At 37.8% G+C, this 141,655-nt stretch overlaps 14 protein-coding genes, 1 long non-coding RNA gene, 1 other non-coding gene and 1 pseudogene across 25 annotated transcripts; 10 read left to right on the top strand and 7 right to left on the bottom strand.

Annotated features, from left to right (window-relative positions):
- The first annotated feature begins 14,024 nt into the window (after positions 1 to 14,024).
- Positions 14,025 to 19,424, top strand: LOC121799915 (pyrophosphate-energized vacuolar membrane proton pump-like). The gene is made up of 8 exons (XM_042199430.1): positions 14,025 to 14,393; positions 16,161 to 16,735; positions 16,819 to 17,198; positions 17,408 to 17,494; positions 17,581 to 17,911; positions 18,372 to 18,782; positions 18,867 to 18,926; positions 19,023 to 19,424. Exons 1-8 carry the CDS (start codon positions 14,150 to 14,152, stop codon positions 19,227 to 19,229), a joined length of 2,295 nt encoding a protein of 764 aa, XP_042055364.1. The 5' UTR covers positions 14,025 to 14,149; the 3' UTR covers positions 19,230 to 19,424.
- A 1,413-nt stretch (positions 19,425 to 20,837) lies between these two features.
- Positions 20,838 to 23,088, top strand: LOC121799916 (arogenate dehydrogenase 2, chloroplastic-like). The gene is made up of 2 exons (XM_042199431.1): positions 20,838 to 22,104; positions 22,470 to 23,088. The coding sequence occupies exon 1, from the start codon at positions 20,950 to 20,952 to the stop codon at positions 22,057 to 22,059; it is 1,110 nt and encodes a 369-aa protein (XP_042055365.1). The 5' UTR covers positions 20,838 to 20,949; the 3' UTR covers positions 22,060 to 22,104; positions 22,470 to 23,088.
- A 707-nt stretch (positions 23,089 to 23,795) lies between these two features.
- On the top strand, positions 23,796 to 26,146 carry LOC121799917 (triphosphate tunnel metalloenzyme 3-like). 3 transcript variants are annotated; one of them, XM_042199433.1, is made up of 3 exons: positions 23,796 to 24,702; positions 25,609 to 25,653; positions 25,911 to 26,146. In XM_042199433.1, exons 1-2 carry the CDS (start codon positions 24,098 to 24,100, stop codon positions 25,628 to 25,630), a joined length of 627 nt encoding a protein of 208 aa, XP_042055367.1. In that variant the 5' UTR covers positions 23,796 to 24,097; the 3' UTR covers positions 25,631 to 25,653; positions 25,911 to 26,146. The 3 variants fall into 3 exon arrangements, with proteins under 3 accessions (XP_042055367.1, XP_042055366.1, XP_042055369.1); XM_042199432.1 differs by having other exon boundaries at positions 25,609 to 25,660; XM_042199435.1 differs by lacking the exon at positions 25,609 to 25,653 and having other exon boundaries at positions 23,801 to 24,702.
- A 632-nt stretch (positions 26,147 to 26,778) lies between these two features.
- LOC121801301 (mitotic apparatus protein p62-like) lies at positions 26,779 to 28,660 on the bottom strand. Of its 2 annotated transcripts, XM_042200768.1 has the most exons (4): positions 28,516 to 28,660; positions 28,334 to 28,435; positions 27,366 to 27,412; positions 26,779 to 27,297 (listed from the first exon to the last, which is right to left on the bottom strand). In XM_042200768.1, the coding sequence occupies exons 2-4, from the start codon at positions 28,424 to 28,426 to the stop codon at positions 26,967 to 26,969; spliced, it is 471 nt and encodes a 156-aa protein (XP_042056702.1). In that variant the 5' UTR covers positions 28,427 to 28,435; positions 28,516 to 28,660; the 3' UTR covers positions 26,779 to 26,966. The 2 variants fall into 2 exon arrangements, with proteins under 2 accessions (XP_042056702.1, XP_042056701.1); XM_042200767.1 differs by having other exon boundaries at positions 28,334 to 28,605.
- A 4,541-nt stretch (positions 28,661 to 33,201) lies between these two features.
- LOC121799912 (protein S-acyltransferase 24-like) lies at positions 33,202 to 39,741 on the top strand. Of its 2 annotated transcripts, XM_042199428.1 has the most exons (14): positions 33,202 to 33,612; positions 34,215 to 34,355; positions 35,059 to 35,184; positions 35,983 to 36,044; positions 36,133 to 36,212; positions 36,348 to 36,511; positions 36,652 to 36,790; positions 36,874 to 36,973; positions 37,472 to 37,529; positions 37,662 to 37,739; positions 37,860 to 37,958; positions 38,243 to 38,321; positions 38,428 to 38,576; positions 39,049 to 39,741. In XM_042199428.1, the coding sequence occupies exons 1-14, from the start codon at positions 33,358 to 33,360 to the stop codon at positions 39,514 to 39,516; spliced, it is 1,998 nt and encodes a 665-aa protein (XP_042055362.1). In that variant the 5' UTR covers positions 33,202 to 33,357; the 3' UTR covers positions 39,517 to 39,741. The 2 variants fall into 2 exon arrangements, with proteins under 2 accessions (XP_042055362.1, XP_042055363.1); XM_042199429.1 differs by lacking the exon at positions 35,983 to 36,044 and having other exon boundaries at positions 33,203 to 33,612; positions 35,059 to 35,171.
- An 8,015-nt stretch (positions 39,742 to 47,756) lies between these two features.
- On the bottom strand, positions 47,757 to 51,220 carry LOC121799910 (annotated as a pseudogene).
- Positions 51,221 to 55,710: 4,490 nt separating this feature from the next.
- On the bottom strand, positions 55,711 to 60,029 carry LOC121801300. Its single transcript, XM_042200766.1, has 8 exons — positions 59,596 to 60,029; positions 59,056 to 59,198; positions 58,676 to 58,947; positions 58,200 to 58,354; positions 57,277 to 57,539; positions 56,941 to 57,003; positions 56,439 to 56,712; positions 55,711 to 56,097 (listed from the first exon to the last, which is right to left on the bottom strand). Exons 1-7 carry the CDS (start codon positions 59,870 to 59,872, stop codon positions 56,458 to 56,460), a joined length of 1,428 nt encoding a protein of 475 aa, XP_042056700.1. The 5' UTR covers positions 59,873 to 60,029; the 3' UTR covers positions 55,711 to 56,097; positions 56,439 to 56,457.
- A 3,386-nt stretch (positions 60,030 to 63,415) lies between these two features.
- LOC121801413 (protein OS-9 homolog) lies at positions 63,416 to 66,662 on the top strand. 2 transcript variants are annotated; one of them, XM_042200895.1, is made up of 8 exons: positions 63,416 to 63,591; positions 64,089 to 64,165; positions 64,832 to 65,035; positions 65,259 to 65,330; positions 65,433 to 65,548; positions 65,647 to 65,713; positions 65,788 to 65,894; positions 66,243 to 66,662. In XM_042200895.1, exons 1-8 carry the CDS (start codon positions 63,498 to 63,500, stop codon positions 66,409 to 66,411), a joined length of 906 nt encoding a protein of 301 aa, XP_042056829.1. In that variant the 5' UTR covers positions 63,416 to 63,497; the 3' UTR covers positions 66,412 to 66,662. The 2 variants fall into 2 exon arrangements, with proteins under 2 accessions (XP_042056829.1, XP_042056830.1); XM_042200896.1 differs by having other exon boundaries at positions 65,788 to 65,908; positions 66,243 to 66,413.
- Positions 66,663 to 66,800: 138 nt separating this feature from the next.
- On the bottom strand, positions 66,801 to 71,654 carry LOC121800286 (NEDD8 ultimate buster 1-like). Of its 3 annotated transcripts, none has more exons than XM_042199860.1 (11): positions 71,306 to 71,654; positions 70,599 to 70,721; positions 70,399 to 70,495; positions 69,938 to 69,973; positions 69,428 to 69,615; positions 69,237 to 69,339; positions 68,078 to 68,259; positions 67,927 to 68,004; positions 67,638 to 67,740; positions 67,468 to 67,561; positions 66,801 to 67,367 (listed from the first exon to the last, which is right to left on the bottom strand). In XM_042199860.1, the coding sequence occupies exons 1-11, from the start codon at positions 71,614 to 71,616 to the stop codon at positions 67,006 to 67,008; spliced, it is 1,677 nt and encodes a 558-aa protein (XP_042055794.1). In that variant the 5' UTR covers positions 71,617 to 71,654; the 3' UTR covers positions 66,801 to 67,005. The 3 variants fall into 3 exon arrangements, with proteins under 3 accessions (XP_042055794.1, XP_042055795.1, XP_042055796.1); XM_042199861.1 differs by having other exon boundaries at positions 68,078 to 68,253; XM_042199862.1 differs by lacking the exon at positions 69,938 to 69,973.
- Positions 71,655 to 75,408: 3,754 nt separating this feature from the next.
- LOC121799907 (protein ALP1-like) lies at positions 75,409 to 79,085 on the top strand. Its single transcript, XM_042199426.1, has 3 exons — positions 75,409 to 76,796; positions 78,465 to 78,688; positions 78,768 to 79,085. The coding sequence occupies exons 1-2, from the start codon at positions 75,513 to 75,515 to the stop codon at positions 78,510 to 78,512; spliced, it is 1,332 nt and encodes a 443-aa protein (XP_042055360.1). The 5' UTR covers positions 75,409 to 75,512; the 3' UTR covers positions 78,513 to 78,688; positions 78,768 to 79,085.
- LOC121799906 (calcium uptake protein, mitochondrial-like) lies at positions 76,807 to 82,579 on the bottom strand. 2 transcript variants are annotated; one of them, XM_042199424.1, is made up of 7 exons: positions 82,123 to 82,579; positions 81,744 to 81,811; positions 79,758 to 79,981; positions 79,602 to 79,685; positions 79,239 to 79,452; positions 78,729 to 79,025; positions 76,807 to 78,640 (listed from the first exon to the last, which is right to left on the bottom strand). In XM_042199424.1, exons 1-7 carry the CDS (start codon positions 82,409 to 82,411, stop codon positions 78,428 to 78,430), a joined length of 1,389 nt encoding a protein of 462 aa, XP_042055358.1. In that variant the 5' UTR covers positions 82,412 to 82,579; the 3' UTR covers positions 76,807 to 78,427. The 2 variants fall into 2 exon arrangements, with proteins under 2 accessions (XP_042055358.1, XP_042055357.1); XM_042199423.1 differs by having other exon boundaries at positions 79,602 to 79,981; positions 82,123 to 82,578.
- An 11,308-nt stretch (positions 82,580 to 93,887) lies between these two features.
- LOC121800543 lies at positions 93,888 to 95,468 on the top strand. Its single transcript, XR_006050537.1, has 3 exons — positions 93,888 to 93,980; positions 94,143 to 94,195; positions 95,322 to 95,468. It is a non-coding gene; the product is annotated as an uncharacterized LOC121800543 (long non-coding RNA).
- A 7,452-nt stretch (positions 95,469 to 102,920) lies between these two features.
- On the top strand, positions 102,921 to 103,562 carry LOC121801118. The gene has a single exon (XM_042200576.1). It carries the CDS (start codon positions 102,921 to 102,923, stop codon positions 103,560 to 103,562), a length of 642 nt encoding a protein of 213 aa, XP_042056510.1.
- A 7,898-nt stretch (positions 103,563 to 111,460) lies between these two features.
- TRNAM-CAU lies at positions 111,461 to 111,545 on the top strand. The gene is given in 2 exon segments: positions 111,461 to 111,498; positions 111,510 to 111,545. It is a non-coding gene; the product is annotated as a tRNA-Met (tRNA).
- A 2,139-nt stretch (positions 111,546 to 113,684) lies between these two features.
- On the bottom strand, positions 113,685 to 114,649 carry LOC121799076. Its single transcript, XM_042198406.1, has one exon. It carries the CDS (start codon positions 114,553 to 114,555, stop codon positions 113,881 to 113,883), a length of 675 nt encoding a protein of 224 aa, XP_042054340.1. The 5' UTR covers positions 114,556 to 114,649; the 3' UTR covers positions 113,685 to 113,880.
- An 8,097-nt stretch (positions 114,650 to 122,746) lies between these two features.
- Positions 122,747 to 123,898, bottom strand: LOC121799121 (protein CHLORORESPIRATORY REDUCTION 6, chloroplastic). Its single transcript, XM_042198461.1, has 4 exons — positions 123,673 to 123,898; positions 123,480 to 123,602; positions 123,196 to 123,410; positions 122,747 to 123,058 (listed from the first exon to the last, which is right to left on the bottom strand). Exons 1-4 carry the CDS (start codon positions 123,857 to 123,859, stop codon positions 122,861 to 122,863), a joined length of 723 nt encoding a protein of 240 aa, XP_042054395.1. The 5' UTR covers positions 123,860 to 123,898; the 3' UTR covers positions 122,747 to 122,860.
- Positions 123,899 to 130,225: 6,327 nt separating this feature from the next.
- On the top strand, positions 130,226 to 131,698 carry LOC121799769. Of its 2 annotated transcripts, none has more exons than XM_042199235.1 (5): positions 130,226 to 130,405; positions 130,518 to 130,576; positions 130,693 to 130,750; positions 131,121 to 131,176; positions 131,307 to 131,698. In XM_042199235.1, exons 1-5 carry the CDS (start codon positions 130,345 to 130,347, stop codon positions 131,487 to 131,489), a joined length of 417 nt encoding a protein of 138 aa, XP_042055169.1. In that variant the 5' UTR covers positions 130,226 to 130,344; the 3' UTR covers positions 131,490 to 131,698. The 2 variants fall into 2 exon arrangements, with proteins under 2 accessions (XP_042055169.1, XP_042055168.1); XM_042199234.1 differs by having other exon boundaries at positions 130,690 to 130,750.
- Positions 131,699 to 141,655: the final 9,957 nt, after the last annotated feature.

The following is a 141,655-nucleotide window of genomic DNA, read 5'->3' as shown; positions in this document are numbered from 1 at the left end:
TTGAATTGTTTGCCGGTGTCGTCGAAGTTGACTCGCAAAGCCGACCTCAGAATGTCAGCTCCCATGGCTCCGCTTTGGTAATGAGTCGCTTCATTCTTGTGGATGGCGCAGAATCTTTTGACCTCTCTGTCGACTAGGTCAAAGTGAGAGCTGAGCATCTTATATGTGTGGCGGCGGGACCCATTCGGCTTAATCTCGTGGTAGGCCTCGGTGACCTTTTCCCAGAAGCACTTCTAGGGTTTTTGATTCCCGACGATGGGATCGTACGAGACACTGATCCAGACGTTGTACACCGCCAGCGTTTCTTTGGGGCCGTACGCATGCCGGCCTAGATCCTCCTCCTCCTCCTTCTCCTCCTCGTCCGCCTCCGCCCTGGAGCTTCCACCGCCTCAGCCTCCTTCCGGAGTGGGATCAACGGAATAATCCTCTCGAATCTGGGATAATCCCTGGGAATACCTTGGGCGGAGGGACGTGCGTATGCATCCACATCAAAATAGGGTGGTTGGTACCCCCGGCGTCGACGAACCCTGGGTGCCCGGCGTCGACGAACCGGAACCCCCACCGAGGACATTGTACATGCCCCCCAGTCGCCGAACGCGTTGATGTCGAACCTGCCGTAGCCGCCACCGCCAGAGTTTCCGTTGCCGGACATTTTGTGATGAGAGGTTAGATGAAAATTGGAGAGGAAATGGAGATGTTTGGGAAGAATAGATGTGTATTTTTGTGTGAAATGAGGACGAATTAGGAGTATTTATAGAGTAAAAAAAATTAAAAAAATTGAAAAAAACGGTAATATTACAGTTTTTAATTTTTAAATTTTTTTTATTTAATTTGAATTTTTTTAAAAAAATGAATTATTGCGTCAGCGTGACGATGCCCACTCGCGGGCCGGCGAGTGGGCGTCACGCATGGGGCCGGAGTCCGCCACGTCGCCTCGGTGCATGGCGAGACGTCTCGCCATTCGTCAAGGCGGGACGGAATGCGAAACGGGTTGGGGACGAGATGGGACGCTGCAACGCGTCACGCCGCCGTCTCGTCCCTTCGTGACGGAATACAGGCCACTCGCATTAGACCATCCACTACGCTGTCTCTATACCGTCCCTTAAACCGTCCCTTAACTACTATTTGACCACTATTTGAGGGCCCTATTGTCATTTTTTCCTCCATCCCTTAACTAAGGGACGGAACCTGCAACGCTCCGTCCCTTAATTACTATTCATTCAATTTCATTTTTTATTTTTTTTTACAACCCAATTAAATTTAAACAAACACAATTCATTAAAATTAAAACAACATTACAACTTAAACTTTAAAAAAAAAGACATAATTAAAATTCTAAAAAAATAAAAAATGACATAATTTAATCTTCTCCGCCAAAGTTTTCCCAAATGTGCTCAATTAGATCCTCTTGGAGTTGGGTGTGGGCGCTAGAGTAGCGTGTCCTTGCCCGAATAGTCAACCGTTCTTGTATAGACGGATGCGCTCCACTTCGCGGCGGACTACTTGCGGTTGAGCTTCCGGGGGATTCGGGGTCGAACCCTTCTCGGAAGAACTCTTCCCGGGCCGCCAAAGTATTCGCTATGTGGAGAAATAGCGGTTTACTCATGCGGAAATGGCGACGGAAGTAGGTATCTCCCCAAATCGGGTTATCGCAGAAGTAGTCGCGTACTAACCGTGCGGCGGCTTCCTCCCGGTTCCGATTGATGTACTTCCGGGAGCGTCGTGGGGGTGGCGCGGCTTCCTCCGCCTCTCGTCGTCGATCTTCTTCAAGTGATTGTTCCATCAATTGACGCATTTGCTCAAAAGGATCCATTTGTTTGAGTTGATTTAAGTTGGAAATTGGAGTGATAGAGAAGATTTGAGAGGAATAGATGTGTGTTTGTGTGTGAAATGAGTATGAAATAGGATTATTTATAGAGTAAATAAATAGATAAAATTAAAAAAAAATTTAACGGTAACATTACCGTTTGAAATTTTTTTTATTAAAATTCGATTTTTTTTAAAAAAAAATCGACTTTTTAAAAAAAAATGAATTATTGCGTCATCCGTGACGACGCCCACTCGCGGGCCAGCGAGTGGGCATCACGCATGCATCGGGGGCGCGCCACGTCGCCCGGGCACGTGACGGGCCTGCGCGTCCCTTGTCTCGCGGATGCGGGCTACGGGACGGGACGAGGGTTGCAACGCGTCCCGCGACGGAACCGTCCCGGAGGGCCTACCTCGAAAGATGAATGCTCTTACGCGTTGCGGGTGGCCTACCTCGAAAGATGAATAAAACGAAAAAAGATTCAAAGTAATTTATTTTTTAAAAAAATGTACAACTTTTTTGTGTGGATGAAAGAGAAGATTCGGATAAGAATATCCGTTTAGATAAATTCGATTCCTAAAATTGTGCTTGACATATACAGATTTATGGAATATAAATAATTGTGCGCTGGCTTTATTAAACGCATAGGATGCTTCTTTTTTTTTCATGTCCAAGCACATTTATTCCATACCAACTATTTTTATTCAGAATTAATTTTAATTTATTATATATAGTTGCAATATATTAAGATTAATCAACTAATCATCTATTATATATTGTTTAAATGTGTCTCAGCATAAGCATAAGTGTAAGATACCCAGTGTTTCAAAACTTCAACACCAAGGTAATCTATATTGAGTTGGGATAATATTTAATATTTACCCATTTATAAATTATATCAAATGTGTCGCATTTTTTACTATCTTTCATTTTTTTTCCTTTTACTTAATTCACTTTACCCTCAATTTGTAATCTATGTATTCAAAAGAAACTGTGTAATCTATGTAATTCACTTTACCCTCAAATTTGATAGGACGGTGGGAATGCTATAGTATTTTGAATGGCAAGTGTAAAGAATTTTGTTACATTCTTATTATTTTTCAATAATATATTTGAATGAATAAGGTGAACATGTGACACTAGTCTCTTGATTACAATTGCTCCTGTTATGAAAGTATGCAAAAGTTCGATGATGACAACCATGCGAAAAAGAAAGAACACTAGAGTTTTACGTGGTTCGATCGTAAGATCTACGTCCACGGCCAAAGGCAATATGATTCAGTATATTGAGAAATATGCAGAGATTTACAATCACTCAAGAACTCTCTCCAAGAACTCAACACCTCTAATCTAATTCTAAACCAAGAACTAATCAAGTGATAGTTTGGAGACTCTTTTCTTGAATATCGAAGTAGCTGATTAACTATTTCAGATGCAGCCTTCGTCTGCTTTATATCAGTCCCTTCATCCTCCAACGGCTCTCTTGAGATGTTAGTTATCAAATCAGTTATAACTGTTCCAACGGCTACTTCCCGTTTCTTGGTTTGCATCAACATGCCGAAGTGCTGCATGATGCCGAAGTGCTGCATGATGCCGAGCTCAATGAAATGCTGAGCTCAATAAACCGCCGAGCTCAATAAAACACCGAGCTCACCGAGCTCAATAAAACGCCGTGCTCAATAATATGCCGAGCTCAATAATATCTTGAACGAGCTCAACCTCTAACAAATCTACAGCTGTTGAGAATGACATTGATTTTTAGCTTGCTGCATCCAACGGTGATTGTGAGATTATACTCCAACAAACTCCACCTTAATCTCAGAATCAATAATGAATCATAATCCTCTGACAAAACCTCAAACTCATCACTCCACAAGTCCCACCAGCCCCAAGCAGTATTTAAACTTCATGGCTGGCAACGGCTTTGTCAACATATCAGCCGCATTATGCTCAGTAGATATTTTCACCATCTTGACTTCACCTCTCTGTATTTCATCCCTTATGAAGTGCATCCGCACATCTATGTGCTTACTTCTTTCGTGAAACACTTGGTGTTTGGCAAGGCATAAGGCGCTGCTGCTGTCACAGTTTATCTCCACTGTATCTTGCTTCTCCCCAAAATCTTCTAGGATTCCCTTTAGCCATATTGCTTCTTTCACAGCCTCTGTCATTGCCATGTACTCAGCTTCCGTAGTAGATAAAGCAACCACATGTTGTAATCCAGATTTCCAGCTTATAGCAGTGCCATTTAGGGTGAACACATATCCAGTTTGAGATCTCCTATTATCTCTATTTGATGCATAATCAGAATCGCAAAACCCCACCAGTGCTCCACCTTGATCCTTACAATCTGCCTTGTACAACAGACCATAATCTGAAGCACCCTTCAAGTATCTGAGCAACCACTTCAATGCTATCCAATGCTCTCTCCCATGGTCTGACATAAATCGGCTAGTAACACTTATAGCCTGAGCCAAATCTGGTCTTGTGCATAGCATTGTGTACATTATGCTTCCTATGATGTTTGCATAAGGTATCTTGCTCAGCTCTCTCCTCTCTGAGTCATTCTTTGGTTTCTGATCCATGCTCAACTTAAAGTGAGCAGCCAATGGTGTAGAGACAGGTTTGAAGTCATCAGCCTGAAATTTCTTCAAAACTCTCTGGATGTAATTCCTCTGCAACAACCTGAGCTCTCTCTTTGGCCTATCCCTCAGTATATCCATGCCAAGGATTCTCCTTGCATTTCCAAGATCCTTCATTTCAAACTTGGATTCCAGTTCAGCCTTGATTCTCTCAATCACTCCCAGATCTGCTCCTGCCACAAGCATATCATCAACATACAAAAGTAGAAAAGCAATTGGTACACCATTCCTTTCTCTGATGTAAACACAGCTATCATACTGCGATTTTCTGAAACCAATACTCATCATATGCTCATCAAACTTGAGATACCACTGCCTACTACTTTGCTTCAACCCATACAAACTTCTCTTGAGCAAACACACTTTGTCTTCATTCCCAGCCTCCATGAACCCCTCGGGTTGATGCATATATATTGTTTCTTCAAGTTCACCATGCAAGAAGGCTGTCTTGACATCGAGTTGGTGTAACTCCCAATCATACTTTGCAACAAGAGCAAGCAATATCCTGATGGAACTGTGTTTTACAACCGGAGAGAACACATCATTATAATCAATCCCCTCTTCTTGAGTGAATCCTCTAGCAACAAGCCGTGCCTTAAACCTGACACTTTCAACTTCACCAACTTCAATCTTCATCTTGAAGATCCATTTGCAGCTAATAAGCTTTTGGGTCCCTGGATTCTTCACCAAAATCCAAGTATGGTTTTTGAGTAGTGACTGGATCTCTTCTCTCATAGCTGCAAGCCATTTCTCCTTTTCCTTACTCGACATAGCTTCAGCATAGGTGGATGGCTCTAAGCACTCCAATACCTCAGCAACACAGAGAGCAAAAAAACTCATCTCATAATCACTGAACCTGGCTGGCTTTCTGATCTCTCTTCTGTTTCTGTCCCTGGCTATAATATGTGATCTCTGATCATCATCAATCTGATCTTGTTGCTGGGGTTGCTGTGGACTTGAAGCTTTATGGGAGCTTGAAGCTCCACCCCCATTCTGATCATCTGGATCACTAGGTGGTGGCTGGCCATGCTGAACTTCTTGATCAATAGATATTCTTTCACCCATCTGATCCTCAGTCTTCAAGAATGGCATATGATGCTCATGGAAGACCACATCTCGGCTCACAATTATCTTCTTGTTCCCCTCTTCAGTGCACCACAACCTGTACCCTTTTACTCCATGTTGGTAACCAACCATCACACATTTCTGAGCCCTTGCATCAAGCTTTCCCTGCTTGCAGTGGGCATATGCTCTACAACCGAACACCTTGAACTGATTGTACTCTCTATCTCCACCATACCATCTGACATCTGGGATTTCATTTCCTATAGCTGATGATGGAGAATTGTTAATTAGCACTGCAGCAGTACACACTGCCTCCCCCCAGAACATCTTTGGCAAGCCTGATGACAAAAGCATGCATCTGACTCTATCGAGGAGTGTTCGGTTCATTCTTTCAGCAACTCCGTTTTGTTGCGGATTGGCCGGGACTGTCCTATGCCTTTGTATCCCATTTGATTTGCAGAAAGACTCAAAATCTTCAGATAAGAACTCCAGCCCGTTATCAGTCCTCAAGCACTTGAGAGTGGTGGATTTCTTCAGCTTCATCTCTGTGCACCATTCTCTGAATTTTTCAAATGCTTGTGACTTCTCCTTTAGGATGTATATCCAGACTTTTCTGCTATAATCATCTATTATCGACATGAAATACCTGCCTCCTCCCATAGAAGCAGGCTGAGCTGGACCCCATAAATCACAATGCGCATAGTCAAGAGGTAATTTGGAGGTGTGTTTACCAGCCTTGTATGGTAGCTTCTTGCTCTTTCCCAGAGCACAGTGTTCACATTCCTTGAACCTCTGATCACTTCCAGCCGGAATGACCCCTTTCTTGATCAGTTCTCTCATCCCACTTTCTCCAAGATGGCCGAGCCTCTTGTGCCACAGACTCATATCAGAGTCCTCTGCAAGATTCACTGAAGCAACAACAGTTTCTGCTACTAGATAGTATAAACTGTTTCTTCTCTCAGCAATCAGCAAGATTTTTCCATTAAGTGAGACATTCATATAGCCTTTCTCAGAAGAAAACCTGAAACCTCTAGATTCAAGCATGCCAAGTGAAATCAAATTCCTCTTAATCTCAGGAATGTACCTGACTTGAGTAAGCAGTTTTGTTGATCCATCATGAGCTCTCAATCTGATATCTCCAGTGCCTTTGATGTAGCACATCTGATCATTCCCCAACATTACTGACCCGGTTGCCTCAGAAAGGTTTTCAAACCAAGCTTTGTTGGAACAAATATGGAAGCTGCACCCGGAGTCCATTATCCAAGAACTCTCTATCCCACCACTCACCACATTCATGATCTGGGGTGGATCTGTGTCTTCTGCAAGATCAGCCTGATTTTGGGTAGCCTTCTCTTCGTTTTGCTTCCTTTTCCACGAGTAGCAATCCCTTTTGAGATGCCCAGGTTTCTTGCAGTAATGACAGCTTCGCTTCTCCTCATTTTGCTTCTGATACTTAGGCTTTTGATTCTGATTGAATTTCTTTTTCTTGCCTTTGAAAGCCTTTACATTCAAGGCTTGACTGCCACTTCCTTCATTTGTCGTCGAAGAGTTCTTTTCCAGCTCCTTTGATCGAAGAGCACACTGAACTTCTTCATATGTGATGCCAGATTCTGCATTCCGGCCAAACAGCATTGCATCTTTAAGATGCTGGAATGTTTTGGGAAGAGCATTCAAGAGCAAGATGGCCTTGTCTTCATTCTTCATGGGGCCATCTACATTCTCCAAATCATCCAGATTCTTGCTGAAATCATCAATCTGCTCTGCGAAGGGTCGGTCTTCAAGAATCTTGTATGAAAAGAGGCGCTGCTTCATGTATAGGCGATTAGCAAGCGACTTGGTCATGTACAGCGCTTCGAGCTTCGTCCATACCCCATGCGCTGTGGTTTCCTTCGCAACCTCGCGCAACACCTTGTCCGTGAGATTGAGAATAATGGCGCTATGGGCTTTCTTGGCAATCTCAGCCTTCTTCCTCACGCTCTTCTCATCGAGATCTTCTTTTTCTTTCCCCTTCGGATCAATTGGCTCGATTGCTTCATCGAGCCCTTGCTGGATCAACAGAGCCTTCATCTTGATCTGCCACAGACCAAAGTCATTCTTCCCCGAGAATTTCTCCGCTTCGAACCTCGTCGTCGCCATCGATATCAACTCCGATTGCGTTTCCCACAGACGGCGCCACTTGTTATGAAAGTATGCAAAAGTTCGATGATGACAACCATGCGAAAAAGAAAGAACACTAGAGTTTTACGTGGTTCGATCGTAAGATCTACGTCCACGGCCAAAGGCAATATGATTCAGTATATTGAGAAATATGCAGAGATTTACAATCACTCAAGAACTCTCTCCAAGAACTCAACACCTCTAATCTAATTCTAAACCAAGAACTAATCAAGTGATAGTTTGGAGACTCTTTTCTTGAATATCGAAGTAGCTGATTAACTATTTCAGATGCAGCCTTCGTCTGCTTTATATCAGTCCCTTCATCCTCCAACGGCTCTCTTGAGATGTTAGTTATCAAATCAGTTATAACTGTTCCAACGGCTACTTCCCGTTTCTTGGTTTGCATCAACATGCCGAAGTGCTGCATGATGCCGAAGTGCTGCATGATGCCGAAGTGCTGCATGATGCCGAAGTGCTGCATGATGCCGAGCTCAATGAAATGCTGAGCTCAATAAACCGCCGAGCTCAATAAAACACCGAGCTCACCGAGCTCAATAAAACGCCGTGCTCAATAATATGCCGAGCTCAATAATATCTTGAACGAGCTCAACCTCTAACAAATCTACAGCTGTTGAGAATGACATTGATTTTTAGCTTGCTGCATCCAACGGTGATTGTGAGATTATACTCCAACAGCTCCTTCGAAATTTATAATTTTAATTATGTTTCATCAGTAGTTTAATTTTTGGTAATGCATAATCGAACAATGTGACCAATGTGTGATTATTTTACGATTATAGGGTATTGTGTATAGACACATTATACGTGAATAAATTGATTGTAGGTATTTACTTTTTCATATCAAAGTTATAGTTATTTAATTACCATCTACTAGATTAATCTACTCGTAATGGATTTCGGCGTCCATTACTGTCACATTGAATTATTTTGTGGTTGCTATTGAATATTTTAATTCAAGTTAATTCATCATCACTTGACATTACTTATATGATATATCCCTCACTTAAATAAAAAAAATTCAACATAAACATAAGTTGCTGTTTAATGAAATGGCATGACCTCATATTTAAAATCCACAATATATTGGCTGAACTAAATGGAGCATATAAATTTCCCTAAAATAATTAACCCAATAATAAATTTCAAATCACCAAATTCTTAAAATTTTTAATTTGCGATATTCTAAACCAAATATTCCCAATTTATATAGAAACATGCATTTGTTAACAACCTACACGTTTTCAAGCAGATCTATTAATTAAAATCCAGCCTAAAGCTGATGATAAATGTTCTTCTCTCGTGATTGTTTGTTAAGTATAAGATATTCTCTGTTACTATTTACACGTTTTTAGATCGACCTAACAATTAAAAATTAAAATCTAGCTTAAAGTTATTGTGTTGCTGTCTCTTTCTCGTGGTTAGTTATTACTACCTACATATTTTCGAAAGAATCTATTAATTAAAGTCTAGCTTAGTGTTGTTGCGTTATTGTATTTTTCTCGTGATTGGTTGTTGGTTGTTATAGAATAAGATACTATTATGGAATGTGATTTTCTATTATTATGTTAATTATATTGTTGTCTATATACTTTTTCTGTTAGTTGTATTTTGTTTGATTGTTATTTTGTAACTGATTTTCATGCTATTCTTACTTTGTATTGTGAATTCTCTGCTGGTTTGTTTTAGCTTGAGTATTTTCTAACACATAAAAAATAGTCTAGAGCAGAGTAAAATCGTATTTATCAAATTTGTTATTCATTTAATTTTATTGTTATTTTAATATACTCATAATAATATGAAAATTTATTAGCTAACAAGCCTAATATAGATGGAAAATGTGCAATTTGCCGATATTATATTGTTCTAAAATCCATAATAAAATAAACAAACTCGATCTACGCTATTAATTTATTACACAAAAATTATATGTACATGTTAACTAGTTATAGCGTATTATGTATAGAACTATTTTGGATTGACCAATAACAAAATAAAGAATAAATAGTTATTGTATAATTATAAAGTGCATGATAATAATACCAATTGTAAAATAAAGAAAAAAGTTACAAACAGTTGTAATGTATTAAAGCATGTAACAACAATAAGATTAAAAGGGTGGAGAGTTAAAAGATTTGAAAATCAAACCGATTGCGGAATAATTTAAAGTAAAAGTAGCTGTTGATTTATTTGCCAATTACCGGCCGATTAATTTCATTGAAATATAAAATAGCTGCGGTTTAAATTCCATACCATTGTTTGTGGAAAAGGGATTTGACACTTTTTAAGCATATATTCGTCGCTATTCTAATAATTAGGAAACATATTACCATCGCACGCGGACACATGTCCGAATTAAGAATCGATATTATTGATATTTGATTAAGTATGGTAGCTATTTCCATGAAAACAATTATTGTATTTTTGAAAATTAAAAGTAAACGTGTTTTACCAGTTAAGTTGCATTTCGCCATTAATAATATGAGTAATTATATCGCTAAAAATTCAATTTGTGGAATCTTTCAAACATACTTTGTGGATTGAAGATCATGTAAATGTTACCTGTTAGATAGATAATCGATTGCATATTAGTTTAATATTGTTTGTATTTGGTCAAATCGGCACAAATTTATTTATTTTTTCTTCTTGTTCATTAGTGTGGTACGAGTTTGCATCAAAACTTACCCTCAAGTCGAGACCACATCAAGAAGTTCTCATATTCATCAAACTTAACATTATGATAGTCGAAGGCATATTAGTTTAATACTGTCTGTTTTGGTTACTCACAAAGTCACGGGATATCTTCTAGTTCTTTGATGTGGTATGAGTTTGCATCCAATAAATTTACGCTCAAGCCGAGACTACATCAAAAATTTCTCAGATTCAATATAGGGTCATTATTGGTCTAACCATAACTTTGGTCATCTTGGACCCGACATCGAAACTAGGTCATTCTGGACCTAGCTCAAATTTGGGCTATAATACCGCTTATTATAATCACCCATGGTATATTAGTTTAATGTTGTTTGTTTTGGACTAATTTGACGCAGAGGTGTGATCAAGAAGATGTAAACTCTATAACTAACCTCACTAATTCATCAATACCTAATATTCATGATTGAAGTATAGATTATTGGTGATTTAAGACATGAGATCAGGCAAGGACGTTAACTAGCAAACAGAAAAGGGGAGGCACTGCTTTATTATTGTTTCCTATTTTGATTGTAGAATAGTATAAGATTACACAACTATTCCTAGACACTCATTTTTAGTGAAGAAAGGATGATGATTTTACAAAGATACTCTACGCATTAAGGTGAACTAAGAATAAAAAGGTGCTAGATTCTATTTTTAGGTTCTAGAAGGTGCAATGAAATGAATGTGTTTCAAAAAAATGACTTAAATATTATGAATTAAAACTTTATTGGTATTTTATAATATGGTATGGGAGCATACCGAATAAGTGTAGTAATATAAAGTAGCTTTGCCTTTTTTTTCTTTTTCTTTAATTCTGTTTACTAGCAATTGCATGAAAACATGGATTTTATTACTTTAAGTAAAAGGCTAGTTCTATTAAAAATAGAGGGAGCAAAAATTCAACAAGTCAGTCGTCAATGATGTGCCATAAAAGAACAATAAACAACAACGAAGACACAAAATTCATTACAAATTCTAAGCAGACTGAGAAGAACATTTGGTAACGTCATAAACCCTAACGCAGGAAATGAAGTAAAATGATAACAAACACAATAGCCCCTAGCAATCCAATCCAAGCCAAGCCAAGCCAAGGTAAGATTCACACCTCCCAAAAGCGTAGAGTGAGATGAAAATATACATGAAGTTGCGTTCACCAAGCTATATTGCCCGCACTCATATGCAAAGAAAGTCGATGCAGTAAGTTATCCTATCATCGATCTTGTAGAATTTTTCTTAAATTTATGGCAATTAGTTACGTTTTTAAGGAATTTACACCATTTCATAAGTTGAAATCTAAACTCAGAGTGATGCTAAATAGCAATATTGATATTCTTTAATAAAATTATTAATAAAAATTATAATTTTTTATTATATTTTGTAAATAATTTTAAAACTATTTATAAATTATTAAAATATCAAGTAACTTAGCCTTTGTCTCTAAATAATTTTGATGGAAATACTGAATGAAAATAAATCAATAGCCATAATTTCTACTCCGTATTTAGAATTTATGGAAGAAGATAAGTGTGTATAAATATTTGAATACTGTATTAATTACTAATTTTATTAATTTATTAATACTATTGTTATGGATATTTATTGAAATAACCTTGTTAGTTTCGGCATCATTTAGCCACTCCAAAAGAAAATTCCACTCCAAATAAATTGAGTCGACAAAATTAATTTAAAATTAATTTATGAATAACCTTATCAAAACGACAAAACCCAAGCCATATTTTTTGTGGGTTTTCATTACTTCCTATCCATATGCGTTCCTATCCATATGCGTGTAACATTAGCGATTTATTCACTTTTAACTTCCCCTATGTCCATACTTTATCATTATCATGCTTTCTCAGTTATAATATTCAATAAATCATACTCTATGTATATGTTTTTCATTCAATAAAATCAAATTAATTACATACGGAAAACGAATTTTAAAAATAATACTAACATAAAAAATTTAAGGTGATAAAAATGACGGAGGTGTGCACATAAATGTTTTTAAAATTAACTTTTTTTTTCAAAATGTAAGAAACAAACAATGAAACAACTGTGAAATTTTAAAAAAAAACAGGAGAGAAGGAAAAATAAAAATGAAAAAAGAAAAATAAATGTGAAAAAATGTATCCGGTGAATTCACTTGCATATCTGTAAAGCTATACAAAAATTAATACTATTACCAGATGTATGTGATGAAAGACTTACTTACATTTTGCGGTATTTTTACAATACTTCCAAATAATTTTGTTATTTTTCATTTTTTGTATGTTAAAGTGGTTTGAGGTATTTTTATAATACTTCCAGATTTTTTTTGTCATTTTTCATTATTTTCTTAAGAGGAATTTTAGACACTTTAACTTTATTTATTTTTTAATCTCTATTTCCTTTTTCTCATTGGAAATATTCATATGTGTTTGTTCATGGTTATTAGGCAGAATTACACGATTATATTTCAGGTTACTATGATTTTTGTTCAAAGTCAAGACAAAAACACTATATTCAACAAAAATAAGTTAAGCTAATCAAATTAGATTATTCATTCAAACAATAATATTATCGTAAAAATAAATGTGTATTGCCAGTGCCACAATTAAAATCAGATGGCAAAAATTGGGGTAATTACATGTTTCATACAAAATGTTTCGCATTTGTTTCAATTTAGTACAAAAAGTATTAAGTTTACGAATTTCGTACATAAAGTTTACCTAGTGTTTCAAAACTATACATCCGTCAATTTCCTACTAACACCGTTAATTCCAATTACATCATACATACAAAAAGTTTCACCAATGTTTCACATTTGTACAAAAAGTTTTAAATTATACATTAATTATTTCAAATAATATTACTTTTATTACTAAAAAAATGAAAAATACATAGAAAAAACAAATCACCACTCTTTTCCATCAAATTAGCGAATTGCATTTTATTGTTCGATGCTTTCTAATGTAACAATGGAGAATAAAACCAAAATAATATTGACTCTTTTTCATAAAAGTTAAATACTTATTGATGGTTCGAATCTAAATTTACCATTTTGTGAAGATGAAATATGGACTTATTTTATATATGTTCTATAAAGAATACAATAAAAAAGTAGAATATTGAGAGACAAACTTTTTTAAACCACGAGCAATTGTTAGAAGAAATGATATTGACTGTTATTTTTTTTGGAGTGATTAATTGTATTAAACCTCTAATTATTATTCCTATTATGTTGATAAGTTGGACAAATTACAAAACTAACTAACCATGTTTAAAATATTTAACGAAATGTATTAACTTAAAACACTAATGATATGATTCATATAAAATTAAAACATTTTGTACTAATTTGAAACATTTGTGAAACATTTTGTATGTATGATGTAAGTAGAATTAACGGTGTTAGTTAATTTAAAATACTAGGTAAACCTTTTGTATGAAATACATAAACTTAATACTTTTTGTACTAAATTGAAACAAATGTGAAATATTTTGTATGAAACATGTAATTATCCCACAAAAATTTGATTGATTCCCTAATATCACCAATAATATTTCATTAATTTTAGATGAATATATATTTTTTACAATATTATCTTAGAATGATATTAGTAAATAATTAAAGCAATCTAATAGGCCAAACTAGCAGCCAAAGTCCCTCCAAATCTCACCCTCTATCTTCTATTCCCTCGCTCATAAATTACTCTCTCTCTTCTCTCCTCTTCTCACACTCTTCTTCTCCAACAGATTTACCTCCCCTTTCCTCGCAGAGATGGTTGAGTCCACTCTCCTTCCAGATCTCGCCACTCAGGTCCTCATACCTCTCTGCGCCATAGTCGGCATCGCCTTCGCCCTCGTTCAATGGCTCCTAGTCTCCAAGGTCAAGGTCTCCACCGACAAATCCCACTCCGACTCCAAAAACGGCTTCGCCGAGCCCCTCATCGAGGAGGAGGACGGCGTCTCCGAGCACGCCGTTGTCCAGAAGTGCGCCGAAATCCAAGCCGCCATCTCTGAAGGTCCTCAATTTTACCATTTCTCTCAACTTTTATTCGCTACTGTGTGTTTTGTTCAATTGGACCTCAGATCTTTCACCTTCGCTATTTTAATTTTCGAGGATTGAAGTTTCGCTTATTTCTTAATTCTGATTTTGTTTCCTGTATTCAAGGAGGAGATATTTTGCGCTAGATTGCGTTAATTTCTACCTTATCTTAGGATTCTATTTTTGCGATTAAAAAAATCAGCTCTGATTTTTCATTCCGGTCGGTGTTGGTAATATTTGATTGATTAAAAAATTGGCGTTGGCGTGAGATGTGGGATCTCATAAAGACCTCTTTTTCTCGCCCATATTTATTTTCAATTGTGACTGTTTACTCAACCGATTTATTTATTGACACGTGTAACGTAGTCTTCGGAATTTAGTAGTTGGTCCGTTTAATTATGTATTCACTATAGTTGAATTACATACTTTTCTGGTTGGTGTGGACTGTATTATAAGCTATTAGTAAATACATCACATGGGGGGGGGGGGTATACTTTTTTGTAGCATCTAATTGGTTCCATTATGAAAAAGAGTGACATTATGTTTTTGTTTGTGGTTTCATCTACATTTTCCTTAATCATTGCGTGGCCTCCCTATCTGTATAATGATTGTGTATATGAGTGGAGGCATGAGTGCAACCGTGAAATTGGTAGGATCGAGTTTTGTGCTTGACTATCTTGATGGTGTTGGTGGGTCAAATATGGAACCGTGATAGAAATGAAAGGCGCTTTCTTGCACTATTTTGCACCAAATTAATTTTGATACGTGTAATACTTTTCTACAAGTATTTGGAAATTCTTTCTTTAAAATAGGAAAATTAAATTATATCGGTATTGATTCCTCGGTCCACATTTTTGCAATTGAGATTTTAACTTGTAAATAAAATCAGCTTAAAGTTTTATATTTCCCTCTTGAAAGACTATTTTTTTTTTCAATTCATTAATGTGTATTATATTATTTCATTTCCCCCATTAAAATTACTTAATTTCACCCATTAAAGTTTTTATTTCCCTTTGAAATTAATAAAATTCACTTTTATGTAGTTATGAATTTATTTGAGATAGCCTATCTTCTAAAATATCCTGTTGTATTTGTATAACAACATTTGTTGATTTTTATTTTTTAAAATTATTTTGTATGAAATTTTATTCCACCCTTTTTTGTTTACACACAAAGTTGCATAAAATATGATTCCATTACTGAAAAGATAGAGCTTATATTGACCAAACAAATCAACAATTTATATGAAAATGACCTGACATTTGATCTTCTCTTAAAACAAATTATAGCATCTTCAAGAAAGTTTTGCACAATAAATTCAACAACTTATTAGCTTTAGAAGGAGAACTCATAGGCATGCTCTACACATTATACTATGCATCAGCATTGCTTCTAGTAATTTCTCTTTTTAAAGTATCAAGATGCAGTCTGGTTATAAAATTACTAAATATTATCTTTAAAGCATAAACTAATATAGAAATTTCCAATGTTTATACATTGTTCTTAATACCTTCAATGTGTTCAATGGGGGCAATAAGTTGGGTAACTAACTCATTATAAACTCTTGATCCTATTAGTTTCCATTTTTTGTTGTTCCTGAATCCTTAAAAGTTGAGCTGGGCGAAGATTGATGTTATTGCTAATTATGTTATTGGAGTCTGAATACTTAATTGTTCAGCATTCTAGAAGATTGCTGTCCTCATTTGGAGTGAGCTAATTCTGATGCATGGATGCTATTTCACAGGTGCAACATCGTTTCTATTTACCGAGTACCAGTATGTTGGTATCTTCATGGTTGCTTTTGCTATCTTGATATTCCTCTTCCTCGGCTCTGTGGAGGGATTCAGTACAGAGGCTAAAGCTTGCACCTTTGATGCCACCAAGTTATGCAAGCCTGCTCTTGCCTCAGCTATCTTTAGCACTGTAGCATTCCTTCTTGGTGCAATAACTTCTTTAATTTCGGGGTTCCTGGGGATGAAAATTGCCACCTATGCCAATGCAAGAACTACTTTAGAGGCTAGGAAAGGTGTGGGGAAAGCTTTCATTGTTGCTTTCAGATCAGGTGCAGTGATGGGTTTTCTTCTTGCCGCAAGTGGTCTACTGGTTTTGTTTATTGCAATCAACCTCTTCAAGCTGTACTTTGGTGATGACTGGGAAGGCCTATTTGAGGCTATAACTGGTTATGGACTTGGTGGTTCTTCAATGGCTTTATTTGGCAGAGTTGCTGGTGGAATTTACACCAAAGCTGCTGATGTAGGGGCAGATCTTGTGGGTAAGGTGGAAAGGAACATTCCTGAAGATGACCCTCGGAACCCTGCAGTAAGATGTCATTCGAATGAAATTTGTTAAATTATTTTATACAGTATTATTTTATTTTTTACTTATATTTTCAAAACATGCAGGTTATTGCAGACAATGTTGGTGACAATGTTGGGGATATTGCCGGTATGGGGTCCGATCTATTTGGCTCATATGCAGAATCTTCCTGTGCGGCACTTGTTGTTGCCTCCATCTCATCGTTCGGGATTAACCATGAGTTTACTGCCATGCTATACCCTCTGCTAGTCAGCTCTGTTGGAATTCTTGTTTGTTTGCTCACCACATTATTTGCAACTGATTTCTTTGAGGTCAAGGCTGTCAAAGAAATTGAGCCAGCACTCAAAAAGCAACTTATAATCTCCACAGCATTGATGACTCTTGGAGTAGGCTTGGTCAGCTGGATTGCCCTTCCTTCCTCTTTCACAATATTTGATTTTGGATCACAGAAAGATGTTAAGAGCTGGTAAATTAGATATCTGGTTTTCACTTATTATCATTTGAGATTGTTAATCTGAATCTTATGAGTTGAGTAAACACTACATTTTTTTCAGTTACTTTTCTTATAAAGATGGATGCCTACATATGTGTGTATATGTATATATAAATTTATGTCATTGTCTTGAGCATATTCCCTCAATTTTTTGAACCAGCGTGAAATTCATATGACTGCAGGCAATTATTCCTATGCGTCTGTGTTGGTTTATGGGCTGGCCTTATAATTGGTTTTGTCACAGAATACTATACCAGCAATGCTTACAGGTATCTATACAAAGTGATTTGTCTAGTTTTGGCAAAACTTTAGAATATAAGTATGATTTTGACTTCATTTTTCTCCTTATTTTCAGCCCAGTACAGGATGTTGCTGATTCATGCCGTACAGGAGCAGCTACCAATGTCATCTTTGGCCTTGCATTGGGATACAAATCTGTTATAATTCCAATTTTTGCCATAGCCATTAGCATTTTTGTCAGTTTTAGCTTTGCCGCTATGTATGGAATTGCAGTTGCTGCTCTTGGAATGCTGAGTACTATAGCTACTGGTCTGGCTATTGATGCTTATGGACCGATCAGTGACAATGCTGGAGGTATCGCTGAGATGGCAGGCATGAGCCACAAAGTCCGAGAGAGGACTGATGCCCTTGATGCTGCAGGAAACACCACGGCCGCTATCGGAAAGGTGATTACATTCCACTCTAAGTCTCAATGAAATGATTACTTTTTAAGTTTAACCACTCCCACATGCATATTTGATATATATTACAGTTTGCTTTTATTTTTTATTTTTTTATTTTTTATTTTTTATTTTTTATTTTTTGCAATATCATCTTTAATGGGCATGCGACAGATATGCAACTTTTGTGCCACTGTTTTTTGTTTCAATTATTCACGAGAACTGCAATATTTTATCGACTTAAACATGGTTTAGGACCCTTCTTGTAGGTAAGCTGTCTTTCCCTTTTTCTTTCCCCTCCCCAAAAGTGGTTAAACTGGCACAATATCTTTTGAGGTTAATAAATTTCTTTCCAACAATTTCCGGGCTTTGTTCAAGCTGGGGCCTTATTTGTTATCAACGCGCGGAGATCACTATATTGCTCTTATATATAACAGTGCGTTCTTGTGTATGCTTGTGTTTCCAGGGATTTGCCATCGGATCTGCTGCTCTTGTGTCTCTTGCCCTCTTTGGTGCATTTGTAAGCCGTGCCGCAATATCAACTGTAGATGTCCTAACTCCTAAAGTATTCATAGGATTGCTGGTTGGTGCTATGCTTCCGTACTGGTTCTCAGCCATGACAATGAAGAGTGTGGGCAGTGCAGCTCTGAAGATGGTTGAAGAAGTGCGCCGACAATTTAACACCATTCCTGGTATCATGGAGGGAACTGCTAAGCCTGACTATGCAACTTGTGTCAAGATCTCCACTGATGCATCTATCAAGGAGATGATCCCCCCTGGTGCTCTTGTCATGCTTACACCTCTTATCGTTGGCACTCTTTTTGGTGTTGAAACTCTCTCTGGAGTCCTTGCTGGATCCCTCGTCTCTGGTGTCCAAGTAATGCCACTAAACGTTCTTATAATATTCTATTCCAATGTTTATAAAATGCAAGACTAATTGTCTCCCATCTGCACAATGCAGATTGCCATCTCCGCATCCAACACAGGCGGAGCTTGGGACAACGCCAAGAAATACATCGAGGTATAACTCTGATGACTTCTTCCATTTCGATGCAATTAAATTTTCATGAACTAGTAAATTCGAATGATTCACTGACGATGATGTTGATGATGGCAGGCCGGTGTATCTGACCATGCACGCTCACTCGGTCCCAAGGGATCAGACGCGCACAAGGCAGCTGTGATCGGGGACACTGTGGGGGACCCGCTCAAGGATACATCCGGGCCATCGCTGAACATCCTGATCAAGCTGATGGCTGTGGAGTCGCTGGTGTTTGCCCCCTTCTTTGCTGCCCATGGTGGTTTGCTCTTCAAGCTTTTCTAAACTAAGCAGAGAGAGACATGGAAGAAGGCCTCTCCCCCCCATTTTGTAATCTCATGTTGAAACTATGATGATATAATAGTACTTATTTATTCTCTGCTTGGGGGCTCTGCTCTCTTCTGTTAGGAGATTTTTCCCATTAATCTTGTCATATCACCTCTACATATTCTTTCACTATTACTAAAGGACCTCTCTAAATGCTCTTTGGCCTATTCTGGATTTTAATTTTTGTTGCCAAGTTTTCCTCTTTTTTCATCCCAACTTGAAGTGCATATGCATTACAGTTGAGCAGGTGAGTTTCCAAAGCTGTTTTCTAACTACATGAAGGTTGGTTTTTTAGGACACCTCTTTTCCAACTAATAGGTTGACACTTTGGCTAATAAGTTGGGATTTTGAGTCTTTTATATTTGTGATACATTATGCATCGGTATAAGTATATTCCATATGACAAATACATAATAATCATATCCATTTTACCTATTGTTTATATTTTGTTAGGCATGAATTACATTTTGTTTAAACTTAACCAATGAACATTCGTTTGAAAATAGATACATAATTGCTTTCTAAAAAATGAGAATAAATACATAAATGCTTTCTAAAAAAATAAACAATATAATACAATTAAATCACATTTCAATTTTTTAAAAATTATTCCATCTCGATCATATACAAATTGACATTTTCTATATAATGCTCAAAACAATATTGTTTCATTAAAATAAAAAAAATACTTATTTACAAAATAACATTGTAGTATGTGCATTACTAAAAAAACCTCATTTTGTACAGGTGAGAACAATCAAAATTTCATATTTTAATACTAGTACTTATTTAGCTTTCAAACTTTTGTGAGAACAATCAAAATTTCATAATTTAATACTCCCACCGTCCCATAAAAATATGATATTAGATATGACATTGGAATTAAGACAAAATTAGTAAAGTAAGAGAGATGAGAGAATGATTTGGTAAGTAAGACAGAGAATTAGAATGGTAGTTAAAGTAGATTTAATGGATGGTGGGACCTATATTATTTAAATGATATAATTTTAAAAAATGAAATGTACATACTTTTGTGGGACGGACGAAAATAAAAAGTGCACATATTTTTATGGGACGGATGAGTATTTAGCTTTCAGACTTTATGAAATTGAGTAGAATTTGATTTTATGATTTAAATAGTCATTGTTTCTAAAATAAAATGCTCACTTCGTGATATAATGACTCATTTTGATTCCATTCACATTTTAATATAAATAACTGAAAAAAGTTTAGTAAAAGATACTTAGTTTTACTAATAAAGTGAATTACATATTTTAATAGTGTTAAATATATTTATAAAAAAAGAAGCCAAATAAGAATTTTAAATTACGTGTATATCAGTATAAGTAACACATTATATTTGATTATTGAGGAGTTTCACAGCGACGATTAAGAGCAGAAACAGTAATTATAACATTGAAACGCTGAATTGAACTGAACAAAAAAAAAAGAAAAAAAAAATTATAAATGAAATCAACAACTAAGCGGGCCCACCACCAAAATTCAACGCTGAATTGAACTGAATAAATCTTAGCCCCAACTGTCAAACAAGTCGCCGCAGCTAAATCGAAGCGCCTCCGCCGCCTTGCACCTCCCCGCCCTTGCGCCGGCACCACATTTCACTCTCGCCTTGCATTCCTTATTCAAACATTGAAACTAACGCTACAAATCACCACCAATGATTTCGTCCATAGCAATCCAGTCAACTCCCGCCGCGCAATGCGCAATCGCCGGAACCTCGCGCCTCCTCCACCGACATGTCCACCTCTTCTCGCCTCTACAGCACCACCACCACCGCCGCCAGCACCACCATTCCCGCCGCCGCAGCCTCCGCGTCCGCGCAATCGACGCCGCGCAGCCCTACGACTTGGAGGCGCGCCTCGTCATGCGCTTGAACCAGTCCACCAGGCTCAAAATCGCCATCATAGGGTTCGGAAACTTCGGCCAATTCCTCGCCAAGGCGTTCGTCCGCCAAGGCCACATAGTCTACGCGCACTCACGCTCTAATTACCTCTTGGCTGCCGAATCGATCGGCGCCGCTTTCGTCTCTGATCCGCACGATCTCTGCGAGCTGCACCCTGACGTCATGGTGATCTGCACCTCCATCATCTCGACGGAATCCGTGCTCCGATCGCTGCCGCTCCAGCGCCTGAGACGGAATACTCTATTTGTTGACGTTTTGTCCGTCAAGGAATTCCCCAAAAACATTTTCCTCCAAGTTCTCCCGCCTCATTTCGATATTCTCTGCACGCACCCGATGTTTGGACCAGAGAGTGGGAAGCACAGTTGGCAGAATTTGCCGTTTGTGTTTGATAAGGTGAGAATTGGGGGTGAGGATTCGCGCCAGGCTAGGGTTGAGAATTTCCTGGACATTTTCAGGAATGAGGGGTGTAGGATGGTGGAGATGAGCTGCGAGGAGCATGATAAGTACGCTGCTGGGACGCAGTTCATCACACACACGACGGGGAGGATACTCGAGAAGCTGCAGTTGGAGAGCACGCCGATCAACACAAAAGGATATGAAACATTGTTGGATTTGGTGGAGAATACATCCGGTGATAGTTTTGATCTGTATTATGGGCTTTTCATGTACAATGAGAATGCGATGGAGCAGTTGGAGCGGCTGGATTTAGCATTTGAGGCATTGAAGAAGGAGTTGTTTGGACTCTTGCATGAGGTTTTGAGGAAGCAGTTGTTTGGGAAGTCGGAGGAAGGAGATGTGAGGCCGGTGCTGGAGAAGCTGCCCAAGAAGGCAAGCCGGTTACTGCCGCCTGGTGCGCCTCAATAGGAGACTGAGCAATAAGGAAGGCGTGGGTGGTTTCTTTTGGTTTAGGTATTCCTATTTCTCAAGGCCATTTTTTCAACTAGAAGTATTCATAAGCTTTGTTTGGTGCTTGATTGGTGGATTAATTTTGTAAGTTGACAATTTTGTCATGTTCATTGAATAATGGACATGAAAGATTGAATTGTATGTTATTGTTATTTACTACTACGTATAACATTCAAAGACCAAATGTTAGAAACGTGAAGTTCCTAAATGTGTGTGCCTAGAAAGGTGGATCAATAATCTAAATGCTTTTTGTTCCTTAGATCATCAAGGGAAACATTTGTTTAGTTTGAATATAATTTGAATTTGGTACTGTATTTTGGTTTCCTTCATGTACCTCGAAATTGTCTCTCCTGGATACCATGGGATAGGAAAGAGCTATGCATCAATGCATGAGTGGTCTCAAATGCTTCAAGGCTGGAAGGGACACCTGTTGTAGATTGATGAAGTTTGTTCATTTTTTGTATAGTTTAAATTTGATTTTTGCATGAAACTCCGTTCCTGTCTCTCTTGGGTACCTGAGTGAGCATGATGCTTCTATCTGAGATTTATGAAGCATGTTTCTGTTATTCATCACTTCTATGCCTGTAGCATTTGTGGTGAAGTGAAGAATCTATTTCCATGGAGTATATATTATGAATGCTTCCTGTTGTGTGTGTCAGTGTGTGTAAATATTAACTGCTACTGGAACAACAAATATCCACTTGTAATGTAAAGATACTAGCATTTGCTTGGTATTTTCTGTTGAACATCGGCTCTCGTGGAATAGACCAACACCACATGAGACATTCTTGCTTATTCTCCATAGGATTATTGGATCTGCAATAAATGCACATTAACGTGTCTTCAATCCTCTCTAACTTACTGCTGAACTTCTTAGTGTTTTATGCTATGCTGAAAATAAAAGCAATCCTCCATAAAGACAGCACCAAAAAAATAGCCTTTGATGTGTTAAAATGTCAAGTAATGATCTTTCTGGCCATATGCTTATTTCTGTGATAACAAAATCATTTACTTTGCTGCTGCACTTGTTTATTGTAATGGTTCAGACCCTGCTAATTGTACTATGGAGCAATAGCTCATCTGAGTCCTGGAAGTTTACCTGCTAAAGAATGGTTCATTTGTTCTTAAAGTTTTTTCATCATTCATTGTGTTCCCTGTTTTGCTATCTCTTCATTTGTCATGATTAGGGTCCTATAGTCTGAGTCTGTGTTTAGAAACTTGGTAGTAATTAAATGGAGTATATTTTTCACTTCCCAGCCACCCTACCCTGTCTGAGGGAATCAGTGGTTTTAGTTTCAATCAAACCTTGATCTCATTAGCAGAAAATATGATTCTTGCTCTAATTTCTTGAAGGTTGAATCTATTTGGGACACAGGCAGGCAGCCATGAGTGTCTTCCAATGTGCCTCCTACTTTTAACTAATACATTTGAGGCCGATTGTATCCATAGATATGATTTGATCTCAGATGATCTTGAACCCACAGCAAATGCTCTTCAGCATATCTGTCACATTCAAGTTTTAGCAAGTCCAACATCCGAGACCGAACCAAAACAACCAAGACCAGATCAAAATTTAAAAATTTGATAATCGAAAATCAATTGCGAATTTAATAATCCATTGGACTTTGAATGTCGTTAATTTTGAAGCTTTTTATACCAATGAAAAATAAATCAAAATATGGAACAAATAATTGATTTGTATTTAAAGCAAATACGTGTTGGGATTCCACTTCGAAAAGCAAAGAGCAAGAAATCGAGAGATGCTGAGGCGAAAACCTACAAAAATCGAAGTGAAAGTGGAAGACAAAGAAGAACTCGAAGAAGCCCGCAAACAACGCGCCGCCGCCACCGCTTCATCCTCCTCCGCCACCACTGCCTCCTCCCTCCTCCACCACTTCGATCGCTCCGCCGTCGACCCCACCTCCAAATCCCACCGCATCGGCCTCTAAACCATCCAACAAAATCATCAATCACGGCTTCCATTTCTCGATTACTAATGGAAGTCGAAGTGAAGCTCCGATTGCCCAACAAATCCGCCCACCAGAAGCTCCTCGCCGCGCTCTCCCCATTCCACGCCGCCACCCACCACCAGCACAACACCTTCTACGACGGATCCGCCGCCGAGCTGAGCTCCCGCAGAGCCGTCCTCCGCCTCCGCTTCCACGAGGAGCCCGACCGCCCCAAATGCTTCGTCACGCTCAAGGCCAACGCCGTGCTAGCCAACGGCGTCAGCCGCGTGGAGGAGGACGAGGAAGAGGTGGACTACTCGATCGGGAAGGCGTGCTCGGAGAATCCCCAAAAGCTGAAGGATGTCGATTCTAGGGTTTTGCGGAGGGTGAAGGAGGAGTTTGGGATTGAGAGCTATGTGAGTTTGGGGGGATTTAAGAATGTGAGGAATGTGTTTGAGTGGAAAGGGGTGGAGCTGGAGATTGATCAAGTTAGCTACGAATTTGGGGATATGTATGAGATTGAGTGTGAGAGCGTGGAGCCTGAGAAAGTTAAGGGGATCATCACGGAATTCTTGAAGGAAAATGGAATTGAATACTCGGATTCTGTTAAGTCCAAGTTTGCTATTTTTCGTGCTGGAATGCTGCCGTCTTAGTAAGTGAATTGCACTTCTCGAATACTATAATAATTTTACTATGCCTTTTGTTTTGGTTGGTTGTTTTGATCGGCTGATTTTAGTGTCATTTCGAAGTGATATACATTTGTTTTGTTGTAAAGTTGATAGCTTTTGGCTCCATTTTTGAACTTCTCTTGATAAAATATGCATCTTGAATTTGATGTCATGTATAGTAGTAGCATACTATGTCCTATAGCTTGTTATTCATGTTGCAGTTGATTTGGAATTCTACATGTTTAATTGTCTTATGATATGCTAGTAATCACTTTTTTCTTAAATCTTGTGTTAGATTAGTTCAGAGAGATTAAAAAAAGCTCTTGTTTTTAAAAAATAGATCGAGTCATTGAACACCTTTTGGGAGTTCGGGGAAGTGTTTTGCGAGTATATTTGTAAAGATGCATTTGAGCTTGTCATTTGTTAATGGTAGATATAATAATAAGATTGATGTATATTTGGTTCTTTACTTCTTTTTGAATGTATAATGTAATGATATTAAATGGAATTTGATAACTAGAATGTTTTCTGCAAACTAATGATGTCTCATATATGAGAATATTGCTCAACTTTCTTGAGGTATCGGGTAACCACTAATTCGCCTGTCAAACATTTTTCATAATCTTACATGACTAAATCACGCACCAAGTCTTAAACTTGAGTAACAAGATATGCTGAGTTCAAAGTATGATTGTTAAAAGTTCGAACTCCTTGTGGGTGTTCTGGGAAGTGTTTTTTGAGTATATTTTGTAAAGATGGACTAGTATTTGAGTATGTGATTTGTTAGTGGTAGATATACTAATAAGCTTGATGTGTAGTATCTGTTTTCTTTAAATATGATGAAAATGATATTACAAATGGAATTTGAATTTAAGAATATTTTGCTGCAGCCTAATAATGTCTCTTATCTGAGAATATTGCTCAACTTTCTTAAGGTATTGGGTAAGCACTGATTCGCTTGTCAAGCATTCTTCATCATCCAGCATGACTAATTCACTACCTAGTCTTCCATCATTAGTGACCTAATCTGTATTTATAACATACTATTGAATTGCTAGGATTTTATGATCTTGATCATGTTAATCGACTGTATGATCTATTTTGACTCATTGTTGTTATCCTGTCCTTCTCTTTTTCGCATTGTGGTATTGCTCGATCACCAGATGAGAAGGCTTTTGTTCTCTTGTTTCAGGTCTTCTGTCTGGGATTAAACGTAGAGGCAAGCTGCTTCGACTTTCTAGTCGGCCAATACCGACAATAGTTTGATGTTTGTCTTTTTGGCACTGTGTTGAGATACTTGTGGAGATGCTCCAGTTTTCCTTCATTACTTACCATAGTTTTCCCTTCATTACTTATCATTGTTGATGGTTAATAAATCTTCCATCTTGACTATATATATTTTTGAAGTATCACATTTTCAGTTGAAAATGGTCTTACTCCATTAAATAATTTACTCTGAAGAAAATATCTATGAAGGCTGCGAAAAAGATTTTTGAGCAGTTGAGGAATTTGTTTGAAGCTTTATTTTTTTCTTTTTAGCTTAGTGGTCCATTTCTTTTCAACTTAGTGGTATGAGTAGTCATTTGATGGAATATAGACAAATAGTATGTGACTGTTTGGTTTGCAAGATTATGTCTCGGGATTAAATATATATTATGTTTGGTTCATAAGATTGAATTTCATACATAATTATGTGATAATTAGTCATAGTCACACATCTTCAACTAATATAATTTATAACTCAATCCTAAAATGATCAACTAATATAATTTATAACTCAATCCTAAAATGAATTATGATATAATGGCAATCTAATAATATAATTTTAAAACTCAATGGAAAAATGAATTATGATATAGTGGCAATCAAACGGCTCCTTGTAGATTTGTACAGATTTATGTTTGTAAAGTCAATAGAGATCAAGTCCAAATAAAGTTCATTTAGCAATTTGATCGAAGCCACAAGAAAGCTCTGCTGTGAGTTTAAAAGTTAACTTGAACTCACTTTATCGTACTATGAAAGTTGAAATGAGCAAGATAATCAAGTTTGAAGCATAAAAATTAAATGATTAAACAGAGATCTCACATTAGCCACCATAACATCCAGAATTCTCATGGGAGCATGTTACATTCCATCTAAGTCTAATGATGAAAATCCATTCTCACAAACCATGGTCAAATTCCCTAGATTAACCTCATTCTAATACACACTTCCCAACCAAACCAAACACAAACCTCTAGGGTCTTCATCACTTCCTCTTCTTAGCAGGTGGTTGATCCTCCTCGTCCTCGTCTTCCTCCTCGTCCTCATCATCGTCCCCATCCTCATCGTCATCGTCCCCGTCATCATCATCGTCGTCGTCACTTCCTCCGTCACCATTAGCCTCGGCGTCCTCCTCAGGATCCCCTTCATCATCGTCATCTCCGCCTTCTTCGCCGCCTGAAAAGTCCTCATCACCAGCATCATCATCAGGCTCGGCATTGTCCTCATCTTCATCCTCATCATCATCCTCCGAATCGCTTCCATCTTTGTTTTCAAGTCCTGGCTTGTTCACTCTATGAAGCTCCTCCATCGGAAAGCTGCTAACAAAAAAATTGTTAGTTTCATTTAAGATTGTTGTGTCATGATAGAGAGAATTCAGCATTACCGTTTTCCTATCCAAGCTGGTAGTTCGTCATTCAGCAAAGAGCTAGTCTGTTAGGACCATTAAAAGTTTTTTTCATCAACAACAGGAAAGAACATGACAAGTCCGACTGAATAAACGAAAAAACAATGATACAGAACAAGCAAGCAAGACGAAGGCAGAACGTTCTAAGCAATATATCAACAATAACCAAACAATAAAGTGGCTCAAAATAGTATCTTTAGAGCAAAACAATACTATAATTTCTACAGATTTGGATGGTCAACTAATACCATGAATAGTTAAATAGAAAATTCTACAGCAATTTTAGATTTCACATGTTGGAATAATCATCTATACTTACATAAAACCAAATGGCTAATATTCATAAGCAAATTCTAATCGGTTACTCACAAGTTTACTCAAAACAGGCCTCAATGAATCAATATTTATATTCAAACCGTCAAAAGTGTGATATAGAAAGGAAAGTTAACATAATATAAACCCTATGTTGGAAACATATGTTTGTGCAACCAAAAATTTACCAACTCTAAGCTATTAGTATTACACAACTTAAAACCACCAAAGCAAGTGGTCATGTCCAATCATACATGATACTACTAATTCCAAGTGGCAAAAGTAAGACATTCTACAACAAAGCAGTTCCCCAATTGGCATAAAAGTTCAATGAAGATTCAACAACATCAAATCCAAAGTTTCCATAGCTCCATTGCAGCAGTATTCCAACACAGTCTCTTAACAAATCATTCTTATTTCATAACATAATACACCACAATATTAAACACAAATCATCAGTTATAACGTTGGACTTCTGCCTGTAAGCCCCAAAAAACCACCAAATTCAGAACAAACAAGACCATAAGCAGCAAACCAGTTAAAAAAAAAGTCAAAATCTCAAAAGCCCTCAAATAAATTTGCAGTCTTGGACACTAAAATCAAACAGAAATTGAGCATAAAGAAGAGGTAATAACCAGCATGAGAAGGCAAGTTTGAGCAGCCAAAAGAGTATTAACCACAGCAGCCTCAACGAGCTTCACTTCAGAGCTCAGCTTGCCCGCCTCCATTTGCAAACCCTGCAAGTTTCTTGCTTTGAAAATGAAAAATGTCGAAAAACGAAAAAAGCAGAATAAATCACAAGTCTACGAGTGAGAACCTAAGAGTAGGAGGGTTAGAGAGAAAGAGGGGTTTCTTGGGTAGGGTTGAATTCGGACAGATGCGTCCAAAAGAGTGTAGATGGAGAGGAAAATTAAGGACAAATAATTATTAAAAAAAGGATAATATTTTTGACTGGGGTTTTTGACGGGAAAAGTCTAGGGTTTTTTTTGGGGTGGAAAACGATATTGTTCACTTTTGTGAGGGGCAGCTTGCAATGTTTTTGAATTAGGATCCAGTTATCGTATTTATTGGGGCCGTTGAGTGTTTGGTATAGGCACACGCGCAGTGTTTGTCGTGCTGGACACTCGTTGTCGTCATATTTGGTGTAACTTTAATTTCATGAGATATTTTGGAGTAAATCATTAAATGTAATTCAATTTTTATGTTTTATCAGATTTATTCCAAACTTTGAGTTTATCAACTCTATTTCCTATCAATTTATACTTTTCATTTTAAGCAGTTGGTTTTGCAATCTGTATTGATTTTGTTAAAATAATAGGTTACTTCTAATACATCATGACACGACTCAACAGTTGGAGTGAAATTCCAAGAAAAATTTGATACAAAGTCAAAAATTTGGAATAAATTGATAAATTGAAAAGATGAAGATAGAAATGACACCAGTGTATAAAGTTGAGAAATTCAAGTACAAGTTGATGCATTCTCAAGGAAAGCCAACATACATCAGCCTGCAGTCTTTAAACAGTTGCTAAGATTTCTAAACAAATATGTGACAAAGTTGATCTGAGAAACTAAAAATACAAGGCATTATATGTTCTGAGTGAAAGGTTTATGTTTTAAAGAGAAGATATGGACATTTTCTTCTTTCTCACCTAATGCAATTATGCAACCATAGCTGAGAACTGGCTCTCAATTTATTGGCAGATCCGTCGCAAAATCCATTCATTCATTTGCTTTGCTACCTCTATACTTGCTCAAGAAACTGGTCATTGCCAAAGATTAAAGCAAGGTATAATTATATTAACATCTCAATTTGCATATCATTGCTCCAGCATCTAAATCACCTAGTCCTCCTGAGCAACTGCTTCAACCAATTGCTCTCAACTCCATGGCAGACCAAAGAGCGTCTGTATCAAGAGACCAGGTGTGCAAGTTGTTTATTTTGAACTCCGAGAACAGTTAGCTTGTGAAGAAACTCAAAGACCAGATCAATGGCTCATTTTCTTCTAATCCAGTTTTGTTGCTTGTTTATGTTCCCTTATTGTTAAGCTTTCATAATCTTCTATGCTTTTTTCAAGATCATACCATTTGTGCAAAGAGTTTCCTTTGTAAAGAAAAATGCCATCATCCTTTCATGTTGTTGATACAACAGCTATCACATATTTTTTGTTTGATTAAAGCTTTTAAAGCAAATTTGGTTGAACAATTTGAGTTAGAATGCCACAAAAAAAGGGAAGGAATTCAAGTATTACTGAAAAATCTGAAAACAAGCAGGCTAAGGCCACCCGCAACGCGTTACGCGGGTGGCTCGAATCCAGTCCCTCCGTGACGAGACGGGCGTGGGTCGCGTTGCAGCGTTCCGTCTCGTCCCCAGCCCACCGAGGCGCCTGGCTCGCCGAGACCGCCCACGAGCTGTCTCGCCACGCGCGCGCGGGACGTGGCGCCCTCCGGCGCAATGCGTGACGCCCACTCGCCGGCCCGCGAGTGGCTTTCGTCACTCTGACTCAATATATCATTTTTTTATTAAATCATTTTTTTAAAATGATTTATTTAATAAAAAAATTAAAATTAAAATTCGAAAACGGTAATATTACCGTTTTTTGACCGTTTTTCCAATTTTTTTACTCTATAAATACTCTTATTTCATCCTCATTTTACACACAAATACACATCTATTCTTCTCAAATCATCTCTCTTTCCACTCCAATTTTCATCTCAAATCAACTCTTTTATTCTTCCCCCAAAGTTAATCGATCTAATGGATCCATATGAGCAAATGCGTCGAATAATGGAAGAATCACTTGAAGAAGATCGACGCCGGGAGGCGGAGGAAGCCGCACTCCCCAAAGACGCTCCCGGACTTCATCCATCGTAACCGGGAGGAAGCTGCCGCAAGGTTAGTACGCGACTGCTTCTGCGATAACCCGGTTTGGTGAGATACCTACTTCCGTCGCCGTTTCCACATGCGGAAACCGCTATTTCTCCACATCGCAAATACATTGGTAGCCCGGGAAGAGTTCTTCCAAGAAAGGTTCGACGCCGTCGGCCGTCCCAGCCACACGACGCTGCAGAAATGTACTGCAGCAATCCGTCAGCTTGCGACTAGACAAACGGCGGATGTGTTCGACGAATACCTCCACATTGGAGAAAGCATTGAGAGAATGTGCTTGATCCAATTCTGCAAAGGCGTCCTGGCAACCTTCACCGACGAATTTCTCCGGAAGCCAAGCACGACAGATTGCCAGTTTCTGCTCCACCTTCACGAAAAAGTGCACGGATTCCCTGGGATACTCGGCAGCGTCGATTGCATGCACTGGCAATGGAAGAATTGCCCTGTGGCGTGGAGGGGGTCGTACACGAGCAGCCACAAAGGCACCTACCCCACCGTTATACTCGATGCCGTTGCCGACTACCGGCTATGGATCTGGCATGCGTACTTCGGGGTCCCCAGATCAAACAACGACGTAAAACGTGCTCTACCAATCCGACCTCTTCGCCGAAGTTTTGGATGGTAAAGCGTCGGCCATCAACTTCATCGCTAACAACCGGCGGTATAAAATAGGGTACTATCTTGCCACGACATCTACCCGAAGTGGCCAACCTTCGTGAAGACGTGCAGTAGGCATGTGAACGCAAAGCAGACTCTTTTTGCGCAGAAGCATGAGGCTGCTCGCAAGGATGTGGAGAGGGCGTTCGGGGTTCTCCAAGTGCGCTTCAACATTATCAATGTCCCGGCTCGTACGTGGTTTATGGAGAGTATGGTCGACATCATGTATACGTGCATAATCTTGCACAACATGATTGTCCAAGACGAAGGACCTGAGGCGGGAAACTGGTTCGACCCTGAACCCCCCGGAAGCTCTACCGCAAGTAGTCCGCCTTGCAGTAGAGTGCATCCGTCTATACAAGAATTGTTGTCTATTCGAGCAAGGACACATGACTCTACCGCCCACCCCCAACTCCAAGATGATCTAATTGAGCACATTTGGGCAAAATTTTGGCAACCGGCAAACGCACATCATCGCCGTTCTTCTGCTTCTTTGAGCTTTAAAGATTTTGAATTCAGTGAGAGTGAGAGGAAGAAATTAAATTATGTATTTTTCATTTTTTAGGATTTTTAATTATGATTTTTTTAAGAATTTTATGTTGTAAATTTATTTTATTTAATGAAATGTGTTTTTATTAATTGAATTTGTTGGAAATAAAAATAAAAAATGAAAATGAATGAATAGTAATTTAAGAGATGGTTAAGAGACGGATAAGAGATGGATGGTTGCAGGTTCTGTCCCTTAGTTAAGAGATGGAGTAAAAAGTACAGTGGGACCCAAGAATAGTAATTTAAGTGACGGTTAACAGACGGATATGAGGCAGCGTTGCAGATGGCCTAACAAGAACTCATTTGAGATTTCTCAACAAGCACAAACAAAACCATTTAAATCATCTGTCATGTTTGTACTGGCCCTTAGATTCTGACATTGGCAACGCGCAAAGACATACATTCGACTAAAGGCAGCAATCAGACCTCGTCTTCATGTAGCAGCATATTAGGGATCCCTTTGTTGACTGGGAACTTCCTGCCAGTCTCATGGCAAACTAACGCGCCTTCCTCAAGGTGGAGCTCGAGGAGGGAGTACGGACTATTAAAAGAGAAAAAACAATTGATAGTATACATTTTTATGGTATGGAGTCTAAGATTTTGAATAAATTGTCTATTTTTTAAAATTATGAGATACATTACAAAGTAATTGTAATGTTTAATAAATATAGATAATATTTTTTTGGGATGATTATTATTTATATTATAGTAAGTTTTTATTAAATTTTGGTCAATAATTTAATAACTTTTGAAAATCTTATACCAATAAATTGCCATATCATATCCAAACAATATTAGTATGGACTTTGATTTAATTGAGAAAATCTTCATTAACTAATTGGGCCATAAAACCACAGTTCTATTTGGGCCGAATACAAAAAAAAGCACACACAATGTAATATAAAACGTCTCACTCCAATTCTCCTTGTACAAAAACACATGGATAATTTTCTTGTGGCCGACAGTGTACATGGTCATTGCTCCATTTATCCATGACAACATCCTTATTCATTCCAATATTATGCTCAATTTTGGGTAATTTCAATATCACTCATACATTAGGTTATTAAGTTAAGAAGGTAATTTTGTTATAAATGCTTATGATTCCATTCTGATTACCACTCCTTCTTAGACTTTCATTGTACCAACATTCTTATTACTTCAAATACGAAAATTCGTACTCAATTTTAAGAATATCTTAACACCATACACATATCGAGATATTGAGAATATAACTTTTGTTGCATTTTATTAAGTTTATGAGTTGAGTTTAATTCTCACTCTTGTTATTCATTGACATGTATTTCATTAATCAATGGAGTAGTAGTAATTTTTATTAACAAATAATGAGAAAAATATAAAAATTATAGCGAATAATTAGGAAGTTTCTTCTTGTTCCGAGAAAACCCTCAAGAAATGGTCAAACATAGAAAAATACATTCGTATATACCACCCAGATTTATTCATCTCCTTCTCCTACACACACGCCATTGTTGAACATCAATTCGAATCCTCCCTGATTGATCTCCGCGCGTCCGATCCATAATACCGGAAATTCGTATTATGGCGTCGGAGATCGAAATTGTGGAGGAGGTGGAATCGAGGGATCACCGTCCAACGAACTCCTCCGCCGCGCCGGAGGATGAGAGCTTGAGGAACGATGTTTACACTGCCGCTGCCTACGGGGATATGGAGAAGCTCCAGAGATTAGTGGAGACTGAGGCTTGCTCCGTCGCCGAGCCCGACGCCCTAGGCTACTACGCCCTCCAGTGGGCCGCGCTTAATAATCGAGCGGCCGCAGCTCAGTACATTATTGAGGTGCGTACCAAATTCATTTGCTCTTTTGTGCCTCACGTTTCCGTTTTCATCATGAGTTCTAGATTTGGATAATGTGCATCTGGTGTTGTGCTTTCATTGTATTGGGGAGAAATTGATTGATTACTCTTCACGATTTAGGGTGGATTACATCCGCCTCTATCGTGATTTGGTCAAATTATGCAACTCCTTGATGGTCTAGCCGATAGAAATGCCGAGCTACTTCATATCAGAGTAGTAAATTAGGCGCTATAACTGAACATGTTAAAAATTTAGTGCTTTTGTTTGTTTTATACCAGAAAAAAAAACTCATAGGTTTGGTAATATGGCCGAACTTTAATATAGACCGGGTATGCTTGCCTAAAGCTTTATTTTTTGATGGATAATTGGGGGTGGCTGTGTCACATACATACTTTTTCCATTATGTTGTGTATATTGGATTTTGGAAGCTTTGTACTCATCTAGTTTCTACTTCTTGTTTGATCTTAATATGGATGTAAGCAGACAATAATGACATGCATCTAAGTATTACAAATTTACCATCCCTTAAACTGTGTATTTAGTTTTAGGAGTTATCTGATTGTGCTATGGTTTGTTGTTGACAGCATGGAGGGGATATTAATGCTCGTGATCATACTGGACAAACAGCTCTGCATTGGAGTGCAGTTAAGGGTGCAATTCAGGTTGCTGAACTTCTTCTGCAGGAGGGTGCTCGTGTCGGTGCAGCTGATCTCAATGGTTATCAGGTTTGTTTTACATTCTTCTGTTACTCATTGCTAATAATTTATCAAAGTTATAGGTGAACTGTTGAGAAGAGTACTTAGTCACAGTCATAGCCTTGATATTTTTCCAAATATATGGCATTTTGTTGCAAGGTTATTTGGTGTTTCAGACAGGGGTTGAAGATGTCTGTTGGTGACAATAATATTTTTTACCACTATCTCGCTTGAACCTTGACAGTCGACAAACTATATTTTGGCGTTTGTGATTGGCATTTATTATATGGCTCTGGAAGTACACATTAAGTTACCACAATATTCCATTTCCAAACAACTGAACTATCATAAAATTTTATACAATATTTGTTCTATTTGTGTAATCACAACTTGCAAGGCCCAAAATAGTGTACAAAAGTATGTTCGTTCCAAGTCAGCCCTTAAGGTTTTTATTTGAGCACTGTTGTTCTGTACTGAAAGTCAATGCCTCTGGAATTGGTAGAACATAATTTTTCTAGAAGTTAAGGATTCTGAGAATGATATTATCGGCCCCACTCTTGCACTATTGCCTATTGCCTATTGGATTGCACTCAACTACTAAAGCATGTTCTGTCATCTCATTTCCAATTACATTCATTTTAGTGATGTTTATCCAGTCTAATTTTGTTGCTCCTGCAAATGCAAGGCTTCAGCATTTCTGAAACATTAATTTTCACACTGGCTCTGGTTGCAGACGACACATGTTGCAGCACAGTATGGTCAGACGGCTTTCCTTTGTCATCTTGTCACAAAGTGGAATGCTGATGCTGATATTCCTGATAACGATGGAAGAAGCCCATTGCACTGGTACTTGACAAATGTAATTGTAATTTTCTGTTGGCATGCACAATTATTTTCTTTATATCTAATCTTCGTATCCATTATTGAGTCATTGACTTTCGTTAATTACGTTAGAGATTTTAGGTGAGAAAGAAGCTTTAATTTTCTAGGGAAGCAAGGTTGATGTTTCAATATTCTGATCTATTGGGTATGTGTTCGAGGGACTGTTATCGACTTACCTTTCATATTGGTATTAGTTGTTTGGATTCTCTTAGGTGGCACCTTTTCACATTTGATAATTATTGGTTATTTATATGGTCTCCCTGCTCTAATATTTTTGTTTTGTCTCCCTTTCCAGTTGTGGCAATGTATTTATCACTTGATTACTGCAAGTTTGCCACTGCAACTTTATTCTCCTTAAATGCTCTTGTCAACTATCAATGTTATCATATAACGTTAATGTATTCCTTAACCAGTTGGTCGGGGGTTAGAGTCACCACTCTCTAGGGGTGATTGTGGAACTACTATTATTTATCCTCTTTTCCCCCCATGTTTATGATTTTATGTTGATTGGTCACATACATCAAGTTCTGTTGTAGTGTAAGAGCAACTGTAACTCAGTCAAATTGCGATGAGTGTTGAAATGGAGTTGAAGTAGCTCTCAACTGTTTGCTAAATGGTACAATACTATGTTTTATAGTATTTTCACATAGCAGCATAAGATAATCCAAATTTGATTTACCAAATATATGCTGTACTCTGCAATTGCCAGTGTTTTTCTCCTCTTCTGATTTTATGAACTTTTTATTGAAGTGTAATTATTATTTTAAGCTTTTAGTTCAGAAGGGAACTATCCTCTGTACTGTCTTTGTTGAAGACTTACAGCTACCATCTTTCACAGTTATGTCTGTTTCTTGCTTGTTAGTCTTTTTAAATGGTTATAATTAGCTAATTTTAGTTTGTTAATTTCATCTGGTGATGTCTGTAGGGCTGCTTACAAGGGATTTGCTGACTGCATTCGCGTTTTGCTGTACCTGAATGCTCATAGATTGCGGAAAGATAAAGAAGGTTAGTTGGAATGCTCTTGTTGGATGTATAATCGTGTTTTTGCTCATCATATTTGTTTCTTCTATATATATCTTGTCAGAATTGTGTGTCCTGCTACCTGCTTTGGAAGCATCTGATGTGTATTTTATCATCTAGGTTGCACACCGCTGCACTGGGCTGCCATTAGGGGTAACTTAGAAGCATGCACTGTTCTGGTGATGGCAGGGAAGAAAGAAGATTTGATGGTAACAGAAAATACCGGCCTTACACCTGCACAGCTTGCTGCTGATAAAAGTCATAGACAAGTTGCATTTTTCCTTGTAGGTACTCCGGAAACTATTTCTCTATCTCTGTTCTGAACCTCTTTATTCTGTATTCCTCTACTTCAAATTGATTCCATCCATATCATTTTAAATCTGACGAATCTTTACCTAACGATTTTAATGGATGTGATTTGCAGGGAAATACTAGAAGGTTGTTTGACAAACGATGGGATAACAACAGCTTTCTCGGCAGGCTTTCAAAACTAGGACTTGCTCCCTTTCTTTGGTGTATAATTCTAATGATGCTTGCAACATATATATATTCAGTTATTACAGGTATCAAGATCTCAATCATGCATTTTTATGTTAATCTGTGTTATTTTGACAAAGGAATTTATCTACCTTGGTTGTTTATGCAGCTTCAAATCTGCCAAGGTTAACAGCTGGCTTTGGTCTTTTTGCCTGGATGGGTGTGTTCTTGGCATCAGTAGGTCTAATTTTCTTTTATAGATGTAGCAGGTAACTCTAGATATATAATGTGCTTTATGTTTTTTCATTTTCTTTGCTGGGTTCTGTGTGCATTATGCATTTTTTCGGGAGAAATAGTTCATTTAGCCTGTGTTATAATTATACACCAATTATATTCTAATATGTCACTGTCTGGAACTTATCTAAGTACTGTAGATATACATGTCTATATGGTTTATCTGTGTTCAAGTACTGTCTAAAGTTCTTTGATTTTGAGATTTGAGGTGCGGATGCAGCTATTCCTACTATTCAAAAAGGTTGTTTATGGTTTTTGTAAATGGTACTGATCTTAATATACATTTAATCTATTGATTTTGTATTCTGTTCTGGTCATTATTATCATGATGCTGTCTGCCATTGTGCTGCTAAAACTTACCTGGATATTCCAATCTTGCTAACTGCCTTTTTTTTTGTAAAAGTGCTCTTTGTATGATAATTAGTAACTAGATTGCTAGCGAGTCTAACTTTGTGTGTGCTACTAATTTGCAGCAAGGACCCTGGGTTTATCAGAATGAATGTACATGATCCAACAAACATGAAAGACGATGTAAGTATGCTTGGGGATTAGTTTAGTCATTCATCTTTTCAGTTGTGGCTCTTACCTGTAGTTAAGTGCATTAGTTTGCCTTTTCATGTAGGTGTAGTTTTTACTGGAACTGAATTTATTGATTCTTTGTAGGAGCCTTTACTGAAGATCGAAATAAATAATCCTGCTTTAATTAATGGAAATTGGTCTCAGCTTTGTGCAACTTGCAAGGTATTAGTTTTTCACCATGCGTGTTGTTTGTATCCATCAGAGAAAAAAGTTATCCTGTCAACAAATCTATAGTACATTTTTTTCTTCTCCTTCGTGAGAGGTTCATGTTTTTTTTTTCAGATTGTGAGACCTCTTCGTGCCAAACATTGTTCCACCTGTGATCGTTGTGTTGAGCAATTTGACCATCATTGCCCATGGGTGTCCAATTGCATTGGCAAGGTGCTTTTTACATATATTATTTCTCTGTTTCCTTTAACTGTTACAAAGTAAGTTAAGCTAAGCTCTACCGATATATTAAGTTATGAAGTGACCTTAAAATGATATGCTAAGTTGTTAACTGACCTTATAAATTCTATGTTGTTCCTTGGTGAGATCTTGTCAAACTCAGAAAATTATGATGTCACTTTATAGATTGCATTTAGATTCTCACATTTGTGAGTATGGTACCCTAAACTAACGGTAATCTGAAGTGTGTTGATGCTTTCTGTCCATCATCTTGACAGAAAAACAAGTGGGATTTTATCTTCCTTCTTATTCTCGAAGTTCTGGCATTGCTGATATCTGGCTCAGTAGCTTTGACAAGTGAGGATACCTTTTCTTTGGTTTTTGTTTTAACATGAAGCTCTTTCAATATTGTTGTGAGCATCTAAATATCTTACTATCATGTGGATACTTTCATGTATTGCAGGGGTTTTGACAGACCCAGTGGCCCCATCTACCTTTGGTGCCTGGTTGAGCCATGCTGCTAATCAGCATGTTGGCCTTTTAGCATTTTTAGCTGCAGATGCTTTCCTCCTTTCTGCTGTTGGAGTTTTGACTTGCGTGCAGGCTTCTCAGGTAAAGTTCCAGAATCTTCATCTCCTCATTTTATGATTTCTAAGTTGATTTATCTTAAAAAGCATTTTTTACATAGAGATAGTTAACACCTTTTCGAGATTCTAGTTAGGTAGTGCATAGTGTAGAGATTGCATGATTGGTGAGGAGAAAAGAACTACGGTCTGTAATATCTTCCTATGTTATTTCTTGGTTTTGTTGGCTACGTATTTGGCTACCTCAGAGTTTAGTGCTAGAAGCCAATGTTTTGCAGTGTTCTCTAATTTGTGGTATGCATTTAATAGGATTTCTCTTATTTATTGAAGGTTCTGAATCAGGAATGATTATTTTTTCCTTCTCAAAATTCAAAGTTAACTATCTCTTTATATGCTCTCGGTTTATATTCCGCCATTGGTCCTTGCAGATCTTTTCATAGTAAAAAATCCCACTAACAAATTTTTCCTGCTCTGAGAGTTTTTGTTATGTTGTGCTACAGATTGCTCGCAATATAACTACAAATGAAATGGCAAACATGCTGAGGTACAGCTACCTAAGAGGACCAGATGGTCGATTTCGTAATCCATATGATCATGGCTGCAAGAAGAACTGCACAGATTTCCTGATAAATGGTTATAACGAAGACATAGAGCATGTTGAAGAACCAAGGGAATCTGAAGGAATCGGGATGATAAATATGACGCGGGATGCAGACCATACTCATGGTGTGAACCATACTCATCAACCAAACCGAAACGGTCATGTAGTAATTGATGTGAACAAGACCTCTAATACACATCAGGGTCACATTCATTCTTCTCAATGCAGCCACAGCCACAGCCACAGTCCCAACCCCAGCACCAGCCACACCCAAAGGCATAATCAAAGTCACAGTAATAGTCATGTCCCTGCAGGGCTGGGCATCGGATTAGGCCGAAATGTTTCTCGTGCTGCTGTGGTATCATGATAAGATGATGTTTACTGTAGGTGAATGGTTGCCTAAAGTGATCTGCAACTGGCGACTGCATTTTGTATCTTGCTCAATCATCTTGATTTTTTCGACCCTTGTATAAAATTTTGTTGTATGTTGTAACATTCGACATGGTTTATTTCCCATATTAGCCTTGCCCACCTCTTTCAGTGTGCACTGAATGCACCATAGGAATTGGTAGGCATGCACACGGTTCATAAATCTCCGGTCCGAAAATTTTTTTGTTGTATGTTATAACATTCGACATGGTTTATTTCCCATATTAGCCTTGCCCACCTCTTTCAGTGTGCACTGAATGCACCATAGGAATTGGTAGGCATGCACATGGTTCGGAACCGGCGGTTCACGGTTCACCATTTCCATGAACCTGAACCGGCCCGCCAAGGGTTCCGGCGGTTCTGGTTCCGGTTCAAAAAACCGCTGATTCGGACGGCGGTTTAGAACTGCCGGTTCCGGACCGGTTCAACGATTTGTAATTTTTTATTTTTTATTTTGCATTTTCTTATTTATTTATCTGTGAAATGTGTGTAAATAAAATTCAAAAAATCACGATGAAAATTGCAATTTTATTGAGATTACAAGTTACAACAATTACAAATCACAAAAAACTTGAAGTCTTAAACAAAAAATTTAAATACAACGAGACTAATAGTATACAATGAAGCTAATTACAAATTACAAAAAAGACTTGAAGTTCTGAACAATAAATTTATAAGTATATATACTCTTAGTCGGCGAAGAAGATGTTTCTACATAACTAAATTAAGGACGGCTTTAGCAATTCAATCTTAAATGTTGAGTTTAGTCTAACAATCAACAATTATAGTAGAATTGTCAAAAGTTTCCCGGATTTAGCCTTATAGAGAAATCTACTTCACCGACTAGAATATATACAAATACAATTATTTAATTGTATTTGCATATTTTTAAAGTATGAACAAATGGAAAAAAAGAAATTAAGGAAAAAGAACTTGAACTCAACTTAAATTTAAAATTTAAGTTGAGGTGCCTACGTATCCTTAATGCTCATTTGCATTAGGGAATCAAAGCCCACGTAGTTCTCTTACCTTACTTACCTATTTGGCTTGGCCGGCGGTTGACGGTTGGCCTACGATTCATCCCCGGTGAAATCTTCTTGTGATTTCTCATGGCGATCATTCCAATCATTTTCTTGTTGTCTGACGTCAGCTTTGACCCAATCATCAAGTAACATCATGGCTTCCATATTTTTCGCGGAGAGCTTACTTCTTGATTCATCCAACACACGTGATCCAACACTGAAAGTGGACTCGACAGCGACAGTGGAAGCCGGAACCAAAAAAATCTCCTTGGCCATTATGGGAAAATCTTTCTCGTGTGTTCCCCACCAATCAAAGACGTCGATTTGGGCGGGAGGAGTAGGACCTTCATCACCAAAGGAAAAGAGTGAATCGAAATATAAATCTAACTCACTTACCATACCTAGGGTCGACCTTCCGCCGGTGCTGTAGCTGTATAGGTCGGCTGATTGGGATTGCGCGTCGGGGTCATCATAATCAGTTTGAAATGCGAAGCCAAAATTATGTTGTTGAGGAGGGGTAGGTCTTCTGACTTGGTGGGTACTGTTATACTTGGTTTCATATTCGGTGTAGAGAGCACGCAAGTTAAACTCGAAGGTTTGTTGGACAATTGACCGGCCTGGGAGGTTTATTTGAGATGTTTCGGTTAGGTTTACTCCGCATTGGTAATTCGTATCCGCTTGGAATGCTTGAAGTGGACCAACATCAATAGAACTCAAATTGTTATAAAATCCTGGAGGTACCGACTAATTTCCATTTTGAATCCAAAACATTTGCAATCAAAAACACCGTTGGAATCTCACTGAAATACTTAAGCCATTTGTCAATCATATAATATAAAACACACATCAATTCAGGAGAAGAGCAAGCATTTTTCATCGCAGTTTTAAAACCAAGTGATATATACATGCAATGATCTAAAACACGAACAACAGTGCAATAATAAACACCCGATACTTCAACAGTCGCATTTTTGAAATATTTGAACAATTTAAATAAACTCACGCTATGATCCCAACAACTATGCGACAGATATAAATCAGAAACGAGATAGGTTCTAAAAAAATCACACAAAGAATCTTTATGCTCCGAAGTAGAATTCAGACAATCATATGTCGAATTCCATATATGAGACACATCTAGGCATGCACAAACCGACCCGGCCCGCCGGTTAACCGCCGGTTCGGGCCCGCCGGTTCATGAACCGGAACCGGGCCCGGAACCGGCGGTTTGAACCGGCAGGCGGGTTGAAGGGTCGAAAGGGCCGATTCAGGTTCGTGAATATCTCGACCCTTGAACCGGCGGTTCAGCGGTTCGAACCGCCGGTTCAAACGGTCGAACAGTGTTTCGTAGGTTAGGGGTTCGTAGGGTTCGCGTAGGGGTTGAGGATAGCCGTTGGAACCGGCGGTTTGCGGGGTAAACCGCCGATTTAAGGGGTAAACCGACGGTTTGTCGGGGTAAACCGGCGGTTCGGGAGCCGGTTTCCGCCGGTTCCGACCACTTTTCAGAGGCTAGGTCGTAGGGTCAGTGATTAGGCCTGCAAAACCGGTCGTAAACCGCCGGTTTTCGGTCAGAAACCGGCGGTTTTCTGACGCAACCCGTGACTAACCCGCCGGTTTAGGGTTGAACCGCCGGTTTCGGCGGTAAACCGGCGGTTTACGGCAGATTTCAAAATTTCAAAAAAAAAAAATTTTCATCCAATTTTACTCCTATAAATACCCCCACTTCTCCTTCATTATTCCTTGCCTCATTCCTTGAATTTTCGGAATTTCATTCTCAATCTCCATTTCTCTATTCTCTCATCATTCTCTCTAATTGCGCAAGTTTAATTCTACACTTTCTACTCACTAGTCACTACTATATTTGTTGTGCTCATAATTTACCACTTCTTTTATACGTCTTAATACATATTTCATTCCAAGTCCATATTACTTTTCATTTATCAATATATTCAATATGTCTTCTTCTCGTGGTGGATCGGGACGTGGTGATCGGGGCAAGGGAATAGCCCAAGATCAAAGCTCTACGCGTCCCTCAAAATCTCGACGACCTAGTCGTCGAGATGTTATGGAAGAGGTTTCCCGATTGGCAGCCGAACGCATGCAAGTAAGTAATGAAAAATTTGTTTTCCAATTCACATGCACAAAATTTCATTAAATTTTTTTTGCATTCATACTTTTAACTTCTACGTACATAATATTTGTAGATGGAAGAAGATCAAAGGACCGCCATGCTACTTGCTGAAATGCAACAAGGTGGGGGTAGGGGAGGTCGTTCCCAACAAGATGAGGAGTTCGACGTTACTATATCGTCGGACTCGGACAACAACGAGGATAGATCGCATTCTCGTATTCCTTCTAGCACCGGAGGAAATGAGGAGATGCCTGCTCCCCCTGCACCCGCTAACCCGACAAAAGCTTTGAAATCGGACATTTTTGTCAAACACTACAAGAGGGTCCCGGTGGTGATTCCAAGTCCTCACGATCCGAACTCTCAAGAAGAGACTTCGGACTTTCATGTTTACTGCAACTATTGTGATAAAGTGTACAAATGGACCGCCGGTGGTGGATATGGCACCCTCCGTCGCCATTTAGTGGCAAAGCATCCGGTAGAATGCGGCACTGCCTCTACCCAAAGCCAACTAAACTTCCAACCCGCCGGCTCGGGTTCGTCAGGTGCGCCTCTATTTAAATATGAAAAAAAAGGATTTTTGATGATTCAATGACTAGATGGGCGGCTATGAAGCATATGCCCTTTAATGTTTTTTATGACAAAAGTTTTGAGGTTACTATGCAAAGTGGGTTGAATGTAGCAATCAAAAGAATAGGTAGAATGACCGTGCAACGATCTACCGTTCGGCAGTGCTTGGAGAAAAAGGTAGAATTATCACGTTATTTAGTTAACATGGGCCACAGGGTGAACATTTGCTCAGATGTTTGGACGGATTGTTTTAACCGTCATTCATACATGGGTATTACGGTTCACTTTGTGGACAACAGTTGGACTTTGAACAAACGTTTAATTGGTTTTAGAGAATTTGAAAGTCCACACATTGCACCCGAAATTGCTTCTTTGATTATACAAGTGTTGAATGAGTTTCAGTTATGCAACAAGATATTTTCTATTGGTTTTGATAATGCAACTGCCAACACCGCAAGTATTGCCGATTTCAGTGAGATTCCTAACGTGTTTTTTATTGCAAAGGTATTGGATCCAAAATGGAAATTAGCAGGTACCACGAGAATTTTAGATTTTTATTATAACAATTTGAGTTCAATTGATCTTGGTCCCCTTCAAGCAATCCAATCGGATACCAGTGACGAATTTGGAGTCGACCTCTCAGAAACCTTTCAAATAAACCTCCCGGACCGGTCAGTTGTGCAACAAAACCTCGAGTATAACTTGCGCTCTCTCTACACCGAATATGAAACCAAGTATAACACCACTCACCAAGTCAGAAGACCCCCTCCTCCACAACATAACTATGGCTTTGCATTTCAAGCCGATTATGATGACCCCGACGCGCAATCCCAACTAGCCGACCTATACAACTACAGCACCGGCGGAAGGTCCTCAGGTATGGTCAGTGAATTAGATTTATATTTTGAATCACTCTTTTCCTTTGGTGATGAAGGTCCTACTACTCCCGCCCAAATCGACGTCCTCGATTGGTGGGGAACCCACGAGAAAGATTTTCCCATCCTTGCTTCAATGGCCAAGGAGATTTTTTCTGTTCCGGCTTCCACCGTCGCCGTCGAGTCCGCTTTTAGTGTTGGCTCGCGCGTTTTGGATGAATCAAGAAGTAAGCTCTCGGCGAAAAATATGGAAGCCGTGATGTTACTTGATGATTGGGCCAAAGCTGACGTCCGAGAACAAGAAAATGATTGGAATGATCGTCAAGAGGGATCACAAGATGAATTCACCGGGGATGAAGATTAGGCCAACCGTCAACCGCCGCCGGCCAAGCCAAATAGGTAAGTAAGGTAAGAGAACTACGTGGACTTTGATTCCCTAATGCAAATGAGCAATTGGGATACGTAGGCACCTCAACTTAAATTTTTAATTTAAGTTGAGCTCAAGTCATTTTTCTTTTATTTCTTTTTTTCCCATTAATTCCTACTTTAAAAATATGCAAATACAATTACATAATTGTATTTGTATATACTCTAGTCGATGAAGTATATTTCTCTATACGGCTAAATGAGGGAAACTTTTGACAATTCTACTATAATTGTTGATTGTTAGACGAAACTCAACATTTAAAGTTGAATTGCTAAAGGTGTCCTTAATTTAGTTATGTAGAAAGATCTTCTTCGCCGGTTAAGAGTATATATATAATACACTTATACGTTTAAGAACTTCAACGTCGTTTCTTGTCATTTGTAATTAGTTCTTCACTAGTAGTCTCATTTGTATTTAAATTTTGTTTAACACTTCAAGACCGCCATATGTTTTCAATTTGTAATTGTTGTAACTTGTAACGTGTAATTTGTAAACATGCAATTTCAATAAAATTGCAACTTTAGCCGTATTTTTTTCAATTTTATTTACTCACATTGCATACAAAAACAAACTTGAAAAGTGTAATGTAATTTGATTAAAATTGAAAAGTTGAAAAATGCAAAAAAAAAAAAAATCGTGGAACCGGCGAACCGGCCCGGAACCGGCGGTTCAAGCCGAAAACCGGCGGTTTTGAACCGCCGGGTAACCCGCCGGTTTTTTGAACCTGAACCGGAACCGTCCGAAGCTAGGCTGGCCGGTTCAGGTTCGTGAATATCTCAACCCTTGAACCGCCGGTTCGGGCCCGGAACAGGCGGTTTACGACCCTTGTGCATGCCTAGACACATCCATGGTAAAATTTGTATATCTTACCTTCTTTTGATGACAATACTTCTTCCAAGCTTTGCCAATAGACGGCTTTTGATGGATTAATCTAACTGCAGTTCTAATAGGACTAACATACTTTTGTCATAAATCAAGCGCATCTTGTACACATAAATTCAAAATATGACATATGCATCTTTGATGAAAATACTTACCACCAATAACCGGAGCACAAGTCGCAATCTAAGTCATTAATACTTGCAGTGTTAGCAGTTGCATTATCAAAACCAACAGAAAATATCTTATTGCATAATTAAAATTCATTCAAAACTTGAATAATTAAAGAAGCAATTTCGGGTGCAGTGTGTGGTATCTCAAATTCTCTGAAACCAATCAAACGCTTGTTCAAAGTCCAACTATTGTCCACAAAGTGAACCGTAATGCGCATGTATGAATGTCTATTAAAAGAATCAGTCCATACATCTGAGCAGATGTTCACTTTGTGTTCCAAGTTGAGTAAATAACGTGATAATTCAACTTTTTTCTCCAAACATTGTCGAACGATAGATGTTTAGTTGGGTTTGGGTAGCGGCAGTGCCACATTCTACCGGATGTTTTGTTACCAAATGACGACGGGGGGTGTCATATCCCCCACCACTCGCAAATTTGTAGACTTTATTACAATAGTTACAATATGCATGAAACGCCGATGTCTCTTCTTGAGAGAGCAGATCATTAGGACTTGAAATTACCACCAGGACCTTGTTGTAGTGTTTAACAAAAATATCAGATTTCAATGCTTTTTAGTGGGTGGATCAGGGGGAGGCATGTCCTCATTTCCGCCGGTGCTAGACGGAATACGAGAATGAGATCTATCATCATTGTTGTCCGAGTTCAACGATATAGCCACGCTGTACTCGTCATCTTGTTGCACGGAACTACCATCGCCCCCCACCTTGATGCATTTGAGCGAGTAGCATGGCAGTCCTATGATCTTCTTCTATCTATAAATATTATATAAGTTGAAGTTTTAATTAGGAACACAAAAAAAAATTATAAATCTCAATCTTATGAAATTATGAATTGTAAAAATAATTTTATTTTTTAGAACTTACTTGCATGCGTTCAGCCGTCACTCGGGAAACTTCTTCCATAACTTCTCGACGACTAGGTCGCTTTGATTTTTGGGGACGACTACTTTGATCTTGGAAAATTCCTTTGCCCCGATCACCACGTCCCGGTCCACCACGAGAAGAAGACATAATATAAAATGAAAGTATTATAAAATATGGAGTATTGAATAAATGGTAAATTACGAACACAACAACAAATATAGTAGTAAACAACTTGAGCAATTAGAGAGAATGAGGATAGAGAATAGAGAAATTGAGATTGAGAAGGAAATCATTGTTAACACAAAAATGAGGTGAGTAAAAATAATGGGGAAGTAGGGTATTTATAGGAGTAAAATTGGAAGAAAAAAAAAGGTTCAAATTTCAAATTTCGGCCAGTTTACCGCCTGAACCGGCGGTTCAGTCCACGGTTTCTGACGAAAACCGCCGATTTCTAGCCGAAAACCGGCGGTTTCTGACCGGTTTTCAGGCCTATACACTGCCACCTGAAAAAGGTCTTGAACCGTCGGAAACCGGCGGTTTCTGACGAAAACCGCCGGTTTTTCTGCACACCTATCCTGAAAACCTACGCCCTAGCCGGAATCCTACCGTTGGAACCGTTGAACCGCCGGTTACGGTTCACGATTTTTTTGAACCTGAACCGGCCCGTTTGAACCGCCATCCGATTCGAACCGCATGCGCCGGTTTCGGTTCCAGTTTGTGAACCGGCGCTTCGTTCGGTTCGGTTTGTGCATGTTTAGGAATTGGGATGCATGTGAAGAAAAGATTACTATGGATAGTCTGCATTTTCATACCTATTATCACTATATATTTCCATTTGTGCTACACTAGTATGCTTATTCAGTCAAGAACTTTGACACTGATTTGCTTTTCTCGATAATTCATCCAACAAACACAGATGTCCCACTTAATCTCAGCAGACCCTCGTGTTGTTTGATGATGTTCTTGTAATTTCAGGTTTCTAAAGCAACAAGTCCACCATGGAAAGGTGAGAAAGGGAATAGAAATGTGAGTTATTAATCAATTTCATCAGTAGTATAGAGATGGAGAAGGGGTTAGTGGTGGTGGTGGTGGTGCTTGTGCAGACATATTACGTCCCTCATTGGTTCCATTCATTGGTGAGATTCGAATCCTTAAACCATGTGCCGGCATTCTTGAGTTTTTCAGTCGAGCGATAGATAATAGAAGGGAAAGCTTCTCATACTACACACAAAAACATTGTGTTCAATAGATTGATAACTAAACTGGCTCTGAACATTGGCAAATTTGAAACCGACCCCAATCAAGTTACAGTAAAAAAAAAAAAGGTGACTTCAAAATCAGAATTACGATCATCAAACAAATAAATAAAATTATGCAACTCGACAACTATAAAAAAATTTCTTAAATAACAAATCTTGCTGTACTTTCTGAAGTCAGCTGCACTATAGCCGGGGAGGTTTATAACAATGGAGCAGAAGTGACAAAAAATGATTTTCTGCTCATTCAACTTTCCCATCCGCAGCTTGATTGTTTTTTCTTGCTATAATTACACGAACAACACAACCAACATCGTATGTCCCAACACGATGAAGAAATATCTGAAGCAGAAGCTGATACAACAACATGCAAGCCTTTACTTTTATCATATTATTACGAATAATCTCTAGATCATACTTTTAAAAAGAAAAAAGACTCAGATATTGGTAAGCCTTTACTTACCAAGAATGCGAAAAAAGGCGAACCCTTCCAACCAAAAGCTCCGTAGAGTAGAGTGCTAGTTCTCAGGCACATCTACAGAAGCAGCTACGCATTTTCAAGGGCGTAATAAATTTTTGGAACTCGCCGTCTGAGCAGTGGCTCTAGTCGGAATGAGGGAATGCTGCTCTGCCACTTTTTCGCTTCATACATCTCGTTCCACGCCTGTACTAATTCATCAATATTGAATCCCCCTGCGAGCACATCACCAGTCAGACTACATAACAATGCACCCCAACATTATTTTTGTTAGAAAACTGTCTATATATTTACCTTCCGTTCCATTGGAACAATGATTCTTTATCATAACAGCAATATCAGTTGGAGCAGCTCCAGCAAGTTTGAACTTTTCTACAGCAACCTCGAGGCATTCATGCCATACGGGAAGTCCTACTTTGAACTCCATTATTGATCTCTCGTACAGAATCGTGCCCCACAGTATGTGTATCTGAGCCCTGATGTTTGAAGCCTGTTCTGCAGCCTCATCTGCTGAAACGTGTTCGAACAAGTTGTTGAGCTTCATATTTTGCAACTGAATCTCGGTTTTGTTAGGCTGGGATGATTCGTTAACTTTTTGTTCCTCCTCCCACATTTGCATTCCCTTTTCCATGTTGTCCTCGGCCCTGTTGTAAAGCTGAAGAACTTCGGACGAAGGCCATGATTCCAAATCCACACCAGTTCCAACAGCAAAATACCAAGAGAGTTTAGCATGCTCAAACTCTTGCTGCCCGAGAGCTAGAACGGCTTCATAGAAATTTGGTTTGATTTTTAGAGCCTCTTCATATCTTTTCCCTGCTTTCACGTACTCCATTTGTGCCCAGTGTAGGCAGACTTGACCTGCGTGAGCACACGTTCTTTCGAAGCATCTTCTTTCAAATATACTCTCTTTCTCGCTCGGGACATGTGGACATTACCCCAGTTGAACAGTGCTAAGGCTGCCATCTCCTGGAATTTATCCGCAGCACCCGAGAAAAGGTCTTGAGCTTCTTCACTAGTAACTGTCTCTTCCATGGCATCCGAATAGAGCTTCATCCTGACCTGATGGAGATCAAGATAAGTTTCCACATCAAATCCGGCGTGGTCCTTGAATAACTGAGCAAACTGTATGATCCAATCACTGATACAAGCAGACTCAGTCCTCACTCCCTTCCCATTTTCAGTAATATTTTTCATGTCAAGAATGTCTGTTGATTCTTCCCTCTTAAGCCTTTTAAATAATGGATCTTGATCTGGATTAACTTCGACTATATACAACTTCACAGAGCCATTAATGGTAGAAGCCTCGGCCAGCCTCAGTTCTTCTGTCGAAGTGATGGTAACCAAATCGCCTTCTTGATCCCTATACTTGACAAGAACAGCCTTCGAGCTGGGAAAGCGATCAACAATGACCTCCCTCAGTTGCAAAACATCACAGTTGAGGGGAATCTGAGCCCATCTTATGTCTTCCTCGAACACTAATTTCACTGTTCTCGTAGGCCCTTCCCCTGCATCATTTGTAAATTTTTCCTCCTCCACCACCACCAATTTGTCTTCAGTTTTCCTTTCCTCAGCGGGATCATCAGCCTTACTCATCACAACATCAACATCAACTCTCTTTTCTCTCACTTTTCTCTTCGTTTTCTTCTCCTTTCTTGTTTTAGTAGCATCCTTACTTTCCCCTACATTGCCATTGGCTTTCTCCTCCTTCGCATTTCCCTCCACATTGCCATCAACTTTCTTATACTTCACGCTCTCCTCTACGTTTCCATTGACATTGACTATCTTCTCCTCCACATTCTCTTCTTTCGGGGCTGCATTGCCATTGGTTCTCTCCACCTTCACATTGCCACTTTTCTTTTTCCTCGCCTTGGTCTGGGCCAAAGGCGCTGGCTCCAGATACTCTGGCAACGGAACCGCCAAATCCACAGGAACCTCAATCTCTCTAGACCCTTGACTCTCAATTGTCATTTCAACCCTCTCCGAGATCTCAATCGCCATGAGATTGTTCGGCTCCATCTTCAGCACCGCTCCAACATCTCTACGAGCCAAATCTAGCTTGTTCAGTGCCTCATAACACCTAGCCCTCTTCAACAGCACCTTGCTGTATCTCGGGGAGACTTCAAGAGCCAGATTGCACTCGCGAATCGCCCTCGGGTACTCACTAATGCCCAACTGCATATAGCACGCGGCCATATTGCTCCTCAGATACGCGACATCTATGTGATTCCTAGGAAGCAACTTTATCCCTTCCTCATAGCTCGACATTGCACCCTCATAATCCCTTTTCTGAAACAACCTATTGCCCTCTTCCTTCAATTCCTGAGACATCAAAATGAACATGGCTGTGTCCTTATCATAAGCCCTCAGGCTACCCTCACTGCCTTATCTTTGCTTAGTATTTGATTCACCTGATTTCTGCCCACTAGAATTTTTCTTCTTCCCACCATGTTTCCCCATTGCTAAATCCCAATATCAATTCCAAACTACCAAAATCTTGAAATGGAACTAAATGTTCGAACAAAGTTTATTGCCAAAGTCAAACTGATTAATTAGCTCCAATCAAGATTCTAGAATACAGAAATTGAAATCAATCTCCAAATATGTATCAAGAAAACCAGAGACAAATCCTCCAAAATCCCACAAATGGAAAAGAAAAAAGTAGCAAGGGGGAAAAAGCAAGAAGCTCCTTCCCTTAACTAACACGCAATTCAAGATTGGCTTAGAAATGAAGATAAAGGTGGCACCTTTATTCAGCTAGAAACAAGGTTTTAAGACAAAAATATGGTGACAGAGAAATATGGTGGTGAGAGAGAAAACTTATCTGTAAAAACTCAATCTTTATTGAAACCCCTTCAGAATTTTGTTGGGTTTTTCCTCGAAAATCTATAAAATTGTAGGTTTGTGGATGGGATTATGTGGTTGTAGATCATTGAACGAGGAAAAGCCACATAAAATACAAGCAAGGAACAAAGAAAGAATTTTCCCAGGTCCCCACGTGAAAAATCCTCAAAAAGATTTATTCACATTGACAAAGAGAGACACATGCACCAATTTTCACTTAATTTAATCAAAAGTGGGATATTAATTTTGTTAATAATTTGACATTATCAATGTTTTTTAGCTAATTTCCAGACAAAATAGGAAATGGACAACATGTTGTGGGACCAGGTTTCCTTGCATTTTAAGATTGTGGGTGACGTCATCTAACCCAACTGTCTTCATTTGACCATAATTTCTTAACTAACTTCTTTACAACTGTTTTCGTTAGGCAATTGGAAGGTTAAGTAGCCACGTGTTGCCACTCTAATTGTACTCCCTCCGTCCCGGACTACTCGCACATTTCTTTTTCGGTACGGAGATTAAGGAATGAGTGTATAGCAAAGTCAACAATTGCGGCTGTAGGTGATAATTTTTACTAAAAATAGAAAGAGTGCAAATAACTTGGGACGCTCAGAAAGGAAATAAGTGCAAGTAGTCTGGGACGGAGGGAGTATCATTTAAAAAAGAAAATTATCATCTTTTTGATAATTAAGTACCTCAACTTTTCTTTAAGACTTTAACATAATTTAAGAGTATATGTAGAGAATCGTGAAGAAGTAAAAGTGCTCGAGTTTGAGTGATTGAAGGTTAAGATAATGACGTATTTTTAATGATGTAGGTACGGTAAATTTGAGGATTGGTTCGAAAACAATATTTTATATCGATAGGGACAAATTTGCAAAGTATAACCATTAAATGTGAAATGGACATGATATACCATTGTTTTTAATGTTGTTGTTTTCGAAATATTTTGCATTGATTGTATGCAAAAAAATTAACTTTTCCAATTTTTTATATGAAAATGGTTACAATAGTCACACCGTTGAGCAGGTTTAATTGACAGATTTCTAACATATAAATACCAGACAAATTTAGAAAATATGGTGGAAAATTGTTCTTTAACAAGTATGAAATCTTACACAGGAGTAATTAATATGAAGAGATAAGTTTAAAGAGATAATAATCTATATTATGATTTTTTTAATTTTAGTTAATTAGTCAAATGTGTCCCATAAGATTATGAAATATTAAATCACAAAGTTTAAATTTTTCCCAACTATTTTCAACTATGTATAAAATGACGGCTATGTATAAAATGACGGTTTTTTGGTGATACCAAAACGATTCATTAAAATTTAAATAGGAAAACAATAATTAAAAGAAATGAAAGGAAATAAAAAATTTGTATTTTAATGAGATGACATCCTTTTGAACATTAGTATTTTGTATATGGATGTGATAAATAAGAAAAATTAAAACATCATTAATTTAAAGAGTATTTTATTTTTAAGACTAAAGTCTAATTTTGGTCTCTTATATTTGTCCAAAAAAAAATTGGTCTCATACATTAAGTTTATGACCTTTTGGTCCGTTACATATTGTTTTGGTACCTTTTGATCCAAAACATATTATTTTAGTCCAAAATAATTATTTTCTGTTAAAATTAACAGTCAAAATGTTTGATCAATTTAATAACTTAAGAGATAAAGGTCAATTTTGGTCCTAAACATATGACCAAAATACGAATTTTGTCCAAAACATTCACTTTTTGAAAAACAGGTCCATAACAAATGAAAATGTCGCCGAAGTAGACCTTTTTTTTTACGTTTCCGTCAAAAAACTAACGGTCGACGCCAAATGCGTAGTGGCATGACCGTTAGTTTTTGGACGAAACCATAAAAAATGATCACTTCGAGAAGGATTTCATTTGTTATGGACCTGTTTTTCAAAAAGTGAATGTTTTGGACCAAATTCGTATTTTGGTCATATGTTTAGGACCAAAATTGACCTTTACTCATAACTTAATTATAATCTATGACTAAAGTCCAATTTTGGTCCCGTACATTTACCATAAAATACTTTTCGGGTCCTATACATTAAGTTTGTGATCTTGTTTGAGATCAAAATGTATCAAAACAATATGTTAGGACATATGTAAGGGATCAAAATTGGACTTTAGTCTATTTTTAAATCTGATGAGATTAATCGTAATTACTCATTATTATTGTTTTTACGAGTTGGAAGACGAGAAATCCGAGCACTCATCTTATAAAAATTGCCATTATATACTTTTTTATTTATTTATGTAAGTCTTTTTTCTTAATACTTTTTGAACACGTGCAAATTGATTATAGTAATTGAGAATAAAAACATTGTTGTGTCATGGAATTCATTTGAGACGTGTAAATCCACCCATTTCTGACTACGATTTTGAAAGAGAACTTCACTTCGAATTACATACTGTTTTTTATTTCAATTTGAACTCTATAAATCAAATGATATATTAACAATAGAAAACAGAACATCATCTAAGACTAGTCCAAAAAGAGGAGACGTGTAAAAAGAAATTGAGATAAGAAGAAGATAAATCAGAGTGCACTTTATCATCATATCTCATTTCGTGAGGAAAGAACTTAAAAATCATGCATTTAATTCAACTGAATCAGGTTTGTGAAATTAAAAAAATTAAGGAAAAATATGAAGGAAATATTGAGCATGACATGTGAACAAGAGTTATAAAGTTACATCACTTAAGACAACTGTTCTTCACTTCGAAAAACATAATAATTTACCGACAAAGATTTAGAGCATCTGCCGTGGGGCGCCTTATAGGCCGCCCTATGCTCCGACACATCATTATTCTATCCTCATACCCTTACCACCTGCAGTGGGACGCCCTAAAATCCACCCTATAGTTTTCACTATTATTTTGTTAATTAATTTTATGTTTTCAAATATGTCATGCAAAATAATAATAAAAAAACACCACGATCTAAAGGCAAATCCTACATTACTTAATTAAAAAAAAGTTACAAGAGTTAGAAATAAAAAACAAGTTCACTACAGATAAAAATGGCATACTCTACATCATTCCCAATTTGCGTTATTATTGATTTAAAACATTTAAATCAATAATAATGAAGGTGAACTTGAAGGTGAGGCATAATTTAAATTTAAATTTAAATAATACAATTAGATTAATATGATTGTTTTATTTAGTTTATAAAATTAATTTTTATTTTATTTTATGAGATGTTGGCAAATAGTTTTAGTCTAGCTTGTTAATTTCTTTTTCATGTTTAAATTTCTTTTTCTATTTTCTTAGAATAATATTTCCATAAAATCCTAGATTCTATAAATATTAGTAAAGTAGATATAAAGTTGAGATTAAATACTCCCTCCGTTTCACCATAGTTGATGCGAAACTTTTCGGCACGGAGTTGAAGAAAGGGTTGTTGAGTGTGTTGAATAAATAGATGAAATAAGTAAGAGAGAGAAAAAGGTGGAGAAAATAAAGTAGAAAGTGAATAAAGTAGAGAGAAAAAAGTAAGAGAAAGTAAAGTAAGAAAGAGAAAATAATTACTATATATGGAAATGACTCAACTATGAAGAAACTTCCCGAAATGGAAAAATGACTCAACTATAAAGAAACAGAGAGAGTAAATCTTAATAGAGTTCTTTGTCAACTACAAATTTATCCGAGATTAATAGATTACAACTATTAAATAGTATTTTTAGAAGTTCCTATATAGAGTAGCTATTAAATAACTATATATAAAAAAATAATTAAGGTAGTTTATGTTTACCATTGTCCCACATCGTTAGTATAACAAAGAAAGGAGAGAATAGGCCATTTTAGTTTATGTTTACCATTGTCCCACATCGTTAGTATAACAAAGAAATGAGAGAATAGGCCATTATAAAAGGAAGAAAAATGTAAGAGTATATATATAAATTTTGAATAATTAAAAAAATGCAAAACGCATTGCATCGTCCGCGTCACTCGCAGTGGGGCGGACGATACCGCGGACGATGCGTGCTCCAACACTTATCGTTCGCGGACGAAGCATAGGGCGTGGACGATGCATCGGCCATCGTCCGCATGGCTACAGTGGTGGACGATAGTCCCGATGCATCGTCCGCCCCACTGTGAATGCCCTTATATAGTACTTTTTTATAATACCACCAATTTTCTTCTCTTCTTTTCTTGTTTATTCGTTTAAGAAACTATTCTCTTCTTTATTTTGATTGCTTCTGTTCCTCTCAAATTAATGTTTATCATTTTGATCCATTGGTTTTATTACTAGTAGTATTAATCAAGGACTAAATAAAGTTTGATGTTTAGTTACGCAAGTAGCTAGAAAGCTTGACAGGTTTGGCTCGTTCCTTGATATATTAAAAGTCGAGTGTTATTTTCTCATTTCTATATGACAACAATTTTGTCTGTGGATGAAGTAAAATAATTATTGGTAAGCTAGTAAAAATTCATTGATAAAATCATCACACGATTAATTTATTCGATAAATTCAAAATCTTCCACAAAAACTACTCAAAATCTAAACAATCTTGATGATGAAGCTAGTGCAAACATGAACTGTATTACATAATCTAGCCTCATATACAAATAAACGAGGAAATTAAATTAAATTAAATTTATCAGAAAGCAGAAGCTGCGAGAATGAAATAATATGTCAAAGAACTTTATACATGAAATGGCTAGAGCTATTTAAGTCACAAATATGAATACACAGTTATTTGGGCATTTGCTGCAGCTGATTGATGTGAAATGGCCATAAAGCAAACACAAGGATAGGACTCTTAAAGTGGCATACCCCAATCAGCCCGGTGCATCCATCGAATCGATCATGGCTAGTGCAGCAAAACCAGTTTAAAGTAATGGCCTCACATTGCTTGGATCCACCACAAGGAAAAATTGTCTTGGAGCCACATGACCAAAACGTTTTAAGAGCTGCATCGAAAGTTTCATGCTCTTTTGCAGGCATAACCTGCAATGACAAAATAACTATTACAGATCTGGCACAGAATGATAATGAGTACCATACACATTGTTTTCACTAGATTAGGAAGAGAGATATAGTCCAAGACATTGCAGAATTGAACTATTAGAAAATAGCCATGCCACAGTCATGTTTTATGTACTATCATAAAAAGAATTTAAAGAAGACATGTCACATGTGCGCTCTCTCTCGTTATCTTCAGAGCCAGTGATACCTAAATTTTAACACAACCGTTTTCTCTCATTATAGCACAGAGAGAGGTTACAGCATCTATGAAAGCTGATCCACGTTATCATCGTGTTAGCAAGTTGAAAGAGTCTGCCTAGTACCGGAAAGGTGGTTTCTTGGTTAATTAATTGATCTCTTTGCTTTCTGCAAAACATCCTTCAAGACCAAGGATATTCTATGTGACATATGGTGTTCCAGAAACATTTCTTTGACCCGAGCGTAACCCTTCATCCCCATTGTTCTTCTCATATCTACATTTGTGGCCAGCTGAATGATGTTTTCTGCAAGGGGTGTTACACCCTCTTTGCCAGCTGGATGAAGCCAACCTGTCGTGCCGTTCACTACAATCTCCATTGTACCTCCAGCTGCAGTACCCTAGAAGAATATGAGATATAAGTTCAGTGATATTCATAAGATAACCCACCCAGTCAACTAAAATTAATTTGCTGCCCAAAATAGTACTATAAGAATCTAGTAATTCCATAATAAAATCCAAATGTAATATGACCATGACTCTGTATTATACATGTGATAACTGAACTACGAGAAACCTATGTGTTGCATGCACAGCCAAAAAACACAAAACAATATTGCAAATCTCACCAGTACAGGCAGCTCAAAGGCCATGGCTTCAATGGTAATCCTCCCAAAACACTCACCACGGGCCTACAATTACAAATATAACAGAAATAAATCTCATCTATACATACAAGTGGATCATATTTCTCAATACTACAGCTCAATTGTTGTTCAAAATTTTGACATAAGAAAATGGCTTTCCATATGTTTTCCATCACGTTGCCTTAGCATTAAGACCACGTGATTCCATTATAATGATCTAATCAAAGAAAGATGATACAATGATATTATATTGGAAAATCAAACACCCTTGTAACAGAGTAACACATAAAAGATAGGTACATGTGCTGATTAAAGTACCTGCGAGTTTTGAACAAGAATGTCAATTGAAGCCAAATAAGGTGCAACGTTTAATGTTTTGTTCACAAAGTGAACATTCTCCTGAATTTTCTTCTCAGCAACAAAATTGCGAAGTTCTGTTTCAAATTTAGTCTGGGCACCCAAGTCACTACCCACTACAACTGCATGCATAGGTGGCAGTTTAAGCTTCCTCTCTTTGCTGAGTTGCAGAGCTTCATAGAAACCTTTAAGAAATAGATCCTGACCTTTCCCCCGGGAAACACCTACAGTAACAAAGAAACTCTAGCTCAGAATTTAGTTTTGTGTTTTTTTGTTTTGAAATAGGGAATTTATTGCTTGATCAAGAGTTTAGAAATAAAGGTAAATTTCAAAGCATAGTATATACAGTTCAGCCCAAAATGTATCATCAGCTATACTTAGCAAGTTGGCATAATAATTCCCATAGAAGCTTGAGACACAGTGGTGTACAGTGAACCCAGTTTTCATAATTTTTTATGGGGGAACTCCATTGTTTACAATCTAAAAAATGATAGAAGAACCATGCTCCTTAATCTGAAGGCATCAATGAACCATGAGCCTATGAAGCAGAAAGAAACTGACAAAGTATACTGTCTAGTGACCTATTTATCCAGCCAAATTCCACAGTTTCAAGAGCCAAAGCATGCTTCTCCTATTACATTAGGCAACAAAGCAAGTCTATAGTTGTTCCCTGTACCCACTAATACATTTAAAATCCATGTATTTGCTGTTCAAATTCTTGGTAATCAGCATCTGGAAGAAACATATGACCTAAATGTATATTTTAAAATTTTAGTTGAAGATCTATAATATCAAAAGAGCCCAATTTCATGTGAAAGGAGCATAAGCAACATTTCAATAAGTAGTCACGGATAAACTAAGATTTCACTGGTTGAAGAGCATACTGTTGATAATGGCAAACAGAAGATCATCTTTTCGTATGCCAAGAGATTCCCTAATATGCTCCCGAAGGACCCTTCTAGCAATACTGTCTTCGGCTACTTCCATCAACTCTTTGCTATTCCCCAGGTGCACAACATAGGTCTCAGGCATCTTAATCCTGCACAATTGGGAGGAAAGAATGTATTAATCTCTTAGAAAGGACAAACTGGAAGATAAGTACCCAATGTGATGCATTCAGTGAATTCTTGCGAAATTACAGCATTAGAGGATACAGGGCTGAATAATACTACTAGTAGAATAGAGAAGACTATTCAAAAGAATAATAAAAAAAAAAGTAGAATAGTGAAGTCAGCTAAGACCAGAATCATCAGCCAACTGAATATTGTTCTTCTAAATTCTGTTACAGTTACACAAACAAAATCTCTTGAAATAGCCAAAAAGAACCCTAAGTGTCTTATAATATGCAAAAGTGGCATACCCTAATCGTTCATGAGTTCGGTTCTTCCAGTAGTCAGCAGTAGTTTGTGAATCAATCATGGCACCTGCAACAAAAGGGAGGTGCTTAACATACTCCAGTTTGAAGTAATGCCCTCGCATCTCATGAATCCACCACAAAACCTTGGGGAGTACACGAGCAACATTTTTTTGGAGCACAGCATCCAGCCACTTGCCAGCCACAGCAGTATTTAAAATAACTAGATCAGCTTTAAGAGCTGCATCGACAGTTTCCTGCCCTTTTGCAGACATGATCTGCAATAGATGCAAAAAATCACAATTATGATTCAATATTAGACTATTAGTTGAAGAATACTGCTCAATAGGTTGATTCAATAATCAATATTATGAGCTGCATCATACCTCCACTCCTCTGTCAGTCATTCTTTGCTCCAAACTGAATACCACATCATCTGATTCAGCAGGTTTCTGATTCGTGATCCAGACAACTCGTGTACCAACAGCTCTTAACAGAAAGGCAAGCTCCATTAATAGTAAAGGTCCACCTGACAAAAGTATTTAGGAAAATGATTAAATGAACTTAGATTCCAGTCTCTTACAGATTTATTTCCAAAAGATTGCATTTGTCTAAGTAATCGGTGACAAGCTATGCATTTTCAAATATAACACACTTTTCAGAAAAAAAATTGCTGAAAGCTATGAACATGAGAATTTAGCCAAACACCTAAACAAACACAAACTAGGCTTTTCTAAATCACAATCTCAACTAAAAAGGAATACCGATCAAACCCCGCCCACATCATATCATCCTTAAAAGTCTTGCATTTCTCGTGAGGGTAGTCATAATTCATAATCTCAGCATTGATCAATTGGGCAGTTCACAATAAGTTCCTATCAACAAGATTCCGGAGAAAATATGAATTACAGTAAAATTATAAGTACCTGAGAGCGAGAGCTCATGCGAGACCATGAGCACAAACTTCGATTTCATAAAATCGAGTGGGTTTTCTTCTTTCGCGGCAGTGGTGCCGCCGGAGTTGAATGACTGAACCGGAGCATTGAAATTGTGGCGGTCAGGGTACTCTGCGGAGTTGCAGGAATTGAATGAGGCTCCGATAAAGAACGCGACGGCGGTGGAGAGAGCGATGCATAATAATATCATCAACGACCACCGCTTTTGGAGTGGGACGAACGACGCCACCGCCGAATGCTTGGCCATTGTATTGAATATGTACAATCGGACTGATTAAGTATAACCTAATTGATGCATTAGGGCTCCAATTTTGGGAATCTGAGGGGATCTGAAGAAAGCTCGTTTACTGGCTCACTGTTTACTGCTTGGATCTAAGCTTCACTGTGGTCTCCGACTACTTCTTGGTTTAGATTAAATAAATAAATAAATAAATAAATAAAATTTCAAACATAGATTAGCAATGTTTATAATTTTGTGTATTTTATAGTCTTATATACTCCCCTTAGTCTCATTCAAGATATCCACTTTTCTTACATCTTGACCATATTATTATGTAAAATAATACTAGTACTTATCATCTTATCATTCAAGATATCCACTTTTCTTACATCTTGACAATATTATTATGTAAAATAATACTAGTACTCATCTTGTTAGTACCACTATTTCATTCTTTAATTTAAAAGTATAATTAATATAAACATGAGCAACTTTTCTATCTTTAATACTCATCTTGTTAGTACCACTATTTCATTCTTTAATACTCATCTTGTTAATAACACTATTTCACCAACTTTTCTTCATATTTCTTAAAACCGTGCTAAACTCATGAGATTCCAAAAGTGGAACAGAGAGAGTACTGGTTATTTAGTGATCAACATTTTTTTTATCTCCTTATCAAGAGGCGTCACTTGCAATTTGCAAACATTCATTCCTTAACTATTCATAAGTACTACTACTATTTCATTCTTTAATTTAAAAGTATAATTAACATAAAAAAATATTTCATTAATAAAAATTTATTTAAAATATAAAAATTACATTACAAATTTCTAAAATTAAAAATTACATAAGTAAAATCCTAAAATAAAAAACCATAAAATTATTCTTCTAGCCCTGTCGGCATGTTCAAACAAGACATGAGCAACTCAATTGTTTGGTAATGTGTCACTCGTTGCGATCGTGTGTCGGCCTAGCAGCGAACAACATTTCCATTAAAACAATTGTGGGAGTTTGGGGTCTTTTGGTTTGATTCGTCTCATCCCCTGTATTTAACTATACTTGAATTGATAATACAAATGAAAATTTTTAGAGATAAAAATGTGTGAGAAATTATTTTTTGGATGTGAAAAAATTTATGTGATGGACGAAGTATTTATAGATGACCGTGGATGAATTGGAGGATAAAAAAATGCAAAAAACAAAAAACGGCAAGGGAGTGCCACGTCGCCTTAGCACGTCGTCCCGCTAGACAGGGCTCAACCCTCCGTCAAGAGACGTCCTTCCCGTACCAGTGGGATGGGACACATGCAATGACAACCTTTAACCATCTTGTTTAGATGGGAGGGGATGAGACAGTTATGAGATTGTTAAGAGCTAAGCGTTACTAATGCACTTAGATCACAACTGTAATTTTAATTTATTCCTTATTCAATAATACTCATATTACAAATGTAATTTCAGATTATTTCTTTTGATAATTCAAAAAATATTATAAATATAAATCTTTTGTTAAAATATGATTAACATTACATATGATTCATCTGAAGGGGTTGGCAGCGAAAGCGTGCATGTTCTAACGGATCACATAATTTGATCTATTTAGCAGATTATCTAGACAAAATCTATTCGCGTAATTATCACATGTATCATGCTCATAACTTGAATTAAAACATGCTTTAGCATATAAAATCCCTAAAACATGCTTACTACTGAATTAGCCAATTTACCTCGTTGATTCAATCAAGAATTGATGATGGCTTGCTTCGTCTCCTCGTGAAGATCTTCAGTACTCGACCTCGGATCTTCTGACTGGTGTCCCGGACTGTATACTGATATTTGTGTGGACAAATCTCACCAGAATACTAGGACTCGAATAATGAAGACAGAACTCAGCTCACAGAAGAAGTAATTTTCGAACTCTCTCTCTTTTGAGGGGGAGGGGGGACGAAAATTGGGAGCAATAATAATTGTTATTTCTGTCTCATTTATTCTCCTATTTATATTAAGTCACATATTGGGCCCAGTCATGGATCTAACGAAGAATTTGGACATGACCTCACCCAATTAGCTTTTTACTAATTAAATTGAACCCACAATTTAATATATGCTTATATTGGAATATTATAAGCAGCCACTACAGAAGTAATATTGCACTGCCTTTCCAAATCCGAAATTACAAGTATTCCGAGTTTCCTTTTATTTGTTTAATTCATTTCCCGCGCTTAAGACATAAACATCCATTAATTAATTAATGTCTGCTATGGACTTAATTAATTAACATATTTTATTCTCCAAGAGTGGACTTAGCAAGAAACTCTTATTTATTATTCATAGAGTAATTAAACTCCAACTAGCTAGGTTCCGAATAATAAAACCTTGTTTCGAGCTTCTCTTGTGGATGTTATCAAACGAGACTCTCCTCGCGCATGATTCAACATAATAGCAATCATAGCACCGCTAGATAATGATCACCACTACCCAATATACCTGGATCGTTGGGTGACGAAAAACCCGCACATTTGGTAAGTCAAAGTAGTAGATACTCAATATCGTATGCGCAATGCTAACGTACATTGATTAAGAAATTAATTATCAAGACCTCGTCTTTCAGTAGATAGCATAAAGACTCGTCTTGTTGTTAGATCCATTCAGTGCTATACCACACTAACGTCATCATATTTCAATAAGGCTTAGAAATAATCGGACTGACATTGCAACCTTTCACGATAGGTAGTCTAGGTCTATCTGGGTTGTGAAATTCTTATTTTTCTTTGTTCAGAACTGACCGCGTACCTTAAATTGAGCGCAGCCCACAACCGGTCTACTAGAACAAAGACTTAGACTTATGTTATGTTCGCTTATACATTTAAACATGCAATAAACATCCATTAAATGTAAAACATAACAACATTATGACAAAAATAATCTGTTGCATTCATTGGAAAATAATTATTAGAGTTTTATAGTATTCAATCACTCGAAAGGTGATTTCTAGTATACAAACCCTAACAATCAATCGCACATTTATATCCTATGTGAAATTTACATATTTTTTCTTAATTTTTAAATAATCTTCATTCTACTTTATTCTTTTATATATCTTTTCTTAATTTTTAAATAATCTTCTATCAACTATTTTTTTTTAATAAATTTCTACTCTCTCCGTCCATGGAAAATAATCTCATTTTGCTATTTTAGAATGTCCATGAAAAACAGTCTCATTTCAAAAATGAAAATTTTTCTCCCACTTTATCTACTTTTTCTCATTATCTATCTTGCTTTACCTATTTTTTTCTCCTCATCTCTCTTGCTTTATTTATTTACTGTTAAAATTCGTAGTGTCCACAAATGAAATTATTTTGTATGAATGGAGAGAGTATCAAATGAAATAAATATGAAATGAAATAAATATGAAAGGATATTTACGTCATCTCGATATAAAATAAAATAAAATGAAAAAGAAAAGACCATGCTGGTTGGCCTGATGACGTGGCTGACTTCTATTGGCTGGATACGTGGATATGTTTATTATCAGGTCAGTCGAACAACTCTGTTCTCGTTCGCGGCTCAAATCACCGTCTTCATTTGGGGAATAATTAAAATTAGGGCTTCAAAAGTTTCAGCTTCGGAAAGGAAAATACCAAAAACCATGAGATTTACGCGGTGGTGGGTTCGCGCACTCCTTGTTTCTGCCCTCTTATGCAACGTCGTACTCTCCGATCAGACCATTTCAGCTCATACAGGTACCACTACATATAATTTTCTGGTTGTTCGTAGATTATATTGCTGTTAAGTTGTCATTTTGCTCAATCTCATTATTTGCAGCTACTCGAAAATTGTTAGTATTTCTGTGATCGTTTCATCTCAGTAAAGAAAAATTAAAATCTGGAGAATTTGATGAATTTTTTTAGAGTTGGAAGAATCTGATGCTATTGTTTCAGGAATGTCAATGTATCATATAGGAATGTGTGGAGCTTCCGGAGGACTATGTAAAGCTATCAAATCAATGCTGGAAGAATAATAACTTGAACTAAATAATTTGCAAATTTGTTCATTGAATTTATAGGCTGGTTTGAGATAATTCGTACAAATATCTGAGAGGACAACGTAGTTTGTTAGATGTTCTTATTCGAGATTACGATGGAACTGCAGCATGTGTGCTTTCCTTTTAACTTGCGGAGATCTTTTACCAGTTTGTGATACAATGCAACTCCTTTTCACACGTGTCTTTGGATTGTAGGTAGTAACTTTGGCCGGAGCTCTCGGGATCCAAAATTCAAAATTGAATTTCATACAGAGGATTCACCTTTCGCTCCAGTAAGTATCTCCAGACTGATAGATTATCATTTAACTTCTTGGATTGTGTGTCATGGCTTAAATTTTTCAAGATGGTGTCATCACTTTCAGTTTGAGTCTTAAAACCATAGTTACCATCCAACTTGTTTGGATATTCAGTCGGTAAGAACTATACCCTATCGTTCTACTACTTGCTCAATACTTGACATTTTGTAGATGTGGAACATCTTGTAATAACCTAGGAGTGGGCAACTTGTTATGTGATTCTTTTAATGTTTTATGTTTTTTTTCTCATGTCTGTTGTAACATTTTTTCATTAGTTCTGGTGTCCCTCACTGATTTTCTCTTAAATTAGAGAATGTAAAGCACAATTGCCCACTCCTAGGCACATAGGTTATTCAAAAGAGCCATCATTTATTATTAAATGGTAACTTTCCTCACAAAACCAACAAAACCCATTACATGGTTACTCTATGGTATAGGTTTTTGTCACTTTTCATTATAGGACTGCATTTTTTACTCTCGTTTATGATACAGCAATGGACCAGAAAAGCATGTTAAAGTAAAGGGAAAAGTCAGTGAACCCCATCAATCCTTCATAGCATCAGTAAATGAGTAGATATGCAGTATATCATTAGTTTATGCATTTACTGACAACCTTTTATGGCTATTTTCTATATTTGCCAGGATGAGGACCAAGAGTCCATGATCATGCCCAACAAGAATGGAGAAAAGTTCCTTTGCTTTTTGCCTAAAGTTGAGAAATCCAAGAGTGGAAAGCCAGTTGCTCAACAGAACTTAAGTAGCATGATCATGGAATCTGAGACGCATATGAAACTGAAGACACCAGATGAGCTTCTTGAAGTTCTGAAAGATCGGTGCTTTATCAGGGTAAAATTCTCACTGCTAAAATAGAAACAAACATGGACAACTAGATGGATTTAATTAAAGTTTAGTTGTTTTTACAAATGAGTAGAATCTTATTGTTATTAAGGTTTCATAATTTCATTGATTCTGAAAAATGCTGGAGACTTCATTATTCTGGTTTCAGTACACTTTGCAGCCTTCTTTTTATGATATGGATAGTCTTACATTGTACAATATTTGAGTGCAGCAAGAGGGATGGTGGTCATACGAGTTTTGCTATCAACGTCGATTGCGACAAATTCATTTGGAGGATGAAAAGGTAGCTCTTTTCTAAAGAAAAATGTACACAGCATCTTCTCATTTATATTTGGTCATGATTCCATGTCAATGTAAATGTGATCTAATCTTTCATGTTTCATAGGTGGTTCAAGAATTTTTCTTGGGATTATATGATGCTGAAGCTACAGAGGCTCACAATCAAAATCTTTCTGATGTATCCATATTGAAGGATCCCCGCTCAAAAGATGCATCTCAAAGGTATGAGTTTCAGTTTTACATGCAGATGACTCCATGGAAATAGATTTATATATGGAAAAATGTTGCTTAAATTCTAACCTCACTGTTACAATACACAGATATCATGCGCATATCTTTAATAATGGAACACTATGTGATTTAACAAAACAGCCAAGGGAAACAGAGGTAAATATTTATTAATGTGTGCCTATCCCAAATCGATAACCGGGATAATCATATCACCTGGCTTGTAATTTCAGGTCAGATTTGTGTGTTCTGAACCCAGAGCAATGATAAATTCGATTACAGAGCTGTCAACATGCAAGTATGCCCTCACATTTCAATGCCCAACACTTTGCAAGCACCCGTAAGACTGTCCTGGTAACTCTTGTACTACATATGTATGCATTGTCTCTCTGTAGTGGGGATTGGTTGATTTGAATGATATTTCATTCAAAGTAGACTTGCTCTTGAGTTTTTTTTCTTAATTTCATTATTCTGTCATCTCATTAGATACAAGTTCTTCACCTCATTTATCTTTATAAATTGCTTAGCAACAGACGTGTAGATATATACTCTAAATAAAGGTTATTTACTGATTGTTTTAACGATAAGTTAGTGTACGTCCTTTGCATATCTCCGCTTGGATAGACTAGATTGTTTCTGATCTCTGTTATGTTCTGCTTCTTGTTAACTGCTCATATTTGAAATGTAGATTATTCAACGAAGAAAGACCAGTGTCACACACCATTCACTGCAACGCTCTACAAAAGGAGGAACGGAAGACACAGACAGAGGATGTAAGTTCCCGAGATGGAAAGATAACAATGGTCACTGATGTCGAGTATTCCCCTACTTCCACACCAGAAGAATATGCAACATGAATTGCTACTATTGTCATGAGATGAGTTCTGTCAACAAAATGGCGGGGAAGTTTCCGTCGCGGCAGCAATGTTGGAGCTTTCTTGGCATTGTTCAGTATTAACTGTATTACCATAGCCCTTTAGTTTAAAAAATAGTATTGCTCTATAGGTTTACGGTATACTTTCAGAGTAGAAACTTCTTGTTCGTACAATGTATCTTCTTCATTGCATAAATTATTTCAAGATAAGATAAATGTTCTTCAAACTTAAAATTTTGATTTTGCCATCTTGTTAATTTTTAATTGCCATGACGTTTCTCCTCCGACTAATACGTTGAAGATTCGATTCACTCGCGGTAAAGTTATAAAAGAGATGGAAAGAAAAAGTTATTGGATTGTGTTAGTAGAGAATGAGCAAAAGAAGTAACAAAAATAGAAAATGAACTATTTTATTTAGAACAGACCAAAATGAAAAAAAGTATACTTTTATGTGATGGAAGGAATAAGTCAACTATCAAGTCGAAATACCTAAGGTAGACTAGGATAATATCGGAATGAACTAAAACTGTACAAAAGGAAACAAACTAAGGCATTAAACTGTGGAAGATGGCACTTTCTAGGCATTCTCTGCGGAGCTGATCAGTGCTAAATACTCATTGATGGCTTCACCTTCTTTTGTGACTTCAATATCATAGTCCGAGTACGCATCTGAAGTTCCCAACTCCACAGTCAGCTCATCCTCCATCTCTACGTCCCGTTCCTCCACGGGCTTCTTCTTCTCCACGGGCTCATTTTGACTCGATGACCCTCCAACTCTGTGGCCTGCCCCTACGCTACCTGTGCCGCCCCTTTCTTCAGTAGTTGATCCTCCAACTTGGTGGTCTGCACCTACGCCACCTGCTGTGTTTGTGATTGGTTGTGTAAGTAGATAACTCAACGCTTGCTCCTCGGATTCAAACCTACGGAGAGCTGCTTCCACTGAGAACAGCAGGACAAATTTGTAAATAAAACTTGAAAATAATGAGAAAAGAAGAACAATAGACAAACAATATCTATAAAATTTGTTCGTTTTAGGTACCTGATGCTTTGTCGAAACCCATTGCTACAAGATTCTCAGTCGATTTTTTTATTGCTGCACGCAATCTTCTCCTTTTCCTTGATATAATTTCATTCTACAATTCAAACAGTAGAATGATTGGAATCTGGGAAAAAAATAAGAAACAAAATGACGTTGACATGCAAACTCACCTGTAAGGCAGCATTAGTTTCAGGATTTGTTAAATCATCCAGAGCCTTCTCAGCATCGTTTTCATTTCTACGAAGTGCCTCAGCAGCGATTTCTTTCTGGAACCTGTGAATTTGATGATTATCAACATGTTTCAGAATTGACAAACAGCTCATTCATATCATTGTCTTTCCTAAGCGAACTAAACATTTGGTGAGTGACAAAATCAAGACATATGTTCGGCTAAAGGTTTAAGTTAAGCCTTGAATTTTTTTTATAAAGAAAGTTCTTAGAATCAAATGGCCTACTTACCCTATGGTGACCAATTGGTTCAGATTGCTTAGATTCACAGCTTTGTTAAGGGGCGTCGTTCCATATGTCTTTTGCTCTCTGCATACAGTATATGTCAAGACATTGCATCTAGCATAATCATAAAATTAGCATGATCAAGTCTAAAACCCACAATATTTCCTTCTGCCTCTGAAGATTCTCCTTCCGTTTCTGTGTCCTTTTAGCTTTCTCCTCGACAATAAAATCAAGAGCACGTCCAACATCCAAATTGTTCATGCGGAGAGCCCGCTTTGCTTCACTTTCTTTATACCCCATGCTCAGCAAAAAGGACAGGGATTCATCTGGTACCTGAAGCTGTTAGATGGAACTTAAATTTTTTTTTAACACACACACACATACATCGGAGTTCGTGATACATTTGGCAAGCTAACTAGCCCTTCCCAACCCTCGTGGCTCGTGAACTAGCCTCCCTCCAGCCGGATTCGGTCTCGTGAACTAGCCTCGGTCAGGCTCGTAGACCAGCCACCCTCCGACGGGTTCGACCCGTAGACCAGCGCTGTCCCGGACGGGTCAAGGCTCATCAGCTTGCCAAGCCCCAAGGCAACAAGCCTTGTAAAGGCCCACAGGGGAAATTAATCCCAGGTTGCACCATCCAGGATTCGAACTCAAGACCTCCTGGATGGGCGGTATCCTTGCCTCCCTTCTCAACCAGTTGAGCTAGGAGTCATGGATTAGATGGAACTTAAATTGTCAGAAGAAATATGAAGTGTTAATGTATTTCAGGAAAGAACGACTTGTATGAAGAATCACGTTTGGTGGGAATAAAGTTGCAGACTCTTTATGATAGCACGCAAATTTTGAACTTGTTAAGCACAAGTGGGTATACTCTATGGACATATAAGCAACTTTTAGGGACACTTACCTAGCTGAAGGGACCTGATATTCAAGTGGTACTTTTTGACATGAGAAACTAACCAGAAATCATCACAATGAAGAGTCTTTTCAATTATTTTCCAGAATCAACCTTGGGAGCACAATTTCAAGCTGAAGGGAAAAATGCCTATTTTGTTTTATTATTTTTTTGTTGGAGAGAGAACAAGTCCAGTTCGTCATCAAGTAGTAGTCATTCGAAAATTAGTAGAAGAGATCGAGGTGTAAATTAATAGTGAGATGACTAGGATAACCATAAAACATTAGCAGGCAGAAAAAAAAACCACTCTGTATTGTCAAAGAAGATATTAATATACGCGTCAACGACAAACATGAACGTACCAACACTGACCATAACAAGCATGGATGGGGTATAAATATAAAATGTAGGACCAATTAACCTGGAGGAATCTAGTTTGGGCAGAGCTCATGGCGTCCTTAGATTTCTGCAAATGACCACGGTGATATGCAATCACTCCTTCTAACAACTCCATTCTCAAGTGTCTACAAAATTGACATAAATGCAATGAATATGGCGGACCAATGTGCTGCAACGGTAACAAGATAATGAGGGTGATGATGGATGACTCACAAAGCTAGCTCAGGGAAGCAATGTCCTTGGAGAATTCTGATGCGAGTAGATTCCTTGCCATGAGCACGCTCAATACCTTCCCTGGCCTTTTCAAGGCGAATCCCTGCTACTGATAGCCAACTGATATCACGGAGCATAAAATAACACCAGACCAAGTCTATTTGAAGAATTGATACGTTATCAACCATCTGGGACCCATACAGGAAGGCAATGTTACATCAGTATGCTACAAAAGATGTGATCTTTATAGTAGTCTTGCATAAATATATTCCAAGTTCATTTAATATCCACGCATCATATTTTTCTATCAAGATAGAAGAAAATAAAGACGAACTATTTAATGTGATACATCTACAATGTCTGGTGTAGTTGGGAACAAACTGAGTTTAAACAAAACTTCCATAATCAAACAAAAATTAATGATAACAAAGCTCATCAAGTTAGCATGAGCGGAAAGGAAAATACTTTTATGCCAAAATACTAAACTAACCTATAACTGGAGGGCCTTACCTCAAGCAGGTTTGGGTTGCAGAGAGAAAATGATTCCTAAAAGAAACAAAGTTCAGTTAAATATGGCAATTGGTTGATAAACATGCAATATGAGATGTAATTTTCTTGTTTGATTTCTTTCTATTATTTCCTATAGATCACAAGACCTTCAAACCCAGATCAAGGCATTCAAAATTATATAATGAAAGTTGGAAACCGATCCAAGTTTTCCAGTTAGGTTCTGAACCTTTAAAGTGAAAAAAAAATGATTGCTCTGCAGAGAATGCGTGCATAAATTAAAAGAGAATTAATAAAATTCTACATATATTTTGTTGAAGTAAAATTGCAGTTAAGCATAAGCATTATCAATAATAAAGGTAACCCTGAATATTCAGGTCTACATGAGTTGAAGAAAAGATAAGTTCCATCATTTGTTATTTCCATATTGTGTTGGTGCATGAGATACTGCAACATAGACTCACCTCGCCCATGTTGAGAACTTCTAATGCATCTCTATATTTTCCCTTTTTCATAAGAGCTTTTCCATTTGCATGAAGCATAAGACCCATCATTATTGCCCTAAACATGTAATCAAACATTTTTAGAGAAACAAAAGCACCTTTTTAGATGTCAGATATACATTCAAACACATTCAACAACACTATCAGTTACTCAATTGTACCGTTGGTCAGTCTCCGACCCCCAGTGCACCTTGTGTCCATTCTGATTCTCAAGCTCTAGATTGAAGTCCTCAACAGGTAATGAACCATCAGCATGTCTGGTGGCCAAGTTAGCGGCAGCTGTCCTGAAATTCCAATGGTGTTATAAATGCAAGAATCTGCTGTCTTAATTAGGTGACCAATGCCACTAAACGACACTCTTATCATCTTTTTGACGTTCTGATACGTACTGCACAGTAATCGAACTACAATCCTACAAAAAGGAGAACCAATCATACCAAGAAGCTAACTCTAAGCATATTTCTCAACAAAAATACCAAAAAGGCAAAACTTCCCATTTAGAACCACCAACCATAACAATATGCACTCAAATACACATACTATAATGGATTTTTGACAAAAATAGAAATCTTCACCCATTAAAGACGACTTAAAAAATAAGAAAAAAACAGTAACATTAGTCAGAGAAATCAAGTCAGGATCACCAAAACACAAGAAACACCATCTAAATTTATAATGATCGCGACATCGAGCCCTAAAACCTCAACAAACACAAGCATAAAAATCATCTTGATCGTGAAAAATCCCCAAATAAACCATAATCAAACGATCATGCAATCAAACACGTCTCAAAACCCCCCACAAACCCCCACGTCGAGCAACTGTAACTTCCCCCAAAACCCAAAATTAAACAGAAACACGCGCTTACTTGAGTCTAGCAAGCCTATTGCCGCGCTCTTCCTCCGCCAAAAACTCTTCTTTGATGGAGTTTCCGTGTTGATCAACGGGAATGTTGGTGGCCAGAATCCTGGAGTTGTTTTTAAGCCCCAATTGGGCCAGGTTTTGGGAGCCTTCGCTTTCGCCGTCTTTTAAAACCTTGCCGGCGGAGATGAGTTTCAGGCAGGCGCAGCCGGATCGATCGAGGAGCTCTTGGCGCAGCCTAGCGACAGTCCAGACGTCGAGCTCCACTTCCAACACACCACTCCATGCCCCGCCAATTTTGAGTTTCACCATCACCATCGCAATCAATGTGGAACGGAATTAGAGATACAAAAAGGGTTTATATATACGTATGATTTTGTTGATCATCATTTTTGATTTGTGTAACTTGAGGAGCAAAGGCCGAGGGCCCACATCCATAATTCCCTAAAGAGGGAACATCATTTTTGGTCCACGAACTTTGACAAAGTATCACATTAGGTTCGTAAACTTTGAAAATATCATTTTAGGTCCGTGAACTTTGAGTTAGTATCATTTGAGGTACTTTTTACTATTTCCAAGTTTTTTTTGGACAAAAATACCCTCAATACCTTAAAAGTATATATTTTTAATAAATTTATCATATACTCATATTTTTTTATAAATATCTTTACAATATATTTTTGACAAATTTTCTAAATATAATTTGACCTTAAATATTATCACTTAATTTTGTGACATGCAAGTAAAATTGCTTATTCAATTTTTTATATTATTTTTTTTAATTGAATAAAGAACTTTCTTTAATAATAAAAAATTGAATAAAGATCTTTTTATAAATATCTTTACAATATATTTTTGACAAATTTTCTAAATATAATTTGACTTTCAATATTATCATTTAATTTTGTGACATGCAAGAAAAGATCTTTATTCAATTTTTTATTATTAAAGAAAAGTTCTTTATTCAATTTTAAAAAAATAATATAAAAAATTGAAGAAGCAATTTTACTTGCATGTCACAAAATTAAGTGATAATATTTAAGGTCAAATTATATTTAGAAAATTTGTCAAAAATATATTGTAAAGATATTTATAAAAAATTATGAGTATATGATAAATTTATTAAAAATATATACAATTTAAGATATTAAAGGTATTTTCGTCCAAAAAAATTTGGAAATAGTAAAAAGTACCTCAAATGATACTAACTCAAAGTTCACGGACCTAAAATGATATTTTCAAAGTTCACGGACCTAAAATGATACTTTGGCAAAGTTCGTGGACCAAAAATGATGTTCCCTCTTCCCTAAATTATTACTAATAAAATTTGACCAGTATTTATCGTATGAAATTAATGTGCATGGAAAAATTTAATGTTAATTCGTATGAATTCAGTGTGCGCCAAAAAAAAATTGTTGTTCCATTCACATTTATTATTATTTTTCTTAATTATATAGTAATAGTATAATTAAAATTTATGAATAAAAAATACTCCAGTTTTTACACTAAACAAAAAAAAATACTCCTACATAATTAACGAAACACATAATGAAAATACAAAATAATGCATAATTGAATTAATATTTAAACATGTGTATCGAGAAGCGAATTAGGTTACACAATTTAGTGATTAATTGAGGTTCAATCGTGACTAAGTTCTTGAAATTCCACTAAGAATGACTCAACCACGCTTGATCATTATGTAATTTTTTTCTTTTAGAGCTTTGGCTCTTTCGTTGCTGTAACAAAAAGAACAACATAAAAAGAACAACATAAAAAGAACTGTTCAATGCATACACAGAATATCAACTGATTTTGAAACCATAATCCATCACAAACAACATGAAGATGTCTACAACTCCCAAATTCTTTTCCATTACACCATCAAAGGTTTCACACATGTTTCAATGTAACATTACATCTAGCACAAAATAAACAGAAATCCAGATGTAAAATCTCTGTCACAAGCAATGCAGCCTCTCCTTCATTCCAGCATAAACTCTTCAAGCCATATAAGCACTTCATTCCTCTTCGAGACCAGCAGATTCGACACGAAACAACACAGAATCAGACACTCTTTTGCAAATCTCAAAAAGCTAAGATCAGTATTCTAAGATGTTTTGTTCACTGATCACTTTCTCTGCAGCATTGTAGCCAAGCAGGAAGCTCGAAAACAACAGACAAAAGACGAAGAAATAGACGAAAGTAGTACCACCCTTAGCTTACCATTACAAAGCTCCACGTCCTCCTTGGGTCGTTATAACGTGCTACCAAACAACCCTCTTGACCTCTAAGGCCGCAAGATTTTGCCTCAGGGACTTTTCCTTGTCTCGGAAAATCTCCTCATCTGCCTTTCCACTGAATTTCAACACTGCAGCTATACCTTCCTCCACTTTCCTCAAACTGACTTCTGCTTCATTCAGAGCTGGCAAACTGCTCAATATCAAATCATCCAGAGACTTAAGAACAAAATGAACGAGCGAAAAACGCGTACCCAGCCACAGAACTGAAGCCGGTCGAACCAGAGACAACTTGTCACCACTTGCTTCGACAGCTGTAAAAGGATCTTACTTTCTCACTTGCAATACATCTCAAATAAACAGCCACTAAACATGAAAACTTGCATCAATGAGGTAAAGGAGCAGGGGACCTCATAATTCGCAGTTCTTTTTAGTATCCGATATCTTGGTGTTTCCACATCCGGAGTCTTGTAAACACGAAGCTGCACAGTTGAAAACTCCCACAGAAGGTCAGGAAAGGGTAAATACTAGGCGTAATGCAGCATACCAAGGCGAAAACTCTATGTGACCACACCTGCTTCACCATGTCCAGGAAGCCTTCAATGGAGAAATGGTCATTGTTCTGGATGGAATCCCAGGAGTCCTTGACAGAGAAACGAACGATGATAAGGTGCACGGTGTTGTTGGACGGAAGAGGGCGTGCAATGGCTTACCACATGAGTGCACAACTTCATGTTATGGGCGTTAATGCCCATAACAGAAGTGCCTGTGAAGACTAATTCGGGTTTCCAAGGTAAGAGAACAAACTTCATCACTACAGTCCACCTCGTACTATCTCATAAGGCCCTGTCTACACAAACTCAATCAATCAAGTTAAGTTTATGGTACAATGTTTTCAAACCACAAACTCAATCAATCAGTGTATGATTAGATAAATTGTATTACTACCTTAAATTCCAAACTCATCATCTTTTTAAAAACCAGAAATGCGAGATTTTATGCAGTGATGCCATATAGTATTTCATTAATACACATACCAGAATACTTCATTTTCGACCTTTCTCCGATCCCACGGCAACTTCAACTTCACCCGAAACCGTATAGGGGAGGGGTTGGAATAAACTGATGTTGGGGAAGGATGAAGAAGACGATCGAAGTGATTGGGCCAATTTTATGCAAATAAGTTGGGCCACCTTAAATTTTGGTGGGCAATTAATTAAATAAGTTAAGCTTAATAAATTAACAATTTCCATTTTTCATATTTAAAATAAATCTCTCTTTTCTCATTTTTTTAATTAAAATATTTAACTATATTTTCTTTCTCTACTTGTCTCATCTAATAATTTCTCTTAAAATTCTATACCACTAAAAAATGTGAATATATTGAGTATGACGGAGGGATTAATAAATAGTACGATTGTACTTTTTTCTTCAAGCACCAATCAAAATAAATGAAGTGTATGAGCATGCTTGCTTTGCATAAGTATGTTGCCCAATCCCCAAGAATTGTACACTCATAACATTTAAGAATACATTAATAGTATTATACTGCTCAAGAGTTGTGGATGACCTTACGTAACTATTCTCTCGGAAGATCTCTTATCTTCTCATTCATCTTCACTTCAAGCCTCATCCACTATCATGCATCCACCAAGAAAGCGCAAACAATGCCAGTGTGGATGGCCACACAATGGGCATGTGCACTACATGACCACCGGAGCGACTTATAAAGTAGAAATTGTTCAGGATGCAAAGTTGCAATGTTTTAAAAGATGAAATATCCTACTATTGATTTTTATTACGAAAATTCTACTAATGAAATCACAATGAGATGCAAAGTTGATATTTTTGAAATTTGTATCTTAGCCCTCAAAAGTAGAATAATAGCAAAATGACACGAAAGATTCAAAGAGGGATTACTATAGTTTTGATGAGCCCCAAATCGGGAAATTAAATCGACCACCGCCACCGGCGATGACCACCGCCGGCGTAGCCACCAATAGGCACCGCGGCCGACGGAAAAGCAAGAAGGAAAGGCTGAAAACCGAGCCCCAATCCAGCCACCACAAACACCTCTCCACAGCGATCCCGGCGCTCATCTCCGCCACTTCAGCCGCTCGCTCGTTCCTCCTCCGCCACGACCTTCACCTCCTCCCCTCCCAAACCCTAGCCCTAGAATCGCTCCTCTCCTCCACTTCCCGCTCCCTCCTCCACCTCCTCTCCCTCGTCTCCATCCCCACACCCCCTTCTCCCAGCCCGCCCCCTTCCCCGCCGCTTCAGCAGAGCTGGTTCGACCGCTTCATGGCCACTTGCCCCGATTACGATCCGCGCTGGGTTCAATTCTTCAACCTCTCTAAGCCGTCTTTCACTCTGCTCCTTCGCCTCCTCACCCCCTCTCTCACCTCATCTCTCCACCCCTTGCTCCCCAATGCCGCTCTCGCCGCAACCCTATTCCGATTATCTCATTCGGCCTCGTTCTCCGCCGTCTCGTGCCGTTTCTCTCTCGACTCCCGGACTGCCTGCATCGCGTTTTATTCAGTCTGCAGAGCTATCGTGGAGAATCTCGGTCATTTGTTTGAATTCAACTCTGACATCAACAGAATTATAGTGGGATTTGGATGGATTTCTCTTCCCAATTGCTGTGGCGTTTTGGGGGTTGAAAAGTTCGAATTGGAAAGCACAGAAAATAGGTCTTTGTTAGTTCAAGCTTTGGTGGACTCGGAAGGGAGGTTCTTGGATGTCTCTGCTGGTTGGCCGGGGAGCCTAAAACCGGAAGATGTGTTGAAGCGATCGAAGCTTTTTTCTGGGGTTGAGGAGTCTAAAGAGTATCTCAATGGACCATCTTTCGAACTGAACTCTGGCAATGTAATTCCTCAGTATTTATTGGGTGATTCGTGTTATCCACTTCGCCCTTGGCTTCTGACGCCATACAGTGGCAAGAATAGGGAGTTGAGCTCTTCGGAAATGGAGTTTAATGGGGTGCATTGCAAAGGTATGGAGTTGGTGGGGACGGCTTTTGCCAAGGTCAAGAAGAAGTGGAAGCTTGTGGGGAGGAAATGGAAGGAGCAATGCATTGAGGCTTTCCCCTTTGTCGTTGTTGCGTGTTGTTTGCTGCACAATTTTCTCATCAAGTGCAGCGAGGTGTTCCCCGAGGAAAGTGTTGAGGGTTGTAAGGAGAGGGACTTTACGGAGTTTGATGGGGAGGACAGTGAGATTGGGATGAGGATTCGGGACGCACTTACTTCACACTTTACTCGGGTAAGTCAGAGATAGTAAAATCTTGTAGTGCTTGTTTAAGATAGGAAAGCTTGTTGTTCAACTGCTCTAAATTTTGAAATGCATTTCTGGCGTTGTTTTTTGTATCCTGTACTTTCTTTTACAGTAGTTTCATTTCGCCAATTAGATATCTGAAAATGTGGTTAAAAAGTGCTCTGTGTTTTGCATAAGAAAGGAAGGAAATGTAAGAGATACTACATATCTAGCACCGATGACAGATTCTGTTCCGTTTTTAGTTTCTGAAGAGGTCAGGTGGGTGTCTGGTACCGTCTGTAGGGTAGGAAGGAGCACTTGGAGATATTAATCAGATGCCATTAGGTTTGGATGTGGTAACATGGTTAAGAGTGGTATACGATATCCAGTGCACATGAGTACTGGTCCTCCATTACTTCATGTGCATTCTACTCTGGTTATATGAATTTCTAGCTAAACTAGTATTAGGAAATAATACCAGCTATTTAAAAATTTAAAATGGATGCATTCTCATAAGTATCACTTGAGCAGATCAAAACTTATTTATGGATGCTCTGCAGAAGCTATGAGTCTGTGCTACACTGAAATTATGTTCTGTGAACTCGAGAAATATGATGGGACAAGCAATGACTACTGACGAGCTTGTTTATAGATAGTTAGATACCTAATTCCATACGATATAACTATGTCCTTGTTAGTAAGTTTTGAGATCCATTGTTCAAATTTAATGTCTATTTAGTCATTGGTGCCATAGATTCCCACAAACAGAAGTCCTCTGTATCTATTTGCCAATACTATAAGTTGTCAATCAATTCTTTTAATTGCTTGAGAGATCAATACATTGAGTACACTTTCTTCCGATATACTGATTTTTAGAGAAGTCATTTATCTTGTTTTCTTAGTTTGAGAATGCTCTTGGTACCCTATCCGGGTCAGTACTTTCCCCATGAATCGCAGGTCTCCAGATTCTTGTATTTAGTACATGTTCTCCAGATTCTTGTATTTAGTACATGTGAGCTGGTTGCCAAAAAGACCAATCCTTCTACCTAGATTAAGAATCCCGCTCTGCTTCAAACAGAACTTAGTCATTTATATCGAACATTGAAAATTTTGTTTTATGCTGCCCTAGCACACTGGACGCTTGTTGTGACAATCAATTTTTGCCTACAGTTTTGATAGTAAAAACAACTAATATTCCTTGAAGTAACACCTCAAATAGTATCCGCGGGTCTCTGAAATCACTTGGTTGTGAGTTGATGCTGCTGACAATAAATAGTTTTTGAACAGTTGATATAAAATCAAATATATATACAACAGAGTTACATGTATTAATGCTCATTGTATTTACCTGGTATAATGCAGCATCTATTGGCAGTTTATTGACTATGATAGGTTGTGGTGTTATGCTAAATATAAAGGCATGAATCATATAAACTAATAGTTGGAAGTTTATATATCTCAAGTCTATACATCTTCACTGAACTGTCTTACAAAGTAGACTACATTCCTGCAAATATAGTTCAACACCACATAAAAAGATGGCAATTGATACATGCAATTATCTATATTGAAAAAAGGGTGTTTGCAATTCAATAGTAATCATCCCTGTTTCTGTACAATATACGGTTTTCACTGCTTGATCAGAGCAACTTCTTTGAAGAACAGTTTCTTGTGCAGTCTAACCAGCAAGATATCAGACCTGCAAGGCCCGCCTCCTGCGGCTGAGAGATGTCTGCTTCTCGTCTCTCCAGAACACTCAGGAACTCGTCTGAGCTTAAGCTACCATCCCGGTTCAGATCAAATGCGTAGAACACCAGATCAACCACCTTATCAGAGAGGGAGATGCCACAAACCTTACACAAGAGTTTGGAAATCACTGAAGTGTGCAAGAATAATAGCAGGTAGGTTAAATCTAGAGCAAAAGAGGGAGTAGTTATATACTTGACGAGCAGCTCTTTTGAAATCCTGCTTTGACAGCAGGCCGTTCACCTTGCCATAACTGAATAGGGCTAAGGAGAATTGCTTCAATCTTTTCCGAAGCATTGCAAAATTCTCGAATTCTTCAAATGTAATGCACAGGTGACTGAGGGAGGGATCATTTCCCAGCTCTTCGGCTTGATCAAGAAACTTGTCTATGTATCTCATGTCAGCAGATGCTATCATTGATAGCACAAAATCTTTGGCAGAGATGGTCCCTTGTGACTTGAAATCATAATGTGCGAACTCCAACCGCAGCATCTGTAAATAGAAAGCACGTTCATCACATCATTGTCTATGCAGATACTGATGGGATAAGAGTTGAAGGGAATCGGAGGGAAATTACTCCAGGCTTGTACCTGTACAACAATAACATGTTGATTTTGCGATAGGCGGAGGGTCCAGAGCCTCGCAAAATCAATGTGTTAGTGTAGTACAGGTACATACCTGATTGAGTTCCCTGGGAAACAATACCTCATTTTGCAAGTCTCTCAAGAACTCTACGAATTTGTCGTGTTCAAGGCGCCGAGTCCCATCTTTCCCGAAGAAGCGCTCGACGAGACCCCCTTCCTCCACAGAACCTGAAACTTTCATCCCTAACCTCATTCCATCTCTGTGTGAAGCTCCTTGTCTGTTTCGGCTACGCATAAGTGTCATAACCTTTTTGAATTCTATCTTGTCTATACTTCTGCAGGGAGGAAAATGTTCATCAAACAACTAAAAAGAAGGTATGGTTCTGTATCTTTCCTTAACCATATTATAAGTTGAGGCAAAATGATGAGATCTTCTGCTTTCAGTTGTATTAAACTTTAGTTGGATGCTGAAGAAGAGTTGTACCCGTCATTGTCAAGGTCAAACATTTTGAATGCAACAGAAAAGCTCGATTCTGGTATGCTCAATATTGTAACAAAGAAGATGTACCTACAGCAAAGAAAGTTCAAAAAATCACAGAAAGTTGGCTTTATGTGATGAATGTAATGTGATAGTACTAACTCTGGAAATGATATAAGGCCGTCGTTGTTGGTGTCAAACAGCATAAAGAATTCAGGAGGAGGACAATGCAGCTTGCTGCTGATGAGTTCGCCTTTCAGGTATCCGCCTCTAACAACGTCTGCTTCAGAGGGAGGAAACACGGGAACCACTGCTCTCATCAGGTCTGATGCTGTCATGTACACTTCCCCGGAAGGAGATTTGAACGATGCAAAGTACTCGAACACCTTGAAAAAGTACACTCAAAAGTTAAGATTGATTAGGTACGTTGCATGATACCAAAATATGCCTACACTAATTGACATACTTGGATTTTACATGGTTTTAGAGGGTGGTTTTGTATGAATTTGATCATTTTTCGTCTATTATAAGGCGTGTTTATATCTACTTCTCTATTATGTTGGTATGTTGACCATTTTGTTAAGAATGTGTAGAAAAAGGTACAAAATATGTCGATGTGCAACAGTCTTGGTTTGAGACAGTTTTACTGGAGATTTTGAAGTCCAATCAGTCCCCCGATGCATATCATTCTCTTCGTCTTCGAAAGAGCTTCGCGTGGGTATCTTAAACGCCTCAATCGGAGTCCCGTAGAAGAAGTTATGGCCGTTTTACGAACACTGCACTGTCCAAAAAATCTCACGCGGCCGGGTGAATTATTACCCTGTAAATTCACCCGGCCGGGTGTCTCAAATTCAGCGCTGGAGAGTCAGAAACGGGTCGAAAATGACCACCCGGCCGGGTGAATTTACAGTGTAATAATGTGTATATTCACCCGGCCGGGTACTCTGTTTTGGCGAATTAATTTTACTGAAACACGATTTTTTAAGGAGAAAAAGGCCAGGGTTAAATTCATTCTACACCTACCGCCTACGACACTCTACACACACCCCAAGAACACCTTTGAGAGAGAGAATTGAAAATTGAAGACTCTAGATCGGAAGATTGAAGCTTCATTAGATAAATTCATTCCACAGGAGTTCTTAGTATCTATCTTTCATGTTTTTGATGGAATACTTTGTGTTAAACTTGGTTTTCTCCATGAATATGAGTAGCTAAATTTTTAATGTAGAATTCTTGGTGAAGATGCATTGATTCATAGTTTTAATCCAATTGACTTCGTTTTATCTTGCTCTTGTGATTGTTTGAATTATTCATGTGTTTTTTCCTATCAATTGCTTGATTACCAATTGGGAGTGTTAGAGTTTCTTAGAGTAATCGAGAGATGAAATAATTAATCTTGAAAGAAGAATAATTAACACTTTAATTCAATAGAACTGGAGAGAGTTGAGATTTTGAGTGGGATTATTAATCTAATCAAACTGTTAGGAGTTAGGTCTAAGAATTAGAAGGGGACTTCAATTATTACACCTAATCTATGGATTTCTCACCTCAGGAGGGATTTAATCTACAATTGTGATTGATTCAACAATTCTGAAGACTTTAAATGGTAAATCTATTTCAATTGGGTTAGACTATGAGTTGCGCATCGGATCCTTGAATTCTGCATATTTCTCCATTATCTTGCACAACTTGCTTAATTGCTTTAATTTAATCTCCAAATTTACATGCTTTTGGTAGTTGCTAGTTTCAAAATCCAAAAATTTCCTGATTGTCGGGATAGTAGTTGAAATTTGTTTGTGGTAGTTAGGTTTACACTTAATTGTCTGTGTGAGATACGATATACTCTTGCTTGCTAAATGCTACAATAACCCTGTACACTTACGGGTATTAATTGGGTAAAATAAAGTTGAGTCACTAATGCTCCGGCCTTTTAGGATCTGCTTCAAGCATTATCATATCTGATACATGGACGGATCAGAGGCTGAAATGTGTTTATTTTATAATTTCTGCTACATTTTTGTATTGCTTCTCCTTTTACAGGTACAGTTGCTTGCTAAGCCAACATCTATCAGCATCTTGTATGCATCAACATGAAAAGATATAGTATAACAGTCGACAGGTGCATCCTAGTATAGCTGATAAGTTTACCTTTTCGGGAGGGCTTCGTGTTCTAATCCGTTTCTCATACTTGAAGAAAACTTTTCTCCTGTATGTATCTGAAATGAGCAAAGAAATATTAAAAGCAACGGCCATTGACCCTACAAGGATGCAGTGCCATCGAATGAACGAATGAATGGGCAAAAAATGCTATTTGTGTTATCATACATAATCATCAACCATCTTATTTGGTGTTCATCATATCTCCACTTTTTGACCCTTTTTCTTTAAATTTGTTTTATATTCTTCCTCAAAATGCTTAGCTAGAAGTTGAATCCAATTCTTGATGATAAAATATTGATTGTTGCCATTACTGATGATGGATTGCTAACCAGTTGTGCATATTGAAGAGGGAAGATTGTGTCTATACCCGTAAACAAGAACGTCTTCTTCTTCTCAGGCCGTGCTCCAGAATCAGCATACGACACGGACGATCCTCCACCGTTGAGCGAAGAGCAACAATAAAAGCCTAAGCCGGAGGCAGCAGCCGCAACCACCACCCCATATCTCAGAAACGGCGATTCGTTCCCATCGAATCTTGTTGATGATTCCACCTTTGATTCGGTGGAAAGAGAACGACGACAACCCAAACTCTTGGCTGCAAGAACTCTGATCTGTGCTTCGGTTTTTCTCAGTGAAGAAGATGCCCAAGAATGCATAGTAATATTGCACTTCCAAATGTGGAAAATTTTGCAGCAGGAACAACCCTTATAAAAGAGGTTAATTGTGTCTGTGATTGTGCTTAGGAGAGGAAAAAGGTTGTAAGGATTCAAATGTAACCGAAAATCAAGGTGACACCAACCAACATTTGGGTCTTCAGACTTGTTCTCAACGGTCTTCAAGGTAGCTTGGTTTTATAAACTACACATGCATCTATATTTATGCACACGAATATCAATATGTATATTCTATTATTAATAAATTATAGTGTCATGAATTTAATACTACCAGATTTTAAACGAGTGTTTGATTATCCTTTCCTTGAAAAAGACATAAAAAATAAATGTAATTTGTCGGACATAGGACACATGTGATTTTATATCAAGTTATGAATAATGATTATTAATTTTTTAGAATTGCATATGAAATTTATTTAAAATACTAATTTAGACACTATCACCACATAAGTTTTAGGAAAATACTCGCATGTAAGTAGATGTGAATGACCCAAAAACGTCTCGTAAAATGTTGGAAAAATACTCACTTAATTGAACCTAAAATCTCTCGCTAGTGTTGGAAAAAGACCTCATGTTAACTTGAAACACGGGGATGAGACTGAATCCAAACCTCTCGTAAATACTCACTTGCATCCAAATTCGAAATCAAGATTTCTCGGAGATGTGTTGGAAAAAAGACCTCTTTTTAACTTAAAATACGGAGAATCTTGTGGTTCGTTAGCTAAAGCTACTTGAGTTACGCTTTATTATTACTAATAATTGTTAACTTTTTATTGAATTGTCACTTTTATAAGATAAAATGAGTGAAAGCTTAATCAAATTTTTAGCTAACAGAAAATCCATCTTTTAGTGGATTTCAACCATAGCTCTTGAGTTTATTACATATTTTATAGAAATGGTAATAGACGTAAAACTAACTTGGCTAGTTTAGTGCCACTAAATCTATATAGATTGTGCAGGTGGATTTTTTTCCTTACTCAATCTTGTATTGGTGGAATTTACACTCATCATACCATCATTCACAAATCCATTTATTTTACCTATTAAAGCTAGATATCTAAAGATTCCTTGTTTAGATTGCTTTTTGTGTATCACGTGAGAGTTTATTTTTTGAGGAATTGTAAGAGGAATTATTAATTCTTGATTATAAAATTAATTCGAAATCATATGATCGATTCATTGATCATTAGTCATTTAGTTGAAAAGGTTCATGTTCTATATTTAATGTCGCACTCACAATTATGTGATGTGGTACTTTGGGATTCACTCATTAGATTTAGCTATATATGGTATGGGCTCAAGATGGTCCAAGATTGCCATATTAGGTAAAGTAACAATCCACACCACTTCGCCGGTCCTCGCGGCACATTTAATCGAAAAATGCGTTTTGTTAGGTTAAATAGAAGCACAATTAAGTATTGATAATATTATAAATACAATATCAATCACATTTTTGATACTTTTTCACTATTCATCATAATTTTGCACTAAAAATGCCCCCAAGCCTTTGGGGGCATTTTGGACTTTATATCTAGGTATTAGATTTGATATTTTCTTTATCTTTCTCTCTAGTACTAAATATGATATTTTCTTATAGTTAGAGTACCTAAAATGATATTATTCACTTTACTTTTTCAATCACTTTATGTTATATTTTATTTCTCTCTCTTTCTCTAAAAATTTTAGGAAGTAAAAAATAAAATAAAAAATAAACTATGAAATTCTTAAAAATTTAATTATCAAAATAAATTTTAGCTAAACTTAATTGGATTCTGATTCAATAATTTTTTAATATCAAATATTATGATTAATTAAAAATTAAGAATTTAGTTTAATTAAAAAAATAATTTTTAATATTTAAAAAATAATCAAATCACAATCAAAATTAAATTTTGCTACAAATTATTTTTATAATTAAATTTATAATTTTGATTTTTATAATTAATATATTTAAGAATTTAATACTATTTTTTATTTTAATTTTTTACTTCCTAAATTTTTTAGAGAAAGAGAGAGAATGAAAATATGACATTGAAAAAGTGAAGTGAATAATATCATTTTAAGTACTCAAACTATAAGAAATTCATAATAACCAATATATATTTGATAGGCTTACGAATTTATGAAACCATTCTAGGATGTTTCTCTTTTATAGAGACATCCTTGAATATTTTTTGTTTCACTTTCAATGTGGGATAAAATATGTTGAAGTTTCTTTTATAACTACATGTTTAGATCATTTATTCATCTTTTTCCAATGTGGGATACAAAACTTTCTTTTGTTTTCTACTTTTCTTTATTTTTTTACTACATTTTATTATTCACTAACTTTATCTTTATTTTTATTATGATTCTTTTTCTAAGACAAATTTATAGATAATAATAGCATCAATTAGGATAGTTTAATTAAATTTGAATGTTGCATGTTGCTAATAATTTGTATATTTATAGAATGTGGACGTGTTCAAATAATTGGATTTAAATGTAAGTATATTGCTAATTTTTCTCAATATATTGATTAAAATGTTAAAAAAACAACAATTAATATAATTGGTATAATAATGATAAAAATAGGTAACTAAAGAATGATTTGTTTAGTGGTATAATATAGTTTATATATTTATATGTTAGTAGTAGACTAATAGTATGATTTCGTATAATAATTATTATTCTAATAGATGTAGTATAATTTATATAAATAAAATTATTATTTGTGAATATATTCTTGATAGATAAGAATAAACACTTATTGAGTAATATGATTTGTATATAGATAAATAATTATTCATATTATAGTTATCACTAGATTAATACAATTTGTATAATAATTATTCTCTTAATGTGTATAATGGTATTTATTAGTTAACATACACATAAACTTATACACAAAAAAATCAATAATGATAAAGAATTAAATAATAATATTTTATGTAATTATATTTGTTGTTAAGTTATAATAATAGAAGATAGTCAAGATAGAAACTAATATAAACAAAGATGATTGAGATGTATCATGTAGTTATAAATAATGAGTTTTATCCCACATTGAAAGAAAGAGCAATACATCTAAGAACATGTAGCTATAAAAGGGAATCATCCAATACACTCTCTTTTCAACCCAAAGGCTCAAGTTCAACATTAAGTGTAAATTGTAACTTATAAGTTGTGACTTGTGACTTGTAGTCTCATTGAAATAAATACTAAAACGAGAAGAAAAGAAAAGAATATTTACGAACCGATGAACTAGCCCGGAATCGGCGGTTTCGGCCAAAAATCGGCGTTTTGAATCGCCGCTGGAACCGCCGTTTTTTTTAACCGGAACCGCCGGGGACCTTGGCGGGCCGGTTCAGATTCAAGGAAATCATGAACCGTGAACCGCCGGTTCCAAACTAGAACCGGTGGTTTTCGAACCGTGTGCATGCTTAGGGTCACCCAACAAGACTTAACTAATCAAAGTCCAAGTCAAATAAGTACTTCCATTATCAGAGTAGCCCAAATTTCTCATTTTGTTTTGTTAGTCTTTTTAGTTGGGGCTGAGATTTATTTAGTTGGCTTTTATTTTAATCTTCTCATGGGCGAATTAACTGCTTTCTCCTACCATATTCACTGTCAAAATATGATACTCATGGCATGGGAGTATATTTCACATTTATTGCATACTTTATAAAGCTCAAAAGACATTAGTAATTCCAGCCAAATTTACACACATTAGATATCACAATTATTTTTTGCACTATATATTAGGTATGTTGTTTGGAGCCTTTCAAGAAATGCAGCTGATGACAGTTTCTTCAAAGAAAGTAGTTCAATGTGGGGTCTTATTTATTATCACAATTATTAACATTAACACTCTCACCGTTTTTTTCTCAGATTTGTACAATTTCCCAAGCACATGCTCATCAAATATGACAATTAATTTTTATTCATTTATTTCACATTATGACTTATCAAATATATATATTTTATGATTATTATTTTTATAAATTACGGACTTATGAAAGCTCATTTTGTTATTTTATTCATTTATTTGAAGACGAAGAGAAAATGAATGAATTGAGCTCTATTTTGTATACATTAACATTGAAGTATTAGAATCTGAATATATATATATATATATATATATAGGGAGATGATCAAAATAAGTATGTGTTTAAATCCAGAAATGCAGACCAAATCTTGGCCCTAGGATTAGATGATCTAATGGTCAATAATTAACCAAAAACACGGAAGGTCATAATTAAGCAATTTTAGGTCATATTATAATATTTGGGTTTAATGTCATGCTAAGATCGTTTTAGGTCATGCTTTGTTAGCATGACCTAAAAATTACCTAATTATGACCTAAAAGTGACCTAATTATGATATTGTTCTGCGTTTCTGTATTTAAATCTAGTTTTGCATAGATCAAAACCCTATATATATATATATATATATATATATAGGGATGTATTCATTTCCTTTTCTCATATTTCCTCCTTTTTCCTTCTTGATCTCAACCGTTTATTTTCTACATCCTAAGGCCGAAAATATTCAACTTAAATAATACATTTTAATACAATTTTTAACGTGGAAGGGCATTATAGGGAAATAATAGCTTGGTGGTTAAGGAAAATTCCATGAAATCCTCCCATGAAATCTTCCGTTTTTTTCATCTTCTTCACGCGTTCCAGACGCAATTTTTTGCAGTATTCCATCTTTGAAATTCGAAGCATAGTATTTGGGTCGTTGCAATTTCCGTCTCTCTCGGCTGTTCGATCCTAGGGTTTTCTATCTTGTTACGCCGGCGTTGTTATAATCTTGTTACGCCGGCGTTGTTATAATCGTTTTTTTCAATTCTATTTTCTCCGTATGCGTGTATTTGTTTATGTATCGTAGGTATCAATACCAATTCAGATCCGATTTGTTATCCAGATACTTGTTGAGCACGTATTTTGTGTGTTGCGATATATTGCAAAAAACAACTTTGGCGAGGTTTCAATTATTGTCCGTTAGGGTTCTTGTTATGGCCTGTGGATGCCCAATAGTTGTGGATTGTTGATTTAGTATAGGGTGAGAGTCAAAACCATGATGATGCACCGTTAGTACGTATCAGTCCTTGTGGGTCTAGTTAATGGCGTGGCTAATGTAGTTATGTAAATTGATACTAACAATACACCAAATAGTAATGGATAATCTATTTTATAGACTATATAATGCGTAATTTATATAATGCAATGTATAGGATAGTGTAAATAATGACCGACCGCGATTATGAAACATTCCTTCAGGGTTTAGCTCTCGGCTTGAATAGTGCAGCAATTTAAAACGATACGTATAATGCACAAAATGATGAAGTATAATGAATTGTTTTTACTATATAATGCGTAATAAGTGTGCGGCAATGCATAGGGTATAAGTATTGGGTCGTAGTATTGATGTTTGGCACACGTTTGTTTTGACCCCTAAGGGTTTAATAAGTCTAGGGGCTAGGGTATAGTACGTACACATTAATTACAACGTTTAAGAATAGCTTGTATTTGACCTATAAATAAATCACATAAGCTTCCAATTGACATATTATACTATTTATAGTTGGTACAAATAATGCACCAAATGATGGAGTATAATGACATTTTTTGCCAATATAATGCATAATACGTGGGCGACAATGTATAGGTTATAAATATTGGGTTGTAGTATTGATGTTTGTCACATGTTTCTTATTTCCCGTTAGGGTTTAATAATCCTAGGGGCTAGGGTATAGTACATACCCATTAATAAAAACGTATAAGAATAGCTTGTGTTTGACCTAAAAATAAATCACGTAAGTTTCCAATGCACATGTTGTACTCAATAAAGTTGGTTTAAATAATGCACCAAATGAATATGCCTAATGCATTATATTATCTGTATAATGCATACTATGTTATTTGCAATGTATAGGTTGTACGAATATTTGAAGGACCGATAGTATGCCTTATTCCTTTAGGTCTTAAATATCGGTTAGTAGTTTTGATGTTTTGCACACGTTTCTTGTTTCACCTAGGGTTTATTAAGCCTAGGGGGTAGGGTATGGTACGTACACATCAAAAAAATGTTTAAGATGACGGATAATGAATTGTATTGACTATATAATGCATAATACGTGATCGGCAATGTATAGGATAGAGAAAATAAATGATTGCCCGCGAGTATGAATCATACCTTTTGGCGTTAACCCGGTACAAATAATGCACCAAATGATTATGCATAATGTATTATATTGTCTGTATAATGCATAAAACGTCATCTGCAATGTATAGGTTGGAGGAATTAATGAAGGACCGCTTCCAGGAAGCTATACCACTTGATTAAGAAGGTCGTGGCCATCAGGAAGCATTTGGAGAGGAACAAGAAGGATAAGGATTCCAAGTTCAGGTTGATTTTGGTGGAGAGCAGGATTCACCGCTTGGCCCATTAATACAAGAAGACCAAGTAGCTTCCATCTATGTGGACATATTAAGCCGAGATTGATTGCTCGGTGCACGGTTATTATTTGTCCCAAGGGTTTAGGAATTCTTGGGGCTAGGTTGTAGTATGCATTGAGTCCACGAGTTTCGGTCATTCATCTAAGGTTCATCTAAGGTTTAGGAATCATATCCGTTAGGTAGTAGTTTTTAGCCGATATACACAATGTACACATGATACTATATAATGCTTGTTTTAAGTGCTGTAATGCACGTTTTTTGATATATAATGTACTTTTATACTCATAAATTTAATTTAAGTTTGGCCTTAGTTTCAATGTTTGGCGCACGTTTCTTGTTTCCCCTAAGGGTTTAGCAAGCCTAGGGGCTAGGGTGTAGTATGTTCTAAGTCAAAAAAACGTTGTCCAAGTACACGAGCTGCGGTAATTCATCTGGGGTTGCACATGCATAGCGCGCAGTTATTTTTTAACTGATATACATGATGTACATATTGTATAGTATAATGCGTAGTTTAGTTTCTGTAATGCATTATTTGTGATATGTAATGAACATTTATCCTGGCGCGTTTAATTTAAGTTGTGCCGTGTTTCGATATTTGGCGCACGTTTCTTGTTTTCCCTAAGGGTTTAACCAGCCTAGGGGCTAGGGTGTAGTATGTTTTAAGTCTAAAAAACATTGTCCAAATACACGAATTGCGGTAATTCATCTGGGGTGCACATGCATAGCGCGTAGGTTATATATTCAATAATATCCATTACTCGTTACAATTTGGTGCATTATTCGTATCGGTTTACAATTTGTTATTAATGTCTACGTACTATACCCTAGCCCCTAAGCTTATTAAACCCATAGGGAAACAAGAAAAGTGTGCCAAACATCGTAACACGGTACAACTTGTTCGAATGCATTGCAGTTCACTTATTGTGCATTATATAGTCATTAGTATCCATTACCCGATACCATGTGGTGTAGTATGTACATAATAATGCAAAATACTTGACAAACAATGAATCCCAGAACATATTACGAAACTGATACTGTACATTGTTAGCATTGAAGGTTTTCATTATTATGCACACACACTTAATGGAATGTACAATAACAATATACTACAGTTAGAAACTTAGACGTTGGTTGTCGACAATAGAGATGGTCGACCTCTCCCCCTGGCTTTCTTCTCCTCACTCTGTTCTGGAGCCGTGCTTTGGCCTCCTCGGCCAATCGTTCCCTATATTTTTGTGCTAGGGCTACTGGAATAACATCATCGACTGTTTCGTCGATTTCAAGTCGTAGCAGCTTCTCTGATATGTAATCATCAAAATTAAATATCAGACTTTTACTATTACAAAATACAATAATGCATAATATATGCTATATAATGCATACTACTGGTTACAGAATGCACAGATTATTTAAAATAATGCACAAATGAGTAATACTAAACATTTTTTGGAACTCTCGTTAAAACCTTTTGAACCATGTACACATGAAATCTAATAATGCATAATACCAGGTAAACAACGTTCTGTGTAAAGATGTGCACATATTAATGTTTACATATTAATGCAAACAACGTAATTAATCAGATCACATGAATGATTGCGTAACACATTCGCATAATGCATTAAACATCACTGATAATGCACAGGCTAAGTTCAATAATGCATATACCTAGGCCCATATACATAGGCCTCAAACAGTAGCTCTAGGCCATTGCATTACGCACTACGATTGTTGCATTATTTGTGTAAAATACACAAACAACATTTGTAATGCATAATCTAATACGAATACTTACATTATATGCAGATATGATGCACATACAATTCAGGCGTAGTATATATATGTTTTAAATTATTAGGTGTGCAATAAACGAATGCATTATGTAGTGTTGCCATTGCATTACGCACTACGATTGTTGCATTATTTGTGTAAAATACACAAACAACGTTTGTAATGCATAATCTAATACGAATACTTACATTATAAGCAGATATGATGCACATACAATTCATGCGTAGTATATATATGTTTTAAATTATTAGGTGTGCAATAAACGAATGCATTATTTAGTTGAGGCGATAGCATTACGCACAACGATTGTTGCATTATTTGTGTAAAATACACAAACAAAGTTTTGTAATGCATAATCTAATACGAATACTTACATTATAAGCAGATATGATATACATAAAATAAAGGCGTACTACATACGGGGCTTAATTTATTAGGTGTATAATAAAAATGCATTATTTAGTGTTGCCATTGCATTGCGCACAAGGATTAGTGCATTATTTGGCATGTGTTAAGCATTACGAGAGTTAATTGGCCACCTATACAGACAAAAAAAATATTACAAACAAGACAAAGAACATAATACACCAATTACACACAAAGTATTTGTATCCGTCTGATTAAAAAGAATGCACATACGGTTCGGCTGAGTGTTCACAAGATCAAAATTAGAAAGACTATGCTCAAAAACATTGTTCAGTGTATTCAAGGTTGTAAAAATATCTAAAGTGCTAAGTCTTCCAACAAAGACTGTGCTAAGTTTTCGCCCCGTAGGTGGTTTAGGCTCACCTTGACTACCAGAGGTCTCAGGGCCTATCTCGGCTAACCTCTCCCTAAATCTTTTTGGTAGCGCCACGGGAATAATGTCGTCGACAACACTGTCTTTGTCGACTCTAAGCTGGTTATCTGAAATGGACCGAAAAACACATCATGAACTGAATTTGATTACTAATTAATATGTATAGCACAATATATGATGCTTAAGTCACAATAAATAACGAATTAAACTTAAACACCACAGCTAACACCATTAATACATATACCACAACATATGATGCGTAAGTCATAATAAATAATATATTAAACTTAACCACGACAGCTAAGACCGGCAATAATGCTTAAAATACTGACTACAATGCATATATCATGTTACATAATGCATAGTGTAAGTTAAATAATGCACATAAAATTTTTTGTTAACATTATGTTGTACATCACAGATGACACTACTTACACCTCTAAAATGCAACAAAACCTGGAATGTATGCTGTTATGCTTTGACATAATGCAATGCAGATAAAAAAAACAAAATCAGATGAGATTAATGCGGATAACTACGTATAGCAAGGAAAAACGTATGATGTAAGAAAAATTAATGGAGCATACTAATCTTAGCCATAATGCATAAAATCAACCAGATAATTATAACTGTCAATTCACATTGTAAAGAATCTATATTTAATCCTCAATCTGAATCCTCTGTAACAATACAAACAACACTCCATGTTAACAGCAATATAATGCATAGATAATGACACATAATGTACAGTATGCCCTAAAAAATGCACACAGTAATCTTAACTATTTTATTCTCTAGCACAGTTAATACAAACAACACACAGACATGGGAATACCATTATACACAATAAACTAATCTGATACTGAAAAGCACAAGATGCGACGACAAATTACCTGCATCCTGTGATGCTTGGGAGGGCGGACGACCTCTTTTCGGCATTTTGAACCTGGCATACAACGGAAATATAAGAGACCTAATTCCATCCCTATTTAACACAACACAATTTCTACGTCAGGATAATCAGTGACAACCCTAGTCGAACAACTAATTTCAGAGATTTCTGCGCCTCGGCGCATTCAAAGATTCAATTTTAACAACGTGGGTCTGCAAAATCACGACAAAAAGACGCCTAAATCACTATGGAAACATACCTAGTAGAAACGAATCGGTGTTTCTGAGTAGATGTTATCGGTGATAGCTATTTCCTCCGAAATTTGGTCGACAAAATCCCCAATCTTCAGACGCGGCGCTGGGAGGGAGTTGTCTAGGGTTTCGGTTGTGGAGAGAGTGGAAGGAGTGGGATGGGGTGAAAGAATAATGAATGAAGAAAGAAGAAGATTGAGATCGTTTCAAATCCCACGAAAGTCGTGTATTCCAAAAATATGGCGGTTCATATTCGGCCAAAATGTCTAGATTACCCCTATAATGCATTTACGAACCTTCTATAATGCAACACGGAAGTAGATTTATTGAAACAATGTGATCCGTCGATTCCCTAGATCTAACGGGTATTATTAAGAAGGAAAAAGGATGTAAGATGTGAAAAGGAGAATAAGGTGCCCCTATATATATATATATATATATATATATATATATATATATATATATATATTCCTGTTAAGTTGAGATTTTTTAGCTTAATTGAGAATTGAGATTCATTTTCAGCCACTCATCCACAACATTTTCGAAATGTCAACTGCAAGTAGATTATGTCAACTCGGGGATATTATCGTCAATAGCCTGCACATCAAATGTCAACAACTTATAGTTGACATTATGTGTATAGTTGACATGAATTGTATATGTAATTGACATGAATTGTATATATAGTTGACATTATATGTGTAGTTGACAAAAAAAATATATTAAAAAAATTAAAATTAAAAAAAAATTATTTATTAAATAAAATGTACGATGAAATCACCATTATGCCCTTTCATAATTAATTAATCTAAAAATATTTTCCATATGACAAATTCTGGACCACTCATTTAATAAAAATGAATGGCTGATAATGCATCTCAATTTTCAATTAGGATAAAAAATTTCAATTGATCACAACCTTATATATATATATATATATAGGGTTGCACTATTCTCCTTTTCCACTCTAAGATCCTTTTCTCTTCTTAATAATAGCCATTAGATCCATCCAATCAACGGACCACGTTAATCCTTATTAATTATTTCCGCGTTGCATTATAGCTCCTTTCGTTGTGCATTATGGGGGTAATTTAGTAAAATCCCTAAATTGGAACCGCCTTTTGTTTTGGGATGTGCGGAGGTCACGGGATTTGCAATCTTCCACTCTTCAGTTTTCTCCCATTTACTCCAGCCGACTCCTCAACTCTCCCACTCCTTCCCCTCTCTCAACCCTACTTACATCCGCCACATTTCAAATTCCACAGCCTCCGCCACCGATTTGCGTCGATTCCACTCCACCGCAGTTACCGCTGCCACAAAATCGACCGGCGTTGTCGTGTTTGCACGCCATATTCAACAAATCGAGCAGGTATGCATTATGAAATTAGTCAACTAAGCGTATGCCTAGACTTTAGGATATCGTTTTTACCCAGGTAATCGTCTAGGGTTTTCTCTGATTATGAGTCCGCGACATTGTGTTGGGTTTACCACGTCTCGGTGCAAGTATCTTATTTATTTCGGTTTATTCCAGATCAAAAATGACAAAAAGAGGTCGTCCCCGCGCGCAAGCATCGCAGGAAGCAGGTAAATTGCACTCGTTGGTTGTGCATTTCAGTAGTATGAATGCGAATAGCCTTATTTAGATGTCTAGTTTAATTACGTGCTGTACAACTAGCATTTTAGGGGTATTGTGATGTCCAGTGCTCAAGAGTATATACATGTATTGTTTATTAGGATTAGTGCATTATGTATATGGTTGGATATTCATTGAATGTTTTGAATTGTGCATTATGTAGAGTAGGTAGTGTGTTGCAGAATGCATTATGGAAGAATTCCGTGTGCATTTTTTAGGCCTGACAGTGCATTATGTATCATTATGTATGCATTATGTTGCTTTTAACATTGGTCATTGGTTGTATTGGTTTGTTGCCTCAGATTTTTACAGAGGAATCTGATTGATGATTTGTTACTTTTATATATTATATGGTTTGATTAGTGCATTATGTCTATACTGAAACCGTCATTATGTGCAGAAAAGTATGCAATATGTATGGTGTTGTGTGTTTTAGTGACTACAATCAGTAAATAGTAAATATATGTGCATTTTTTAGTTTGTACTGTGCATTATTGAACATGATGTATGCATTATGTTTACTAAATTATGCATTACTAAGCGTATTGGGTGTGTACTAATATTTACCCAGTCAGGATGAGTGGTATTCATTATGTGCAGTAAATTATGCAATATGTAGGGTGTTGTGTGTTTTTGTGACTAAACTCAGGAAAGAGTACATTTGTGCATTTTTTAGTATAGACTGTGCATTATGGAACATAATTTATGCATTATGTTTACTAAATTATGCATTACTAAGGGTATTGGGTTTGTTGTAATAGCTGCCCAGTTAGTATGAAAGTTTTTTTATTATGTTGTGTTGGTACTGCATTGTGAATCAGTAATAGTGCATTTTTTTGTAGTATTGTGTGCATTATATGAGTGGTATTATTTATATTGTTTAATACATTTTTTGTGTAACACATGTGCATTTTTTGTGTTTAGACAATGCATTATGAGTAATTTTTAATGCATTATGAGGTTGTATTATGCATTATTTCATATGATAGATGCATTAATCTGTAAAAAGTTAGCAGCATTATTTATTCTGATTTATTGATAATGTTTTGATGTTTTACTTTGTTTGTTCCATATCAGAGAAGCGGCTAAGATCAGACATTGACGATGCAGTTGACGATGTTATTCCAGTTGACGAGAATTGTGGTTTGGAGTGAGTTTTGGTTCGGCTATAGGGAGATCTTGGTTAATGGGTAAACTGATATTCGGATAGATGTTTCAATTTAAAACTGTACTTTCTCGCAACTTAATAAGTGCGTTTGGATATTAGCTAATGATTTAGATTTGGGTAAATTGTCCGTATTCAGCATTATAGATTGTGCATTGTGTTTTACAATCTGTGCATTACTCCTTTATCGACTGTCATTATTTGCAATGTAGTGTTCGTTACGATAATAATTGTGTATATGCAAAGTCTGAGCATTATGTGTAATTATATCGTCATTATTTACAGTTAATTATGCATTATAAGAAGTATGCATGATAAATTTAAAGTGGATATAAACGTTGTTCAGGGGTGCATGGTTTATTTCAACTGGATATAAATTCAACATTAGATAAATTAGTGCATTATTTGATTAAAACGTTGCATTACTTACCAAGAAATTATCATTATTTAAAATTTTGTATTGAATAAGACGTATCAACGGGCTGCATTATTTATTCCAATAAGTGAATTTTCTAATTTAATCGTTTTGCCAGAATTCAGGGGTCCATGGAATATTAAAATCGGATATCAATTCTGCAATAGACATTTTAGTGCATTATTTTACTAAAACGTTGCATTATGACCTAGAAAAAAAAAATGGGAACAAACAAAATAATTCATCAGAACACAACTGATACAAAGTTGACTTGTTTAAATAAAAATCAAACGTTGCATTATGACAGATATAAAGTTCCAATAACAATAACAAAAACATGACCTAGTGCAAGACACAAGATGTTGCTATATGTACGTACTATACCCTAGCCCCTAATCTTATTAAACCCTGGGGGGAAACAAGAAACGTGTGCCAAGCATCGTATCACGGTACATCTTATTCGTATGCATTGCAGTTCACATAATTTGCATTATACACACAATAATATGCATTACTCGCTACAATTTGGTGCATTATTCGAATTGTTTTACAATTTGTAATTAATGTGTACGTACTATACCCTAGCCCCTAATTTTATTAAACCCTCGGGGGAAACAAGAACCGTGTGCCAAACAACGAAACACGGTAAATCTTATTCGTATGCATTGCAGTTCACATAATTTGCATTATACAGTCAATAATATGCATTATTCGCTACAATTTGGTGCATTATTCGAATTGTTTTACAATTTGTAATTAATGTGTACGTACTATACCCTAGCCCCTAATCTTATTAAACCCTAGGGGGAAACAAGAACCGTGTGCCAAACAACGAAACACGGTAAATCTTATTCGTATGCATTGCAGTTCACATAATTTGCATTATACAGTTAATAATATGCATTACTCGCTACAATTTGGTGCATTATTCGAATTGTTTTACAATTTGTAATTAATGTGTACGTACTATACCCTAGCCCCTAATCTTATTAAACCCTTGGGGGAAACAAGAACCGTGTGCCAAACAACGAAACACGGTAAATTTTATTCGTATGCATTGCAGTTCAGATTTTGATCATTATATAGTCAAATATATCCATTACTCAATACCATATGTTGTCATACATAAACTGTTATTAAACCCTGGGGGGAAACAAGAAACATGTGCCAAACATCGTATCACGGTACATCTTATTCGTATGCATTGCAGTTCACATAATTTGCATTATACAGTCAATAATATGCATTACTCGCTACAATTTGGTGCATTATATGGATACAATCGATTCATCCTCAATTCGAAAAACACCTAACAACAATGAACAATAAAGCAATTCAAAATTCTCGAGATCAATTATACAATTATTCGATTCGCAAAGCAGCATTCGAATGAATGAATGAAAAATCACGGCTATTATATATATATATAGGATTATCCTTTCCAGTGAAAGGAGTGAAGATCATACAGTACCTGCATACATGACAACTACCTGCAGTCAGAATCTAAAATATATCATAATGCAACATATTGTAATTCGTAATGCATGTACATCAATTAATAATGCATACTATATATATTGTCTTCAGTAGCGTAAACATATCATAATGCAACTTGCGGCAATGCGTAAAGCAGTAACATCCAGTAATAATGCACATAATATACAATAGATACATATAGTAAACATAAATAACACAGTAGTCAGTTTCAACCGATTTGTGTTGTACGTGGAGTCGAAGGACACAGTATCACCAAACATGTGGTAATTTCTCTTCATTACACCGTCGCACCAAAACAAAGCAACCAACTGGTCAGATTCGTTAACTTCGTAGTGATAGGTGTAAGCCTCGGAAATCTCCTTCTTCCTCGCCATGTCATCCAACACCATTTGTACATCATATCCTTGTGCATATTCTTTGATGTCCCGTGAGGCATTCCTGATCAGATGGGAATTATGCATTACATATGATCATAAGTTCATTATGCTTCATCTAGATGTGCATTATATGTCTCGTTTCAACCTAATACCTTCGACATGCCGAGAGCGAATCCATGGAGGAAGGTTTCAGAGCAAGCGCTCATGTTATACCATGGCAACACAATACACTTAATTATTGCTGGTTAAAAATCAGATAATCAAACTGCTACAAATTGAGACAGAAACATCCGCAATAAAAACAGAATCGTGAAGCTTCGAGATTTACCTTCTTCCATTGATTAGAAACGAAAGCTGTAGATCCAACGCCAATTAGACAACCTTACACTCCCGAGGATTAATTGAGCAAAGATTTGAGAATTGTGATAATTGAAACCTTGGAAAAAAATAGAGATTCGAAATCATATACACCGCAGCATTACCTTCCTTCATCGACGTGTTTTTTGGAAAAAAACTGCCGTATATTCCCATGAGAGAATCATGGGATTTCCATAACTATCAAATAATCATGTACCAAATCTACCCTTAATCGTTTATTAAGGTATTATAATTTAATGGAATCAGTGATTAATTTCAGCCATCTGATTTATAAAATTAAAGGTTGAGATTAAGAAGGAAAAAGAAGAATATATGAGAAAAGGAAATGAATACATCCCTATATATATATATATATATATATATATAGAGTCCCATTATTCACAAATCCACTCTTAAAGACCGAACCACCGAACCATACCAAATTAGGGTTTTTTTATCTAGTTTTTTATGGATGAGAGGCACAAATTTATAATTTATTTTCACCTTCATCACGAGCCTATTTTAATTCATCCGAAGGTAAATAAGTCATACAAACATGTTACAAAGATTTAAATTCATTCCAGTAGGTTTTTACTTCATTCCAGTAGGTTTTTACTTCATTCCAGTAGGATTATTACTTCATTCCAGTACGTAAATGCGGTTTCGCCGTCGCGTGTCGTTCTTTCTCTCTACAATATCTATCACCACCGCCACAACGCTGGTATGATGTAATAAACACATGGAATGATGCAATAAATTATTGGAATGAAGTATGTGAAGTCCTACTGGAATGAAGTAAAAACCTTATCTAATGAAGTAATAACGTTTCTGAATGAAGTAATAAACGCACTTGAATAAATTGCATTTTTTAATGTAAATAAAGTAAAAACTCAGGTCAATGAATTCAAATGAAACATATGTTGAATCATTTCAAAACCTACTGCAAGAAAGTAAAAACATGTTGTAGTTTCAAGGTATTACGTACAGAATGAAGTAATAAATCTATACAATGAAGTAAAATGGGCTTGTAATGAAGACCGAAAAATTTACACAGCAGCACATCTCATCAAAAAAACTAGATCTAATGGCCCAGATTTGGTCTCTAGTTCGGTCTTTAAAATTGGTTCGACATTGATCACAACCCTATATATATATATATATATATATATATATAAAATAAACAAATAATGGTAACATAAGCTAAAAAGGGAATTGCTAATGTAAGATAATGTTCATCTATACATTCCTATTCCCTCATTTCATTTTCGGTTGAATTTGAATGACATGCATCCATTGATTTTATTTTCTTTCCTTTTTAAATGCACTTGATTGATATAAAACGCCGTACTATATTTTTATATTGCCATAATAAAGCAGATTTCCTCAACAATTCAGTTCTTTGTTTAGAAAAATAATCTTATCATAGTAGGCTCAAAACCCGTGAATATGTTTTGTCTCTAAACAATTCAAGAAAATTGGTCAACGAAATGGTAATAAAGTAATGCAACCTAACACAAATTAAAATCCAACCATTTTCTTTAAATAGGAGAAGAACAAATTAAAAGGACACAGGTTCAATCAGTTTAAGAGGCCTATGATGTATGAACCCTAGTTTTCATGATATCTCACCTACCTTTTGAATTTCATAATGTGAGAAGATAAAGAAATAATATTTGTGTCTATCACTTTACCCACCACATTCATGTATCCTTTTAACCTCATTTTCTATCTCATTTCTTGTTTCATTAATTAGAGACTAACAAAGTCACACTCATAACCAAAATTATGGTACTATTTACGTATCAAGACTACATAATTCAACCCTTAATTAATCATCCATCGGTCAAATTTTAGGGCTGCATAATTGCTAAACAAATTCACCAAATTTGATTCAATTGTAATTTTTGTTGTACTACTCCCTCCGTTTAATGAAGACATTACTTTTCGGCACACAAAAATTAAGAAAAAGATGTAATGTAAGGTTTAATGTAATGTATTTAAATAAAAATAATAATAAAGTAGAAAATATATCTAGAGTACTTTTAAGTTTTTACTTAAAAAGAAGATGACTCTACTACTATGAGATGCCTAAATGGAAAAATGACTCTAATACTATGAAACGAAGGGAGTATAGTTTATACTCTCTCAGTCTTAAGGAAGATGATCCCTTCCTTGGGCGACACAAGATTTTATGTAGTTTTATTTTATGTGTTAAGTGGATAGAGTAAAGTTAGAGAGATGAATAAAATAAAGATAAAAATGTTTCCATTTTTAGTAATAGATCATCTTGAATGAGAAAAACTAAAAAGAAAAATAAGTCATTTTCAATGGGGACGAATGTAGTACTCCACAAATCATTGCAATAAATCAAATGTCTGTTGATCTGTAGGTCACGTTCAGTCCCTTTTTTTTGCAGTGCTCTGTAAATTATGTCTAAAATTAAAAATTCAGTTAAAATTGGTTAATTGTTTTATAATCGATGATCAACTCTAAATTACACGTGTGACTAACTTGAATATGAATGAAACATTAGAGCATCCGCAGCGGTGGCGGTTGGCGCCACCGCCGTCCGTGCCAGCGGCAAGGCGAAGGACCGCCACCGCTGCAACCGCGCCGCTGGCACGGCGCTGCTCGATGTATCGAGCACGTCCGTGCCAGCGGACGCACACGTGGCGGTCTCCCATTCGCCAACGGCATAACCGTTGGTTTCAAACATTTTTTTATTTTTTTTTAAAAAAATCGGATTTTTATTAAAAAAATCGATAAAAAATAAAAAAAAAAAATTTCACTTCCCCAAAAAATTATATCCGTTTATAACCGTTTTTCCCCACTTTTTAATTTTTTTTTTATTTTTTTTACCCCAAAAATACACACTTTCATCTATAAATACCCCCAATTTCACTCCAAAAAATTCACACTTTCACTACACAATTCTCATCATCAATCTCTCATATCCATTTTCATCTTCCTCTCACACCCTACAACACCACTATGTCCGGTAACGACGACAACCCAAGCGGCTCTCACGGTTGGAACCCCGAATGGTTCGGTTCGCAACCGTTTCATAGTCCGGAAACGGAATATTCGGCCCCTCCTCTCACCCAAGATTCGGGCGTTCCGAGTGGCTACCGGCCATACCCAATCGACGATCAAGGTGCCTCCGATGGGCGCTACGGGTGGACACCGGAGCCTAGGCCTCGCGCCCCTTCCCAAATGCCGAATCCTCCATCTCGCGCCGGTGTCCGCACACCGTACTCACCGGCGGAGATGGAAAGATTGTTCAAGGCGTACTTGGAAATCTCCGAAGATGCGGTGGTTGGAACGAACCAATCCGGCGATCACTTTTGGTGGCGCGTCTCTAGCCGGTACAATGCACACCGGCCGCCGGGAACGATCGAGCGCAACGAGAGTATGGTGCGCAACTGCATCGGCCGAGCCAACGAAGAAATTGGCAAGTTCAACGGCTATTTCATCCAGGAGTCCCGGAATGCCGGGAGCGGCCGAAGCGAGGTCGACATCATCACCGCCTCGCTGAGCACCTACCAATCCATGAACGGTAAGTCGTTCAAATATCTTAACGTTTGGCAGGAGACGCGGACGCACCCGAAGTATAAGGGAGGCATAACATCCTCCTCTAGCGGCTCCTCCAAACGCTCACGGTCGGCATCCCTATCCGACGCCGGCGAAGAAGTGGCTAGCCAACTCGCCGAAGCTAACTTGGGTAGCCCCGATGCCCAACCAAGCGGTTCCCGACGCCGACCGCAAGGTAGGAAGAAGGCGGCGGCCGAACGACGTCGCGCCGCGACTCCATCTGCCCCTGCTCCCGAACCCGCACCCTATGTTCCACCTCCACCCCCGAACAACTCGTTGTGGGCCCTTTTGGCCCAACTCAATTTGGCCGATAGGTCAACTATGACCCCCACGCAACTTCAAACGCACGAGTCCATGATATTGGGTCTCCAAAAACAATTGGGGTTGGTGCCGCCGGATGCGTAGTCTTCCTCGGGTTATATTAGCCAATAATTATGTAATTTTTAATTTTTAGGAGTTTAATTATGTAATTTTTAATTTTTAGGAGTTTAATTATGTAATTTTTAATTTTTAGTATTTTAATTATGTAATTTTTAATTTTTAGGATTTTAATTATGTCTTTTTATTTTATTTGTAATTTGTTATTTTTATTGTGGTTTTTTTAATGAATTTTAGTATTATGAAAATGTTTTTGTGTAATTGAATTTTATATTAATTGTGCTCGTCCTTGCGGAAGAGCACAGTTGTGGGTGTTGTGCTCTTGCCAGAGAGCAGGCATGAATAGTACCGCCCGGGCCCACAACCGTGCCGCTGGCAAGAGCACGGTTGTGGATGCTCTTACATTCATAATAAAACACGCAATTGAAGGACCAACAATTCAAAGATGAACATTATGATTTTCGATCGAATCTTTGCATAAGAAATGATCCGAAAATTCGAACTTGGAAAGAATATAAATATAAACTAATCCAAATTATCCAAAAATCTATTTTTACCATTACAACATTTGAACCGAAATAAAAAACCAAAGTTCGAAAAAAAATCTAAAGAATCCTAAATATAGCAAATTCCGGTCCAAAAATTCGAATATATTTACGGAATTTAATATTTTGATTTGTTTCGATTCAGTTACTCAAACTTACCACCAATATTTAACTACCCCTATGACAAATTTGAACAACAAATTATAAATACCCCTACTAATAATTGTACATATACACACACACAGAAATTGTACATCAAATATCTCCATATATATCCCATCTCTCCCCTCTTTTCCTCTTCACCCTATGTATACACACAAACTTACTTTCCAAAAAATTGCTCAAAACAAAATGGATTGGTACGCATGGCTCTCGCAGACGAACCTCGACCCGAGCCTCGTCCACGAGTACGGGCTGGTCCTGGTTCGGAACGAGGTCGAGGACGAAGACCTCCCCTACTTCAACCACGACTTCCTCCTCAGCCTCGGCATCACCATCGCCAAGCACCGCCTCGAGATCCTCAAGATCTGCGCAAAGCACCACGCCGCCGCCACCGCCGGCCTCTCCCGCCTCGTCCACAAGACGAGGAAGCTCTTCGCCCGCAAGCTCGGCTTCCGGAGGAGCTCCGCGCCGGTGCAGGCGTCGCCGTACGGGAGCCCGTGGAGCGGGGCGCTGCGGAGGATCAACGGCGGGGGCGCGATGTGGTCGGGGCCGCTTGACCGGCGGCTGGTGGCGGCGGCGAGGCCGTTGGATTTGAAGGTGCATGAGAGGGTTTTGTACCCGAATTGGAGCCCGATGGTGGTGAGGCAGAGGCAGAGGGAGAGGCCCGGATTTGTTTGTGGGAGCCCGGCTTTGTCTGGGCCTATAGATAGGCTCGGGCTCAGCCCGAAGGTCGGATTTTATAGAGGCGAAACGGTGGAAGATGGTGGTGGTGAATATTATGCGGCTCAGTCGTTGTGGTCGATTATGTTTCAGGATATGAAACCGACTTAAGGTTGATTTGTGAGATTATTTTTGTGTTTTGTTTGAATTAAGGTTAGTAGTTTTGTTTTTATTGAATGTCATATTAATCCATGATGTTCTTCCCAACGTTAATATTAAACTAAACTTTTTCGCATTAAGGAGATATGTCAAACTCGAATATTGAAAAACTTTTACTAGTAGTAATACATTTCTAATAATATGTGGAGTAGTATATAATTCAATGTAAGCTTAAAAAAAGAAAAAAAAAAGTTAAAGTTTCTAAATAACAACCATTATTTATCACTTTCTATAACGAAAGCTCAATATTATGGGTAATATCGAAAAGCTATATTGTCAAAAGCCTTCAAACGATACATTCGAATTTTAGGGCTAACTCAGTTAACCAACTTGTTAGCCAACCAAATTTGGAGTATGCCAAAATGAATAAAAAGATTTGAAATTCAAGGCAGCTCCAATTGAGCTTTTTTTTAACCCGAGGTTAGATATGCGAATTGATGGGGTACGGACTAAACAAGCCCAACAGCAGTGACGGCCCATCAGCCCAAAGCCCAAGGAAGAGTATCAGTTCGGCATTACCAAAGAGTTCGGCCCCAGCCTACAGCTCGGTAAAAGCCGACCAATCAAGCTCTACTCTCAGATCGGCAACCAAAGCAGTTCGGTCTCAGTATTCGACCGAACAAGGAGTTAGTGGACCCATACAGGATTTCCACAACTTCCAACACACCCACTACCACGTGGTGTCAACTCAGGCCACGATCGTAGGCCATGACCTACGCTACATCCACGATCTTAGGCCATGACCTACACGACATCCACGACTTAGGGTGGTGATGCAAGCCACGATCTTAGTTCAATATATAAATAGAACTTAGATCTGATAGACAAAGGTTAAGCTCTCTAGAGATAAAATATCATATAGCAAGTCTGTGTTGTAAGCTGTAATCCCAGATCAAGCAATACAATCTTGCCCTCCCTTCTTCCCGTGGACGTAGATTTACTTCAGTAAATCGAACCACGCAAATTCATTGTGTCGTAGTCTTTATTCTCTACCAGCATTTACTAACATCAGAAATTCGCGGATTCATCACTGGCGCCGTCTGTGGGAACCAGAGAACAAAATTTGTGATAAAGCGAATTTTTGACCCTTTTCCACCCCAAAAATGCGTACCAGATCACGTAACACCCGTAACACCGTTCGCGATAACCAGGAGGAAGCTAGTCCAGCCCGCAGCTCTGGGAAACAGCCTCGGGAGACTACCTCCTGTTCTCACGGTGAAGGAACTAGCCGCTCCAAAAGCCGTCACACCGAGTCTTCCCAGCAGCCCGATTTGAACGAGGCTGTCAAGCTGTTTTTGGCTGAAAAGCAGGAGGAATTCTTAACCTTCCTGCAAAAAAGCCAAAAGCAGCCGGAGACGAAAACGGCGGATTCTCCCTCTCCCTCCATACGAGACAGTCACTACCGCAGTAGTGTCATGTCTTCCAGGAGAAAGAATCCTCGGTACCGGAATCACAGGAGAACTCCATCTCCTCCATACCGAAGAAATGTCGGGTTCGCCATGTACGGAGCATTGAGGACTCCGTTCTCGGACGATATTACCCGAACTCCCCTACCACAGAACTACCGAACTCCGTCGATAACCTATGACGGACTCGTGGATCCTCATGATTTCTTGGGACGCTATCAATATAACATGGCGAACCAGGGTCTCAACGAGGTCCACATGTGCAAGCTGTTTCCCGAGCTGCTCATCGGGAACGCAAGAAGGTGGTTCGATAGCCTCCCCCAAGGCAGCATTAGATCTTACCGAGATCTAATGGATGCATTCCATAGGAGGTTCTTTCAGAAAGCGGAAGTCCGAATCACTTCGGCTCAGCTGCTTTCCATTCGTCAAGGTCGCGACGAAAAAATCGGCGACTTTATGACAAGATTCCACAAGGAATGCCTGCAAGTAGACGATCTCAACGATCTGCTTGTCATCTCGGCATTCCAAAATGGAATCCTGCCCGGAGCTCTCTACAGGAAGCTCGTTGAGTGCGGTCCGCAGACAGCTCAGGAAATGTGGGACATTGCGGACCAGTACTCCCGGGCCGATGAGGCAGACCGTCGCAAACGGTCGTTAGACAGCTCATCGTCCCGAGGAGACAGAAGGAAGCCCGATCATAGCGATCAGGGGCATCCTCGCCGGACTCCATTTGAAAGAATTCAAAGGGCTCCGGTGCAAGACAGATTGGGACCCCGTCTCAATCCCGAGAAGCCGCCCGCTCAGTTCGTACCGCTGAACAAGCCGAGAGCGGAAATTTTCGAACTGCACTCTGACCTGTTCGAAAAGCCAAAGCGGATGACGAAATCAGCCGCGCGCCGACCCCAGGATAACTACTGCTCCTACCATCAAGACCACGGTCACGATACCGAGGAGTGCAGAAACTTGGCTGCAGGTATCGATGTTCTTGTGAAGGCAGGGACATTGAAAAAATACCAAAGCAAGCAGTCAAAGAAGAATAAGAAGCAGAGAGGTGCGAACTGCGCTCCTCAGGATCCGAAAAGGCAGCCGGATCCCGAAGACGATGACGAGCCGCAATATGATGGAGTAATCCAGACTATTGACGCTCTCCCTGCCGGGAAGACCAAGTCGTCACTGAAGTCAGAGCGCAGAGGCTCCAATCGAGAGGAGCCAACGCATAAAAGGCTGAAGCAGGACGAAGTGATTACGTTCTCGGATGCTGATCCCGTCCCGGCCATCTCTCCTCACCAAGACGCCATTGTCATCCAAGCCGGAGTGGCAAACAAACTGATCCACAGGGTGTTTGTGGATACAGGAGCGTCAGTCAGCATTCTTTTTAAAGAGTGCTTCGACAAACTAGAAGTGGACCCAGCTCGGCTCAGTCCGGCTCCGCTTCCCCTGAAGAGCTTCGCCCAGGAGGACACCCGCCCTGAAGGTATTATCAGCCTTCCGATCACGGTGGGGAAAGCGCCTACTAGCTCCAGTACGATGATTGAGTTTTTCGTGGTGAAAGCTCGGTCCCCGTACAACGTCATCCTGGGAAGAGACTGGCTCAACACAGTTCGGGCCATTTGCTCCACTTATCACCTCACCATCAAGATCCCTACTAAAGGAGGGATAGCGGTCATCCGAGGTGATCAAAAGAGAGCAAAAGAATGTCTGCAGATTGCGCTTAAAAGTGCCGAGCAATCAGTTCGGCACCATCAAGCATAGCAATCACAGCAACCGGAGTCAGAGGCAAGCAAGATGACCAAAGTCACTTCAGAGCCGAACTCAATGACCGTTCAGTTATACGAAGATGATCCATCCAGAACGGTCAAGATCGGCTTCGCAGGAACGCCTCTACTCCGGGAAAAGACCATTCAGCTCCTCAAGGAGTACAAAGATGTCTTTGCATGGTCTCCGTTGGACATGACCGGAGTGCCCCCCGAGGTAATCACTCATCGATTAAATATTAATCCTTCAATCCGGCCAGTAAAACAGAAGCAAAGACTCTTTGCGGCAGAAAGAAGCCAAGTCATCCATGATGAAGTCCGCCAATTACTAAAAGCGGATGTACTATTCGAGGTGAAATATCCTTCTTGGGTGGCCAATCCTGTGATGATCAAGAAAAAAGAAGGAGGATGGCGGATGTGCATAGATTTTACCGATCTAAACAAGCACTGTCCTAAAGATTGCTATCCCCTTCCGAATATAGATAAAAAAGTAGAAGCTTTGATCGGCTTCGAAATTTTCTGTTTTCTTGATTTATACAAAGGATATCACCAAGTGTTGATGGATGAGAGTGACGCTCCGAAAACAGCTTTCATTACCGATTTCGGCATTTTCGCTTATAAAAAGATGCCATTCGGTTTAAAGAATGCCGGAGCCACTTATCAAAGGATGGTAGACAAGCTTTTTCGGCACCTAATCGGAAAACAGGTTGAAGTGTATGTCGACGACATAGTTGTCAAAAGCAAAAGCACTACCTCAAATCCACTCTCGACGTGCTCCGAAAAGCCAACCTCAAACTCAACCCCCAAAAATGTACCTTTTTGGTAGATTCGGGAAAATTTCTGGGTTGTTGGGTTTCAAAGGACGGACTCAAGGCAAATCCCTCAAAAGTTCAAGTTATTCAGAACATGGCGATGCCGAAGTCCATACACGATGTGCAAAGACTAACTGGATGTCTAGCCGCATTGAATAGATTCCTTTCCCAAGCAGCCGAAAAGCAACTGCCGTTCTTCAAAGTGTTAAAAAAGGCACCAAAGTTTGAGTGGGGAGCCGAGCAGAAAAAGGCTTTTGACGAGCTCAAAAGTTATTTAGCCGAGCTTCCAATTCTCTCTGCTCCAACAGATGCCGAAGTGATTTTCTTATACTTAGCGGCATCCGATCAAACCATTAGCGCGGTGCTTGTACGAGAAGAAGGCCTAAAGCAGTTTCCCATCTACTTTACAAGCCGAGCATTAAGAGGTCCAGAAACAAGGTATCAACCTCTGGAAAAAATTGCTCTGGCGTTAGTAAATGCAGCAAGGAGACTGCGGCCATACTTCTATGCTCACAAGGTATGCGTCTTAACCGATCTGCCTCTTCGGCAAGTTTTGACCAAGCCAGAAGCATCAGGCAGAATCGCCAAATGGGCCATAGAGCTGGGAGAACACTCAATCGAGTACCTACCTCGAAAAGCCATCAAGGGACAAGCCTTGGCAGATTTTCTTGCAGAAGCAAAGTTCGATCAAGCAATTCCTGTTATTGCCGAACAGAAGAATTCTGCCAATGCCGAACTAGCACAGCCCTTGGAATCCGAAGTAGAGCCGCCGGACTGCTGGAGCGGATTCGTAGATGGAGCTTCAAACAAGATGGGAAGTGGAGCTGGTATTTTACTTGTCGCTCCCGACGGACACGAGGTAACCTACTCACTTCGGTTCCTATTCCCCACTACTAATAATGAAGCCGAGTACGAAGCCCTCCTGGCCGGACTCCAGTTAGCGCAAAGTCTGCTCGTCAAATCTCTCAAAGTCCATTGTGATTCACAAGTCATAGTAAATCACATGTTGGGTACAAGTGAAGCTCGTGACGAGAGAATGAAGAAGTATTTGGACAAAGCGCAAAGCATCAGCCGAAGTTTCTCCTATTTTCGGATAATCCGCATTCCCAGAGCGGAAAATAGCCGAGCAGATACCTTAAGTAAGTTGGCCTCAGATCCGAGCTCAAAGGTGGAGGAATTGATGCATCGAAGCATTGATGAAGCTGAGGTACATTCAGTAACCAGCTCGCCGAACTGGATGACGCCGATCTTACAGTATCTAGATCAAGGACAATTGCCCGAGGATAAGAGAGAAGCTCGGAAAATCACATGCCGAGCACTTCGGTACGAACTTCATGGAGGAGTCTTATACAGAAAGTCCTACCTTCAGCCGTTATTACGATGTATAGGGCCAGAAGAGACGGACTACATCCTCAGAGAAGTTCATGAAGGATCGTGCGGCAGCCACATCGGAGCTAGAGCTTTAGCTAAAAAAGTTCTAAGATGGGGATATTATTGGCCAACCTTGGTACAAGAAGCAGTGCAGCTCGTCAAGACATGCCCGAAGTGCCAAATCCATGCAAATATCCCAAGGATGCCGCAGACCGATCTATCCACTATGCAAAGCCCTTGGCCTTTTATGCAATGGGGTATAGACATAGTAGGACCACTACCACAAGCTCCTCGGCAAATAAAATTCCTAATCGTTGCCGTGGACTACTTTACGAAGTGGGTGGAAGCTGAACCATTAGCTACGATAACGAGCTCGAAGGCATTGGATTTCGTCTGGAAGAACATAGTGTGCCGATTTGGCATACCCCACATCCTCATCTCGGATAACGGGACTCAGTTCACCGACAAGACGTTCAAGAATTGGTGCCAAGAGCTGAATATTCAACAGCGGTTCACTTCGGTCTCTCATCCACAAGCAAACGGACAAACGGAGGTAACAAATCGTATCCTGGTGAAAGGGTTAAAAGCTCGGTTAGAACAGGCCAAAGGACAATGGGTAGAAAATCTCCCTCAAGTCCTATGGTCCTACCGAACTACACCCACAACCTCCAACGGTGAAACTCCGTACAGTCTTGTGTACGGCACTGAAGCCGTGATTCCGGTGGAGATCGGCATACCCAGTCCCCGAACTCTAAATTTCTCAGCAGAAATGAATGACGACGGACTGAGAGCCGAGCTAGATCTTGCCGAAGAAAGAAGAGAATTGGCATGCATAAAAGCAGCCAAGTACAAGGAGCAAGTAGCCCGGTATTACAACCAAAGGGTGAAGAAGCTGCAATTTCAAGTGGGAGATCTCGTCTTGAGAAACAACGAAGTAAGCCGAGCAGAAAAGCTGGGCAAGCTCGAACCCACATGGGAAGGTCCGTATCGGGTGTCAGAAGTCCTCGGCAAAGGGTCTTACAAATTGGCTCACATGTCAGGAGAACAGGTACCCCGAACATGGCACATTTCCAACCTCAAGAAGTTCCATTTGTAAGAGACAGTCCGGTCAGTCAGTCTTGAGTCCTGTTCGGTCAATGTGCTTTCTTTGGTTTGCTTGGTCTTTGTTTGTCTCTGTGCGTTTTGTCTGTGTGTTTTGTCTGTCTCTGTGCGTGTCGTCTCTTACAAATGTTACTGAGGTATCTTGTTCTTCGAAGGCTGATCCCCTTCTTAGAACATATACAAGCCAACGATTGTGAGTCAAAGCTTCTAAAGAGGATACAAGACCACAATTCAGCTTAAACAAGCAGTTCGTCTGAAACGAACTGCAATAAGCCAACGATTGTGAAGTCCAAGCTTCTAAAGAGGATACAAGACCACAATTCAGCTTAAGAATCAAGCACTTCGTCTGAAACGAACTGCAACAAAAGTCCGATTCACGCGATAAAACTTGCCTGAATTAGGACAAGGGAAAGTCCGATCCACGCGATAAAACTCGCCGAATTAGGACAAGGGAAAGTCCGATCCCCAAATTAGGACAACGGAAAGTCCGATCCGAGCGATAAAACTCGCCAAATTAGGACACAAACCAAGTCCGGTCAAAGAAGAGTTTACTTCATAAGACCGAGGACAAACATCAACTTACCCCGTACCTTTATCCAGAATGCCGAAGTGTCTCGCTTCGCCGAAGTGATTCACTTCGTTTTTCGGGGGGGGGTAGTGATGGGGTACGGACTAAACAAGCCCAACAGCAGTGACGGCCCATCAGCCCAAAGCCCAAGGAAGAGTATCAGTTCGGCATTACCAAAGAGTTCGGCCCCAGCCTACAGCTCGGTAAAAGCCGACCAATCAAGCTCTACTCTCAGATCGGCAACCAAAGCAGTTCGGTCTCAGTATTCGACCGAACAAGGAGTTAGTGGACCCATACAGGATTTCCACAACTTCCAACACACCCACTACCACGTGGTGTCAACTCAGGCCACGATCGTAGGCCATGACCTACGCTACATCCACGATCTTAGGCCATGACCTACACGACATCCACGACTTAGGGTGGTGATGCAAGCCACGATCTTAGTTCAATATATAAATAGAACTTAGATCTGATAGACAAAGGTTAAGCTCTCTAGAGATAAAATATCATATAGCAAGTCTGTGTTGTAAGCTGTAATCCCAGATCAAGCAATACAATCTTGCCCTCCCTTCTTCCCGTGGACGTAGATTTACTTCAGTAAATCGAACCACGTAAATTCATTGTGTCGTAGTCTTTATTCTCTACCAGCATTTACTAACATCAGAAATTCGCGGATTCATCACGAATCAAATACAATCTTTACCTCTTAGTTTACAATGATTTCATACTTTTTTAAACTTACAAAAAAGTACTCCATTTATTTTTAAATAAGATACGAAACAGGGCACAAACAGATTTAGGTTTAAAATGCGATTTCCCGACTTGTAGTCATACTGGGGTGGTGGCGCAGTTGGCTAGCGCGTAGGTCTCATAGCTTTAGAGAAATCCTGAGGTCGAGAGTTCGAGCCTCTCTCACCCCAAGTACCCTTTTTTTGGGGCAAGACTTTGGTCTAATTTACTATACTCCATTACAAATGAAGCCAGTGCATTGAATTCTGCCCAACTCTTTATATATGTATTACTCCACCATTTATTTGTTGTGGAAAGACTTGCCTATTTTACTTATAAATGTAGCCAGTACCCTAAATTCTGGCCCATGTCTTTATATATGCATTGATTATTAAATAAATTTTATGTTATATCAATCAAAAGATAGTATATATAAATTAGACGGGCGCGGGACGCGTTGCAGCGTCCCGTCTCGTCCCCAGCCCGCCGTTGGCCGTCCCAGTCACACGACTCTGCAGAAATGTATTGCAGCAATCAGTCAGCTTGCGACTGGACAAACGGCGGATTTATTCGACGAATACCTCCACATTGGAGAAAACACTGGGAGAATGTGTTTGATGCAATTCTGCAAAGGCGTTCGTGCAGCCTTCACCGATGAATTTCTCCGGAAGCCAAGCACGGCAGATTGTTAGTTTCTGCTCCACCTTCACGAAGAAGTGCACTGACTCCCCGGGATGCTTGGCAGTTGCATGCATTGGCAATGAAAGAATTGCCATGTGGCGTGGAGGGGGTCATACACGAGCGGCCACAAAGGCACCCACCCCACCGTTATACTCGAGGCCGTTGCCGACTACCGGCTATGGATTTGGCATGCGTACTTCGGGGTCCCCGGATCGAACAACGACGTCAACGTGCTCAACCAATCCGACCTCTTCGCCGAAGTTTTGGATGGTAAAGCGACGGCCATCAACTTCATCGCTAACAACCGGCGGTATAAAATGGGGTACTATCTTGCCGACGGCATCTACATGAAGTGGCCAACCTTCGTGAAGACGTTCAACAGGCCGGTAAATGGAAAACAAACTCTTTTTGCGCAGAAGCAGGAGGCTGCTCGCAAGGATGTGGGAGGGCGTTCGGGGTTCTCCAAGTGCGCTTCAACATTATCAAAGGTCCGGCTCGTACGTGGTTCATGGAGAGTATGGTCGACATCATGTATACGTGCATAATCTTGCACAACATGATTGTCGCCGACGAAGGACCTGAGGCGGGAAATTGGTTCGACCCTGAAACCCCCGGAAGCTCTACCTCAAGTAGTCTGCCTCGCAGTGGAGTGCATCCGTCTTTGCAAGATCGGTTGTCTATTCGGACAAGGACACGTGATTCTACCGCCCACGCCCAACTCCAAGATGATCTAATGGAACACATTTGGGCAAATTTGGCGGAAGAAATTAAATTATGTATTTTTCATTTTTTTAGGATTTTTAATTATGTTTTTTTTAATTTTTAAGAATTTTAAGTTGTAATTTTTTTTGTTTAATGAAATGTGTTTTTATTAATTGAATTTGTTGGAAATAAAAATAAAAAATGAAATTGAATGAATAGTAAGTTAAGCGATGGTTAAGAGACGGATAAATGATGCAGGGTTGCAGGTTCTGTCTCTTAGTTAAGAGATGGAGTGAAAAGTACAGTGGGCCCATGAATAGTTAAGGGATGAGACGGTTAAGAGACGGATAAAAGACAGCATTGCGGATGACCTTATAGCTCGAAATTCAGTTTCCCTCTATTCCAAAAGTCAATCGGTCAAATTAAACACCTTAGACTTCCACCTCAAACTGCACAACAGTAAACAAAATATCAGTATATGCTATGGTAAAAGACCGCTTTACAATAATTTGAAATAGATACAAATCAAATTAATTACTCTTTGGCATAAAGTTAAATCAGGAGGAGTTTTAAGAAATGTAATACATAGTAGATTGAAATAGTTAGTAAAATGTGAATCTTATTTTTAAATATTAATTTTATAATAAAATGTGAATAAAAATGAGATAATAGAATTTGAGGTCCATTAAAAAAATAAGTACTAAGTTTAACAAGTATTGATGAACTGACAAAAAAAAAAATTAATGACAAGTAATATTGGACAAAGAAAGTATTCAGCAAGTATTCATTTATATCGAATAATCAAATTAATTACTCATTATTAGAGCATTACCCAGTTTTTGTTGATTTATCAACTAAAGAATTAAGTTTGTTTGCATACCTAAAATAACGGTAAATAAATTGTTTGCATTATTTTTGTCACGATTCAAAATTGTATTTACTGGATATTTACCTCAAGTTTGATTGAAAATTATGATTAATAAATTAACTAATATTGCTATACAAACACTGTCCAAGTGAAAAAAATACGTCTGGCTCCTTCTCCGATCAAATTGGGTCTTCGGTCGCCGGAGCTAAAAAAAAATCCGTCCCCATTCAATAACCTTCCACCGGCGCAATTCACACCTTCAATTTCACACATAATCAATCCTTCGACATGGCCGATAGCCGGCTAGGGCTTGGCCGGAACTCGCCGCGGCGCCGCTGGCTGTGGGAGGAGGGGCGGATCAGCGCCGCCAGCGCTCTCATCACCAATTCCCCCTCCACGGTGCCGATCCGCACCAGCGAATTCTTCATAGCCGACCGCCGCAGAATCAGCCGGCTAGAGCTCCCGCACGGCGGCGCGCGCGAGCCGGCGGCGGCGGCGGCAGCTTTGTGCAAGCTGCATCGGAACGAACCGGGGTGATTCGTGGGTGAGCACATACACGTCCTCCTCTGAGGAGCCGGGCGGACCGGGGGCTTCTCGGACCGGCTTGAGAATGATACGGTCTGGTTCCGTGAACCGGACCGATCTAGCGAGAAGCTGAGCGACGGGGTTGTGTAGCTGTGGAGGTTAACGCGGGTCGGGGAGGCCGGTCTGCCTAGGGAGCGCGACGAGGCGAAGGCAGCGGAGGTGGAAGCCGAGGCAAAGGAGGAAGCGTTGCGGGGCAGCGGCGATTGGGCGGGAATGTGGCGGTTGAATGATGGGGAAGGGGAACCGGACCGGATGACCGGTCCGCTTGATTTACGAGATGCAAGAGCTGTCATTATGAACCGGTTTGTTGAGCGGTTTTTGTTAGAGAGAGGATTTTGAGTGGTGATTTTGGCAAACCTAGCCATACGAGTGCAGTGTATTTATAGTGGTGGGCAAAATGCGGTGGTGGTTTTGAGGGGCTGAATTGGTATCAGAATTACTCCCTCTGCCCCCGATTAATTATTACTCTTTGATCGGGCATGAGTTTTAAAAAATGTAAAGAAAAGTTGGTTGAAAAAGTTAGTAGAATGTGTGACCAACTTTTTTATATTGGTTTTATAATAAAATGTGAGTGAAGTGAGTTAGTGGAATGTGAGACCTACTTACCACGTATAGTAAAAATGAAATGTGACAATTATTGAGGGACGGAATGAAATGGAAAAAATTGACAATTAATCGGTGGAGGGAGTACTTTTCTATTTTGATTTTTGCGTAGCCCATAGTCTCTTTTATATTGCATTTGTGGCCCCTCGTTCTAGAAAACATTAAAAATACGGTTGAACGCTTTTTTGTAATTAAAGTTACTTAAGTGTACTTAATGGCTTAATAGCGCGTCTTAACCTTGTCCTACTCCTACCTTTGCTAATTTGGCTACGGGAAGGTAGCTAATTTGTCTTCAAATTTGCTGTAATGGTAAATTTTTTTTCAAAATTAATTTTGACAATAACTAATTAGTTAATTAACAAAATATCCTAAAGGGCAGAGAATTGGAAGATCTGTGCAAATAAATTAGGTACAATTCGGTGACAATGAATCACATCTTAGTTGATAAAATGTTTCATTTTCAATCATATATAGTGAGTTTAACTAATTTTTATTTCAAACTACAATTTTAATTAATTTACATTATGTATGAACTATAAATAAAATTTATTTAGAATTTTAAACATAATAAAATACCCTTCATTGTGGCTTCTAAGATAGTACTCCATTTGTCCCCTAAAATTTAGATACAATAATAGACTTCAATGCGAAAATGGTAAAATATGGAAGAGTTAAAAATGAATAGTAATATTCAATTTGACGATAATGAAGCACAATTTAATTGGTTCATAAGATAATATTTCAACATGAATTTTAATACGAAATGAATAAAATATGTAAGAATGGTATAGAAAAATAATTGCCGTATTATTAATGGTAAATTGAGTCCACTTGTCATAATTTTTTTTTATCAAAAATAGAAATTATCTAATTTTTGGAACGAACTAAAATACTAACAAAATTGAACATTTATTTTGAAGGCAAATTGAGTACTTTTCCTTCCTATAACCACACCGTTAATCTTTACACTACTAAAACTAGGTGGTTCATTAAAAACTGTATTGAATACAAGGATAGAACTTTGATAAAATGAACTTTTCATCCACATCCGCAATGGTGCCCGTCCCGACGGACGTCCGCCACTGTGTAAAGGTGACGCGGATACGGACGTCCGCTGCGGACACCGGAGTTCCACGGCGTTCCTAGGACGTCCGTGGTGACGTCCTTACGGACGTCCGCCATTGCGTTGACCCCACGGACGTCCGCCCAGACGTCCCAATTATTATATTATTTTTTTTTTCAAAAATTCTATAAATAGAATTTCATTTCATTCACCCACTTGTATTAACGAGTATCTCTCTCTCTAAATACTTTTCTTTCGAAGATAAATGGAGCACCACGATAGTGATTCCCCCGCCACGAGCGAGTCACATGGACCGATCTTTCCCGTTGGCGGAAGTACCCCAATGTCCGCCACGATGTCCGGAATGGCGGGGATGATGCCCCAACCCCAAATAATGGTGGGGATGATGCCTGGGTACTACAACATGTACCTGCCTTGGTATGGGATGATGCCCCAAATGCCCGGGGTGAGTGGCAGAATGACCCTAATGCCAGTGATGATGCCGCCCCAGATGCCCGGGATGATGATGCAGGGCTCGCCTGTCGCTGCGGCGGGAGTATGCAGGGGGTCCCCCAATCACTGGTGGACAATGTCTATCGCCCTTATATGGATTTACTGTCGACGGAAAACCCACCGAGTACTCCTCTCGAGACTCAGTTCACTGGCATCGAGACGTTCTCGATGGAGGAGTTGGGGCTATCTCCGATCTGGGATTCTCCCACAGACGCACCAACGGCGACAAGAAGGAGGGGAAGGACAGAGAGGGGCAGGGACGGGGCACTACCTCGCCTGCGGCGGGGTACGATGGTGAGGCGGTGGACGCTGAGGTGGGGGAGGGATCCAGCGGGAAAAAGAGGACCGTCTGGAGCACAGAGGAGTGCATCGAGCTTGCGAAGGCGTGGATCGGTATAGTGGAGGATCTATATATCGGGGCTAAACAGCATATCGACAGGATGTGGTGGCGCATTAGCCAAAGCTACCTCCAATTCAAACCGCTAGGGGGGAAGCCTCACAACGGAGAGCAATGCCGGAAACAGTGGGGGCGACTGAAGAGGCAGCTCAGCCGATTCGCCGGCATTTACACAAACAACCTTCGCTCGGCAACCAGCAGCATGTCTGCCGAGGAAGTGAAGCTTCTGTCTCACCATCAGCTCATAGACGCTGCGGCGGGCTTCGGGGAATTCAAATATTGGGAGGTGTATCTTGTGGTGCAGTTTCGGCCAAGTTTACTGCGGGTGTTGAATCTGGCTGACCGAAGCGGACGAAGATCAGCGCCTCCGGGGAGTACAGTAGCAATGCTGGTTCCCACGAACTCCCCCCGCCGAGGCAGAGTTCCTGACACCTTCATCGTCGGCCCGCCGCCGTCGCCCGGTGGGGCAAAATCGCCAGCGGGTCCGCTGAGGCCCAATCGACAGCTCCTACCCAAACGATCTTGAGCTCCCTTCACTCGCCCGCGTCGCACAACATGAAACCCTGTTACGTGCAATGGTTGAATGGCAGACATCGACCGATCGCCATTACAGGTCGTCGCTGAAGGATGTCATCAACAATATGCGGCGCGATTTGGGGTTAGGAGACATGGCGGAGAGTGGCGACGAGGGGACTACCGGCGGGGACGACGAGGGTACTGGCGACGTGGAATCCGAGGAGTGAGACAACGGTTTTTTTTAACTATGTAATTTTTTTAATAATTATGTATATTTTTTTACTATGTGTGTTTTTTTTAAATAAAGTGGTTTCAATTTCTCCGTATTTCTGTCGAAATTTTAATTCCGTAAATTATTTAATTTGGTGAATTTGTGAATTTTTATTATTGTGGGAAGTCCGCCGGGATGTCTTTGGAGATGTCCGCCACTGTGCAGTGGGATGTCCTTATGACGTGGCAGGAGGTGTTTTTGGGATGTCCACCGGGACATCCGCACCACTGAGATGCATAAAAATATATCCCTAGCAGAGATTTCAACGCTTTTGTGGTCAAATATATAATATTTTAGAAAATAGGGGCCCCTAGTAGTATTGTGACAACAAGCAAATGGCATTCAAAATTTAAGTAGTGTCATAAAAGTTGGGAGAAAAATGTGGATTCTTGTCCAAGTAAACTTAACCATAGTTTTTATTTTTTTTATTTTTAAATCCATAGATTGAGAAGACAATGGAAAATGCAAAACAATGGGCTGTCAGCCCATCACGATGGACGAGCAAAACGACAAATCACATTGCCGTTTGAGTAGCGACTTTTTTTTGATGCCACGTACGCCTCTCTTATTTGGTGACTCACTCTTCATAGATCCCACGTATTGGTGTAGGTACTGTTTTTTAACGTTTTGTTCTTTAAAAAATAAAAATAACCTGCAATTATAAAGTTTGGTAAAAAATAATCTGCAATTATAAAGATTCATATTTGGGCATCATTATTTTGTCGATAATATGATGAGGTGTTGACAATGATCATGTGATATTGTCCATTGAGATCTGGGAATATACGGCTTTTAATATTTTTTATAATTTTATGGCGCCATTGTGAAGCTTGTTTAATCAAAAGTTTAGTGAATAATCATGGAATATTAGGATGCAATTATAAGTCTCCTAATGATTATCATATTTGTTAATTTAGGGTGGTTGGGGGTATTATAGATAGTAATTGCTAATTAATTATTGGATCAGGACGATGTATTAGTTGAATATGGGAATTTACTACCACCATGGGTGAAGCATTTGGATAAGTATAGAACTAATTAGCTTTATTTTGAACAGAATTGTATTGTGTATAGGAGTAGCTCATAGCACATTTTGTAGAATCTGTAACATTTATGTAATGTCATAGAGTATTAACTTTTAATTTAAAATAAATTCATATTTTTATAGATTTTAATGTCACGGATTGGACAGGACATGATACTCAACGCTTTCACCAACACATGAATCTGCTTCATGCATGATAGGTCCAAACAGATTTGGACACGATAGTCAAAGCTTTCACAAACATGTACATGAATCTTCTTCATGATGACTGAAGGGGCTCAAGTCCTTACTATAGTAAAAAAATTTCTATTGTTAGTTTTGTTGAAATAGTTGAAAAATATCTTTAGCCCTTACTATATTGACTCAAATGAAAATCAATTGTTAGAGACTGAAAGATTTGGACGGGTTGAAATTAGAGACAAAAAGAAGAAGATAAATTGCCGCAAGGGATTGGTTTGAGAAATGAAAAAGAAAATCATATCAAACTGAGGAACATAAAGCTAAATAAAAAAATGTAAATAGGTTTGATATCTCCGTTAAAAGAAATTCGATGATCTCGATTATTGAACTATAAGGTAGTAAAAACACAAAAGAAATTACAGATAGACTATATAGAAACTTAAATCAATCTACGAGGAGTCGAGGACCTTTAAATATATATTGCCAAAAATTATGCATCTAAATATAATCATATGTACAATTATTGATTAATAGTGGCAGAGTCTCATATGGGGAGGGTAATATTTGGACAGGGGAAAAATGCTATTATATAAATATAAATTAGTAAATTTTAGTGATTTTTTTTTATGGATGGGTTTCAAGAGATGTTGCCTGCACCATATAAGGTTAATAAAATATAATTTGATCTTAAAGATATATTGTCTGCCTAATGATGGAAGTATATGCTGATTTAAAAAGTTCATATCATATGGTCACATTTTTAAAAAGTATCACCAAAGCCATGTTTTGTAAATTAAAAATCCTCAAATTTTTTAAAGAAGAGGTCGATCTTAACCACGCATTACAAAATTTAATGATGGAATAGTTAATCATTTCGCTAGAATTTTAGGTGGATTATATATGGAGTTTTTCGAAAACCTATATGATGAATTGAATGGCATTTCTATCGAAAAAGTTAGAAAATGAAAGAAACTAAAGAAAGGAATGAAAGAGTAACAAATCTTGAGGAGAAGAATTCAGATTTAGTGAGTGAATCATGAGAAAAGAGAAGACAGGACAAATTTTTTAAATAAGTATTTTTTATTAAATTTGAGAACAATATTCTTAAATATTTTTTGAAATGACCATGTACTCCCCGTTCCCAAAGAATATGCACTTTTGGTAAGACATACTTTTAAGACAAACTTATTAAAGTAAGAGAGAGACAAAGAGAAAAAATAATTAAAGTATTGTTAGTGGGGAATGAGTCCCACCATATTAGAGAGAAAAATGAATTTTTAAAATTGGAAAGTGCATATTCTGGTAGAACGGATTAAAAAGAAAGAGTGCATATTCTGGTGGGACGGAACTAGTACTATATTATGCATAAAAATGGTATTTGTTGTTGGATTATCTCAAGCTGGACGTACATAAATCTTTTGTCCCTTTTTAGAGGTGCATTAAACTTTTTTAGAGATATCGAACCGTTAAAAATTATAGGTTTAAAATTGAAAATAGAAATTGTGGACTTTTTTTACTAAGTTGAGGACGAGTAGAAAGCACATAACTATTTGTAATTGTAAATATTTAAATTGTTAAAATGCACTAGTACTTACTAAAGTAAATGTATAGAATTGTGCTACATTAACATGTGAGAGGAAACTGAGTTGATTTAGTAAAGAGTCAACATTGAACTAATTTAAGACGAGAAGATTCCAAGGCCTTAGTTGAGACTTGAGAAGAAGTCAATTTTGGGGAAAGAGAAGAAAAGTCTGGTCAACAATTGATCTACGAAGCTTCTCATTAGTAGAGTTAGTTATATTTTCTTTACGTCTCATTTACTAGAGGTATTACTATTTTCTTTTACTACGTTTTATTTTTCATGAATTTTGACATACATAAAAAATACAAACACTATTTGTTGTAGCTATTTCCCACCCCTCTCATTGAAAGGAGACCAACGGCCCAACGCAATCAAGTGAAGTAATTCAAGCCAAATTTAGCCAAATAACTATACTATTTTCATATATTTTCACTATTAACTTTTATTTAAGTAAAATGGTGTTATAAATGTAACTATATTGGAATGATGATACTATAACTAAAATATAGGAGTACAATATTAAATAATTCATTCTAGCATTATACATGTAGTATGATCTGTAATTGATTTCAAATCATATATTAAAATTTAAGCATAATTACTACTAATAATATAATTTGTTAAATATCATCACATTTTAACTCATGTCCATAATGATCGTACTTCGAATTATCAAGTGAAAGAAAAGATATGCGATAGTTATGTGGCTGTTGCTATGATCTTGGGAAAATTTGAAATCTCTACTAATTGCCCAGTCATAGTGTTGAGAATCCGCAAAATGCTTCAAGATTTTAACTCGGTCATGATGCGACATGTGCACAAGGAAGGGAACTTTACTGCTGATTACTTATCACATTATGCCTATTATGTGAACAACAACATTCATGTGCTTGAATCTCCACCCACAGAACTTAATATTTGAGTTCTACATGATAAGTTATATGTTTCTTATATTCGTTAGTTTTTTCTTTGGCTTTGCACACTTTATTTTACCAAAAAAAAGACCTGCAAGAGTAACCTTCATTAATTCAACATTAAATTATAGTATCTATTCTAGTTTTTTTTTCAATTAAAATCTATTTTGAACTTTTTTATTACAATCTATTCGAGTCCTTAATAAATGTGTTTAGTTAGAATCCAAGGATAATCCGAAAAATGAGCATAATCATTCAGTCCAAACATACCATGAAAATAACGAAATATCCATATAAATGAAGAAACCTTATATTTTCAATATCTCTCTTGTCTCTCTCTCATCTCAAGAAAGACTCATAGCCAAATCAGTCTTTTCTTGAGGGAGGTGGAGAAAACTCAAACTAATTAAAAATAATGACGAAGATCAATTACGACACGTGGGGCGTGAACGACGGCAATCCGAGATCCGATAGCCAGCCGACAAGGCTGGGTGGCCCATCGTCGAAGCTTTCTTTGAGAATGAGCGACAAATTCGACCGGACCAAGGAGGTGGCGGCCACTGGCATGGAGAGAACCAAGGAAAAGACCAAGAAAACTGCCAGGAAGGTCAAGACCGGAGCCACCACCGGTGTCAATTGGATCAAAGTTAAATGCAACCAAAACAAGCTCTTTCCCAAGAAATAAAGCTTTTAAAAAGTATTTGATTTGCTTTCCTCTTTGTTCATTGCATATATATAGATTCTGAATTTTGTATTGGTTATTTATGGGAAATATGTGATATTTTGGTTTCTCTCTGCTCTATTTTAGTTTCGTAACAAGGTATGATTATAAGGAGATTTGAGATTAATAACTTTAATTTGATTTATGGGAATGTGGCCAGGATGATTCAATAAGATTGCGATTCATAATACATAGAACATTAGAATGACAAAAACTTGCATGTACGCTTTAATGTAAATTACTTATACAAATGTTCAAATAGACGTTTTTAACTATTTTGATACTATTTAAATGTTAGGTATTTTATAAAATTGTTATTCTCACGCTCATGCATGACATTCTCTATTGTGAACACGTGTGGTTCAAGATCCAATATTTCCACATTGTCTTCTACTTTAAATCCTCGCGCCTTGTTATGTTGTTCATGAATTCCATTAGAACAATGAAGGTAAATTTTCTATATGTGGCTTGCTAGTTGCTACACACAATCAAATAAATAAATCAAAAGTAGATTTAGGGTGTTGAGAGACGGTGGCCATCCCTAAATCATCACTCGACCCCAACTTTACTTTAGGATCATCCAGAAACGACATGTTCCTCGATCTTCAAAATCTTACTATGTTTTCCTAAATTTATTTTAAGAAATTATAACATCTTCGTTAAAGTAAAAACAACTCTACTTCCTATATATTCAGGTTGTAAACTACATCCATCTAGAAAAATAAATGATCATCTTCGATTCTGAATACACTAGAAAAATAAAAGATCATCTTCTATTTGCATGTGCTATAGTAAAACAAATGTTATTGCATGATTGATATATAATTGTATGATTTGGTTCAAAATTGAAGAAGCATTAACATGATTATAAGGGGTTTTGGTCAACCAAATCAAACAGATCATCTCCAATTCCAAACCCAAGCATCCTCGCCATATCCTTAGCCTTCAATCTAGGCATCGCAACATCATTCTCCTTCAGCCACGTGTACACAACAAAAACCTTTTGCACCACAAACAACTCCAGCGCCTCTGGATTGAACACCACTCCCATTCGCAAACTCATCTATTCATTTACCAAATTTGAGTTGCATATATTCGTTGCAAATATTTCAATTTAAGATTAAAATGTCATGAAAAAAATCCCGTTACCAAATTTCCTCGAAATAGCCAGCTGTTAATAAGGATATATATGTACATTACCTGGTGAGGTACAAGCATTGCAGCGTAGCGTGCAAGCTCCCCTGCTCTCCAGTCCAAAACCAGAGGCAGCCATGGATACACAGCGTCGAGCCTCACAAACCACAGCCTAATCTCTGGAAACTCCGATAGCTCTCGAGGATCATTCTCGTCCGCCCTAACGAAGTTGATCGTAAACCCCACGCTACGTTCCAGCAGCTCCTCCGCCTTCTCCTTCGCTGCATCCGCAATTATATCAATCTCGCGTTTCAATTTCACCAACACAGTCGAAGCATAAATTTAATTACCTGAGGTTACGCCGGTGGCGGCGTGGAACGGAGACAAATCGAGGCGGGCGATGGCGTCGTTGTCGATGACGACTTCGAACCTGCCTTGCTTCGGCGGCATCGGCGGCGGGGCTTTGGCCGCATCTGCGGAGCACAAAATCAACGAATGTTAGGGCAAAATTGAGAAATTGAAGTAGCAGCGAGATTTGAGTACCTTCTTCTTCGAAGAGAGAGAGGTCGTAGTTTCCGGACGGATTGAATGATACAGAAGTGGAAACGGAGATTGGGCGGTGCGATTCAGAGAGAGAAAACGGTGAGTGAGATTTGATTATGGATTGAGGAGAGGAGGAGTGTTTGAGTGGACAAGAAGGTGGATAAAGAGGTCGTATGGAAGCTGCCATTGAGATTGAGGTCCTTTTTTTTTGCTCTCTACGTGAATTATTCTCTTTTATTTAGTATTCACTTTTCACGCTATTTTTTCAAATTGAAGATAATGGGCCTTATGTCCAAAATATTTATTGGACTTTAGGCCCAGAATATATAATTACCAGTCGGCCCGATGCATGTTTTAGGCCAATGTTGGTTTATTGTGTTTTTTTTACATGGTTACGAGGCAAAGCCATTTTGACACCCTTGTTTCTTTTTGTGGAGTTTTTGTATCGTCGAAAGTAGCTGCGACGTTGGGAGAGAGATTGGTAATGAGAGAAAAAGAATTAAAGGACGAGCCTGAGAGATAAATATAAGTGACAACAAAGAGACAACTATGAAAGTGTGACCCATGTTTCTCTAACTTTTCCATCCATTTTTCCTTCACATTTCCTAAAAGCCACACAAATTAAAATGGGACATATATGCCGAAGTTGTGAGCAGTGAGTAAGGTTCCTAGATTCATTCGAGTGGAATGAAAAAGGAAACTTGGAGGGAAACCACAAGAAAATGGCCAATTCACAAGTTTGAGTTATAGTGTTGTCGTGTTGTGGTGTCGGTTAAGAAAATTTTGATTGCATTTATACTTTGTAGATGTAGCAGTCTTATCATATAAATTGACCATATAAGCCAAAATGCATTTTCTTAAAAGAAAATTGTATATAAATGAACGATAGTTCATCGGCCCCATTCTTTTAAATTCTGATGAATTCTACACAAGCAGTTGATTAATCAAACTGACCTATACTATGACAGACGTAATCTTCAGTATTTATATGAGTCTTCATTGCTACCGAACCTAAATTCTTGTATAGGTGATTTTGTTGCAAAAACAAGTACTCTTATTCTTAATTATCAAAAATGAAGGTACTAAACCCTATAGAATGACTGATAAGAGAGAGTTTTAATTAGGGTACTCTCGGAAACAAATTCAATGGACACTAATAGAGTGTGTGTCTAGGGTTCGAATAAAAGGGCGGACACAAATTTTTTTTTCCGGCATGGTCTATATATTTTCCATATTTCGTATTTGAAATGTTGAAAATAGAAAATTTCTATGATTTTTTTGGTTTCTTAAGGTATCCCTCCTGCCGGTAGCTAGAGGACTAATCCTCATCCCAACGGTCAATGCACTAAGCGGTAAGGGAATGGCCTAATAGTTTGCTATATGCACATGGGTATAGGATCGAAACCCTAACCTCATTCCTATGATTTAATTTAATGATAAGTGCTTTTTCACCACACTTTACACAAAATATCAAATATTTGACAAAATTATTAGTATAAGATAACTTATTCGTAGGCCCCTTGAGCCTTTCACTTCTCCTCGCCCTCACCCGGCCCAAAAAGGAAGTGCCTCCCATAGTGACTAGGATCAGTGGCGGATCCAGGATCCGGAAATGGAGGGGGCGGAATATATAGTATTAGCTTGGTTTAGTGCGGACATGGCTATTTTTTTTTATTGTTCGGGGCGACGCCAGAGGCAAACGGAGGGGGCGGACATGGTAAATTTACATCCCGATAAGGGAAAAATAGTCGCACGGAGGGGGCGGCCGCCCCCTCCTAGATCCGCCACTGACTAGGATGGATATCTTGTAACCGAAAACTAGCTAATGCTTAATGCTATAGGGTTTAATAAACGTTTTGATATAGTAATTGCTATGTTTAGTGTGTGACTAGTTAATTTTTTCAGGGTTAGGGTCACATGATGGTGTGAAAACCAATTCATCACTTCATAAGTTTACAAAATTATCTAAAGAACAAGAACAAGTCAAGAATCCATACATAGCATAGCATGGAAAATGAAGTTGTCTTAGCAATCGAGAAGAGTCGTGTGTAATGGACCCATATATACACAGAATGACAGAATTTGAATGAAGAAACAGATAAATCTGTAGAAAGATCATTTTATTGAATGCAAATATATATGGGGAGCAATTTGATTAAAGGCCATGAGCATAAAAGAATTGATACTGAAAAATGAAGATGGTGAGTCGTGATCCTGATGAAAAGATCCGAGGCATGTCGGAGTAGTGGGGTTCTGCAACGAAGCAGGTAAGGAGAATTTAATGAGCTGATAGTATTATTGCAGGAAATAATTGTTGGGAGTTATAGCTTGAAATGATTTGCATTTACCTTCTCATTCAAGTGGTCATGCTCTGGTCCCTATAATCTAGATCCAAACCTATTTCAAGAATCTCCCATTTTTGGCTCTTTGCAGTCTCCATGAAATTCTTCGGATACCAACGAGTTATGATCTTCGACTCTTAGGCCATCCGCAATGGGGCGGACGATGGCACGCATCGTCCGCGCCCGCCATCGTCCGCCCCATTGCGGGTGCGTGACATAGGCCGTGGACGATCGTCTCGCCCTATACTAAGGGCGCGGAGTATAGCGCGGACGATGTCCATCGTCCGCGCCATCGTCCGCCCCATTGCGGCCTACGCGGACGATAGGCCATCGGCCGCGCCATCGTCCGCCCCACTGTGGGCTACGGGGACGATGGTCGCGGACGATGTCACACGTTTTTTATTTTCTATTTAAATCTCGTTTCTCATTCATTTGTACATACGAACATATCGACTATCTCTTTACATATTCTCTCTCAACATCCAACCAAAATGAATCTCGACGACGACACCAATAGTTCTAGTTCGTCTGAGTCCGGTAGTTCGACGTCAGAAGCATTAGATGCAGCCTCTGAGTTTGCTTTTCTTTTTTTAATTCGCATTGTAATGTATTAATTTTTATTAAATGAAATGAAGTTTTTGAAATTCGTATTTTAATTTATTAGTTTTTTAAAATTCGTATGGATTTTGTAAATATTAAAAAAATGATGATGTGGCGCCCCACTGCAGGTGGGGAGGTAGGAGGATAAAACTGATGACGTGGCGCGCCTTAGGGCGCCCCACTGCTGATGCCCTTAGGTTGCGTTACTTTTATTTATAAGGGAACGAGGTATGTATAAGAAAATACTTAGAGTCCATTTGATACTTAAACTGAGAAACGGTAAGATCATGAAACGAAGTTAAAAAAAAGTTGATAAATTAACAAGGTTTTTTATTGGCTTTTCTACGCATCAAACACATCGTTACCTTTGAATTAATCTCTCATTTCCTCGTTTCGTTCTAAGGAGAGATAATATTATCATGATATATTGGCGTGATAATATTATCCTGTATTTGGGTGAAAATTAGGAGGGACAAGAAAGGGTAATTTGTTACTACTATTTATAAATAAGGCTAAAAAAAGAAATGAGAGACTAATTGGTAAGAATTTTCTTATCCGTTACACCGTTGAAGAGAACCTAATTAATTGCTAGGAATATTTGAGAACAAGCAGAATATTCATCCTTTTCGTAAAGGCATTCAATTTATTTATTTTGGAGATATTCATGACTTATCTAACCATATTTGATAAAATATATATGGAGTATAATGTTTGAACTTGTATACATCTCATAGTTTTGTAGTACAAGGTTTTTTCATATGTGCATCCGCATCGGAGTGTTTAGTGGTTGCGTTAAGCATGTGAATGCGTGCTTAGACGTTAAACATGTCGCCGCGTGCACTTGCATGCATATGTCTTCCTAAGCACGTTAAATTATGTATTTTCATTCTTTTTATTTCCTTTTTAAAATTATGTAGTTTTAAATTTAAATTATATACGTAATTTTTGGTTGTTTTAATAAAATTATAAATTTTGTTTTAGAATTTAAACGTTTTTTCATGCAAATAGTGTTGGTACTTGAGATTAATTAATTTAAGTGTTTCTCCACGCCCCTACTGGATGTTTAAAAAACTTTGACTTAAAGCCAAATTCCTTAACCACATAAAACTAATGACTATGAAGACTTTGAATAAAATATAAACATATTATAGCTTCGATTTTTACAATTTTACAACCAAAAGTTGAGTCCATTAGAAAAAAATGGACCATATGAACGGTTGGTGATCAAGTATCGATTTTTTCTTATTGACCAAGTTGGTAGAATTGAATTGCAACTACTTCTATCTAACATTATTTAATTGGAGGTAGCAACGTGTGATGCTTTGATGTCTTTTATTATGTCTGATAAATTATGTAATTGCATGTGGCCCTTCTTAAATCTATACCATCTCTAGATTCATCATTCATGGATTTGGCACCATAGCCATTGTTGACAAATTGTGAGAATGTCGTGCCTATGAACATTAAATTATTTTACATAACTAATTAATTCATTTAATTCGTCAATATCTGACGCCGTTGACTCATGTATACTAATTAATCAAAAATAGTAAAGGGTTAGCAAATAGAAAAGTTACATGCCATTTAGTTTGTGCTCTTTACACAAATTATTTTCAAAATTGACCCCCTTGTATTCATTTGTCCTATTACTGGGATACTATTGAAATATACAATAGAGTCGTAATCATCACTCTATGTATAGGAGTTGATTAAAAATAATTATTGTGAAAACGTAAAAATATTTGCAGTGAAAAATACTGGAGTAGTAATTTAAAAGTTGCTAAAGTTAGAAATTAATAGGGAAATTAGTTTATTAATTTCATTTGATCCCTCTGCTTAGCCAAACAAAAGAAGCAGTAAAAAGTGGAAGCATCAGTGGAATTATGAGCAGACAAGTCAGCGGTTGAATTGGATGTTTTCTTGTTTGTAAAATCACGTCAACGCCCAGGTAGTCACGTGTGGGTCCCAGACGTAGACGTCCACGTGGAAGAGGGGCCGCGGTTCGCCGTCGGAGTGGGCGGTGGCTGGTGGCGGTTGTTGGGATTGTCACCGTCGCATTAGCTGCTTGGCCCAGCTTCCTGTCGCGGCATCATTTCCATTCCATCGACCGGTGCCAATCCATCCAACTCATCCTGTTCTTTTTTTTCTTTTTTTTTGTTTTGTTTTGGGTGATTGCCATAACAATATTTTATGGGATTAATCCATACTTCAATTTTAGGATGACATTATCCAAAGTTTCGATCAAATTATATAATTATTGCATATTTACTATTCCTCTCATTTTTTTCGGCTTTCGAATTGTTTAAATTTTCCACGCTAAAGTTTCTGGCATAAATTTTTCCTATATGGAATGCCGAAACTAATTCTAGATGAAATGCAGCTCCGACTATTACATGTAAGTTTTTTGGCATTCCACGCAGGTAAAATTTGTGCTAGTGTGGGAAATCTGCACAATTCGAAAAATTAGTAATTTTTTGAGACCATTTTAAAGATTATGAGAATTACCTGATATAACCGCGGTTTACACTACACTGATCTATATGATATTCGTATTAGCCATTAATTAAAAAAAGCAATGTATTTCCACACTTTTCAAGCAAAGAAAACACAACCTTACTATGTATGCATAAAATAGAAATGCAAAATATGATCAAGATATACAAATCTTAACATGAATAAATAAATAAATGAATTTTACAAACTAACCGTGCATCCGTATAAAATTTTACACACCTATAGTATATATCTTCACAAAACCAAATAAGTATAGAGTATTCATCGTGACACATTTCGAAAATGAGAATTGTGGAATCTTAATTGGAGTGGACGCACTGTACATATGGATCAAGGATGTGCACAAATTTTTACCGTATTTGATTGGGACTACTTCGGTCCATTCTCAAAATTATTCAATTCATACTTGATCTCAAATAATATAGTTTGTGTTCATTAAAAATTATTTGGAGGGCTTTTGTGAAGTACATAGTTCTCATTGACAGAGACGCAAATTTGAATCTCAAGACATGAGATATTGAATGCAGTGGGTATAGTCATGTGACACATCGGTAAATAAATTAATCTATGTTTCATTGTGCTGTCAAATTTACCACAAATACGGCAATCTTGTTTTTTGTATTGTCCAATCTTATTTATGCATATACTATTTCTCAACATTCTCACAAAAACATTAGAGATTCGCAATACTAAAATAAAATATGAAATATTATTACCGCGTGAGTTAGATATTATGAATTCCAAGAAGAGACAATCTCCCAGGTGCAAATACACACTAAACATAGAAACATTCCGACATTAATTTTATAAATTAAAATTTGGCATTATCTCTAAACAATGGTGCCTCATTCTCTGACGATGATTCTGTCTTGTTCCCCATTAATTACTAATAACATAGTTGGAATTCCATTTATCCACTATTTAATTAAGCATCATTCAATCATTCTCATGTAAAACTTTTTAGAAAAAGGAATAACAATCCCATATTTGAAAAAACAACTACCATCATTCAATGTTCAAGAAATAGCATTGCCCCTCATGCATTAAATATTAGGTGTGTGGATATATTATAGTATATATAAGCAAGACTTATGCTTGAGTTCACTCACCACTATCACTACAAAGTCACAGAGCACTGATTCAGCAAACTATCTTCTTCCTTAAACTTATTCCTCTTCTGTCACCAAAGAAAGAAGAATAAAAAAGAGAGGGCATAATGAGGTCATGGCTACTGATGTTCCTGCTAATTTTGTCTGTTCTGATTCATGATGCTCAAGGTATATACCAATTAATGATCATTAATTATTAGTGTATTATTTTCATTGAAAAGATATGTTGAGTAGCTATCCCTGTTATTAATATAATTCTTTCTTCAATTTATTTGTGCAGGTAGAATTTTAATTAGTAATAAAGGATCCACACCAGCTGAAGCTGTTCATGGGCTACATGTAAGGATGATATTCTTGAACAATTAATCATGTAATATAAATACAATTGGAGTAGTACTATTACTATATATGATTATGGGATTTTGTAGATTTAACTTGGAATCAATTTTCAGCAGGAAAAACTTGGTGAGATGAACAAGAGCAATGATGAGAAAGAAAGCAAGAAGTGGTCAGGTAAAAGGAAGGAACCCCACAATTTGTTACCAAGAATCCATGAAGATTACTATGGTCCAAGAATGCACAGACCTAAACACCACTGAGTTCTTACACCTATAATACACATTTGATTTTCAACCTCTCCTAATTTTTACTACTAGACAATTATTAGGATTTACTCCAAAACCAAATTAATATGACCATTCAATTCTTGTAGCCTCTCCTCCATCATGTACTTCATCAGTTAATTGCTTTGCTCGTGATTAGTTCTATACATTCCCTCCCATTGTATCATTTTTCTGAGATAATGTAGTGCAACACACTAATTAGTATTTCAAGAATTAGTTGAATTATATCTCAAGCATTGGCTTTATCTGATTGATTGCAGGAAGCAATAGGAAACTTACTTTGATCCATATTTCTAGCACTACCACCATTGCTAAGGTTGGTTAATTACATCTTAACAAAAATAAAATTAAATTAAATACAATCATGACACTATATTTTCAAGAATCATCAAATTTTCAAATAAGAATACTTACATAATCATGGTTTTTTATTTGGTTATGTACAGAGTGGTGAAATCAAAGCTTACTTAAAATCGGAGGCCCTTGTTTCAACTAACTCGAAAATGGGAAGGGAAGACCAAAATGTTGTTGTTAATTCATCATCGAAAACGCAGCAAGAGCAAGACATTGTAGACATGGCTGAGATGGATTACACCTTGGCAAGAAGAAAACCACCAATACACAATTAATACAACTTTTCTAAGTTGAAGAAGAAGATTGTCTAAGCAAAAAGGGTGCAGCATTGCAGAAATGCTGCCAGTGTGTATATAATAGAGTGTATTTTTATGAAATCCTAATAATTGTATTAGACTATGTGATGATCATTGTGATCAAATTATAAGCACTATATCAGGATAGGAAATTGTTTTGTTAGCTTTTTTAATTTAAAATAATTATATGCTAAAAGTACAGCTTAAAGTAGTTTAAAACCCTAATTTATTTAGCATTTTATAGTGAAATAGTAATACATATGAATATATATACTCAGGTTTTAAATTGTCTAATTCTGAACATTTATTGATGAATATCTGAATTACTATACATGAGGTATATTTATTTTTGTAAGATTCTAGTGTAGTGCACATATGTCAGGTGAAACAGATAAAACTATAAGGGCCTTAAGCGCATGTATAGTCATTGGATATATACTATTCATATAATATCTTAACTAATAAGTACAAATAACTATAAGAATTTTTCGGAGTGTATATATGCATTTGATTTGATTTGATTTGAAGGGATGTCTTATTGGCCTTGTATTTATTACAAAACCCCATCTGAGCAAGGGTTTAGGTAAGTATTCGTTCCACATATTTATTGCAATTTTTTTGCCCATTCCCAATATGTACCCTCTTCGACTAGATTAGGGTTTGGTCCAGTCGCGGACCACATACAAGTTTTCATGATTATGAGCTCTTATGGCACTGATTGAAGACTGTTTTTTCAAGATTACATGTCTTAAGTTCGTCAATAACTAGACCATCATATCTGGTTTTTGAAAATGTGGAGTACGTCTCTCAAGTGGTCTTCGGATGTTGGTATGTGGACTAGCGCTAACAAATTTGGATACGACACAAACACGCATGCACAAAATAAATAGATTGGTCTCGAGCTTTACCGTGTTTATGTCCTTATCCATGTGTGGGTTCATGTCCCATTATTATTTTATTGTTATTTTTATAAATTAGTTATTTTACTTCTTAGTTTACTTGTATGGCCATGTAGCGGTGCGAAATTGAATTTAGGTAGACATGGACATCGTTAAAAGGCTAATAATTAGGACGCTCAGTGTATTGATTTATTCTTCTTAAATTAAAAGATGTTTTACAATGTAAAAGGAAAAAGAAAAAGAGAAGTCCCAAAATTTTTAAAAATAATAATATGAGCAAGAATTGGGTCCACCAAGTGATGGTAGCCAGCCCACGAAAAAGCCCAAATATCTGTTTGTGCAGATTTGTGAGATGCAGCCCAATTAATATTCCTTGTACTATTATTCTTTTTTCTTAGGCCACAATTTATCCCAAAAGCCAACTCTACTTTTTTCTTAGCTGTCTAGCAATAATTTTGAAGGGAGAGTAGCGCTAATCACATAACCTTTTATTGATTTAATTATTGCTTCACCTTTATCGCTAGGCTATCCATATCCATATTTCAATATCATCTCAATACCGTTTCACCCCTTTACTATTCATGGCTCCATTGCACTTTTTACCCCATCTCTTAACTAAGAGATAACACCTGCAACTCTCCATCTCTTAAGGCCACCCGCAACGCGTCACGCGGGTGGCCCGTATTCCACCACGAAGGGACAAGACGGCGGCGTGACGCGTTACAACGCCCCGTCTCGTCCCTAGCCCGTTCCGCGTTCCATCCCGCCGTGATGAATGGCGAGACGTCTCGCCACGCGCCGAGGCGACGTGGCGCGCTCCGGCGCCATGCGTGACGCCCACTCGCCGGCCCGCGAGTGGGCATCGTCACGCTGACGCAATAATTCATTTTTTTTAAAAAATTTAAATTAAATATAAAAGAAATTAAAAAATGAAAAACGGTAATATGATCGTTATATTACCGTTTTTTCAATTTTTTTTATTTATTTTTTATTTTATACTCTATAAATACTCTTAATTCATCCTCATTTCACACACAAATACACATCTATTCTTCTCAAATCATCTCCATTTCCTCTCTAATTTTCATCTAACCTCTCATCACAAAATGTCCGGCGATGGAAACTCTGGCGGTGGCGGCTCCGGCGAGTTCGACATCAACGCGTTCGGCGACTGGGGGGGCATGTACAATGTCCTCGGTGGTGGCTCCGGTTCGTCGACGCCGGGCACCCAGGGTTTTTCGACGCCGGGGGTACCAACCACCCCATTTTGATGTGGATGCATACGCCCGTTCCTCGGCCCCGAGGTATTCGCAGGGATTATCCCAGATTCAGGAGGATTATTCCGTTGATCCCACTCTGGAAGAAGGTCGAGGCGGTGGAGGAGGCCAAGGTGGGGGAGGAGGCTGAGGCGGTGGAAGCTCCAGGGCGGAGGCGGAGGCGAACGAGGAGGAGGAGGATCTAGGCCGGCATTCGTACAGCCCCAAAAAACGTTGGCGGTGTACAACGCCTGGATCAGCGTCTCGTACGATCTCATCGTCGGGAATCAACAACCCCGGAAGTGCTTCTGGGAAAAGGTCAACGAGGCCTACCACGAGATTATGCCGAAGGGGTCCCGCCGCCGCACATATAAGATGCTCCGCGCTCACTTTGACCGAGTCGACAGAGAGGTCAAAAGATTCTGCACCATCGACAAGAATGAAGCGGCCCATTACCAAAGCGGAGCCACGGGAGCCGACATTATGAAGTCGGCTTTGCGAGTCTACTTCGACGACACCGGCAAACAATTCAAATATGTCGATGTTTGGGAGGTCGTCAAAGACGAGGAAAGGTGGGCCGGCGGTGTCCGGTCCAGCTCGGGCTCGACCTCGAAGCGCATGAAGCACACGACGGGTGGCCAATACTCCTCTAGTGAGGGCGGTTTGGGCAGCGCCCCACAAGAGTTTACCTCGCAGGAGGTTGAGGCCCCTGCAGACGATGCCGGGGGGTCCTCCCGAGGGTGCCGTAAGCCGCAAGGGAGAAATGCGACGAAGGCGGCTAGAGGGAGGAGGGGCCGAGCCGAATCAAGCCAGGCGGGCTCGGGCTCGGGGGGACCCTCGAACTCCCTTATGTCCATGTACATGACCGCCACAATGACGGACACTTCCCGCATGACGCCTCCCCAATACCAAGTCTATCTTAACGGAATTGCGTTTATGGCAGCACAACTTGGCATTCCGCCTCCTCACGGCTTCAGTGCACCTCCACCGCCTTCGGGGAATGATTCGCCGGCGAAGTAGTTTTTTTTATTTTCTTTAAAATTGTATTTTAAATTATGTCATTTTTATTTTTTAGGATTTTAATTAAGTGTTTTTTTTTTATTTTTTGAATTTTAAGTTGTAATTTTATTTTATGTTGTAATTTTATTTTATTTTTAATGAAGTGTGTTTTTTTAATTGAATTTGGTTGGAAATAAAAATAAAAAATGAAATTGAATGAATAGTAATTTAAGGGACGGTTAAGGGACGGAGGGTTGCAGGTTCCGTCCCTTAGTTAAGAGATGGAGTAAAAAAGTACAGTGGGGCCCATGAATAGTAATTTAATGGACGGTTACGGATAAGTGACAGCGTTGCGGATGACCTAACCATCACATCCCTTAACTATTCATTCAATTTTATTTTTTATTTTTATTTCCAACAAATTCAATTAATAAAAACACACTTCATTAAATAAAAGAAAATTATAATTTAAAATCCTAAAAAAACAAAAAAAAAACACATCGTGGCGGCGAATTATAAAAATACTAGAAATTAAAAATTGCACACTTGAATTATAAAAACTACTCTGCCGGCGAATCATCTCTCGAAGGCGGTGGCGGTGCAACCAAACTAGATGGAGGCGAAATACCAAGTTGACTTGTCAGATACTCAATGCCAACAAGATGAGTTTGATATTGGGCATGCGTCATGCAGGAAGTGTCAGCCATCGTGGCGGTGAAGTACATGGATATTAGGGAGGACGGCGGCCCTTGGGATCCCGTCTGGCTTGATTCGCCTTGGCCTCTCCCTGCGCGAGCTCTAGCCGCCTTCGCGGCCTTGTTCCCTTGGGGCCGACGTCGTGTACCGGAGGAGCCCCCTGCAGCGGATGTCGGGAACTCAACCTCTTGTGAGGCGTTGTCTTCCCTGCCCTCACTAGACGAGTATTGGCCACCCGCCCTGTGCTTCGTGCGTTTCGAGCTCGAGTCCGTGCTGGACTGGACACCGCCAGCCCACCTATTAAGCTCTTTGACCTACTGCCAAACATCGGCATGTTTGAAATATTTTTTGGTGTCGGCTTTAAAGACTCGCAAAGCCGCTCTCAGAATGTCAGCTCCACTGGCCCCGCTTTGGTAATTCTCTGCTTCATTCTTGTAGATCCCACAAAATTTTTTGATATCTCTGTCGGCTCGCTCAAAATGACTGCGAAGTATCTTCAAGTTGCGGCGGTAGGCCCCCTTCGGCTTTTCCTTGTTGTATACGTCGGTGACCTTATCCCAAAAACACTTGCGGGTTTGTTAATTCCTGATGATGGGATTGTACGACGTGTTGATGCAAGCGTCGAACAGAGTCATCTTCTCCGCGGAGCTGTATGGATGACGGCCTAGGTCCTCCACCTCCTCCTCGTCCTCCTCCTTTTCCTCCTCGTTTCCTCATCTTCTAGCTCCGGTCTGAAAGTTTTCCGGAGTGTGTTCGTCTGGAATATTCTCCCTAATTTGGGATAATCCCTGCGTTTGCCCATACCTCGGGGCGGAGGGACGATAGTATGCATCAACTGGAAAAGATGGTGTTTGGTACGCCGGCGTCGACGAGCCTTGGGTGCCCAGCGACGAACCGGAATCGGAAGCACCCAAAACATTGTACATGCCCCCAGTAGACAAACGCGTTCAAGTTGAAGCCGCCCTCGCCGCCGGAGTTTCCGTCACCGGACATTTTTGCAAAAATTGGAGAGGAAAGAGAGATGATATGATAATGATGAGAAGAAAAAAAAGATGAGAGATGTGCGTTTGTGTGTAAAATGAAAGAGGTAATAGGAGTATTTATAGAATAAAAAAATAAAAAAAATTTTACCGTTTAAAAATTTTAATTTTTATATATTTTTTTATTTTTTTCGGACAATCAAAATTTAAAAAAAATTATTTATTGCGTCAGCATGACGACGCCCTTTCGCGGGCTGGCGAGTGGGCGTCACGCCTCGCGCCAGAGCTCGCCAGCTTCATCTCCGCGAAGGGCCACGGGACGCGACAGGACGGGACGGGAGTGCCACATCGCTATCTCGATGCGGTCTCGTATCGCCGACTCTTCAACTGTGATCTCATATATCCAGATTGGTACTTCCAAACATTTCTCATTTTCAATCAAAATCGAGCTAAACATGGCAGCCTATGAAGCTCTGGTTTCTCTTATTCATACCATAGATACTCTCGAGAAACATCCTTCCCCTCCCATCTCTATTGACAAAAAACAAGTTCAATCTCTCACTCAAAAAATTACCTTCTTGCAAGAATTTCTTGATGGTTATATTTCCCCTGTTGTTGTTGACGGCTGTGAAGCTGATCCATTGGAGCGGCGCATTGCTGATGCAGTTTATGCAGCTGAGGACGTTATCGAGTCTCAAATTGTGGTTCAAATTGACTAGCGATCCACAATCGTTGAAGATCCTGACTTCTATCAAGATCTGCACAAAGTGATAGAAGAAATGGATCTGATTAAGAAAGATGTGTCGAAGATTGCAATCGAAGGTCAGCCGCAGCAAAAGCGCGTTGCTGACTCGACGACTTCTTCCACTGTGAAGGAAAACGTGATGGTGGGCTTTGAACAAGTGTTTCTTGAAGCTTTGGATAAGCTAACTGGAGATCAACTCAATCGCCAAATCATCCCCATCATGGGGATGGGTGGCATTGGTAAGACTTATAATGTTAGAGAAACACTTAGACAAGTTCTTTTTCAAGCAAGTGGGGATTCGAGTAGTGATTTGAGTGAGAATGCATTGGGAAAAAAATTATACAAGTTCTTATATGGTAGGAGGTATCTCGAAAAACTATGGGTTTCTGAAGGATTTTTAAAATCAAGGGTTGGGAAATGTTTGGAAACAATTGCTCACGAGTACTTGAAGGAGTTGGTTGATCGGAATCTCATTTTAGTTGATGAGTTGGGGTCCATTGGAAATATTAAGTATTGTAAGATTCATGATTTATTGAGAGATTTGTCAGTGGATTAGGTTCCCACACTCCCTCAAGAAGTTGTCAGTTGTGGAGTCTACTGATCACGAGGTTGAAAATATCATGTCTGAAATCGGTTCGTTGCCCCTTCTTCAGAAGCTTGTATTGAATGGTGGTTTTTTCAAGTGGGAAACAATTGAAGGCCAATTTCCAAGCCTCAAGTTTCTACAATTGGGGGATAGTAATCTAAAAGAATGGATTGTGTATGACAGTTCCCACTTTCCACTTCTCCAGGAGCTTCGTCTATTTTTGTTACGGCAATTCCATCAGAAGTTGGAGAAATAGCAACGCTCAAATTGATTGTTATGAAACATTGCAGTGAATCAGCAATGGTGTCGGCTAAAAAGATAGTAGACGAACAAGAGGAATTATATGGAGACCAATTAGACCTTCATGTTGTAGGTGCTATTTGGGTTGAAGAAGAAGCACTAAAGTTGAAGAGCTTAACAAATGCCAACTTTTAAGTTCAAGTGGTTCAGCGACGGAACTATGTAGGGCCAAGCCCCTGCGCTAGCGGTGGCTTGGCTGGCACGGGACCCCAACCCCCCTTATACCTCCGTTCTCCAGATCAAGCCCTGCACTCCAACCGTCCAGACTCCAGGGAATCCGCCGCCTGCCGATTCTGTGAAATTGAAAATTTGTTGGAGAAGATGATGAGACTTGGGCTTATAAGTTTTTGGCCGTTTATATAATTCTTGGGCTGCTTTTAATTTCTGGCTATAATAAATTAATGATGCCCTTGACATAATTAACCAATTCAGATAAGAATTTGATGGGTATGAAAATGTTTATAACTTTATCAAATAAAATAATTTTAGTTGCATCAATAGTGTGCAGTTCGTCTCATGTTTTTAAAAAAATTTGTTTGGTACTTGGTCCTTGGTCGTTTGATAGAATTAGAATTAGTAGTATAAAATTATTTGTATTATGTATAGGGCTGACAATTTTTGACACGACACGATAACACGATACGAATCGGCGCGAAATTAATGGGTTTGGGTCAGAGCTTATTGGGTTCGTGTCCTTATCGGGTCGACCCATTAAGAACACGAAAATTCCGTGTAGTGTTCGTGTCGGGTTCGTGTTATCCGTTAACAATACGTGTTCGTGTCGTATTCGTGTTCGTGTCATCTGTTAACAAATAATATTTTAATATTATTAATTCTTATTATTTTTATTTTTCAATATTTATTAAATTGACTCTCATAGTCTCATATGGTCATATCTCATTTAAATCATTTAAATATTTAATCACTTTCCAATACGTGTTGTTATCGTGTTGTGTTGACCCGAAGTGGTTCGTGTCGTGTTCGTATCGTGTTCGTGTCTGAGGGTAGCGGGTCGTGTTCGTGTTCGTGTTTGGGGTTTTCTTAACAGGTCGTGTTTGTTGTTATCGTGTTCGTGTCGTTATCGTGTCGACACGATACCGACCCGACACGCACGATTTGTCACCCCTAATTATGTAAGTAGTTGTTAATAAATTTATAAGTATGTGAAACTTATTAAGATATATTTGTGAAATAGAATAGGAGATGAATGACCGAATAATATACTTCATTTGTATGTGAATAGGAGCCTCATTTATTTCAGCGCAGATTTAATAAATGTTAAGAAAAGTGGGTAAAAGAAAGTTAGTGAAGTATATAAAATATGAGCCTTTTTACCATTTATAGAAATAATGAACTGAGACTCCTATTTGCGGACTGACAAAAATGGCAAAACAGGACTTCTATTTGCAGACAAAGGGAGTATTAGTTATATACATTGAGAAGTAAATTTTCAAAAAAAATAGAATGAGACTATTCTTAGGCGATTTCAAGACATAACGATTTATCGAAAACAGTTATCATCTAGTGTGTTGTACATGCATTACATGTAAAGTTAACTATTTTATTATTTTTATTATATTTTAAAAATTTCAGCCCTGACTTATTTGATTTCCTGGTTCCGTCTGTGAAGTGGTTGGATGTTCGTATAATTGAAGAGTACTCTTTGGCTTCACTTCTTCTCATTCCAACTCATGTACAAGAGTACTGAACCAGAGTTTCTATTTTGTAACATTGCTTGAATACTATTGTTACTTTTATTCTACTCTAAGAGCAAGCTGCAGTGTTTTCCATGACCATCTTACTCTTTCATTTGCTTCCTTGTTTTTAGTCATGTAGTATGTAACATTCGCCTCCTTTATTTTGATGGCGAAGATAAGAAAAAGTGCAACTCGATCGTGTAGTCATGTGTTCAAACCAGTTTCTCTCTGCTGCAAAAATCTGTAGGAGGATGATGAGGGTGTCTACAAAAGATTTCACTAGCAATAATGTTAGGATTTTATTTCATGTGTTTGCCAATTGCCACTGAGTTACTATATCTACAGACCACAGCCAAGAAATTACCATGAATATTTGCAGAATTACCATTGGGGCCTTTTCAGAATTTTGAGGGCAACATTGAGGTAGTAAAATAAGTAGTATATGGTTCGAATAAAAACGATGTCGTTTTCTTTTACAAAACGTTGTGCTGGATAATTTTGTCATGTGAACAAATGCGTTCACATCTAACATAATTTTTCTTAAGAGTAGTGCTAAATGACCATAATGTGGCTGACCATAAAAATAAAATATTGTTACCTGCTTATTTACTTGGATTTAGTTCATCTTAAAAGTAACAATTATCTAAGACTAATTTACCCTTTGTCCCGAAATAATACACATAAAATACTAAGTGTCAAATCATCTTGGAACTTTGAATATGTAGCTCATTTTCGTTTCTTATGTTAGATATCCACTAATTTTTTTTAAACTTTAATTTATATTTAATTGTTTAATATCTTTATGATTTTATTAATTGTTTGGTATGTATATTGACCAAAATATCCTATTATGGCCAGCCATAATGTGGCCACATAGCATTTCCCTTTTCTTAATCTCCGTACCAAAAAAATTATCTCCATTACTATGGAACGTAGGAAGTAAGTTATTCATCTAGGTGTTAACAATTTAGTGTTCAGATATATTGTTACATGTTTCCAAAAGGATTGTATGGACAACCATAAATAAAATGGCTGTTGGGATCACCTTAAATAAAAAAACATTTACTCATAGAATTTTGGGCCTCTATCTTGATAGGAGAGCCCAGCTTGATCTCGTTGATATTCGTGTAAATGGGCTGTAATTTGCCATTTATATGGTTTTGAACCCTAAAGAGGAATATCTATTCAATAACAAAATTCATCACCAAATATTAGTATGATTATTATTCAAACTGATTGGATAAAGTCTCCCCATGGGCTTTCAATAATTGCATTAGGTACAATTACCAAGACAACTACAAAAAATTTCAGTTGTATTATGACAGTTGGAGATTGACTTATGTTGAGATTATTATGGTTGTTTATGAGTATGAAAAATACGAAAATTAAAATGATCGATAATATATAGTTTGATTTTTGTTGTATTACGACAGTTGGAGATTGATGTATGTTGAGATTTCATAATTGTGGTTGTTTATGAGTCAGAAAAATACGAAAATCAAAACGATCGATAATAGTTTGATTTTTGGATTCAAGTGGGGTTAAGGTCGACCTACCCTAGCGAGCTCATGTGAACCATAAAACTGACTTCGAACCATAAAACTGATCATAAATATGTATTTATAAGATTAATTGATGTTACGGCTACAACTAGAAAGAATTACAATGAGTGATTTAAATTTAGATCCCAATGAATTGGATAATATGAAGCCACGCCCAAGGTTGTTATAACCAGTCATGAATTAGCAAAAGAGTTTGTTTATCAATCCAATTGACACAGACATTTATTTGTATATATTTGGAAATGTGGACAATATGCCAATCCACTTTATAAAATAAAATAAATATTTCGGCGGCAATTTATTTTTTTCATCCTATTAAATGGTGTAAATTTCCGACCGCACAAAATAACACGGCGGTGCCCATACTGGCACCTTGTCGTTACTTCGTTTACTTAAATTTTGTTTAAATTTCTTTCGAATATAAA

The sequence above is a fragment of the Salvia splendens genome, chromosome 4 (genome assembly GCF_004379255.2).
Source record: "Salvia splendens isolate huo1 chromosome 4, SspV2, whole genome shotgun sequence".
NCBI lineage: Eukaryota > Viridiplantae > Streptophyta > Magnoliopsida > Lamiales > Lamiaceae > Salvia > Salvia splendens.
The sequence above is the reverse complement of the archived record's forward strand: the minus strand, read 5'-3'. Positions and strand labels throughout refer to the sequence as shown.

Coding starts and splice junctions, on each gene's coding strand:
- LOC121799915 (XM_042199430.1), top strand. CDS start 14,150: ATGGTTGAGTCCACTCTCCTTCCAGATCTCGCCACTCAGGTCCTCATA. Junction 16,736..16,818: donor ATGACCCTCGGAACCCTGCA/GTAAGATGTCAT, acceptor CAAAACATGCAG/GTTATTGCAGACAATGTTGG. Junction 17,495..17,580: donor TATACCAGCAATGCTTACAG/GTATCTATACAA, acceptor CCTTATTTTCAG/CCCAGTACAGGATGTTGCTG.
- LOC121799916 (XM_042199431.1), top strand. CDS start 20,950: ATGATTTCGTCCATAGCAATCCAGTCAACTCCCGCCGCGCAATGCGCA.
- LOC121799917 (XM_042199433.1), top strand. CDS start 24,098: ATGGAAGTCGAAGTGAAGCTCCGATTGCCCAACAAATCCGCCCACCAG. Junction 24,703..25,608: donor GCTGGAATGCTGCCGTCTTA/GTAAGTGAATTG, acceptor ATTTTGCTGCAG/CCTAATAATGTCTCTTATCT.
- LOC121801301 (XM_042200768.1), bottom strand. CDS start 28,426: ATGGAGGCGGGCAAGCTGAGCTCTGAAGTGAAGCTCGTTGAGGCTGCT. Junction 27,413..28,333: donor AAACTTGCCTTCTCATGCTG/GTTATTACCTCT, acceptor TGGTCCTAACAG/ACTAGCTCTTTGCTGAATGA. Junction 27,298..27,365: donor CCAGCTTGGATAGGAAAACG/GTAATGCTGAAT, acceptor TTTTGTTAGCAG/CTTTCCGATGGAGGAGCTTC.
- LOC121799912 (XM_042199428.1), top strand. CDS start 33,358: ATGGCGTCGGAGATCGAAATTGTGGAGGAGGTGGAATCGAGGGATCAC. Junction 35,185..35,982: donor TGCACTGGTACTTGACAAAT/GTAATTGTAATT, acceptor TTAAGCTTTTAG/TTCAGAAGGGAACTATCCTC. Junction 38,577..39,048: donor CTTGCGTGCAGGCTTCTCAG/GTAAAGTTCCAG, acceptor GTTGTGCTACAG/ATTGCTCGCAATATAACTAC.
- LOC121801300 (XM_042200766.1), bottom strand. CDS start 59,872: ATGGCCAAGCATTCGGCGGTGGCGTCGTTCGTCCCACTCCAAAAGCGG. Junction 59,199..59,595: donor GCATGAGCTCTCGCTCTCAG/GTACTTATAATT, acceptor TACTTTTGTCAG/GTGGACCTTTACTATTAATG. Junction 57,004..57,276: donor TTCTTGTTCAAAACTCGCAG/GTACTTTAATCA, acceptor TTGTAATTGTAG/GCCCGTGGTGAGTGTTTTGG.
- LOC121801413 (XM_042200895.1), top strand. CDS start 63,498: ATGAGATTTACGCGGTGGTGGGTTCGCGCACTCCTTGTTTCTGCCCTC. Junction 65,036..65,258: donor AAGATCGGTGCTTTATCAGG/GTAAAATTCTCA, acceptor ATTTGAGTGCAG/CAAGAGGGATGGTGGTCATA. Junction 65,331..65,432: donor TTCATTTGGAGGATGAAAAG/GTAGCTCTTTTC, acceptor CATGTTTCATAG/GTGGTTCAAGAATTTTTCTT.
- LOC121800286 (XM_042199860.1), bottom strand. CDS start 71,616: ATGGTGATGGTGAAACTCAAAATTGGCGGGGCATGGAGTGGTGTGTTG. Junction 69,974..70,398: donor AAGTTCTCAACATGGGCGAG/GTGAGTCTATGT, acceptor TGTTTCTTTTAG/GAATCATTTTCTCTCTGCAA. Junction 67,368..67,467: donor GGGTTTCGACAAAGCATCAG/GTACCTAAAACG, acceptor TGCTGTTCTCAG/TGGAAGCAGCTCTCCGTAGG.
- LOC121799907 (XM_042199426.1), top strand. CDS start 75,513: ATGACCACCGCCGGCGTAGCCACCAATAGGCACCGCGGCCGACGGAAA. Junction 76,797..78,464: donor TTACTTCACACTTTACTCGG/GTAAGTCAGAGA, acceptor TTTCTTGTGCAG/TCTAACCAGCAAGATATCAG.
- LOC121799906 (XM_042199423.1), bottom strand. CDS start 82,411: ATGCATTCTTGGGCATCTTCTTCACTGAGAAAAACCGAAGCACAGATC. Junction 79,982..81,743: donor CACGAAGCCCTCCCGAAAAG/GTAAACTTATCA, acceptor TACTTTTTCAAG/GTGTTCGAGTACTTTGCATC. Junction 78,641..78,728: donor TCAAAAGAGCTGCTCGTCAA/GTATATAACTAC, acceptor CTCTTGTGTAAG/GTTTGTGGCATCTCCCTCTC.
- LOC121801118 (XM_042200576.1), top strand. CDS start 102,921: ATGGATTGGTACGCATGGCTCTCGCAGACGAACCTCGACCCGAGCCTC.
- LOC121799076 (XM_042198406.1), bottom strand. CDS start 114,555: ATGGCTAGGTTTGCCAAAATCACCACTCAAAATCCTCTCTCTAACAAA.
- LOC121799121 (XM_042198461.1), bottom strand. CDS start 123,859: ATGGCAGCTTCCATACGACCTCTTTATCCACCTTCTTGTCCACTCAAA. Junction 123,411..123,479: donor CGCCACCGGCGTAACCTCAG/GTAATTAAATTT, acceptor TTGCGGATGCAG/CGAAGGAGAAGGCGGAGGAG. Junction 123,059..123,195: donor CAATGCTTGTACCTCACCAG/GTAATGTACATA, acceptor GTAAATGAATAG/ATGAGTTTGCGAATGGGAGT.
- LOC121799769 (XM_042199234.1), top strand. CDS start 130,345: ATGAGGTCATGGCTACTGATGTTCCTGCTAATTTTGTCTGTTCTGATT. Junction 130,577..130,689: donor AAGCTGTTCATGGGCTACAT/GTAAGGATGATA, acceptor ATCAATTTTCAG/CAGGAAAAACTTGGTGAGAT. Junction 130,751..131,120: donor AGAAAGCAAGAAGTGGTCAG/GTAAAAGGAAGG, acceptor GATTGATTGCAG/GAAGCAATAGGAAACTTACT.